This window comes from Lissotriton vulgaris, chromosome 1_2 (genome assembly GCF_964263255.1).
Source record: "Lissotriton vulgaris chromosome 1_2, aLisVul1.2, whole genome shotgun sequence".
Taxonomy (NCBI): domain Eukaryota; kingdom Metazoa; phylum Chordata; class Amphibia; order Caudata; family Salamandridae; genus Lissotriton; species Lissotriton vulgaris.
In genome coordinates, this window is record NC_141686.1 from 276069171 (window position 1) to 276213349 (window position 144179).

General features: G+C 47.4%; 1 protein-coding gene across 1 annotated transcript; it reads left to right on the forward strand.

Moving 5' to 3' along the window:
• The first annotated feature begins 15247 nt into the window (after positions 1-15247).
• On the forward strand, positions 15248-84763 carry LOC147736477 (uncharacterized). Its single transcript, XM_086952630.1, has 6 exons — positions 15248-15288; positions 15397-15556; positions 76949-77130; positions 77185-77470; positions 84188-84369; positions 84424-84763. The coding sequence occupies exons 1-6, from the start codon at positions 15248-15250 to the stop codon at positions 84761-84763; spliced, it is 1191 nt and encodes a 396-aa protein (XP_086808756.1).
• The last annotated feature ends 59416 nt before the right edge of the window (positions 84764-144179 follow it).

Genomic DNA, 144179 nt, shown 5'->3' on the forward strand with positions numbered 1-144179 from the left:
GAAGATGCTCTGATGCCTTGGTTCAACAGACAGAGGTCTAGTCCTTGTCACCCAGGCAAGGGGTCAGCAGGTCAGCAGAGCAGCAGTCATTCAGAGCAGCAGCCCAGCAGAGTGGCAGTCCTTTCAGCAGCACAACAGTCCTTCGCCCTGGCACATTCCACAAACCCAGAAGTCTACTGAAGAGTTGGTATCTGAGGTCCAATATTTACAATGGGGTCTTACTTTGAAGTCAGAGAAGCTTCTAGAGGGTTCCTTCTGAATTGCACAGGTTTCCTGACTTCCCTGCCCTGGCTTCAGATGAACTATAGGGGGTATGCAGCCCTTTGTGTGGCAAAAGGACACCGCCTAATCAATGTAAGTAGGGCTGAGTCCAGCTCCATCCTTCTATTCTGTCAGTAATAGCCCACCCAGGCACACCTAAGCTCTCTATTGTGTGTGTCTGGCTAGGAGGAATACACAAAGCCCAAAAGTCCTCTACACCCAATCATATGAACCAGAGACAGGCTGCAGGAATTAGATGGCTTAGGTAGGAAAATGCCAACTTTCTAAAAGTGGCATTTTCAAAATTGTAATTCAAAATCTGACTTTACCATAGGATAGGATTTTTCCTTACAATTCCAAAGACACCAAACATCAGCTGGATTCCTGTTCCTATTTGGAAGTTACATCTTATTAAATGTAATAAGGTAACTACAATGTTATCATATGAGAGAGGTAGGCTTTGCAGTAGTGAAAAACAAATGTAAGAGTTTTTCACTACTAGGACGTATAAAGCTTAAAAGTACATGTTCAACTTTTCAAAAACACCGCACCCTGACCTCTGGGCTGTGCAGGACCAACACCAGGGATGATGAATAAGTATAAAGAAGAAAAGTTCATGCCTGGTAAAGGTTTATTTTGCCAGGAAGACCTGGGACATGTTTAAAGAGCTACTTAAATGAGTGGTACAATCAGTGCTGCAGGCCCACTAGTAGCATTTAATTAACAGGCCCTTTACTAGGGACTTACAAGTAAGTTAAATATGCCAGTTGGGTAGCACGGGTTAGTGGTGGTAAAGTGTGCAGAGACCTAAGGCAGCAAAAACCAAGTCAACAAAACAGGGTTGAAGGCCAAAAGTTAGAAACCACACCAAGGATGCCATGTCAAACAATATCCAACTCACATTCAAATTAACTTGATCCAACTATGGATCCAATAACCTTCCAGTAGGCATTCCAAGCTCTGGTCTACTGTGTTTCGTGGTCTCATTGATGGCCCCAGTGGCAGCTCAGAGCAAGCACCACCACTCATTTGCTGTGGGTCTATCACACAACCCGCTCCGATGGCAAGCACTCAGATCAGACAAGGGAATAAATGCAGTCCTCACCGGCGCCCAGAATTCTGTAGAACCCCCTCAAATTTGCTGCCTTTTAGTGGCCTGCTGCAGAGCTTAATACTAAGTTGGCACAATGTTTTGGTAGTGGGACTACCAAACTATCCTCAGTACACCAAATTATTAGTGTTTCAATACATTCCGCTGCGTAGATATTTATTACAGGGTATTTAGAGACTGGCTGACCACACCAGCGCCTTAAGTTGTTAACCGTATCATAACCCTACTCTGTATGAGCAGATGGAACAAAGGTCCATGTTTCGATTCAGTCCACTCTCGGCTTGTGGTAAAAAAGGGGCTGAACCCCCACATTTGAGAGTGACCTGGTAATGCAAATACCACATATGTTTCTCCCCAGCTAGGAGGCTACTAGCCCTTTTGATGCAACTTCGTCACCCTTACATGTTCCTTCCTGTGCCCATTTTACATCCTAGTAGCTTAGGTCGCACACCATGCTCTAAACATGGATCATGTCACAGGCAAACACCTGAGCATTCTTGAACCAGGAATAAACTACGCCAGATGGTACCAATATTGCTGGATTGTTTCTGTATTGAGAGATTCAACTTATTCATTGACGCGTACAGCGCCTTGAGGCATTAACCACTCAGCACTTGACCCAGGTATGGTGTCAAACTGCCACTTCTGGGAGTGTCTTTCAAAAATTCACACTTTTGAAAAAAATGACTATGGGCAAATCCATAAACTGGACTTTTTGTGTCATTCCTTATTCTGCAGAGATCTGTAAGCTATACGGTCAACTCTGGGTTGGACTGACTCAGCCTATCATCCTTCCAAGGGCAATAACACGAGCACCATGATTGCCTGGTATTTAGCTCTGCAGCTGCACCAATGATTCTGTCTCCTGATTTTGTCAATCTTCAAATGCAGGGAACTTGTCAGAGGAGAAACCAGCATTCCAGTATCTTCTCAAGTGCTTCTGGCGTCCCCTGAGAAAAAATAAACAGTACTTTAAACTCAGAAATCAGACAGGCCATGCTAATTTACAAGAGTTTACCAGAGCTGAAATAATGCAAATTTTAATTTAGGGATATGAGCTGAGGAACCCTTGGGCACATTTGTTCGAATACTCTAGAGGGTGCATGCGAATACGAGATAATCAAACAATTCTTATCGGCTTAGAGTGGTGCAATCCTTGGAGGGGCATTGGTGAAAAGGCAAGCAGAGAATAACAAACCCAGGCACTGGCAAGAGCTGTTCAAATATTCCCCATGGAAGAGAGTGTCCTTCTCAGAAGGACTACTAGATGGCTGCTTGTCATGTGGGAATTTTCAACCAGTTCTGGTTCTTTAGCCAACAGAACATTCAATAATTGGATGTGTGTTCTTTTTCCCGTTTCGAAATACTGACCTACAACCAGCATGTACAGCCTGTGTGTTGGCAAAAATGTAGAGACTGGCACATAAACCACATACACACACCTTTCAGAATCACTGACCTAAATAGTGCCACCAGAAAACCAATAATGGAAAGGGGCGACCACTCGGTCCCCCCGAACGTATGGCAGGGTGCCGGGATCCCCCGGGAAACCATTTTGGGCGGGGGGCGTGTCTCGGCTGGTATGCCCGAAGCGGCGTAGCCGGGGCGCGCCTTTTCCCGCCCAAGAAGGGGTTGTCCTAGACACCTACACCGTTGGTCACGCCCCGTAGGCGTACCAGAGGAGGGTACACACCCTCCCGAAGAGGAATAAAAGGAGCAACAATCCAGAGAAGCATCCTCTTGTTCCTGTGCTTGGAAGCTGCACCCTCTCGTTCCACGTGAGCCCTAGACGGAACAAGGAGCAATTTTGAGAACTTGTAATTTTTTGTGTTTCTCTTCCAGGATCCTTCTCTCCCAGTATCTGTGGACCTCTGGAGCCAGGACCTCGTCGAGCAGCTAAGCAGCAAGGGTCAAGTCTCTGACAACGATGCCTGGCAAGAAGGTCGCAAAGAAGGCTGGGATGGAGCAGATGCTCCGCATGTTGGTGAAGGACATAACGAACATGAAAAAGAAAATGGCGGCAATGGATAATACGGGCAGGCCGAAGAAGGTTATTGGACCAGCATTGCCGGGAGTAGTTCCTGCAGGGAGAGGTAAAAGGGCCAGGAATAAAGCGGCGGGGGGGAATCCCCAGTTCCCGAGTCACCCCCGGTAAGCCCAGTTAGTCCAGTCGAAGCCCCGGTACCTGTACCGATCCCGGATGCAGGTCAGCCGATTCCGGTTGTAGTTACGCCCACCAGCGAGGAGGAAATGCCTCCCGAGTTGGCCGCCCAATTGGCCGCGTGGCTCGGAAAGAATACCGAGGGTGCAGCAGCGCCCGGAGACACGGCCAGAGAGGCTAGGTTATTAATGAAGCAGTTGCGGCAATCGCGAGATGCTGCGAAGGCGAATGTCCCTCTTGTCCCCTCACAGATTCCCACGGGAGAACCAGCGGCTAGCGGTGAAAAATCAGCGGGACCAGCTACGGAGTCTGGTAAGCAGCCATTGCCAATGGCAAACGGGGGGTCTTTGCCCTCAAGTAGTTCAGCATATTCCTCTGGCCACGAAAGAGATGATTTGGGCTGATAAATATGTAAATATGTTTTCGCTCCTGACGGATCATCACGAGATTGAGTACGTTAAGGCTCAGAAAGATTTGTTGCATCCGAGTGTGTGGCGCGCAAAAATGGCGGGCTTCAGGGTGGATGAGACGATTTCTAATTGGGCCAAGGCCTTTGGGATGTTTACTGCTATTATGGGTGAACGTAAGCCAGAGATTATGACTGAATTAGCCTGTTATCAGACACGTATAATGGATTTCTACGAAACATATGAGGGCGATCAATGGAGGGGGTATGATAGTAAATTTCGTAAGGCCAAGGAGCACGATTCGTCTCTGACCTGGGACTGTCTCGACTCCGTCTCTTGGCAGAAGCAGCTGATGCCGGGCACGACGAAGTCGTCCTCGCTTGGTGAGTATGGTTCGGCGCCGTCCCGCCATCAATCGGCGGCCCCTTTTAGAGCAAACACCGCAGGTGATCACCAACCCCGGAGTAGTGGGAATGGGGGTAGAAAAGGAGTTTGCTGGAATTTTAACAGAGGCAAGTGCACCAGGCCACATGGGACATGTAAATTCAGGCATGAGTGTGCAGGTTGCGGACATTCTTCACACCCGGAAAGTTCGTGCAGAGCCAAGAATGGGGATACCGGGGGTAGAGGAGGTGCCAAACAGGTCTAATATCGGCCAAGGGGTACCACTACCTACCCCCGTAGATATCATGGCAATGATCCCCTGGCTAAACGAATACCCTGATCATGTCTCCGCTGGGGTGTTACGGGACGGTTTTTCGAATGGTTTCCACATCCCGGCGGGGGATTTTCGGGGGGACTCACTGTGCAGAAACCAACTGTCCGTTCAGCAGCACCCAATGGTGGTGGAAGGTAAGATTGCGAAGGAAGTTGCCCGGGGCCGGGTCGCCGGCCCATATAGGCACCCGCCGGTTCCTAATTTCATTTGTTCACCGCTGGGAGTGGTCCCCAAGAAGGACCCTGGTGAATTCAGGTTAATTCATAACTTGTCGGCTCCTAGGGGTCTTTCGGTAAACGATGCCATCGATCCAGGAGTCTGTTCGGTACGGTACGCATCCTTTGATGAGGCCGTCGCCATGTTGAATCGCCTGGGGCACGGAGCGTTGATGGCTAAATCAGATATCGAGTCAGCGTTCCGGTTGCTCCCGGTACATTCTCAGGATCAGCGTCTGTTGGGTTTTGTGTTTCAAGGACGCCATTACATGGACAGATGTATGCCAATGGGTTGCTCCATCTCTTGTGCTTATTTTGAGAAATTCAGCTGTTTTCTGCAATGGGCGTTCACCAGAGCTACGGGCTATATGCAGGTTATGCATTATCTAGATGATTTCTTGTTCTTGGGGCCAGCCGGGGACACGGAATGTGCACAGGCTTTGTTTGAATTGTGCAATCTCATGAGACGATTCGGCGTGCCATTGGCACCGGGGAAAACCGTGGGGCCATCTACTTCACTCGAGTTTCTTGGAATTGAGCTCGATTCAGTGGAGGGATGCTTCCGTTTGCCCAGGGACAAGGTAATGAAATTTAGGGCATCGCTAGAATTGTGCATTAGCAAAGAGAAGGTAACTCTCCATCAGTTGCAACAAGCAGTGGGCCAACTTAACTTTGCCCTCAGAGTGATACCAATGGCCCGCCCCTTTTCCCGCTCTATTGCACAAGCCATGGTCGGTCTCAAAGAAGGACACCACCGTACGAGACTGTCGGCAGAGGTTCGCCAGGATATGCGCATATGGTTGGCATTTCTGGCGGATTTCAACGGTCGAGTGGTATGGAGCAAACCACCAGCATCCTCGGAAGAGCTGGGTTTGTGGACCGACTCGGCAGGGAGCATGGGATTTGGCGCCATCTTTGGTAATCGATGGTCGGCGCAAACATGGCCGACGTGGTGGCACACCAATGGGCTAACAGGTAACATTGAGTTTCTTGAACTGTTCCCCATTTTGGTGGCCCTGAAAACATGGCCGGACAATTTCCGTGATCGCTCAGTGGTATTTTGGTCCGATAACATGACCGTTGTTGAATGCATAAATAACCAGGCAGCACGCTGCAAGTTGATTTTGAGATTGCTAAAAGAAATTGTCCTACTGTGTATGAGACTGAACGTGCAGTTTAGGGCAAAGCATGTGCCGGGTGTATTGAACCAGGCGGCTGATGCACTCTCTCGTTCCCACATGCAGGCCTTCAGGGGTTATCTACCTTCTGCGGATCTAGTGGCGGCACCATTTCCCGAAACCCTCTGGTCACTCGGTGCCCCGGATTACAGGACCTCGTGGGAGCCAGCTTAGCCCCCAGGACAAGGAAGGCATACGAAGGAGCGTTTCGTTCCTATTGTGCATTTTTGGGTCCGGCAGGAGGGGATAAGTGGGGAGAGGAGGAGTATGTGCTAAAATTTTTGGTAGCACTTCACAAGGCTGGCCGATCTGCAGCGACGGCCAATAGGCACTGGGCCGCCATTGCATTCATGGCGCAGGCTTACGGCATTAAGGACCCTACATCGTCCTTTCTGGTTAAGAAGGCATTACGAGGGTGGCAACGCCTCGAGGGTCATAAAGTAGACGAGAGGCGCCCGATTGGCTTAGAAAGACTGTCCCTGTTGATGTCAGTGCTCCCCGCGACCTGTTCCTCCCAGTCCGAAGCAGTGCTGTTCCGGGCCGCTTTCGCATTAGCGTTCCATGGGGCTATGCGGGTGAGCGAGCTGGTGGCAAGAAATAAGAAGGATGTGGGGGGAGGTTTATGTCGGGAACACGTTCAGATCAAGGGTGATTCAATGGTAATCACAATAGCTAGGTCTAAAACTGACCAGAGTGCGATGGGTGATAGTATTGTGGTCCAGCGCATGCGAGGGACCCCCATGTGCCCGGTACAGTGTGTTGAGGAATACCTGGCGCAAAGGGCGGCAGCATGGGGGGGAAGCTTGCTGAGACACACCGACGCCACCCCACTGACAAAGTTTCAGTTCCAGCGGGTGTTAACACTGGCAATCGCGGCAGCGGGCTTGGACCCGAGCGATTTTGGGACCCATTCCTTCAGGATAGGGGCTGCTACAGAAGCTACAGCCAGGGGTCAGAGTGTGGAAACGGTGAAACGATTGGGACGATGGTCCTCGAACTGTTATAAAAGGTATGTGCGGTTGCACATGTTGTGAAGCTAATGTCTTGCACTCACGCTTCTTGTCTTTTGTTTGGTTTACAGTTTCGCGAGCTTGCGAGGCGGGGCGGACTGTGCAGTCGACCCGACACCTGGGAACCAGCGGTCAAAGATCACCGGCTGAGGAAAGAGTGGTGTGGGTCGTTGGCCACTCATACGTGAGGCGAGCCGCGGACGTATTCAAAGCAGGTGACATGATTCACGCAGCTGGGGAATACGGGTACAGGGTGACCTTCCATGGAAGGGGCGGGCTCTGTATTGACCAGCTTCAGTATTTTATCGAGGAATTGTTAGGGCGGACAAGGTCACCGCCGTCTATACTCATAGTGCATCTGGGGGGAAATGACTTGGTGGCGCTCGGTCGTAGAGTACTACTCGAGCGGGTTCTATCCACTGTTAGCTGGCTGGCAAAGAGGATTCCGGGGTGCACGATAGCATGGTCACACATGATTCCAAGGAAGGTGTGGCGGGGGGCCCTCTCTGTGTCAGCTTTGAATCATTCAGTGAAGAAAGTTAATAACAAACTGGCTAGATTGTTTCGTTCAGGACAGTTGCACTGTATTCCGCATGGATGTATCCGGGGTGATAATATGTATCTCGAAGACGGGGTTCATTTGTCCCGGGAGGGGAATGTCTTACTCATAGGAGACTTCTTAGCATGGTTACGGGGTTTGTATAGTCATGACCTTTAGTAGGAGTGTGGGGGGTCCGGATAGCCGGTCAACTATCCGGCCTGTGGCGGTAAGGTCATGATCGGTGAGCAGTAATTTTCAAGATCCCTAGAGGGGGCGCCACCCATTATGGATGGGAGCGCCCGGGGGGAGGCGGCCATTGGCCCCTCACACGGGGAGGCGGCACCCACTAAGTATGGGGTCGCCAAAGGGAAGGCGGTCATAGGCCCCTCCCAGGGGAGGAGGCGGCTCGATGCCCCTCCTAAGAATTTCCCGGGGCCAGGATATCCCGACGGCGGATGTGGTGAACAGTGTGGGGTGGGAGGGGGGTCCACGCTACCTTCTAGACACCTCACACGAGTCCTCGGACGACCACTAAGATGGCGTCGAGTTAAATAAGGGGCCCCCGCTAAGACAAGGGAAATTGGAAGTTGGCACAGAGGTACAGTCCTCTGTGCGACCGCCCCTCACACCGTGAGGGGGGAGTTCTGGTAGTAGGGATCTGACACCGGTTACGACCTTGCCGTTGGCCCGTAATGTTAGGATGTATAATTTTTATTTTTAGAAAGTATGCATTTGCAGGATGTTTAGACTCGGCTAGGAGAACCTTTGTATTAGAGATTTGTTAAGGTTAGCCAATAAACGTGACTGCAGTGAAATGTATAAATGAAAAATTGTACATGATATGAAACTGTTATTTTAATGTTTTAATTTTGTTTCATATTTTAATAAATACGGCCGGGAGGGTAACTCCCTCCCGCCTTCCAAAAGTTCAGAACTGTGTCCGTCTTCCCATCCCTGGGGAATTGTGTTGGGAGGGGGTGATAGGCATCCCGGCCATGTGGAAAGGGGCGACCACTCGGTCCCCCCGAACGTATGGCAGGGTGCCCGGATCCCCCCGGGAAACCATTTTGGGCGGGGGGCGTGTCTCGGCTGGTATGCCCGAAGCGGCGTAGCCGGGGCGCGCCTTTTCCCGCCCAAGAAGGGGTTGTCCTAGACACCTACACCGTTGGACACGCCCCGTAGGCGTACCAGAGGAGGGTACACGCCCTCCCGAAGAGGAATAAAAGGAGCAACAATCCAGAGAAGCATCCTCTTGTTCCTGTGCTTGGAAGCTGCACCCTCTCGTTGCACGTGAGCCCTAGACGGAACAAGGAGCAATTTTGACCCACCCACCAACCCCTTATGGCAACGTTAGTAAATGCAATAAAGTTGATTTGCGTTGATAGTATCTTTTTTCCAGGGTTTAATTTAGTATGTAATAAAGGTGTCAATGTTTGAACTGCAATAAAGTGATTTGCTTCATAACAATTCTCTTATCCAGTTGAGCGAGGTTTCACAGTCTAAATAAATGTGTGGCATGTGTAGATAAGCGGAGGAATAGGACAATGTCCAGTTAACCGTTTATCGCTCTCTTCATTAGGTCAAAAACGTCGTATTTATTTTGGTCGGGCGGTAAGGTCATGATCGGTGAGCAGTAATTTTCAAGATCCCTAGAGGGGGCGCCACCCATTATGGATGGGAGCGCCCGGGGGGGAGGCGGCCATTGGCCCCTCACACGGGGAGGCGGCACCCACTAAGTATGGGGTCGCCGAAGGGAAGGCGGTCATAGGCCCCTCCCAGGGGAGGAGGCGGCTCGATGCCCCTCCTAAGAATTTCCCGGGGCCAGGATATCCGCGACGGCGGATGTGGTGAACAGTGTGGGGTGGGAGGGGCGTCCACGCTACCTTCTAGACACCTCACACGAGTCCTCGGACGACCACTAAGATGGCGTTGAGTTAAATAAGGGGCCCCCGCTAAGACAAGGGAAATTGGAAGTTGGCACAGAGGTACAGTCCTCTGTGCGACCGCCCCTCACACCGTGAGGGGGGAGTTCTGGTAGTAGGGATCTGACACCGGTTACGACCTTGCCGTTGGCCCGTAATGTTAGGATGTACAATTTTTATTTTTAGAAAGTATGCATTTGCAGGATGTTTAGACTCGGCTAGGAGAACCTTTGTATTAGAGATTTGTTAAGGTTAGCCAATAAACGTGACTGCAGTGAAATGTATAAATGAAAAATTGTACATGATATGAAACTGTTATTTTAATGTTTTAATTTTGTTTCATATTTTAATAAATACGGCCGGGAGGGTAACTCCCTCCCGCCTTCCAAAAGTTCAGAACTGTGTCCGTCTTCCCATCCCTGGGGAATTGTGTTGGGAGGGGGTGATAGGCATCCCGGCCATATTGGATGGCAAGTAGATACCTCAAACTCAACTCAACAAAGAGGACCTGATCGACAGTTTAGCAGATCGGATTTACTCCATCAGGGCAATGGAGTAAGGTACTCTGTCATCCTGAGGGTGCACCCGCACGCTGAATTTAGAGATGTTCGCCGGTCCAGCAGATATCATTTGCATTGGCAGGAACCACCATCACAGCAGTTCCTGTTAATGCATTAAAAGTTTGAAGGATGCGGCTTCATCAACATGAAAGAGCCCTATGGAGAACAGTCAATATTTTTTATATTTCCCAAAATTCAATTCCAAGGAAGGATTTTATTTTCAACAACAACAAAAAACAATGCCCCCCTCATCATGGGAGATTTCACCCATGACGTGGGAGGTCATTAGAAAGCTTTTACTGCCCACTGCCAGCAGACTTTACCTTGCAGTGATGGACAGTGAAAACTAGCCATTTCACCACCCACACTAAATCGGGCAGGCAGCCAATTGGCCAAACCTTCGCAGGCCCTAACTCCATGGGCCCTCGAGATGATTATCAGCGTCGGAGAAGGAGTGTGTATATATACACCATACCTACACCATCTTTTGGTTTTGAAAATGAAAGTACAGCTTCAAATCAACGAGGACATTCATCCTGTTCCTCAGTGACATTGTAAAATTGTAAATTGTGTCTTGTAAAGCGCACTGCTACCCGCACCGCAGGCCTCGTAGCGCTATAGACCGCTGGGGAACCCGTCCTGGCTTTCCCTGTGAGATAGTCCCTCCTGGGGGTCTCCAAGGTGAAACCAGGCATCCCCGGCGTTTGTGTGGGGCCGGTGTGGAGATGAGGCAAGCTAATGCCCAGAGTTGCCGAGTGTGATCCCTGGTCGGAGTAGGCACCGATGCGAGAATTATCAGTCCGCTGATCCTGGTCCAAGACCCTGCCGCGTCGGGAATCGAACCCTGGTCCCGGGCCGTTCTCTGCTCTCGGGTCTGCCGCCTCTAACCAGTGAGCCACACCTCTCCACATTGTACAGTTGCTTTTATTCTGCAAGAAACTGCAGAGAAATAACTGGAAGACCTTCTAAAGAATTACATATTTTAACACCCTAAAGGTCCAATGCCTTGGATTTCGCCCATAGCAGAAGTGCAAAAAAGACAGTAGTGGGTCAGTGCACATCTGCGTTGATATGCGCCTAGCAAACAAAGTCATTGAGGGGGAAAGTCCCCCTGGTACTTACATAGCGAATATGATCATGCAATTGAATAGAGCAAAGGTATTTTCCCTTCTAGACCTGAATAAAGGATACCATCAACTCAAACTGGAGGAGAACTACAGGTACATTACTACCTTTGTACCTCATGTTGGTTTATTCAGATATAAGACACTGAGGTATTTTTTTTTTTTTTTGAGTCCTCATATAATGCCACCAGAAATATAACTCTAGAAAGGCTTACTCCGGGCCACCACCTTAGACTTAATTGTTCCCGCCCTGGAGTCTGCAAGTAGCCATCCCACTCCCGTTTGCGGTGATTCTTGCCCTACGGGAGGATAGGACCAAAAAAAGCTCTGGCATAATCATCGGGCTCAGTTCCGAATTAGCTCTCAGGCCATGCCATCAGCGGAGACCATACCCTACGTGCCCTTTCTCCGCCACACAACAAATCCAAACCACTCACTACCATGATGTTTCTAAGGCAGTCCGCAAATCTCGGAGGACTGGCGGACTTCCATTCTCTACATATTTCCCTTCTTGCAATGACCAGAACATAAAACATCAATTGAATATTATTTCTAATATCATAGTCTTTAGGGAGGCCGAAAAGTTTTAATCTGGTATTGCATTCAACGGGTAATAATGTTACCTGCTCTAAAAAACTAGCAACCTCCTCCCAGTAAGTTTCCAATACAGGACACTCCGCAAACATATGCCTATCATCGGCTGCTACTGTCTTACATCTGGGACATAGGTATTCATCTACAGAGATCTTTGAGATGGATGGAGTCCAATAGGCCCTATACACTGTATAAAAATGATTCCTCCTTAGATTAGAGGGCTTTATAACATTCTGTGAGAGAACAAAATAATCTGTCCATAATTTTACCATTTCCCCCAAGTCCTCAGTTATTAAGTCGCCCCAGAGTTTAACTATTTCTGCTCCCAAATTATCTTTCTTGTAGAACATTGTTGTTTACCAGTGTGATATCTCACCCTTCCAGCCCCCTCCCCTGTTAACATGCTCCAACATTACAACCTCTCTTATATTTCCCCCACATTGCTCTTCCCACCATGAGGACAGCTGATAAAACTTAAACCTTGAAATAGTACCTCCTGTAAGGTTAAGAAGAGATTCCCAACTTAATAGTTCTCCGTGATTACACAAATCACCCCACTGCAAAAAACCTGCAACTTTCAATGGAATAGCTAAACGATCCAATAAGCATTCTGGGGAACCTGGAGAATCCCAGAAGGGGGCCAAATGATGATAGTAGGGAATATCAAAAATTATTCGCATCGCCTGCCATACAGCGAGCACAGTCTTCAGAACCTTCAAACGAACCACTGAGTTTTGGAGTATCTGCAGCTGCTAAAATATTTCAGGAATTTATTCGTTGAGTAATTCACCCTGTTACACATGCTTTTAATTGCACAAATAAACGACATTGAAGGGAAGGAGTGCATGCTCATTATTTTTTCCTGCTTTGCAATTTGACCGTCCCACAAGATGTTTGCACCCCATGGAGGAAAAGACAGATTGAAAAACAGGACAAAGATTGTTGCTGCTCAACTCACGACTGTCCTTCTACACCCCCTCCCGCCAACTACGTTCTTCCAGCCAAGCCCTCGCCACTGTACCTCGCATCAACAAGACCACCATGGGAGGCAGATCCTTCTCTTACCTGGCTGCTAAAACATGGAACTCACTCCCCGCTTACCTTCGCCTTACCCAGAACCACCTAGCATTCAGAAAGCAACTTAAAACGTGGATATTTGACAAGTAATCCTCCCCCCCTTTCTAAGCGCCTTGAGACCCTCTGGGTATGTAGTGCGCTATATAAATTCTCTGACTTGACTTGACTTGACTTGACTATGGGACAGCGAATAACTGGAGTGGGTTCTATACTAATATAAACTGCATATTTGACACTTGAATAAAAGCAGTTGGCTTACGGACAGTTCACCTCTGTTTGTCTAGAAAATGTTATTATTGTCTATTTTTTGTCATCTATTTATGAAAATGGATCAACTCTATTTGCTTGCGTTAAGATCACGTTACGTATCATTGTTTTTATTAACTTCATGTGTATGGCACAGATTTTCATTAGGGTGCAGCGAGGGGGGGGTGTGTTTTGTTAAATATTCGTTTTTAAACATGGATGGTTTATTTTTTTTTTTTTTTAGTTGCGGTATGGCACACATGTGGGTGTATTGTGGGATTTGCAGTTTTTCCGATAGCTTTTTGAAAGATCGGGTGCATCTGAGGGGTGAGCAGGTCACGGGGTTAAGAAACGCTGATATAATTGGGTATACACAGGTGAGGATTTTGCCTTTAACATTAGAGTGAGAAAGAGCGGGAAAGTGTGATTCTCCACGTAATGGAAGGAGGATGGAAGAGGAGGTTAGGCTGCTGGCTTCGGTTCTGGTAAAGGTATTTTCTTGCAGTACACACAGGCAGGGTATGTTGGGAAACAACAGTTACAATGCAACTGTTACAACGGACTACTTTTACAGCGTAACCACTACAACGCAGGATCCTTTACAACACATGCCTTTACAACGCATGACATTACATAGCAGATGCTATTACAACGCATGCCATTACAATGTAAGTATAGGTAAGGTTATCTTTTTTAATACATTTATTTAATTTGGGTTTTGGGGTACAGGGGTATTTTAAGGGTTCAGGGCTAGGTTTGGGTTATGGGGTACAGGGGTATTTTTAGGGTTCAGGGCTAGGTTTGGGTTTTGGGGTACAGGGGTATTTTTAGGGTTCAGGGCTAGGTTTGGGTTTTGGGGTACAGGGGTATTTTTAGGGTTCAGAGCTAGGTTTGGGTTATGGGGTACAGGGGTATTTTTAGGGTTCAGGGCTAGGTTTGGGTTATGGTGTACTGGGGTATTTTTAGAGTTCAGGGCTAGGTTTGGGTTTTGGGGTACAGGGGTATTTTTAGGGTTCAGGGCTAGGTTTGGGTTATGGGGTACAGGGGTATTTTAGGGTTTAGGGCTAAGTTTGGGTTTTGGGGTACAGGGGTATTTTTAGGGTTCAGGGCTAGGTTTGGGTTATGGGGTACAGGGGTATTTTTAGGGTTCAGGGCTCGGTTTGGGTTATGGGGTACAGGGGTATTTTTAGGGTTTAGGCTAGGTTTGGGTTTGGGGTACAGGGGTATTTTTAGGGTTCAGGGCTAGGTTTGGGTTTTGGGGTACAGGGGTAGCTTTAGGTATACATTTTGGGTATGGGGTACAGGGGTATTTTAAGGGTTCAGTTTTAAAAAAAACTACTTTAAATACATTAAATTAAATTAATTAAATTAATTAAATATGTATTAATTACAATTTTAAAAAAAAGATATACTTACCTATACTTACGTTGTAATGCCATGCGTTGTAATAGCATCTGCTATGTAATGACATGCATTGTAAGGGCATTCGTTGTAAAGGATCCTGCGTTGTTAAAATCGCGTTGTAATGGTGTGCGATGTAAAAGAATGCTGTTAACGTCATACAACCGGTATGTTTGGTAATGTCATGGAGCTATAGATGGGGGATATTGTTTTGTAGTATTTTGTATTTGCAGGCAGCAGATTAGGAATGGGTCACAAATGTCATTCTTTTTATTTTGGTAGTGTGCCTTTGTTCACTCTTCATGCACGAGGGGGAAAGGGGGCTGAGTGGAGGGAAGGAGAGTGGATTGGACTAATGCTTTAGTTGATGGGTTATCTAATGAGGCAGTCATGGGAGTAAGAGGGTGGCACCATTTTTAGTAGTAATGTTTGTTATTAATTCATGAAGGTGGTTGTGAACTGCCTGTTGAGATGATATTTTCATTCTTTGCAGAAACCCCTGAAGAAGAGCCATTTTGGCTCGAAATGCATTGGGTACATAGTGATTCGCCTAGCCTGGTGCATGTTTCACTTTCTAATTGGACGTGGCGCTGTGAAAAGCCTCGAGGGGCAAGCAGCAGTCTTTTGAAGAAATTACAATAAAGAAAGAAGGTGGACTGACGCCGTCTCCACAGTGATTTAATAAGCTTTGAAAAGTGATTAAAAAAGGTTTTGTACAACCATGGATTCTGATGATGAAAATGGAGAACATAAGATAAGGTGGTAAACATTGAAGGATGATTTTCCCACATCGCAGTGCGACAGATGGGGCAGGAAAATGTGCCCTAAGGTATACTACTTTAATTACAGTGATGACATACTGTTTTTTAGGAAAACACAAGAACATGACAAAGCTCTCAGCCATGTCTGCCAGTTACTTACTGATGCAGGTCTCACTCTAAATGCTGCAAAGCGTGAATTTCACAAACACAAGCTCAACATTTTTGAGCACATATTCTCAGATGGGAGAATGACTCCATACCCGGACAAGGTGAAAGGACTGTCATCCACTTGCCCCCCAGGATGTTGCCATGTTGCAAAACTGTACAGGCATGGGCAGGTATTGCTCAAGATACTTTCACAACTTTGAAACAGTGAGTGCTCCATCAACAGACCTGACAAAGTGGAATGTAGTCTTCCAATGATCTCCAAAATGTGACAAGAGTTTCAGAGACATTAACCTCATCAGAGCTTCGAACGTTCAGCGCCCAGTCCTGAACGTTCGAAGAACGAATGCTGGCCCGATGGCCAACAATCGTGCGCAGCACTGGGGAGGTAGTGCTCGAGACGACCGTTGGCAGTCGGCAGCAGTTAAGGGGTTAAGCATTTGATTGAGAACGCAACTGAAATGGCCCTACTTTGACCCCAATTTACATACTGAAATAACGGTTGATGTGAGCCCGGCAGGACTAGGGCAATCCTTGCTCTGCACAATGGCCATCTGAAGGCTCAAAGAGATATTGTGGCTTATGCCAGTCGAAGTCTATCTGAGACAGAACGTGCCTACTTTCGGCTGTAGAAGGAGAGTCTGGCTATGGTGTGGGACTGAAAATATTTTAATGTATTCCTCTATGGAAAACGATTTACTGTTGTCACAGACCACCAGACATTACTCACTTTTTTCGGTAAACTGAAGGCAATGATGCCCCCTCAAATTGAGAGGTGGGGGTTAATAATTTAAGAATATAGCTATGAGATTGTGCACAAACCGGGAACAGATCAAAACCCAGCAGATCAATTTGCACGAGTGCCACTACATCATCACAGTGCGACATCCAAGTCAGCTGATGCATATCTCAACTTCATTGTGAGATTCAGCACACCAGCGGCTCGTGTCCATGGAACAAATCATTGCTGCCACCAACACTGATAAAGACATGACCATCGAAAAAGAAATGATTGCTACACAATTAGGGAGAAGAAGTACCTGGCCTCTTGCCAATGAGTTTGCCTTTAAAAAATTCAAAATGAGCTGTCCGTCACTCAAGAAGGAATGATTCTAGGAGGCTTGAGATTCATCATACCTGAAAGCCTAAGACAGTGAGTCATTGAGCTCAGACATGAAGGACACTGTGGTTCTGTAGCCACCAAAGAGTCCTACAAGATCAAATGTGGTTCCCTCAGCTAGATGAGTGAGCCGAGAAGGTGTTGAAGATATGCGCATCTGCAATTGTTTATCTTCTAAGGTGACACAGTACCCAGTGACGATGTCTGACCTTCCTGTCCATGCTTGGGAGAGGGTTGCTGTTGAATTCTTTGGGCCTTTAGGAAATATACACCATCTCATAGTAGTCATCGACGAATATTCATGTTTTCCTTTGGTCGAAGACCTATCTTCAACAACTCATGACAGAGTCATTGAACAACTTGATGACATTTTTGCGACATGGGCAATCCCTGAAATTCTCAAATCTGACAATGGTCCACTCTTTAATAGCAGAGAGCTCAAAGAATTCTTTGTTCAACTCAATGTTAAACGCAAAAAGAGTATACCGCTCTGGCCCCAAGCCAACGGTGTAGTTGAATGACTCATGGGCACCCTCAAGAGAGTAGTCAACAAGCCTTCATGGAAGGAATCAAACTGAACCAAGCCTTGCGGCAGGCCCTTAAGTCCTATCGATCAACTACTCACTACACAACTGGTGAGAGTCCAGACACCTTGCAATTTGGGAGAGCTATAAGAACAATATGACCTCAGTGGATCTCGGATCGATCAGTGAGCACAAATCAACTCCTCACTACACAACTGGTGAGAGTCCAGCCAACTTGCAATTTGGGAGAGCCATAAGAACTAAACGACCTCAGTGGATCTCGGATCGATCAGTGAGCACAAATCAACTCCTCACTACACAACTGGTGAGAGTCCAGCCAACTTGCAATTTGGGAGAGCCATAAGAACTAAACGACCTCAGTGGATCTCGGATCGATCAGTGAGCACAAATCAACTCCTCACTACATAACTGGTGAGAGTCCAGCCAACTTGCAATTTGGGAGAGCCACAAGAACAAAACAAACTCAGTGGCCCTCGGATTGATCAGTGAGCACCAACCAGGTTCGAGACACTGACGCAACTCAGAAAAGGAAAATGAAAAACCTATATACACCAGCATCGCCATGCCCAGGAAACAGTCTTTGATGAAGGAGACTGGTTAAACAGAGGCAAAAACAGAAAACGATACTACTTTTGCCGCTGATCCTCTACAGGCTGTGGCATGTAAAGGATATTTGGTGACAGCACATCATCCTGGACAAACTATCACTTGGGATACATCACATTTTAAGCACCTACCGTGACGGTTGTCGAGTTCTGAAACCACAAGTGAGGTAGCCACGCCAGCAGATCCTGCTCCAGCATCTGAGCCTAGGTTGCTGTTGCCCTGTCGGGTGGACCTCGATAATCCCGAATCACCTGAGCCGGCAGACAAGTGTGAGCGCATCGTGGATTAAGTGAAGAGATGTTATTTTCAATGCTGTTCGCCTCTTTTTATTTAACAAAGAGGGAGATGTAGCATATTGAGCATAGACACACTAGGACTCTCGTTGTTCTAGGGCGTACTCTATACAGGAACTGCGGAATAGGCAGGGAGGTATCATGGTGTGGTCACTAAGGAGTATGATGCAATGTTCAGTGTGCGAGTGTCTACTGAGGAGTAAAGTATGGTTTGACTGCAGCTCATGTGTGGTGTTTTTCATCTGCGTACTCGAGGGCTGGGAAAGAAGCTACACACCTCTGTCGAGCTCCTCCATCAACATTTCTGATCATTTCGGTGACTGAGTGGGGGTCCATATGACCGTCTTCTCCTCTTAGGGGTTGCGTTCCAATTGTTGCCCATGCGCAAGTGCACCTCTCTGCAGGATGGGCTATTCCTACCTGCTTGTGTGTTTCAGGCGGCCCCCACTCTTCCAAAGCCCTGAGAGCCAGAAGACATTCCTCTCACGTCTCCAGGGTTAACTTGGAGTGGATGGCAATCAACCCCATGAAAAGGTCACTTTATTGAGGTACCTGACATTCTTGACACAACCAATAAACAGATAACTCAACCAATTTCAAAATCAATGTCCAAATTTAGCAGGTGACGTCGCCTCATCTCTGCGCCTCCCAGGCTTTCTTGGCTCTATTCTTAAAGGTCAACTCGCACTTCCATCGCCTGTCCCCTCCACTGGGAATAGTCTGGTGGTTATGTTTCCTTAGTCCATATTCTTCTGAACTTTCAATACACATAGAACTCACACATTTTGTCAATATTGTTAGCTAACCTTTCCCTCTCAGAAGTAACCCTCTCTAGGTGTTTATTCCTGCCTCCACTCTGCTCGTTATCTTTAATTTCTGTCGCACACACTTCCCCACAGCTTGCATTAGTACTGAGATGGAAACTTCTGTTCCTCGAAAGGATAATTGTGTGCTATACGGCCTAAAGGGTTCTGGTGTGTCATGCCTTATCAAACAGTGATACGCTACTCCGGCTACTAGCATTTTGCAAAATAAACAGTGGCGGCCGCTCCATTAGGGCGTTGGAGCGCTGCCCCACTACTTTCTCGCAGTGTGAAAAGCAGAAAATAAAATGGTATTTTAAATACCAATTCATTTTCTGCTTCTCGCGCTGCAAGAAAACAGAAGACAGAGGTATGCCTGGTTGGAGGCAGGTAAGAGGGTATGGCTGGTTGAGGGCGGGCAGATTGGTTGGGTCTGGGAGGAGTGGCTTGCACCACTCTGAGTGCCCTGACTGTTTGGTCGACCCTTGGGTGACCAAAGCATTCATGCGGACTCTACATTTTCTCTAAGTAGGCTGCATGCAGCCTCCATAGAGAAAATTGCCTTCCTACAGGTGCCTGGCTGGGCGCTGTCCGGGACCCCCGACCAATCATAACGCTGCCATTGCAGCATTTTGATTGGCTTACAGGAGGGGAGGGAGCATGCCTGTTCCTATTCAGGAGCAGCAGAGGCGGCGCAGACCTGGTCAGGTAAGTTTTAATTCTATTTTTTTTTTAACGTCCCCCGATATCCACCCCCTCCACAGTAACCCCAGCGCGAAACCCCGCACGGCCCCCCCTTCCGTGAGAGGCATGCTCGCCTGCGTCAAGAGCTGTATTTCGTCTGATTGTGCTGTTAATACGTAGTCACTGTGTGATAGGTTATAAGCAAATCTGTTTGATTTGAAATTGTAATTGATGACATTTACCCACGGAAGAAATTGTATTCTAGTCCCGATTTTAGGCTTCCAAGTGGCTCTGAAGGTGTAGCTGTGAATTCAGTTTTCAGGTTTAATATTAGCGTGTGGGTGAAGGAGAGTAGGGGGGTGCACATGGGGGGGCACTGCGTGGTGCCTGCCGCTTTGTAAATGCAAATGTGAAAGTGCTTATTCAGCATTGTGGCGGGCGGTGCTGAGAGCACCGACCGCCACAATGCTTAACATGCAAGATGTGCCCGCCACTGTGGCGGGCACATCCTAATAGCACCCTCTGGTCCCCCGCCCTTATGGCGGGCGGTCCTGAGTCCCGCTAGGATGACGGGCAGACTAAGTCCTCCCATCATCATAATGACCCCCTTAGTGTTTATAGAGCGAGAACGCAGACTAGTGCAGAAAATATTTCTCACTCTGAAGCTACAGGCCCTGCCATGCGTGATGCACCTCTGAGAAGCATACACAATGAGTGCCGGCACTGGGCCTAGCTTCAAAAACATAACAATATAAATGTTCTGCCGCTAGGGCCTGCTGGCACACAGCATGTATATTGCTCAGAGGTGCATGGCACTGGCAGGGCCTAGCTTCAGAAACATTTCTATCTACATGTTTTTATATGACATCCATTCATTAATGTAATAACTGCCCTTTCACAATTGCTTTATTAGCCTTCTTGCTTCTCAAATTTGCTTGTAAATGCACCATTTACACACTCTTTTTTCAAAGTTTTCCCATGGGAGAATCCCCCAAAGACCCCGTAAGGGTGCTTTCCAACAGAAGGCTCGCTGCGGTGCCCTCCAACAGAAGGTTTACGCCTCACCACTTTCAAATGTCACCTGCCACCACTGAAAAGAAACTATTTCCACATCCAGTTCCACTCCAGTATTGTCTTCTGCCGCCGGTTTCTTTGCATCTCTCCACACTTGTCTCAGCAGCAAAGAAGTCCACTAAATTCTGCATCCTGGTAGTATTCTCTTTACCTCCATCAGATCTCTTTTCATCATCTTTAAAAAGGCCAAACTCGTGATATGCAATCATTCGTTCTTGCCCAAGTTCAAACCTCCCACATGCAGGCATCCTTTCATTTCTGTCAGATCACAAAGCACCAGCAGCAGCTGTGGCCATCTAATCCTCTCTCTGCCCAATTATATCTGCTCTACTTCCATTAAACACTTTGGGTCTGGTTCAGAAAGGTAGACTTACAAACTATAAGTTAAGAGTAAGTGTATGCGTTTGGAGACTTTTCAGTCGGCATAGAGAACATTGCACATAAAAAGATAGCTCAATCTCTGGGGTGTGGTAATGCACTCGTGATTCAACTGGTTTGTCTATTTCACAATGTTTTCATATGTGTCGTTGGTGCATAGGTCGGTACCCTACTGAGCTCTTAGGGTATGCTTAAACAGTCTAGACATGTGTGCTCTGTATACTAAATACGATCATGTAAAAGCTATGAATGAAATATGAATTATATTGATTGAAAAACTCGCTACAGAACTAGTTTGAAAATGAGAATAAAATTTACAAACAAGTATTTGAACTCACGGAGTAAAAATTGAATGAAAGAGAAAAGGAGTGCAAGGAAGGAGTGGGTCCTGTGTATACAGAGCATACATGTCTAGACATAAAAAGATAGGACAGCTCTGTGTTTTTATGTGCAGAGATTTCCGCCCCCTACTGCTGAGTGTCCGCAGTCATAAAGTTACTATTAACTCGTAGTTTGTGAATACAAAAAAATGTACATTTACACAAAAGTGCAAGTTTACCATTGGGAATAAAACACAAACTGTTTTACCTTCCAAACCCTGTACTCTCCGCGTGTGTCGCACCCACTTCACGATATGATGCACACATATATACCATTAGGAATAATGGGGTAACCCTGTGTCCCACATAACCTGGGTATTTATGATATGTAAAGAAATGGTTCTGTCGGGAGTGTGGACATTTGCTCAATTTACCTAATACACCATAAAATGTTTAATTTTAAATGGCAAACATTACAAACATTATGTAAAAATTGTCAAAGATGGTCCACTTAAATTATTCAAAAACCAAATTAGGATAAATAGAACACACCACACTAGAAAACATTGTTTGTTAGAAATGGCGATTGTATTGTATGTGTATGATGTTTACATGTCAATTCATGTGGCTGTCAATAAGATAATACAATACATGGCGATAACTGAATAAAGTGCAGGAAAAGTGACTTATAGTGATAAGTGAAAAAGTGCTATACACATATTATACAAACACATAGCTGTTATGTTGAACTGTCCATTCCTTCCAGCATGAATCCTAAATCCAGATGTGACTTTATAGTAGGGTCAGGGAAGCTGCATGGACTAGTGTGACTACAACCTTCTATTTATCTCAATTTGGTTCTTGAATAATTTAGTTTAACCATCTTCGACAATTTTCACATAATGTTGTAATGTTTGCAATTTAATAGTAGGTACAATGAGCAAAGGAATTGCCACACTCCTGACAGAGCCATTTCTTTACATAGCACACATATATTCAGCAGGTGTAAGGTCCTTCTCCTACCTCGCTGCCAAGACCTGGAACAACCTCCCACTTCACCTCTGGCAAAGCCAGACACTGCACCAATCCAGGAAAGACCTCAAAACCTGGCTTTTCGAGTGACCCCAACAGAGTCGACCCCTATCCCCGCAGCACCTTGAGACACTAACGAGTGAGTAGCGCACTTTACAAAACCCTGATTGATTGATTGAAATATCCAAATCTCCAAAAGTGTTCCTTCCACTTTCCCAACATCTGAACAAGCACAACTATATACTATCATTCCATTGACCCCTGTTGTTTCTCTTCTCTCACATACACCTTACACCTTGCACGTTGCCCTCTTTCATTTACACAGCCTAAATATTTACCTTTTTGCTTGATCCAGTCCTTATCCCCTTTGTTTCTGCACCAATGTGGGAGGAGTGTGTTCCAAACTCTCTTTCTCTCAAATTACACTTAGATAAAACTTTCCTCAGTACTCCCAACACGTCAACTCGTTCTACTCTGTCACCAATCTCATGTATGAAGACACTACCTTGGTTGTCACTCTTTCTCTTGCTATATCTCGCAATCCATAACCAAGAACATATGCTCTCACTCCATATTTTCTTCAGCCACACCACCACCCTCTTACAACATTGATTTGTCTTGTTTTTTCAACCCACACGCATAGTCATTCCTCATCCATCTTCAATTCTTTATCCTTACCCATCTTTCTAACACCCTCCTGCACAATACCCCTCCTACCTGCTTGTAACTACACACCATTGTGCAAAAGGATTTATTTTAAGCTAATTTTCCTCAGTCGTCGTTGTAAGCAAGCAATTGTTTACTATGCTTAGTGCATATTTAGCTACATCATTTTTCCTCCTTTTTATTCCTGTTTCTCTGCTTCCCCCTAATGCAAACAATTCAGACCTGGCTGTTCAGTAGAATGACTTGGTGAAATTTAAATTACACCAGTGGAATTAGCATAATTTATTGAATTTCGAGTTATTCTTGTTACACAAATTCCCCAAATTATGCCATTATTATGCCAATTTGCATAATTAAGAGCCCTATGTTGTAAAAATGTATCTCACAAAGCGCCGGTAACTGTAAAAATGTACTACAAATTGCACCATTTGCAGGAAAATTTTAATATGACCTCAGGCAAACAAGAGTGGCTTTGTTTAAATGCATCCTTAAGTCAAATGCAAGTTGACTTAAGGGCACATTTTGCACTAAAATATAATGAAAAATGTCAAACATGTACTTTGTGGAAATAAAATATAATTCTGCATACTATTGCCAAAGTTTTGCACAAATACACAAGAGCAAATTATGCAAACTTTGCTCTTCCAAACAGAATATCATCTAAGGAGCATATGGCCAGATCCATTCCAACTTTCCATCTTACCATGCATTCTAGGATTGTGCTAAATTTCTCTTTCGCATGGCACATAAAAAATCCCATTGGCTTGGCCTTGTCCACATATATCGTGCCATCTTCTTGCTTACCAAGTATCTTAGAATATTACAGGTGTATGCAACGCAATCTAAAAGCAGATCAGATTTCCGGCTACATTTCCTCACCAAGTCTATGGCCTTGTCCAAACTTGCTTTTGATACTGTGCACTCTTTTCTGCCTATGCAATCTTTAATTGCCCCCCCCCCCCCCCTCATGAAAAGTTGTGAACTAATCTGTAGTTATCGTCTCTCTTTCTTTCATGCTCAACAGAGATAAAATAAGGCTGCTTAAAGTCACCAAAGAGAATTAAATATAAATGCATGTTAATTTTTTCAAAACCGTCTCTTTCATTTTGTTGATTCTACTAAAATACTCTGCCCAACGATGTTGTATAGGCCTTTTGTATGTTTTGTAAAACCTTTCCATACCATTTGTGGACTATCTCTATTTGGGTAATAAGCCAGGCACTTCCCCAAAATATTTCTTTCCAAAAGCCCCACTTTTTCTGCCATTTCCTCCTCGGTCACTATGCCGCTGCCCTTTCACTGTTCTTGTGTATTGTAAATGTATGCTTCCCCGCGCGTGTAGAGCATTCATGCGTAAACCAGTGGTATTGCTGTGTGTACAATCTCTTATTTTAGGACCAGCAAACTCACCTATTGTGTCCCAAAGTTCTGTTGCTATAACCCCAACCTCTCCCTGGGTGTGACACCCTGGAAAGGGAGGCTGGTATGTAGTCACTGGGTACCCACTGAGGTGTATCTGAATACCAGGGGTCTTGTGGATGCAATTAACTGTAGCTGTACATCAATGTCAAATTCACCCCCAACTGCACTCCACTCCTTCCCTTTCCTTTCTCCATATTCCTCATCATACCTCACCCATGTTGTTCCTCCAAAGCTGCTGTTTGCTTGTGTTGTTAATAATAATAATAATAATAATACCAGTATTTATAAAAGCGCGAACAGCTGCCTCAACTAGGAGGCGTCCTGGCGCTGTGAGGGCTTAGCAAGAAAGCTAGCTGGGAGTCTGCAGCCTAGAGAGGCACCGAGAACAGCCACGACTTAAGCTGTCTCCTACATCCATGTATTTCCATAAAGAAGCACGGCATGCTGATTTCACCTCACATATAACACTTATGCACTCGGAGAAAGTTGTAGTCCAATTCTCTAGAGTTGTAGGCATCTTTAGCCTCTTTCTCAATTCTCTTCCTCCTCCTTGGATCCTTATTTTGTTTTTATCTTCCTATGTAATATGTAGGTATTTTTCTTTCATTGATAACATCAAGGGTGACCCTATGTCAAGAGCTAGGCACACTAACCTTGGGCGCGGGAGATCCTGTGGAAACGAGGCGGGGTAACAGAGGCTGGCTCCCAACTCCCCTCTCAGCCTATCACAAACTCAATAAAAAATGGTCACTTGAAGGTGGGGCTAGCCCAACAAAGGAAAAGGGATTGGGCTGAGAAGAGAGAGAAGAGGCTTCAGTTGTGGGCAATCAAGAGTCTGCCTGTCCTGCTTGTACGTGGTGCAGCCTTTCAGTCACTGATGACGTGTCATCTGCGCCACCTTGTTTCACACTTGATGGCCCATCTGTATGTCTAAAGGAAGAGAATTAGGGTCTGATTATGAGTTTGGCAGTCTACGGGACCCATGGTGGCGGTCCTGCCACCGCCACACTGCGGCACCACCACATGACCGCTGCAACCACTGAGGTCCATGATCCTGAGGCGGTGGAGTAGCAGTCAGGCAGAGTAATTTGCTGGCGGTGCTGCTGTGGCACCGCCAAGCTCATTATGAGTTGCCTTTTTGCCAGTCTTTCCATGACCGTGAGCCCGCCATGGAAAGGGTGGCAGAGAGGCAATTCAGGGGACCCTTACATGCCTTTCGGCCTGAGGTTGGATGCAGGGGGGTACATGGGGTGCCCCCTTGGTATTGCACCCCAAATTCCTCCACGGGAAGAAATACACGATAGGGTGCATTTTATCCCGTGCAGGAACGTGCTGCAGCGGTCCCATGGTGGTGCCTTTCTGAGGCTCACTTTTGAGCCATGGAAAGGAACTGCCACAGCACCATCTACCAGTTGGAATCGGTCGGGCGGTCTCACTACGGGTTTGGTGGTCCTCACGCGGAACGCTGGCGTTGCGATCCGTGGGAGGAACCTCAAACTCGTAATCAGGCCTTTAGTATAATGCACTTTTATCCTAATCTCAGTCACGTATCTGTGCATAAGACCTTCTCCCATTCCCTCTTCCCCACAGATAACTGTCCATATATTTGGGCTTCAGAGTTCTGTTGCACTTGAACCCCTAGAGAAAGGATACAAGGAATCGTTGGGTTACTCCCCATTCATGTGCCGATGTTTGCTCGCACGCTACTGGACATTACAGCTGTGCATCTCTTCAGAGGTTTGCAACACCTGACCCCTCAACAGCTGTGTTTCTGTTCAGAGATTCTCTCAAATTTCTTGAATAATAACACATGAAATGTAACCTTTGGAAGACTTTCTTTGCGCTGATAAAATTCTTCCCCAGAATTAATCAAGTAATACAAACATGTTTATCTCTTTACACATGTCGTTGTGCAACCTTGACTTACAGGTTTCAGGTTCTCGTAAAGGTTCATAAATTTAACTTGTGTCTTTTCTTTTATTTCTTTTTCAGGGTCTGCTCCTGTGCAAGAGGAGCAGACCCTAGGGGTCTAGAGTTTTCTAATAGTAACACAGTAGTAGCACATCCGCATTAAAGTACTGGTTGTGGAGTGGTTTCTGCTTGTTGATGTCTTTCTTTCTTACAGGTCACCTCCAAGGCGACCCGTATGCTTTGGAATTGATGTTGCAGCAGGCTGCCAAGTAAATATTTGTCTAATAAAGCGCTTTAACATACTACTTTGCTAGAGCGCTGTATATATATTTATAATCTGGCAACTAGCACAAACCAATATTTTACTGCACAATCGGGAGAACTATAGCCCAATTGTGAGTGATCTAGCCCAATCTGGCAACACTGCTTGGAGGTGCCAGCTAAGAAGAAGTTTCGCCGCTGATGCGTGAGCCTGGATGTTGAGGACTGCAAAGCAGATCAGAGATGTGCCAGTGCTGCTTCCTTTAGCTGAGTGAAAAATATCTAGTGGTAAATCATGCAGCGAGGGTGGCTTTTATTGCCAGCTGTGTCCAAAATGGCTGCAAGTCTCGCGAGATATGTAAGTCTCGCGGGAATGCAGTCATTCTACCTTGGGGCAGCTATATTGTGAGGCAGCACGCATTGCTCGTTTAGCTCCAGCTCTACAGGCTGGGTGTTGTAATCTAAAATGACTCAAGAAATGCCGCAAAAACAATAGTGCATATTAAGGAACATGTGACACAATTAAAGGGATACAACACTGGGGCAGCTTTTCTTCTAGTTCTCTCCACCAGCTCACTTTGGCAACTGTGAGGGGCTCCTCTGCACCCTCACTACTGGTTGTGGCCCTAACATTGTGTATCGCTGTGGCCATCGTTTGGGGTCCATCTCCTCCCTCACCACTATTTGTGGCCCTCAAGTTGTCTGTTCCTCTGACCATCGTGCGGGGTCTGTGTCCTCTCTCACTATTGTTACTGAAATATTCACCTGTGCATTCCACACTGTGTTGTAATGAACATGAAATGTATAGTTTAAAAATAACACCTCAGAAAACATACAAAAACAATTAAACAACAAAAGTTTTAAGGAATCAGCACAACTACCAAGTTAAAACTTTTTTATTTAATTTTGTTTGTTTTTAAACACAGTGTCTCCTGAAGAAGGGACTCTGCCTCCCGAAATGCACCCGGCAACGGCAACTCCAAAATGTGGAACACACAAATGAAGATTTTGTTATCCTATATAAACAATGGAAGAATGTTTAAATGATTTTGTTGTAAATAATAACACAGATTGTGTTGACCTTCCTTTACCCATTAATTGTGCAGTACGTGTTGAATACAAGAACAATTTGCTAAACTAATTGGTTGTGAGGAAATTCATTTTTGAAATTATGTACATAGCATGGTTTTAAATTGTTCAAAAAGCGTTCGAGCAGTTGACATTGTATCTACTCGCTGCCTGAGCACACACTAGTGAGTTTGAAAATTCATTATGAATTATATCACAACACAATTCCAGAATAGTAGATCTTGATCTTTTATTATGTTCTGTTGGATGTCCAGCCAACACGTGTTTCGTCGTCTGGGGCAATAACCCACAACTTCCTCAGGGCTGTCTATGTATTACAAACCACTTTGAACCTCTCAACCGGTTGTAATTCCGTCCCGGCCGCAAGGTAATGCAACTTAACTCTAATCTGCAAACTGCACTGGGTATATCAATTAGTCCTCTAACACCCAATCTTGTGTTTGTTGTCTAAAAATAATCTGGTCCACTAAAATCCAATTCTTACATCCATTGTCAAAAAAACCATCTGAAATGGGCACTGATTCACGTCTCGTCCTCAGGTGCAACTCAGAAAGGGAGCTGTGCAAGGCTCAAGCGCAACAACTCTCTAAGAACGTCTATCCCTGGACACTGATCATAGACATACCTGTAAAGAGTGAGCGCCATATCCCCTCGGGTTTTCATCACCCATCATGTTTCAGTTGACATTGTATGTTAAATACACAAGGCAGTGCACACGGGTCTTTCAGGAAGAACACAGTCCTGAACACTTCCACAGTTACTTTAGGGATTTAGGTAGTTCCCCAACCCTGTGATGCACCTGATATTGAAGTACATTTATGATATTGATTAAGAAATTAAAAGAGGAGTGCCCCACTTACCTTGTATATTAGTTATACTTGCATTCGCAGGTGTACCATTAGTGCTAGACCTGGGAATGGGCCAACATTATATGCCTTTATTCCTTATTTTTTCCACGTGTGCTGCATTATGCAGCACACCTAGAATGAGGAATGTTAGAAATGGGATTTCTGTTTGGCTAAGGCTTGCACCAAAGTCAGGAAGAAACCACCACTCTAGTTAGGGTAAGGAGGTTACACTCCAAAGAAAACCCCTGCTCACCCCCTTAGCAACGTGACACGAGCAGAAAGGCTGATCCCGGAGGCAATGTAAGTTAAGTATTTGCGCACGCACCCACCAACAACAACATCCCAGGCCCCCCACAAAAGGAACTCCACACAAGGTTATATATAACCATCTAATGAAAATATCACGCAGGGAACCATGAACTCACTAGCATAAATATACTAGGAAAAACAACCACCTAAGCATAAAAATACATTTAGGGGTATATGTCAGAAGCTTTACACATGATGCATGAAGACACATTCAGCGGTGTAGGTAAGACACATGATGCATGAAGACACATTCAGCGGTGTAGGTAAGACACATGATGCATGAAAACACATTCAGCGGTGTAGGTAAGACACATGATGCATGAAGACACTTTCAGAGGTGTAGGTAAGACACATGATGCATGAAGACACATTCAGAGGTGTAGGTAAGCCACATGATGCATGAAGACACATTCAGAGGTGTAGGTAAGACACATGATGCATGAAAACACATTCAGCGGTGTAGGTAAGACACATGATGCATGAAGACACATTCAGAGGTGTAGGTAAGACACATGATGCATGAAGACACATTCAGCGGTGTAGGTAAGACACATGATGCATGAAAACACCATTCAGCGGTGTAGGTAAGACACATGATGAATGAAACACATTCAGAGGTGTAGGTAAGACACATGATACATGAAGACACGTTCAGCGGTGTTGGTAAGACACATGATGCATAAAGACACATTCAGAGGTATAGGCCAGAAGCTTCACACTTGATGCATAAAAACACATTCAGAGGTATAGGCCAGAAGCTTCACACATGATGCATAAAAACACATTCAGAGGTGTCAGAACACAGGGTGCGCAAAACATACTACACACAGTACATTTCCTAACACCCAAAGCATTAGCGCATAAATCACATTTAGCACATAAATCACATTAGGGTCCAGGTTGTGCCACTGCGCCAACACCTAAACGTAGCAGCTGCCCACTACTTGCTGGGCAGCTGAGGACAAGAACAACGGGCCTAAACGCTGCAGCTGGCACTAAGTGCTGCGCAGCTGTGGAAGGCCAAGTAGGGGCGAAGGAGCGCGACTCACTCCTGAGTCCAAAGAACAAGTCCTAAGAAAGAAAAGTACCTAAACTTAGCAGCTGCCCACTACTTGCTGGGCAGCTGAGGACAAAACTGCGACATGGGCCCTCACTGGCCCTCAGGAATAGCAATGCGCCAAAACTTTGGAGCCCTCTGGCTCTGAAGTCAGCTAAGCCCATTGTGAAGCATACTAGTTCTCTGAAACAACACGTGTCCCCACGAACTGGGGCTTTAAAAGGAATTATGCCCCCTAAGAGCCATCTAGGGTCTGGAAATCATTGCGCCACTCCTTGGAGCCACACAGGGCTCTGAAAATACACATTGCCCCAACGGTGGAGCCCTGGGGTTCTAACAATGATCAGGGGCCATGGAGCACCCTGGCATCCTCAAATAATAAGCATGGGCCCCTCTGGGCCAAAATAGACCAGTATGGCCAGTCGTTGGAGCAGCCCTCTACCGAGTGAGGCTGCTCTGCGGGAGGCACCACCGCAGTGCTTCAATCTGGCGCCCCCCCCCCTCCAAGCAGCTATACTCACCGGCTGCTTTCCGGAGGCGGCGGGGGACGCAGTCCTTTCTTTTCGGTCGGCCGGGGCTCTCCCTGGCTCATTGGAGCCTTGGCCAGGCTTCAATGCCGCAGCGGGCGGTGCTCTCTCACTCAGGAGAGCCTCGCAGGCGGAATTTTCCTCACAGCACTCGAGGAAGCGGGGTGGGCTCCCGACCTCCTCCCCTTGGAGACTTACTCTGCTGCCAGGGCGCGCGCGGGACTTCCTCTGTCAAACCGGAAGTCCCGCCCGCCACCGGCCTGACTTCCTGTTTTCGCCGCGGTCACGGCAGCGATCATTTTCCCGGGCAGACACGAGGGGTAGGCTCCCTCGGTGGGCAAAAGAATAGTGGACACGGGGTAGGCACCCGTTAAGGATGCCAATAAGCGGAGTGATCACCTACAGAAATTATGAACCCTAGAACGAAGACGCAGGATGGCCACCTGCACATGGGGCAAAATCCATACAAGGCAAGCGGCCATAATGCACGGTGGGCACCGGCAATAAAGTATGAAAAATAGCCGCAATGAGGGGTACGCTCCCCTAATGAAAGGCAAATTAAGATAAGAGCGCTTCCCAGGCGCTAGGGGCAAAAGAAAACTCACTCCAACAGGGTAACAGGGTCTCAAAGAAATCCTCCAGTATCCAGGGCATCCAGGGGCTGGGCAGGGCCCAAGGAGGCAAGCCTTCCCCTGGGCCCCAGCAGCAGCACGCCCCTGGTAGATTCAAGTCAGGAAACAAGGACCTTTAACATGAGGTCACGGCCTCTTTTTATACACAAAATCCCTTTGTCTCTATGGTGCAGGGTGGGGGAAAAATCCAGACACAGCTGGTTCTGGAGCACTCTTTTGCTCAGCCCCTCTCCCCATTCACTGGACAGGCTAGGGTCATCAGTCGCACCACTTGGGGCGGAGCCAGCATTGTGTAGGGAAAACCCAGCCCTATTCAGATCCCAGGTGCACTACTCCCTCACATCAATCATGCAGATCTCTCCACTCACCACCGGGGCAGACCCATCCTGACTCCTGGAGCCAGGCCCACCAGCCAGCTCCAGCCAATCACAAGCCAGACAGCCAATTCACATAAATTACACAGACATGCCAACTTTTAGAAGTGGCACTTCCACACTAGACCCAATAACGCCACACGCATCATTGCGCAGCATTTAATCACACAAGTCCGCACATACCAAACTCAACCATGCACTCCCCACGCACCAGGAATTACCATGAACACACACATTCCCCATGCATTCCTATGGGAGGGCAGGCCAATCTCACACACGCACTCAGAGAGCGCACGCACTTTACACTGCGCCACTGTGCTAAAGTGTGCAAAGACCAGAAACCACTATAATGATGTGACATTAAAAGGCACAACAAGGATATACATCTCAGGGTTGTTTTTCTGCAGAAAGTTCTTCCTTCCTGCACAAAAAAAATCCTGCCTCCCACGCAGACACTCTTGCACCAGGATGCAAGTGTGCTTGCTTTGGTGCTAGGCGTCAAAAGTGCGCCAGTGCCAGGAAAATGCAGGAATGCATTGTATAGTGGCAAATAAGGCACTTTCCTGCCCAATGCAGCAATGGCTTTCTGCATTGCGCTGCTTGAAAGAATGATCAATCTAGCCTACCATGCTTCAAATGGGACATACTCACTGGTACTAAGTACCAACAATTTTCAGCTTGAACTGTTTGAGTACCGGAGCGTCTCCTTCACCAAGGAGAGTATCAGTACTCAGAGGAACATGACAGCACGATCAGCGACATGAGTGCGTGAGCACGCCACTCCACAGCCGTGCATCAGTGTTGTTCTAAGCTGGGCTGCTGATGAATCCTCGGCTGCTCATTTGCTTTACCGGGGCTGGTGATGGATTTGGACAACTTGCATCGCACCGTGATTCACTGTGCAGCTAATCACATCATAGATGCGAGATGCAGGACCGGCCGCCTGTCCCACGTGAAGCACAGGACAGAAAAATCCAAGTTGTATAAAGTTACTATTACAAATATTTTTTTTTGCAGAATTGAGCTACATTCAGTTTCTGTCAGTGCGCCTGTGAGAGAAAGTGAAAGAAGAGAGAAACAAGTGAGAGAGGAGAATGAGAAAGAAAGTGGGGAGAGTGAAGAGAGGGAGGGTGAGCAAGAGATACAGATATAACCAAAAAGGGACTTATTTCGTAGTGATGGAATCTGTGAACACTTAATAAGACACTGCTCAATCAAACAACAACTCTCTGTGAGATATCAATTGAACCTCCCTTCCAGTAGGCCTTGGAAGAGTTCTGCTATGTGGAACTCCACAAAGTGGCCCAAAAACTCTGCTTTGATATGCGGAGTATTGCAAGTGGCAGAGTGCGTTAGGTCAATTTGCGCTGATATTCATCCCCGGGTGTTAGTCCTGTGCTGTAAAATCAGTGTGAACGGCACCACGCCAGAGTAAGAGGGCGCTGCTTCTTTCTGCCACTCAAGTAGATGTTCCACTTGAGTGGCAGCTACCTCAACGTGAACGGAAGGTAGCGATCGTCGGTGACTACCTGCATTGAGAAATCTCGCCGAGAGGTGGTCGGGAGTAAGATTTTCCTTGCTCGTGCTCACCAACGTACAAGTGAGGAAAAAACTCTGCTGTGCTCCATAGCTGTTTTACAGAACTCTGCTCGCTAAGCGGAGCACAAAGTGGGAAAACTGTGCAAACTCCTCAAGCAGAGTGGAATTTCTCTCCCAGTCCTACCTTGCAGCACCACTTTTTTATTTTATTTTAGGCTATTTCGAACTTTATACATGTGATGCACTTGCTCCTAAAGTAAGCCCCACTCATGCTTCAAATTTGTTCTGCTAAAACATGGAGCATGTAATTCTGCGTCACTGGTTTGGTCGTGGCAGCATTAGTGTTTTGTTTAAGGATTTTGTGCAATATAGGCAAGGCCACTGGAATTTTGTGGCAGGTGAAAACCAAATTATGCGGCACTGTTGACTAAAATATGTGGACAGAAAAGGCAAAATATTCTGCTGCCTAATGCGGCACATTTTATGATAGTATTACGTCATTATTTTGTAATTTTTTCAAATGATAACACTATCTGAGAAAAGCTTTCATGTTCTTAGTAGAAGTTTAATATGATACAGCAATGGGAAACTAGAAGATGACCAGCAAACCTTTGCAAAGGGCCTTCCACTGCACAGGAACATATAGCCATGTTTTAGTAGCTTTTGATCAGTTGAAGCTGGAAACTATTTTTGAGGTAAAATCTGCAGATTACGGTTTCACCATAAACCGTGAAACCCGGGGCGGCGGCATCGCAGTTATCTATAAAAAGCACCTCACCTGCACTTTTATCAAAGAACCTCTCCCAGACTGTGAATGCGCTCAATTTCAAATCAGCATCAGTCCTCAATCTACGCTATCCGGCCTTTACATATATCGCCCACCTGGCCAGGCCTCAAGGTTCATTGATGCCCTCCTTGAAACTTCCACGGCGCTTATTACCAAATCCGCCAATTTCACCATACTAGGTGATCTTAATCTGCATTTTGATTTAACTAATGACCATACAATTTCTAACCTTCTTGCAGATCTTTCGGAATTACAACTTAACTCTCTAGTCCATGCTCCTACCCACATAGCAGGCCATACCCTAGATTGGATCTTCACTAACATCCAAGAGGCAGTCACGGAGACCCCCTCCCCAATGGGATGGACGGACCACTACCTCGTTAAACTTATGGTTCCTGCACCACATCGGCAGTATAAAACTGAATCCAACCAACGCCTTAGAAGACCTTGGCACAAGCTCTCCACTCCAGCTCTACATAAAACCTTAGGTAACTTCCACTGCGATACTAATCAGGAGATAGAAGCAACCTATACCTCCTTCACTACCTGGATTACCAATGGCCTCGACACTCTCATCCCAGTTAAATTGACTAAAGGACGCAATACGCCCTCTAATCCATGGTATGATGATACCCTCAAAGCGCTTCGTAAGGATTGTAAAAAAGCCGAGCGCCAATGGAGAAAAAACTTTGACAACCAGGATAAAGCAAACTATCTATCCAAACTCAAATGCTACCATAAAGCCATCAGATCCTCCCGCGCTTCTTTTTATGCTAACAAAATTAGCTCCAACCCAAACCCATCTAAAGTAATTTTTAGGCTAGTCAAAGAACTTCAAAACCCTAGGGCGCCATCTCCAAAAATCTCATCCAACGAACAATGTGAGCAACTTGCCACATACTTCGTTGAAAAAGTTCAAAAAATATATGCAACCTTTCTGCAGAACCCTCTTCACCCCAGAGAGCCTACAACCACAGTCCCCACCCGTATCCCTCTCACCCAAATTCCTGCCATCACTGCCGCTGAACTGACCAAACTATGCAGGAAGGTGAAGTCTGGGTCCCCAGCTGAACCGATGAGCCCCTCTCACTTCCTGGACTCATTGGATCTTTTTCTACCTCCCATGATGGATATCCTTAATCTCTCCTTTACCTCTGGATCTGTACCTATCGCTTGGAAACAAGCGTGGGTATCACCAATAATTAAGAAACCCTCCCTCGACCCTTCCAAACCGGAAAACTACCGACCAATATCCCTTCTGCCCTGGATATCCAAGATAGCAGAGGCCCATGTCAACGGCATTCTCTCGAAACATGTGAACCGTCACGGAATTTTGGATCCATCCCAAAATGGCTTTCGAGCGGGCCACAGTACTGAGTCCGCCTTACTGGCCACCACCGAACATCTCCAGACGATCCTAGACTCGGGGCAAAGTGCTGCGCTGATTTTCTTAGATCTCAGCGCAGCCTTTGACATGGTATCCCATGACATCCTTCTGGAGCGTCTGGAGATGGCCGGTGTAACTGGCCTCGCTCTTTCATGGTTCCAATCCTTTCTTAAAGACAGATTTTTCAAAGTGTCAGCCCCCCCATTTCTTTCTAAATCTCACCCCATAGCCCAAGGAGTCCCCCAGGGTTCAGCGTTGAGTCCCTCCCTCTTTAACTTATATGTCCAGCCGCTTGCGGATGTGGCCAAGGAGTGGGGACTCACGCTGGTCTCATACGCCGACGACACCCAGTTGGTCGTCACCCTCTCGGAAAGCCCGTCCACCGCGGCATCCAAGTTTAGAGAGGGCATGGCATCAGTGGCACAATGGATGACGGACAACTACCTCCAACTTAATGCCGGGAAAACCGAGGTGCTCCTCCTTGGCCGTAACACCTGCCTATGGAACGAGCACTGGTGGCCGTCATCCCTTGGCACCACTCCATCCCCTAAAAACTGTGTAAAAAATCTGGGAGTCTGGATGGATGCCAATCTCAGCTTCCAGTCACATACTAAAAAGGTGGCAGCCACCTGCATAGGGCTCCTAAGGAACCTCCGGCCTATACTTGGACTCTTTGACTCTAAAGCTCGCCAGCTTATTATCCAGGCAACCATCTTGTCCCGCCTGGACTATGCCAACGTTCTTCTACTGGGAGCAAACAAAGCGGAAATAGCTAGGTTCCAGCGTATCCAGAATACGGCGGCCAGATCACTGATCGGTCTCCCACGCAGATGCTCAGCCAGAGCTACCATCCGTAAACTACACTGGCTGCCCGTGGAGCATAGAGTGAAATTCAAAGCTCTTATCACGATCTTTAAGATCGTCAAGCAGGGAAACCCCCCCTGTTGCGAAATCTGGCCCGACCATACGTCCCCGGCCGCGACCTTCGCTCCTCTAACCAACTCCTCCTGACAGTCCCCAGAATCAGACTCAGACGCACTGGTGGCCGCTCCTTTAGCGTCCTGGGGCCCAAGATATGGAACGCTCTCCCCCTAAGTATTCGCTCCATAGATTGTCTCCCGGCCTTTCGCAAAGCCATCAAGACCCACCTCTTCCCCGCTCTCTAGGGCCCTCATCCTCCCCTCCCCGTTCTGTAAGAGTTAGTTTGTCTCTTAGCGCCGGGACACCCCATTGCTGGGGTAGCTGATGCGCTCTACCAAACCTAGAAATTAGAAATTAGAAATTAGATTATGCAGTAGATGATGGTTTATGTGGCAAATGCGGCAATATCATAATATTTCGAAAAACACAGCAGAGTCGCATAATTCCAGTGGCCCTGAATATAGGGTTGCGAACCATTACCCTTAAATATATGTACCAGGGGCCTCATTTATGAGGCCATGCGTCAATTTTACGGCACCGGTGCGTCACTTTTTGTGACGCACCAGTGGCGTAAAAAATGCGCCTTGTTGCGCCATATTTACAAAGTGACGCATCTAAGTAGATGCGTCACTTTGTAAACCCCTGCGCCACATTATACCTGCACCAGGTGTAATGTATGCAAGGGGGGCGTATTGACGCAAGGAAGGGTCGTAGAAGTGATGCAGTGAAATCTATGAGATTTCACTGCGTCACTTTTAGGACGCCGTTGTGTCAAAATCTTGCGCCTGCCTCACAGCAGGCATAAGACTGACGCAGGCCCTTTCACATGGGGCTTGCCCCATGTGAAAGGACGCTTTGCTGGAGTTGCGTCACTTTTGTGAGACAATCCAGCAATGCGTCACTTTTGCGCTTACAGATACCTCAGAAATACTGACGTATCTGTAACTCCTTGCGACATAATGCGTCATACATTAAATATGACGCATCTGGAATGTTGCAAGGAGTGCGCACTGAGAAGTGACACATCACTGCTTTCACGCAGCGATGCATCATTTCTCATAAATGAGGCCCCAGGTATTTGACTGCTGTGACAAGGATAATATAATACTGTTTGTCACCGTTCTCTGATACATGTCTCTTTCTGGTCTTTGTCGTGCATGAATGTCCGTGTGTGAGGGTAACATTGACTGACTGGCAGTGTGGCTGAGTTGTCTAATCTTGGATTTTGCAGGTGCACCTTTAGACCATTCAGAAGGAGATGGCGATAGAAGGGAGAAAAGAGACACACTTGAAGTAGGGTGAGAAAGAATGAATAGGAATGATGAGAAAGAGAAGAAGCAAGAAAGGGAGGAAGGTACAAAAGAAAGAGAAGGAAACACAAAGATGAGAAAGAGTGATAGAAAGAAGAATGAAGGATGAAGACGAGCAATATTGAGTAAAAGACAGGAGGATTCAGTCAGGGAGTCACAGAGATACTGCTAGAGAAAGGAGGAGGGAAGGGACTGATGGAAAGGATGCAAGAGCAGAAATAAGAAAGAGGGAAAGTGAGATGGGGAAAGTGCAGTTTTTACTAAAAATGAGTTCCAAGTGCATCCCTTTAAGAGGGGTTCCACTTTCGTGAAGCTGTCGCTCGGCTCCAAAATTTACAGAAATACTATTTTTCCTCCTATAAAGGTACATGATGAAATGAAGGAAAAATAACACAATAATTATGTATATCCATGGTAAATATTTAAAAGAGGCTCTTGCTCCCACACAGGAGGAACTATGAATTCAATGTCAACTTTGCCATGGAGTCCGGTGGTTTGCAACATCATAGGTTAAATAAATAAATCATCAATGCTTATTTTCAACGGGGGCTTATTTATGAGATCCCAGCGTCACATTTGCACCGCGTAAAGTGACACATGCATGAAGCAGGGCTCTCATAAAGATTTATGAAGCCACGCAAAGCCCCCTTACATGGCTTTGAGTGGCCTCATGAATCAAGAGTAAGACGACGCAGCATAAATCGCCGCATCGCCCTACTCTGCATCCAAGAGGCGTTCCATGGGCGTTGCGGTGGGTTTTCCATGCAACTCCCACGGAATTTGACGCTGCCCCAGATTTACAAAAAACATGTAAACATGTGGAAGTGACAAATCCGTTCACCTCCCGAGGTGAGGAATAACGAGGAGAAATAACGTAATTTCTCCTCGTTTTTCCCTTTCTATGTGTGCTGCACTCTGCAGCACACGCACAAAGAGGGAAACACCTCTTAGGATTGTTTTTCTGCAGGAAAATACCCCTTTCTGCACAAATACAATCCTGCCTGCAATGGAGGCTCCCTTGCACCATGGTGCAATGATGTCTACGTTGGCTCTAGGAAGCCGAAATGGTGCCTGCGCAGGCAGAAAAGACAGGAATGCACTGTGTTGTGATGTGGTGCGTTCCTGCCCTTTGACTTTGACTTAGGGCAGCGCCCGAAGGTGCCTTGCTGCGCTGCCTTACGCCAAAATGCCATGAATGAGGTCCTTAGTCACCACAAACAGTTCAGTTCTTCAAATACTTTACATTGATGTACCTCACTATGGGGCATATTACCAAGCAATAGCGATAATTATCGCTATGCATGGTTAGCGGCTAAAATTATACCGCCGCGCTCCAACGATTTTTACCGCTGAGATATCTTGATATTGTCAAGGTTTATCTCAAAAGCGGTAAAAATCCTCCGAAATGCATGAATATCGCTGAAAAATCAGTAATATTCATGCATTATCGTGACAATGCTCTTAGCCATATTATCCACCTACCATTGGATAACATGGCTAAGAACTGCTCTGGACAGGCGTTAGCTTTTGGAGATATTCGCGCTTAGCGCGAATATCTCCAAAAGTAAGGCTTTGTTGATAATTGAAGATAGCGATATTAGCGACTGTTTCCAGTCTCTAACATCTTGGCACGCCCACTTTGCATGTCATTAGCGATAAATATCGCTGGCATGCAAAGTGGGCCCCAAGATGATCGCTATCTCCTACTAGCTGTCGCTAACTGGTGTTATCGACAGCTAGGTAATAGAGCGATAAAATTATCGCCGCTTTAGCTGGAAAATGTCCCGCTAAGGCGGCGATAATGGCCCTTGGTAATATGCCCCTATGTTTTAACTTTTAAACTGACCAGCACCATGTTAGGTGAATAATCATTATTAATAAATTCAAGTGAATTACAAAATGTACATTAAAGGAACCACAATAGCTGAATAAACAGGAAAAATACAGATGATAAGTAGAGGCAGAATGTGTCAAGGTATCATGGTATGTCCCTGCCCGGGTTTCTTTCTCAGACTTAAACAGTATCCACTATTGTGGATAAGTGACAATTCAACTGTGGTTCATGTGCCATAGGTGCAGTAGCAATCTCACTCATTTTAAATGTGAAAAGCATTGCTAAATGTATCCGTTTGCACATGCAAAAGAATAATAATGCAGACAGCAGAAATGTTTCTATATCATCCTGCATAATTATGCACTGAGAAAGTCTTACTGGCATATTAACAACGACCAGAGATAATTGTCGCTGGCCGTGCTTAGCGATAATTATATTATCGCAGGCTATCTCTGGAATGTATTCCAGAGATATCGAAGTTATCGCCCTTTTGCATGGAAATTCGCTGGTTTTCCAGCGATGTTCCCTGTAAAACGGAGATAATCTTACTGATACGACCCACAGGGTCGTATCAGCAGAATCCATCCAAATGTTGGGGATAGGTAAGTTTGCATTTTAGCAGATGTTAGTTTTTGGAGAAAGCAGCTGTTTTCCCCAAAAACTAACGTGTGCTAAAATGCTGGGGCAGCCTTGTGAACATCGCGATGTGAACATCAGCAATATTTTCAAGGTTGTCCATCTGGGGTACGCCCAGTCACGCCCCTTTTGCATCTCATTAGAGATGCAAAGGGAGGCGTTGGGAAAAAGGGTGCTAACATGCAATATGCATGATAGCACCCTCTTGTAAATAGGGTGATAGTTTTATCTCCGCTTTTTTGGCTTTTTAAGCCCAAAAAGCAGAGAAAAAGCCTGTGTAAATATGCTCCTTAATCTTGTTAAAAATGCTTTCCTAGCTCTGCCCCAAACTCCGCGGCCTATTCTGTGAGTACCTTTACTTATTTTTTCCCATTTAAAGCACTGCCCACATGCGCTGTCAATCTTCCGTCTTTTTCACCCCCTCTACGTCCGCAGCGGGTCACCGTCCTTCTTTTCAACATTCTCTTGCGCCTCTCTACGTTTTCTTCTCTCATACCCCATGGAACCTCCTCTTCTCTTTCCAAACCTCTCATTCTAGCTTAAGTCACACCTGGCTCCCCCTTCACTGTTCTGGTGTCTCCCTTCCTGTGTCACCTCTACCTCATTACATGTATTTGTAGAGCACAAGTTCACCCAAAGGTATCATGGCACTGTATAACACATGTTTATTTTTACCCAACTCAATGGTACGCAATTTATCAACCTCAGAAGGATGAAAGGCTGAGTAGACACTCCAGGATTTGTACCTGTGTCATTGAGGTCAAGCACAGGCCCCAGACCAGGCTTCCTTCCTCCATCAGTCAAAGGCTTCCCTCCAGCCTTAACTCTGCCACTGAGGGCAATAATATCCTACACTATGAGGGTCAGAGCTAGAACTGCGGGTTCTTCCTTGTGATTGGGGTAGTTTCATGTTGGTGCCTGAACACTTGATAATTCATTTTTGGGGGGTCACCAGCGTCAGCCGGCGCAGATCGGAGGTAGGGGGGGTCACGGCAGGAGGACGCGGGAGGGAGGCAGGATGCAGGGGAAGCGGTTATAAAAAAAAATTGTAAAAACATACTTTTTCGACGTATAAAAAAATTGTTAAAAACATACTTTTTCGACGCTTCCTCACCGTGTCTCTCCTCCTTAGTCTTCCGTCGCTCAGCCACATGAAGCACACCCAGGCTCCTAGTCAGCCAATCACAACTCAGCCATAGCAGCATTGTGATTGGTCTGAGTGCTGTGTTTCGGCGCTAAGATGCTGACTGGAGGCATGGGCATGCTCTCCACGTAGGCTGTGATGCAGCCTGCATGGAGAACATGCAAAGTGCACAAGACTATTTTGGGTGGCCCGAGAGGGCCGGCCAAGCAGTCATTGCGCACTTAGGAGGGTGCTACCACTCCTCCCCGCCCCCTCACCGAAAGCTGTGGGCGAAAGTAATAGAAAATCAAATGATAAGGGCGAGTAAATGTAATTTTATTTTCTCTTTGTTTCACTGCAAAAAAGAAGTGGGGCGATGCTCCTCCGCCTTAGCGGAGGAGCCGCCACTGGGGATCACACTAATTTACTGTCTGAATGTTAGCATTTTAGGGCACAGTGCAGACAGCACCGCCTTGTGGCATTAGTGTGTACACACAATAAATCATATTATATTTATTACTGCAACATCCAGGGCCAGGCCCGAAATTTCAACCAGCCATGTATAAAGTGTTCTACCAGTGGCACGTTCGGAGCCAGCAAGTGTGTCTCTGTGGTTAGGCGCACGGAGGGTGTACTCCCCTACAGCAGTAATGTTTGGATCGCGTCAGCCGCCCCAGCCCCTTCCCTGCCGGCTGCCACCCGCCTGGTGAAAGGCTACAGTGCCCAGATGACCAGTTCACCCCTGGTCCAGTCCGCCCAAAAGAGCGACATTTGCACTCCCAGCATCGGACTGCTTTGCTGTTTTGAGAGGCAGTCCCTTTAAATGAGGATTCTCTTTTGAAATGTATACATATAGGTTGTTGTCCACCTTATTATTCACTTCCCACAGGTACAAATGCATCCTAAGCCACGCCTCCAACCACAAGTTATTTTATAAAGCTTCAGGGCCCTGCTTCTGCTTTTATTCACCCCCACCCCCCCCCGCCCCCCACACACACACCCTTCAAGTACCAGATAAAAGCATTTCAAAGCACAAACATTATTATCACCAGCGAGAATTTCCTTTTCCTCTTGAAAAATAATCCTATCAGCTCTGGAGATATGATGCCCGGCTTGAGCTCTTCAAACGCCCTCGTCCCCTCACATCCCCCGCCCCCCTCACTCCTCAAGCCCTGATGAGCGCCTCTTATCCTTGGCGGACTCTCATTTAGGCACCGCAGGCTGTCATGGAGGGGCGAGCGCCCCTCCCGCCCCACCTCTGAGGTCTGAGTTTAGGGCTTCTCAACGGAAGAAGGACAGGGTCTCCTCGTTCTTTGGCCAATCTTACCAGAGTCTTTCTGAAGAGTGCATTTAATTGGCCACGGCTGGTCTTTTGTGGCTGATAGGCCACGCCTCTCCTCCTTTTGCCCCTCATGAACAGTGTCTGTCAGGCTGAACAAAGGTCAGCCTGACAGACACAGTTCATTTCAGGTCAGGCAGCCATGAGCCAGACGTGCATGCTCCTGGCGTCCGGAGCTGAGCTTTGCTGGACTGTGGAAGTCACAGCTCCTGTGGGCATGAAGTCTTCAGCTCAGCAAAGGTCCCTCAGGCCCCCCCCTCAGTGACGAGGGATCACATGTCTGATTGCATCGCACCTGGGCACTTCAGCGTTCAGCCCTGAAGCTCCCAAGGTCGATTGTCAATCGTGTCACTTCATCACATCTCTCCACACTTATTTGTCTAAATCCCTTTTTTGTACTCTTACCTCCCTCTGTCTTTCATGTCTCTCTACCTCTTTCTACCTCATATTTCTCTACTTCATGCCTCTTTACTTCTATGCCTTGTTATATCCAGGGCCTCAAGAGTCATGTGACTCTGTGGCTGCAGTGTTTTTTGCATACTTATGGATTTACTGGTCTTGCCACATAATCCGTTCTACCCTGCATCATTTTCAGATATTTACAAAAAAAGATTTTCAGCCCAAATGGATTAAAAGTTGTTAAAAATGCTGCGACACGTGGCTGCACTGTGGCTGGTCCTTTGCAAGGTTAATTGGTCGCCTTTCAGTTACTAACTGCTATATTTAGGCAGTGACTGGGCACTAATCGGGTCAAACCGTTGCCTAGACAGTGTCAATGTGTTAATGAGTGAAAGCCACCAAATACTGAAGTAATACTGCCAGGAAAATGTGCTGAGTTACACCTCATAGTCTGCATTTTCTGGCTGCTTAATGTTTTTATCCCTGGCGTATAATTTGGTCCCTTATAATTCCAGTAGGCCCTAGTAATATATTGTATTTCCCAATCTGACAAGTCACTACGTCCACACCCATCTCTCCACCTCATGTTTCTAGTTACTATTTTCTCTGACTACTTATGTCACTTCTAACACCACATTCTGTCTCTTGCTTCTCCTTACCTCTTCAGTAGTACCCTTCCCTCAATCTGTACAAATCTATCTCCCTACTTTGTTATTATTCTTCTGGCCGCCTCACCTATTTCCATTTGTCTCTTATGGCCTCAGGTCTCTTAACAACTGGCTGTGCATATCTCTTCATCTCTACTGATCTACACCCTCTCTCTACCTCAACTCTATCTCACGCTGCCCTGTCTCTGCACCTCACCGCTGTTTTACCTCCCCCCTTAATTTCTCCTCAATTTACTTCACCTCTCTCTCAACCTCTTCTTTCTTTACTTCGCCACTCTCTCACTTCTCTTTTTTTTTTTAATTTTTAAAACCTTTATTTCGAAACAGTGCACACAGCTATTTAGCCTTACATCCTGAGGCGAGGCAGCAAAACGGAGCAAAGTAAGTCAAAGTGCAAGAATCAGTACATCAGAACGAATGAAGGTTATTTTAAAAAAAAAATAAAACAGATGTGAGAAAGAGAAAAAGGGAGGAAAAAGCGCCGAAACTGGCGCAAAGAAGAAGGCAATGGAATTTATAGTACAGTGAGGCGTAGTGAAGGTGCCGGGAAAGCACAGTGAACACAGTAATAATCAGTGTAATAGAAATACTAGGAATGTAGGGGGAGGGAAAAACAGGATAGCAGAGTAGAAAATCTCCAGTTGGAGTCATAGGCTACGGTGATAAGTGTTCTTCCTGTGGAGCAGAATCCAGAGGTACGCAAATGTCCCCCCTGTACTCGTTCCAAGCCCCCCATATTTTCTGCCACTTTTTAGGTTTACCCCTGGCAACATACACAGTCTTTTCCCGGAACATACACCAATCCATGTTGGCCTTCCATTGTACAACCTTCGGAGCCGTTGTAGCCCCCCACATCTGTGCGATGTCCCGTTTAGCGACCATATTACCCAGGGTCACCCATTGGGTCTGGGCCACGGTATGGTCTGTCGGACCCCATATGTTCAGGAGGCATCTCCTGGCTTCCGCATGCACTTCCACCCCAGTTACCTCGCTCATAATCGAGTGCACACGTCGCCAGTAAGAAGCTATTGCAGCACACTCCCATATAATGTGCATGAATGTGGCGAGGGCACCACAGCCGCGCCTACAGAGGCCATCAACAGAGTGTCCCATACGCACTAGTCTGGGGCCAGTGACATAGACTCTGTGCAAAATTTTGAGCTGCACCAGCCGAAGACGGGAAGAGATAGCGACCTCCTTAGGGGAAGATACCGCACTCTGCCAATCTTCGTCGTCAATCTCTATCCCGTCTCGCACCCACTGGTCCCTCACTCCCAGGAGGAGGTCTGTACGGACGTTAATAAGCTTCTTATATGACAATGAAATGGCACTGTCTGGCATGTGGCCATCTAGCACCCTAGCCTCCAAGGGAGAACTGTCGGGAATCGCCTCACCCTCTGGCATGGAGGACAGTAGTGCATGTCTCAGCTGAGCATACCGGAAAAATTCTGTTTCACCCAGCTGAAACTCTGCCTGTAACTGGGCAAAAGATTTCACCTCACCACGCAGTAACATGTCCTCCACCCTGGAAATGCCAATCAGGTCCCACTTATCGAAGCCCTTGGTATGCCACAGTCTACCCAGTATGTCCGAGTCGTAAAGTGGGGTCGCCTTTGTTAGCCTGTCTTTCCAACCCTGTGCCTTTGTAACCGCCCTCCAAATATGGACGGCGGTTTTCGTTGGACCAGACATCCGCTTGTCAAGAGACTTCGAGTAGAGTGCCCTATGATACTTCCCTCCGCCCAGCAGCCACCGATCCATGGCATACCCCGGATTGTCCACTGGACCATATAGACCATGATTAATGGCCTCTAGCTGGAAGGCCCAGTAGTACCTCCGCACATCAGGCAACGCTATCCCCCCGTCGTACCACGGTAGCGTAAGCTTCGTGATAGCGATGCGAGGGCGACCATCCCAAAGCAGGGCGCGTTGTAGGCTCTCAATCTCACCGAAGTATCGGGCTGGGACCGGATCTTGAGTGTTTTGGAGGGCGTAAAGGAACCAGGGCAAGGACATCATTTTAAACAATGCCGCGCGCCCAAGCAGAGAGAGCGGGAGTTTACGCCACCCCTCCACGTCTCGCCGGAGGCGGAGAAGAGGGGGAAGCAAGTTATGCTCATAGCGCGCTTTGGAGTTAGTGGAGATGTAGATCCCTAAATATTTGAAGCCCTGGCTCGCCACCTGTATGCCGCAACCTCTCGGGAGGCGAGGCGTTCCCCCTTTCAGGACGTACAAATGTGACTTAGACCAGTTAATAACTAGGCCGGAGTACCGACCAAAAAGTTGCAGCACGTCACAGGCCACAATGAGGGACTTGCAGGGGGAAGTGAGGTATAGAAGAATATCATCTGCATACAGTGATACTCGGTCCTCGAAGTCCGGGGACCACCGAATACCATGCAGGTCGGGGTGGCTGCGTAACCAGGCCGCCAATGGTTCAAGTGCAAGAGCGAACAGGAGGGGCGACAAAGGACAGCCCTGCCTGGTGCCCCTCTGAAGAACAAAGGATGCTGAAACTCGACCGTTGACCGCTACATTAGCCAACGGACCAGCGTATAGGAGTTTGACCCACCCTACAAATTCCGGGCCAAAACCGAGCTTGGCCAACACTGCCCACAGGTAACTCCACTCAAGGGAGTCAAAAGCCATCGTGGCATCCAACGAAGCCAGGACAGCCGGCTCCTCAAGCGTATGGGTCTCTGGCCAGGGCGCCGTGAAGTCTACGTAGGTTAAGAGCAGTGTTGCGGTGTGGAATAAAGCCCGACTGGTCCGGGTGCACTAAGTCACCGATGACGCCAATCAAACGGTTGGCGAGCATTTTGGCTAGAATCTTAGGCTCCGCGTTTAACAGAGAAATGGGGCGATATGATCGGCACAAATCTCTTGGTTTCCCTTCCTTATGGATAACCACAATAGTGGCCAACCTCTAGTCGTGGGGAAGCATACCAGTCTCCCGCGCCTCCAGGAACATGTTCGGCAGGTGCGGGGAAACTACATCCGGTTTGATTTTATATAGCTCTACCCGAATACCGTTAGGGCCAGGCGCCTTACCAGATCTCAGAGAGCGAATTGCGAGTGCAACCTCGTCTGCAGTTCTATCCCTGTCTAGATCATCCCGATCCGCTTCCGACAGGCACGGAAGATCGATATCCGACAGGAGAGCGCCCGAGTCGGCCTCAGATCGGTCCGAGACCGAGGAGTAAACGCCACGAAAGTAATCCGAGAAGGACTTAGCGATTGCGCTCGGATCAGTAACCAACAATCCGTCGTCTCCCAATATCTCCGGGACAACGCGGCTGGCCCTCTCTTTCTTATTGAGCCAAGGTAGTAGCTTGCCCGCCTTGTCACCAACGTCGTAAATCCGATCCTGCTGTTCCCTGCCCATAAAGAGAGCAGCGTCGGTTGCAAGGTCTCGATACTCCGATTGCTTAAGGGAGAGATTATGTAGCAGCTCGGGCTCAGGGCCCTCCTCCAATCGGGAGTCTAACTCCATAATCTCTGCCTCGATGCGCACCATGTCGGCGTCCCTGTTCCTACGAGCTTCCGCTATGAGGGCGAATGCCTCACTCCGCAAGACCGTTTTAAACGCCTCCCATAAGGTGGCAGCCGATGCAACCGATCCCACGTTCTCGGCAAAGTAGAGTTCGATAGCCTTGGCCAAGAGACCACGCGTCTTTGGGTTTCAGAAGTACCACGGATAGACCACCACCGGTCGCTCCGTTACAACAATATTAAAATCGAATGAGACCCACAACGGGGAATGGTCCGATATACCTCTTGCCAACAATCGGGCCTCAGAGATCGCCGGTGCATGAGCAGCCAAGGCAAGAACGTAATCAATCCTTGAGAGGCCACCATGTGCGCCAGAATGAAAGGAGTAGTGGCTTTGGGTGGGGTGGAGGAGTCTCCAGCAGTCAACCATCCCCATAGTATCAAGGAAAGTGGGCAGCCACATTTGCGAGCTACGGAGGTCTCTAGGCGGATGCCTGTCCAAGGATCCAGAGCAAACAGAATTAAAGTCACCCCCCACAATAAGCAACCCTGCTGGCAGATTCAAAATGGCGCTGCCAAGGTCCTGAAAGGTGTTATTTTGCAAACCTGGAGGAACATAGACCGAAACCAGTGTCAAGACACGCCCTTCCCACCGCCCTGCGACGGCTGCGTACCGCCCCCTCTCATCCACAATAGTGGAGTCAATCTCAAAAGGAAGGGACGTGCGCACCATAACACCCGCCCCCCGGGACCCCGAAGAGAACCCCGAATGTGCCACCATCTTGTAACCCTTCCTACTGAGCACTCGGCACGTGTTCCCCACCAAGTGTGTCTCCTGCAAAAGAACAATATCAGGCATATGTCTTTTAAACAGTTGCAATACCACCCCCCTCTTAATACGATCACCCAAGCCATTGACATTCCAACAAAGAACCTTCAGTGTCCTACCCCCCATCATCGTGTCTCAAGCCTTCACCAGCCCCCAGAGGCCCCACCGATACATGAAACAAAGCAGAGCATACGACCCATTGCCTAAGAGAAAGAAGAAAGAAACAAAGAAAGCACACAAAACCAACCCCAACACCACCCCCACCCTGCACCCCTGCAGCAGACTAAAAAGCCCCCCCAACCAGCAGTGTGCCTGTCGCCCCATAAACTAAGCTACAAAAAGACCCTAGAGGAGTAAGGAACCCTCGCAGTCCCCCCCCTGCCACCCTCCATGTCAGAATAGGATATTCCCAGTAAAGTGCAACAGTATTGGCATTATCGGTCATAGTCAACGGGCACACCAACCGACAAAGGTAGCGCGAGAAGTACTGTTCCCGAGGATCGGGCCTCCAGAGGCGCCTTCAGAATGTTCCTCCTGCTCTTCGCGCCTGGTGCGGCAAAGTGTCCAGCCAGTCGCTCGCAGACTTAGGCATATCAAAAAACAGGGCGCGGCCATCGCGTTCAATGCGCAGTTTAGCGGGGAACAACATAGAGTATTTCAGCCCCAAGTCCCTGAGGCGCCGCTTTACCCCCGCAAAACTCTGACGCTGTCTCTGAACAGCCCTGGTGAAGTCCGGGTAAAAGTTCACATCTGCGTTTTGGAACTTGAGAGGCCCATGTCGCCTCGAGGCCTGGAGGATTCTATCTCGATCTCTGAAGTTAAATAAACGGGCGATGATGGGTCTCGGTGCGACGCCCGTCTTCGGAGGGCCGCCCGTCTTTCTGCGGGCCCGCTCAACCGAGAAGAAGTGACTGAGGCCTGCTGGAGCGAGATGGGTCTTAACCAAGTCCTCAACAAAGAGGTCAACGGCCGCTTCCTACGCTCCCTCCGGCACCCCAATGATGCGAACATTCTGCCGCCTGGCACATCCTTCAAAATCCTCCAGCCGCCTCGAAAACAAGTCATTAACCGACCGCAAGGTACGGACCTCCGCTTGCAGGTCCGAGACATCGGTCGTGAGGCTGGAGGTTTTGATATCGAGAGATTTCACTCGATCATTCGTTTTGCCCAGGTCGGCCCTGATCAAATTGAGATCGATAGCCAGGGTGTCCACCTTGTGTGTCAGGGCCTCGTGCTGTTTGTGCATCTCAGTCCTGATGCCAGCGATAGCCCCCATGATGTCGCGAAGAGTGGGCTCCGATCCCTCGGGTGAGCCCGCCCGTAGGGAGTCCTTAGATTGAGCAACCACAGTGGGCGAGGTCCTTTGCTGGGCGTACCGGTCGATCTTGTTGGTCTGAGGCTGGACCGTCTTCCTACTGGCCCGGTTCACCGTCCTGTCGGGATCACCCCTGCCAGCCATGTTGGGTCCGGGCAGAACAAAGGGCAGTGGGGCGATGTCGTTGTGAGCACTCAGATGGGCACGGAGCGTAGCCTCCCCGAGTGCAGGTCAAAGGTAGGCAACTCCACGGCTACGTTCACTACGCCAACAGAATCAGGAGGCGCTCACTCAGCATATCAATCATGCTCTGCGTCGTCTCGACCGTCGGCCATCTCCGGGACAATGGCGCATCCCTGGCACAAAGTTCAACACAACATAACTTCGCCAAGAAATGTCGGATTTGGAAACGGAAAGCGGGTCCCGTGTCTACGACCACTCGCCAAGTGGAATCCACGACCGTGGATCAGGATTTCTTTCAGGATATATGCGGAGGGTCGGAGGGTCTGCGGAGCTCCGAGCTTACGCGGCCATCTTGCTTGCCCGCGAAGCTCCTCCTCCTCTCACTTCTCTTTTGTACCACTCTATGTACCTACATCTTACTTATCAGTTCCCTCTATTCACAACCACACTCTCCCTCTTGTCACTGATCTGTTACCACCTGACTTTCCATCTCACCCAACACCGAGGGTTCCCTCACGGCTCAATCCTCTCCTCAACCCTGCATAACATCTACCTATAACCACAGTGTGTGATTCTCTGAAAGTCTGGGATTCCCCTCCACCTCTACGCTGACGCCACCCAAATTTAAATGAAAATCTCATCCCCAGAAAACATTTTCCTGATGTCAGTCACACTCGTCAAAGAGTCAAAACTGGATGTCTAACCACCATTTAAAACTCAACCCAACTAAAACATATTTTCTTTTGATATCGCCTCTGAAAGCAAAATGTGCACTAACAGAAATGGATGGCTAACGTTCCCACTATGGATGGCTGCCAGGCCTTTGTCCAGAGTGCCAGATCACTTGGTATCACACTTGACAATCATCTCAATCTTAGCAGCCACATCGAGCCATGGCCAAAAGTGCACAACACCAACTTAGGCAGCTTTGGGGTATCAGACAATTGATCCCAGAACAGTGGTGCAGTCTCTCGTTCTCTCCAGACTAGCTAATGGAATTGCCATTCCTAAAGTTCAAGTAGGCCCACTGAGAGAAATACTGCAAGCAGCAGCTTGCTTCATTTAGGTCTCAAGAAATGTGTAACCCTGGGCAGTGAACTCCGCTCGTGGAGTTTGTGGAGGTTCCCGCACTCCGCGTTCCGCGGAGCTCGTGGAGTTCCGAAAAATTCTGCTTCATGCAGCGGAGCGGAGTTTTTTTCCTCACTCGCATTCACCCACGTCAAGTTGGCGAGCACGAGCTAGGAAAATCCATCTCCCGGTGAGATTTTTCAATGCGGGGGGGGGGGGTCAGGTCTCTCATTGCGAGTGGTCGTGTATGCTTGCACCCGCTCTCGAGTAAAAATCTAATTGAGCGGCAGAAAAGGTAAGCTTTTGCTGTGCGTGTTGCTGTTTGCAATGATTGCACAGTGCTAGATGCTTGTCCACACTGTGCAATCACTGCAAACTGCACTTTTCTGCCGTACTTCACCGCTTGCGGAGCTCTGCGTAGTGCGGCATAGATTTTGTTTTTTTTTGCACTTCATGTAGTGCAAACCGGCGAACTCCACCCATGGTTAGAAATGTGACCACATTTTCCCTGCCCTGCTAACCCTGCAAAAGCTTCCCATTGAAGCCTGGGCCCAATCCAAAACCCTACACGGTGCTGCACTGCTCTTCACCCTCATATCTAAATGAGAAACAAAAAATCTATGCAGCAAATAGAGGTGCCAGAGAGACCCAATGCCTGCTCCTGGAACCACCCCCTCCACCTTCAGTCAAGAACAATACGTGAGCCGGTCATTTGTCATTCTCTGGTAGTGCCACAAGAATCAGGGACTCGCTGCCTCTCCCCATCTGCCTAGTCACCTTCAAGAGGACCTCAAGCTCCTCCTATTTGACAGACACCTTGGTTAATCACAATATAATACAATGCAATGCATTTCTAAAGCATACAGCTACCTAACAAGGTGTCCTGGCACTAGCAAGAATAATGTGTACATTGTCTAAAGGCAAAGCAAACTTTAGAGCGAGTTATTGCAGAGTCAAAGAGAAGCATTTTAAGTTTTTCTCTGAAACTGTAAAATTAGCAAGCAGTGAGAGAGGTGATGATTTTGGGATCCTCCCTTACATAGGGAGAGAACCAAGCAGATACCTTGAAAACAAAAAAGCACATCTTCTTGAACGATTCAGTGGTGGTCCCATCCTCTTAGGAACACCCCAAGCACAGTTATTGGCAAAAAAGCAATCCCACTGCAAGGCTTCCCCCACTATGAGGAAGCCTCCCCGGTGCACAGCACAAAAAAGACTATCAAGTCTAAAGTTCTATATGAAGTTCATCCAAAAGTTAAATCCACAAGATAAAGTTGTTTCTCAAAATTTTAATCCATATTCATTATTTTCATGAATGGTTCATCAATGCTTTAAAACGTATGAAGTACACATAATCCAAATGAGTTGTAATCCAATCATTAATAATCCCAATGCATTTCAGGCTGATGTCAAGCCCTTCCTCAGGGAAAAGCTCTACAAACCAAAGGAAAACATCATACTGTCACTAGAATTGTACATATACCACAGTACTAAGAACTCAACAGTGGTGCCATTAGCAGCAAATGGTGTTTGTGGGAACACTCAAAACGTAGTCCAGTGTACAGAAATAAGTAAAAGCCCTGTGACAGCGAGTACCAGTGAGTTAATTAAAAGAATCGTGTTTGCCATCAACCGAAAAAAATGCTCAAACAGAAAGTGTAAAGTATGCCGTTTAAATGCACCCAGAAACTCGAACATGCATTGTACGTATATGACACCGCTGGCTGTGTTTGATACTCACGGGGATGATTACATCCGTGATCAACCATGATTACAACCTGTGAAAACAGAAGCTCGCGTAAGCAACCACAACATGGTGGATAAACCTCAACATTGCCGCGTTCGCCATGGTCCTCGGTAGAGGTACTCACAATGATTGAAGTCCGTAGACTCGCACAATCTGCATCCGGCGGGAAGCCTCGAGCGTTCAAAGTGTCGGTGGGGTTAGTAAACGCGCTGCGTGAATGATAAACATAAACGAAGGACTACGAAAAGAAAATACCGGCGCCATCTTGGACTGGTGTGAAACAAAGTAAACAAACAATTGAAAGGTGTAAAAGCAGCCCAAACCAACACCCCAAAAGTGCTCAACCAGCAACAAATCCAACGCATAAAAAATATGATGATGTATTGTAAAATGTAAAATTATCAAGCGAGAAAGACAAGTTACAGCAAAGCATTATGGAGTGAGATTAGCAGTGGGCAGTGAATATTATAGTATCCAATATCAAAATTATTCTACAAAGAGCTGCAGTTCAACTAGTAGTTACTAGATGTCCCTCACGAGTCAAATGCAAATGCTTGATGAAAGGTTTTCAATGGTTTTGCATTTGACTTGTGAGGGACATCGAGTTACAACTAGTGGAACTGCAGCTTGATGTAAGAATAATTTAAGTGCTTTTCCATTTGACTCCCAAAGGAGAAGGAAAGGCACTAACCAAAATAAACAATACTTTGGGAGAGTTATCTGCCCCAGCGACTGACATGTAATTAAAGCTTCATGAGCCATATGCATTGCTCTATGATATTTACGGAGGGCCTGCTGATAGGTTGCTTTGGCTTCTTCATCATAACTAGTTCTCCAGTGCCTCTCCATCCTCGTACAGCTAGATTTATGAAGGTAGAGAGCATCGGCGAACCAGGGGGCTGAAGGGTTGCGTCTCTCTGCAGAGTGCAGTTTCGTAGGTGTAATAATGTCAATGACCTTCTCAACCCAATCATTGAAAAGAGCGGCATCCTGATCGAACACTCAAGTCTGATCAATAGTGACGGATTGTAAGGCATCAGCCGGAAGCAAGTCATTAACTTTGTTCCAGGGTCTGGACAATGCTTTGATCCTACAGGGTAGAACTCACAATGTGGGTATTAAAATCTCAAAAGGAATTAAAACATGATCCGACCAAATGAGAATACCCACCGGAAGTATTTAGACCTGAAGAGTTCTGGGCAAAATAAGATCAAGGGTATGACCTGCCATAGGAGGGGGTACTTTAGCAAGTTGTTCCAGGTTAAAACCTTCCAAAGTACACAGAAATAATTGTGCCAATGTTTTATGTTACAATATTGTAAAGGTTTTAATTAACTAAATGCAATAAAATTTTCACCCGCCTAGTAAAAAAAAATTGTGCCAATGTGTTGTTGATGTCATCTACACGAAGATTAAAATCTCCTCGACCCATAAAATTAGCATGGAATGAGTAAAGTTGGCCTAATGTCTCAGAAAGAGATTGTAAAGATGTATCTGACCCAGCAGTGGGAGAGTAGATATTCACCCCAGAGACAAAGAAGGTGGCGGAAAGAATAATGGTAAACACCATGCCCTCCAGGTGCGCAACGCCAATTGGGCTCAAAGGGCTTCAAACCCCCCCCCACCTGCCCCCCACCCTGTTGTGTGAGGCAGCCCGGCGAGACAGCTTCCCGGGCACGCACACAGCTGCATCAAAGTTCTTCACAGGTCTTTAAAAGACCATTTGCTTGTTAATGAGGTTTTGATGTTTTTCACCCCTTCTTAGAGCCCCTACATCTCCACTCTGCCTATTCCTGGAAGAATTTAGCCCCACCCCACCCCACCCCCATGGGGCTTCCATGTGGTGAAGGAACGTTGCAGCTTTAGGACACAACCACTGAGGGGTGCTGTTGAGGCCCATTCCTGTCCTAGTAGAACGGATGGGCCTCATTTATGAGGCTCTGCATCACTTTTACGCCGCCGGTGCGTCCCTTTTTGTGACACACCAGTGGCGTAAAAAATGTGCCTTGTTGCGACATATTTACAAAGTGACGCACCTAACCCTGCGCCACATTATACCTGCGCCAGGTATAATGTATGCAAGGGGAGGCGTATTGAGGCAAGGAACGGTTGTAGAAGTGACGCAGTGAAATCTATGAGATTTCACTATGTCACTTTTAGGACGCCGTTGCATCAAAATCTTGCGCCTGCCTCACAGCAGGCGTAAGACTGACGCAGGCCCTTTCACATGGGGCTTGCCCCATGTGAAAGGACGCATTGCTGAAGTTGCGTCACTTTTTTGACACACTCCAGCAATGCGTCACTTTTGCGCTTACAGATACGTCAGAAATACTGACGTATCTGTAACTCCTTGCGACATGATGCGTCATACATTAAATATGACGCATCAGGAATGTCGCAAGGAGTGTGCACTGAGAAGTGACGCATCACTGCTTTCACGCAGCGGTGCGTCATTTCTCATAAATGAGGCCCGATGTTCTAGGTGACACGAAAGGCCTCAAAAGCAAAATGGCATTTCGCTGTTGGAGCGATGAAAATTCTGGCAGCATGGGTGTCCAGATCCTCCCAGTTTTCTGCGGCCTGTTTTAAAGCCGCCCTTTTTGCTCTGCATGAACTTCGTTTCCAGGTGCTTGTCTTCGCGGCGCTGCTGTGAGGGCCAGATCCGTTTTGGAAACATGAAAGAGGCCTCCTGCGCTCGCGCGCGCAGGCTCCCGCTGAACTGCACTTGGCAATTAATGCAAATCATTTTAATCATCTTTAAAGTAAAAGTGGAGAGGAGATGATTAAAGGGAGGAAGGTGGTTGTTCAGAATCTACTTTTTAGGATTGTGCTTTTGAACTCTGCGGTGTTTTGTTGTGCTGGTGTGTGGGCTACACTGTGGCGACCCCCCGCTGGTGCCAGAGGCCTGTGCCGGCATGAGGTAGCATCCCTCCCGCCCACGGCTGGAAGGGTCTTCAATGTTCCTCGGATTTTGTGTTTCCCGCCCTTCGGCAGCGTGTCAGCTGGGGACGCGTGTGATCTCACCACACGGCGCCGCTCCTGACTCAAGGGCATGTGGGGGACGTCAATGCATCCAGGGGTCTGTCAGCAGGCAGAACCAATCATTCCAGAAGCAAAAGTCCTACAAAATGACGGCATTGTTCTGAACACCACACACGTTATTGTCTATGCCTGCTATTGGAAGTGTTACAACGACGGGCTTTTGTGCAACATCAGAAGCATAAAAAGCTGAGCCAGCCTTGACGAAATGAGAGACCGACACCTGCAGGTTATACATTAATGTCTGCTATTGGTGCATTAGTTGAGCATACAGTTGTACCAATTACAATGCATTTTTTTCTTATTAATCGCACAAGAGGGTGTCCTTGGCATCTAGAGAAATGTGTTGCCCCTGCTGATGCTAGTGAATGAAAAGAGGCAGCAGGGGTCCTCTTTATGTTCACTGGTCATTCCCTGGCTGACCAGTGAAGGGCCTCCGAACTAACATCTCTGGACCTCCCCAGCTCACCTAAGTAACCCACAGCTGAACAGCTAATGGGGTGTTAAAAACCTGCCTGCGGTGAGATAATGAAGGATTAAATCCCCTTTAAAATGGCAAATCTGACAGAGAAACGAGCCTGCAGGGGACATAGAGATGACTGGAGCAAGATGAGAGGGGCGCTACTGTCTGCATAACCTTAACACACAAGGCTCGGTGCGCCCCTCTGAAGAGTGGCTCCCGGGGCCAAGGCCCAGCCCACGCATGCCAAAACCGGGCCCTGCCTGGCACAGTCACCAAGTGCCGTCCTGCTCCTCATTTTGGCCATTCTGGTCACGCTGGATGGCTGTACTTTGCAGAGGGTTCTTATATTATGTCCCCTGGTGTGCTCTATGTAATATTAAAGTTGCTCCCGAATTGATTTCTAGACCCTATTGGACTTTTGTGTTGGTGTCTAGCAATGACCTACACAAATTGTTAACAGCCATTGGTTAATTTGTGCTGGTGCTTTCCAGGGGTATAGCTAGCACCAATTCTAGGGACCAGGGGCCTCATTAATGAGAAATGACGCATCGCTGCCTGAAAGCAGCGATGCGTCACTTCTCAGTGCGCACTCCTTGCGACATTCCTGATGCGTCATATTTAATGTATGACGCATCATGTCGCTTGGAGTTACAGATACGTCAGTATTTCTGACGTATCTGTATGGCGCAAAAGTGACGCATTGCTGGAGGGTGTCACAAAAGTGACGCAACTCCAGCAATGCGTCCTTTCACATGGGACAAGCCCCATGTGAAAGGGCCTGCGCCAGTCTTACGCCTGCTGTGAGGCAGGCGCAAGATTTTGACGCAACGGCGTCCTAAATGTGACGCAGTGAAATCTCATAGATTTCACTGCGTCACTTCTACGACCCTTCCTTGCGTCAATACGCCGCCCTTGCATACATTATACCTGGCGCAGGTATAATGTGGCGCAGGGGTTTACAAAGTGACGCACCTACCTAGATGCGTCACTTTGTAAATATGGCGCAACAAGGCGCATTTTTTACGCCACTGGTGGGCGGCGTAAAAGTGACGCACAGCCTCATAAATGAGGCCTCAGGACTCTTCACGTCCTCCAGCGGGCATCGGCAGTGGCGTAGCTAGAGGGAGGTAGTGGGGGCAGGCCACCATGGGCAACAAATGCAGGGGCCGCCACAGGCATCTAAGGCCTAGCTGCGCCACAGGGCAGCAGTCCTGATAATTTAGGTCCAGGCACCTGCAGAATGTCGTGGCCCTCTCACCGACTGTATTGTCTTTTGTATTATAGAGCACAGGCCCTTATTTTCCCTAACAGACTCCGTAGTCAAGTGACGTAAGCGTTTGGGTGTGTTTAAAAAAATCCATGACACAGTGCGTGTCAGTTAACGCTTACACTCTAGAGTAATTATTTTACATGCTACCAGGCTGGGGAGGACGCTACAACTACACAGGACAGTGCATGAATGGCACGTTCTCCTCTGTGGCTGCCGTCTTTACTGTGACGGCTGAGTAGCCCTGCATGTGCTTATTTGCACACGCTAGGAAACGGATTGCACTCAATGCATTTGCAAATGTTCAATCGAGCGCAATTACTGCGAAGTAGTCACCGAAATTCATCGAGCAATCAATGTGGTGTTTGCAGAAGTTTAAACTCTATGCTGCATGTTGATTGGCCAATGTACTTTAGGGGCCGCTCTGGACTCCAGAACTGTCAATCACACTGCCCAAGGGTCAGAAGCCTGCTCATAAGGATATATACCGTTGTCTGCTTTATTGTTCGTGGAGACATCAGGACAGAACACAGACCCAGCGTTTAGAAGTGAAAAAGGTCACGGTGTTAGGTCAGATCTGGAAGGTAAACCTCTTTGTAACATATAAATATGGAGTATAGTAATTTAGGCTCAATCCTTACTCGTCACAGAAGAGTAATATATACGTGCACTTAGCACCATATATTCTGTGCGCCATAATCCTATTAATGTAGAATGAAGCACTAAACACTGTTGAAGTATTTTCACTTCAGACAATTGTCATTCACATAAGTGTGTGCTTTAATAGCTTCATTATAATGTTACAAATTGCAGTCTTTGTTCACATTAACACTTGCGCATTTCAATGTATACTGCCTTTACTGAAATTTCATTTTATGTACTCGTATTCAAATATTAATGTTTGCACTTATTCAATAATTGTAGGTGCACATATAATCATGCATTCACTGTGTATACTGACTGTTTTCTTAAGTTAGCTTAACCAAAGGTCTTAAGCATTTGGGGGCATATTATCAAGCCTGGATGATAAAATTATCGTCTCTTTATCGGCAGGAAACTGACGATAAAGTGGCGATAATGGGCTTGATAATATGCTCTATTGAATTCCAATCGAAGCCCATGTCAGATGAGAAGGACATCTAACATGAGTTTCGATTGGAATTCCATAGAGCATATTATCAAGCCCATTATCGCCACTTTATCGTCAGTTTCCTACCGATAAAGAGGCGATAATTTTATCATCCAGGCTTGATAATATGCCCATGGTCTTCAATGTTTAACCTTCAATGTGAAAGTTTTGAAGGCAGTGCTCTTTCTCTTGCAGGTGTGCTCATACGGTAGAGTAGAATTCTTGGCGAGAACGAGAGGTGCTAACAAACTAAGAAAGGATTCATATTCATGTCATATCAGGAGCAGGGAGACATCCTAGGTCATCCAGATGGCCGGACCGTAGGACGGAAAAACTGAGGGGCATATTACCAAGCAATAGCGATAATTATCGCTATTGCTTGGTTAGAGACAAAACTTTACCGCAGCGCTGCGGCGATTTTTACCGCAAATAAACCTTGCTATTATCAAGGTTTAACGCAAATGCGGTAAAAATCGCCGCAAAGCATGAATATCGCTGAAAAATCAGCGATATTCATGCATTAGCGAGCTAATGCTCTTAGCCATGTTATCCACCTCCCATTGGATAACATGGCTAAGAACTGCTCAGGGCAGGTGTTAGCTTTTGGAGATATTCCCGCTTAGCGCGAATATCTCCAAAAGTTAGTAATAGGAGATAGCGATGTTAGCGACTGTTTCCAGTCTCTAACATCTTGGCACGCCCACTTTGCATCTCATTAGTGATAAATATCACTGGCATGCAAAGTGGGGCCCAAGATGGTCGCTATCTCCTACTAGCTGTCGCTAACTGGTGTTAGCGGTAGCTAGGTAATAGGGAGATCATTTTATCTCCGCTTTCTTGGCTTTTAAAGCCAAAAAAGTGGAGATAAACCCCCTTGATAATATGCCCCTGAGTGAAGCCTGCTCGGCGATAATCAGATCGAAAACTTAAACTCCACTATCTTAGATCAGAACTCTCTAATGACTAACAAGTAATTTAGTTACCACCCCATCCTAAATAGATTAAAATCATCCTGCACTATGTCTTTGTGATGAATAACTTCTTTTCCCGGAGAGAAAAAAGAAAAAGTACATTTCTCTGTTAACTTTCCTCCTGATCTTTTCAAAAGAGCCATGCTTAATGGCACCCCTCTGCACACAACTCTACTAGCCTTGTCCACACCAGAATATGTGCCTGACCACAGCTTCTCTAAACACAACAGCCCCCCTCCATTGTCTTGAAAAGCTACAAGCCAGATACATGCACAGGTAATTTTCACCTAGGTGGTGAATTAACAAAAAGTCAGGGCAAACTCTACTGCTCTGTCACTCAGCAAGTTAAATACTGTCTTTCCCCAAATACGTACTTCATACCCCCTCTGAGACGATGACAATTTTTCAGTTTCACCCCACTGTCACAGCTGTCCTAGACGTCTGCACCCCCTGCTCCTACCCTTCAGCAACAACATCAGCAGCATCTATTCAAACTTCAGGACTCAACTGGACTCTTGCACTCTTGCAGCCCTCCTGCCCATCTCAACCAACAACTGAGGACCCGCCTGACTACCTGGTCCACCATCACCTCTCAAAAACCGCAACCACCAGGCAGTCCATATTCTTCATAGCACCCTCAGATCCCTGCCCTCACCATAAATTAATCAAAGGACTGAACCGTATCAGCATAGCCCTCACTCCGATTCTCAATGAATCAATAATCACAGCCACTTTTCAGAATGCCTGGAAACACACTACAGTACTCCCTTTCCTCAAGAATCCCTTGGCAGACATGAAGATGCTGCCAACTGCAGGCCTATCTCCCAGTTACACCAACACAGCAAAAGTCATGGAAAAGAGGATACGAAATGCCAAACCACCCACCTGACTGACAACAATCTCCTTGACACCTCTTAATCTAAATGGAGGCCTAACCACAGTACAGAGACTGAACTCATGGCCACATAAATAACATCCCAATGATCATTGACAAAGGTGACACTACAGCCATTATACTGCTGAATCTTTCCGCAGCCTTCAACACGTCTCCTACCCCATCCTTTTCCAGCAACTGCATGAAGCCGACATCGAAAGTCCTGCTCTTTGCTGAATTTGCTCCTTACTGACAGTCTGCATCCAGTCGGTCAGCCTGGCTCCCTTCACCTTGAACGCTGTTAACATTATCTGCAAAGTTCCACAAGGATCCTCAATCAGCCCCACTCTGTTCAATCTCTTTTCTCTACTTAGGTTCACCTATTGGGTATCTTCATCTTGACTTCTATCCAACACATTAATTTCTTGTTCTGTGTACACATTGTTTCCACTTATTTTAGGTTGTTCAGTTTAACAAAGAAACTTTTTTCCTGGACACCGAGCCTTTCACCTACTGATCAAATGAGCATGTGTTTTATCAATAATTCTTTGGGTCTCTATTTATTATATATATATATATATATATATATATCCATCTATACTACTATTATAAAGAGAGAACTTGCACCTTTTGGCCAGGTAAACTCGGGAACCACAGCACCAATCACAACACCCAATACAGCGTTGGAAAGGGCAGTTGCAGCAGAAGGACATAGGCTATGCAGACGCCCACCATATACATTTAAAATGTAAAAGAACTGTGCCAGCAAAGTAGTCCCTTGTGGGCGTGTCTGCATTGTGCTGTGGGTGTGTGCTGGGGGCGTGACAATCGCTGGGGGCATTCCGTCACAAGTGTTGTTTTTTCTTCCCAGGTTCTATACATTCCTACTCCCTTTAAATAGTAATTCAGTGGAGGTCCCATTCTCTTAGAACCACCTCAAGCACAGTTATGGGCAAAAATACAACTAAAAGGCCCTGCAAAGCATTATGGGAGAAGCTTAGCATAATTTTTAGCATTCATGAAAGGGTTTCAATGTTTTTGAATTTTACTCATCAGGGACATCTTGGGACGACGAGGTGAACTGCAGCTTAATGTATACTATTTTAAATGCTATTGCATTTGCCTCATCAGGGACATCTAGGGACGGCGAGGTGAACTGCAGCTTGATCTATACTACTATTACAAAGAGAGAACTTGCACTTTTTGGCCAGGTAAACTCGGGAACCACAGCACCAATCACAACACCCAATACAGCGTTGGAAAGGGCAGTTGCAGCAGAAGGACATAGGCTATGCAGACGCCCACCATATCTATTTAAAATGTAAAAGAACCGTGCCAGCAAAGTAGTCCCTTGCGGGCGTGTCTGCATTGTGCTGTGGGTGTGCGCTGGGGGCGTGACAATCGCTGGGGGCATTCCGTCACGAGTGTTGTTTTTTCTTCCCAGGTTCTATACATTCCTGCTCCCTTTAAATGGTAATTCAGTTGAGGTCCCATTCTCTTAGAACCACCCCAAGCACAGTTATGGGCAAAAATACAACTAAAAGGCCCTGCAAAGCATTATGGGAGAAGCTTAGCATAATTTTTAGCATTCATGAAAGGGTTTCAATGTTTTTGAATTTTACTCATCAGGGACATCTTGGGACGACGAGGTGAACTGCAGCTTAATGTATACTATTTTAAATGCTATTGCATTTGCCTCATCAGGGACATCTAGGGACGGCGAGGTGAACTGCAGCTTGATCTATACTACTATTACAAAGAGAGAACTTGCACTTTTTGGCCAGGTAAACTCGGGAACCACAGCACCAATCACAACACCCAATACAGCGTTGGAAAGGGCAGTTGCAGCAGAAGGACATAGGCTATGCAGACGCCCACCATATCTATTTAAAATGTAAAAGAACCGTGCCAGCAAAGTAGTCCCTTGCGGGCGTGTCTGCATTGTGCTGTGGGTGTGCGCTGGGGGCGTGACAATCGCTGGGGGCATTCCGTCACGAGTGTTGTTTTTTCTTCCCAGGTTCTATACATTCCTGCTCCCTTTAAATGGTAATTCAGTTGAGGTCCCATTCTCTTAGAACCACCCCAAGCACAGTTATGGGCAAAAATACAACTAAAAGGCCCTGCAAAGCATTATGGGAGAAGCTTAGCATAATTTTTAGCATTCATGAAAGTGTTTCAATGTTTTTGAATTTTACTCATCAGGGACATCTTGGGACGACGAGGTGAACTGCAGCTTGATGTATAATATTTTTAATGCTATTGCATTTGCCTCATCAGGGACATCTAGGGACGGCGAGGTGAACTGCAGCTTGATCTATACTACTATTACAAAGAGAGAACTTGCACTTTTTGGCCAGGTAAACTCGGGAACCACAGCACCAATCACAACCCCCAATACAGCGTTGGAAAGGGCAGTTGCAGCAGAAGGACATAGGCTATGCAGACGCCCACCATATATATTTAAAATGTAAAAGAACCGTGCCAGCAAAGTAGTCCCTTGTGGGCGTGTCTGCATTGTGCTGTGGGTGTGTGCTGGGGGCGTGACAATCGCTGGGGGCATTCCGTCACGAGTGTTGTTTTTTCTTCCCAGGTTCTATACATTCCTGCTCCCTTTAAATAGTAATTCAGTTGAGGTCCCATTCTCTTAGAACCCCCCCAAGCACAGTTATGGGCAAAAATACAACTAAAAGGCCCTGCAAAGCATTATGGGAGAAGCTTAGCATGATTTTTAGCATTCATGAAAGTGTTTCAATGTTTTTGAATTTTACTCATCAGGGACATCTTGGGACGACGAGGTGAACTGCAGCTTGATGTATAATATTTTTAATGCTATTGCATTTGCCTCATCAGGGACATCTAGGGACGGCGAGATGAACTGCAGCTTGAAATATATTATTTTAAATGCTATTGCATTTGCATCATCAGGGACATCTAGGGACATGAGGTGAACTGCAGCTTGATGTGTAACATTTTAAATGCTATTGCATTTGCCTCATCAGGGACATCTAGGGACCATGAGGTGAACTGCAGCTTGATGTATAATATTTTAAATGCTATTGCATTTGCCTCTTGGGGACAACTGGGGAGAACGAGGTGAACTGCAGCTCTTTGTAGAATTATTTGGATACTATAATATTCACTTCCCACTGCTAATCTCATCCCATAATGGTTTGCAGGAGCTTGATCTCAAAATCCTCACCTCTCTCACTGCTTGCTGGAAGCTAATTTCACTTTTGTGAAATGACTATATGCATTTTAGCATGTAGAAATACTTGTTATTTTACCTTGAATATATGAGGTTTCTGTTTTAATAATTGGAAATCTGACGGAACAAAATATTGTGGATTTATTGTACCAAGTTTGCCCCAACTCCGCCCACCCCTACTTTAAATACCCCTTTTTATAGAGTAAGGGTGGGTTATGATTATGGGGTCATAATCATAACCCACCCTTACTCTATAAAATACCCCAACACCCTTAAACACTAACCCATCTTAACCCTATAAATCTACCCTGTACCTTAAAACCCAAACCTACCCCTGAACGCTAAAAATACCCCTGTACCCCAAAACCCAAACTTATCCCTGAACCCTAAAATACCCCTGTACCCCAAAAACCAAACCTAGCCCATAACCCTTAAAATACCCCTGTACCCCAAAACCTAAACCTACCCCTGAACACTAAAAATACCCCTGTACCCCAAACCCCAAACCTAGCCCAGAACCCTAAAATACCCCAGTATCCCAAATAACCAAACCTAGCTCTGAACCCTAAAAATACCCCTGTACCCCAAAACCCAAACCTAGCCCTGAACCCTTAAAATACTCCTGTACCCCAAAACCCAAACCTACCCCTGAACCCTAAAAATACCCCTATACCCCAAAACCCAAACCTAGCCCTGAACCCTAAAAATGCCCCTGTAACCCATAACCCAAAACTTTATCTGAACCATTAAAATACCCAAACACCCCAAAACATATACCTCAGTACCCCAAAACATATACCCCTATACCCATACTTGCCTTATCCAAACATTTTTAAAAAAAATGCTTTTACCATTCATGCATTTGCAACAAATTTTGTTGCAAATGTATGCGTGGTAAAAGCATATAAAATGTAATGCCATGCGTTATAATGGCATTGCGGAGTCATGGTACTTTCGTAATGAAAGTATGCGGAGTGATGGTATGCGAAAAGAAAGTTGAGGAATAATGGGTGTTTACCCTCCCCGTAAGTACATTGGTGGCACGGCGGCCCACATCTCCAGCAACAACTGGAACTGCTAGTGCTTTCTGGGATATCTGCATTTACTAGCGCTTTCTGGGATATCTGTATTTCCTAGCGCTTCTTGCCTGTTTCCGTAGCTTCACCTTAGGAGTATTAATTTATTAACATTGAGCGTTTTTACCACGTAGTGCCGCACTCTCTGCCCTGCGTTAGAGCGCGACACTGCTAAGGCTTATTTACATGTTTGAACTGTGATTGCACACTCGGTGCCATTGGACATCTGCTGCCCCTGTCTCCCTTTCCCTTTGACCCTCCATTTTGTTGTTGTGGTTTTCCCCTGGATCGCCCCTCCTCCCCACTACCGCCTCCCTGCTGCCCCTCCCACGCTCCGCCCCCTCCACCACCATTTATGACGGATTTCCCAACGCGCAGCGTCCACGCGCCACTCCCGCGCCGAAGGTGCGCCAAAGGTAAGCCCGTCTACGCCCGTCCGCGCCTGGACCGCGCCCAGCACCTGTCCCCCTGGTCCCCACCACACCCATCCCACTAGAGTCACTTATGATGCCGCAACACTCCTCGCCCTCAACCCCGGACGCACACCTCATTGCTGCGTTGCCATCCCTGGACGTACCCACGGCCCTTTCGCCTGTCTCTCCTGCAAGTTCAACTGCTCCAGAACCCTCACCAAATCCAGTCCCTCCGTACAAAGCACCGACCCTAACCACCTGAAATGCTTATTGCTCAACACCCGCTCAGTCCACAAACACGCAACTGAACTCTGGGACCTACTCGACACTGCGTCACCGGACATCGCCTTCCTCACTGAAACATGGATGAACACTTCTTCAGCACCCGACATCGCCATAGCCATACCGGACTCCTACAAGATTATCCGTAAAGACCGCATCATTCAGACAGGAGGAGGCATCGCCATCATTCATAGGAACAGCATTAAAATCACGACTAGCTCCGACGACAATCTTACAACCGCCGAATATCTCCACTTTAAAATCCACACTGACCCTAGGACCACACTCAGAGGCACCCTCATTTACAGGCCTCCAGGCACCCGCACTCAATTCAGCGATGACATCACAGAATTCATCACCCCTCATGCCCTCGCCTCTGAGAACTACATTCTGCTAGGAGACCTCAATTACCACCTTGAAAACAAACACGACAGCAACACCACCACCCTTGTGGACAACCTGAACAACCTCGGACTCAAACAACTTGTTGATACCCCCACCCATATAGCCAGACACACGCTCGACCCTACCTTCACCTCCAGCAAGCACATCTCCTTCGACCGCACCACAGCTCTCCACTGGACGGACCACAGCTGTGTACACTTCAGCTACAAAACCACCCTGACCTACAACCGCCCACAACCTATTCTTTGGAGAAACTGGAACAAAATCACCTCCGGCCAACTCCTCGCTTCACTCAACCAAAACCCTCTCACACTCTCATTGGACCCTAACCAAGCGGCCACCAATCTCAAGCAATGGATCACCCACAGTGCTGACGAATTAGCACCCCTGAAAAAGCACCAGATCAAATCAGCAAGGAAAAAGGCTCCCTGGTTCAATGATGACCTAAAAAAATCCAAGAAGCTATGCCGCACCCTGGAGAAAACATGGAGAAAAAACCCACCCAATGACAACATGGCCACTCTCAAGGCAGCCACCCGCAAACACCACCAACTGATTCGTTCAGCCAAGAAATCAGCACTCAAGGATCGTCTCGACAATAACACTCACAATAGCAAGGAACTTTTCAACATCGTCAAAGAATTCACCAACCCCACCGCAGCATCCAACGACATCACTCCCTCCCAAGTCCTCTGCCATGCGCTATCTTCCTTCTTCTACAACAAAATTGCAGACATCCACACCAGCTTTGAGAATACTCCCAGCGATCAACACTCCCCACCCCCCTCAGACCCTACTCCACCAACTAACATCCTTAGCACCTGGAACCCAATCACCACTGAAGACACCATCCGCCTAATGAACTCAATCCACTCTGGCTTGCCAACAGACCCTTGCCCCCACCACATCTTCAACAAAGCCGACTCCATCATCGCACCCCATCTCCGTGATGTCATCAACTGCTCGTTCAACTCTGCCACCTTCCCAGAAAGCTGGAAACATGCCGAACTCAGCGCCCTTCTGAAGAAACCCACAGCAGACCCCTCTGAACTTAAAAACTACCGACCCATATCCCTCCTCCCATTCCCGGCCAAAGTCATTGAGAAAGCCGTCAACAGCCAGCTCGCCGCCTTCCTTGAATCCAACAACTCCCTCGACCCCTCTCAGTCCGGATTTCGGGCAAAACACAGCACCGAAACCGCCCTCATCGCAGCAACAGACGACATCCGAAACCTACTGGACAACGGAGAAACAGTGGCCCTCATTCTACTCGACTTCTCAGCCGCTTTCGACACAGTCTGCCACAGCACCCTCATACAACGCCTCAGCAACACCGGCATTCAAGGCAAAGCCTTGGACTGGATCATCTCGTTCCTAGCTGGAAGAACTCAGAAAGTCCGACTTCCCTCATTCAACTCAGAGGCCACTGAAGTCATCTGCGGAGTCCCACAAGGATCCTCACTCAGTCCCACCCTCTTCAACGTCTACATGAGCCCACTCGCATCCATCGCGCGGCAACATAACCTCAACATCATCTCCTACGCCGACGACACCTAGCTGATCCTTTCCCTCACCAAAGACCCCAACACCGCCAAAACCAATCTGCACGAAGGCATGAAAGAAGTAGCCGAATGGATGAAACACAGCCGCCTAAAACTCAACTCAGACAAAACTGAAGTGCTCATCCTTGGATCCTCCCCATCTGCCTGGGACGAATCCTGGTGGCCTTCCGCTCTGGGCACTGCACCCACACCCACAGACCACACACGTAACCTTGGCTTCATCCTAGACTCCTCTCTCTCGATGTCCAGACAAGTCAGCGCAGTCTCATCCTCCTGCTTCAACGTACTTCGCATTCTCAAAAAGATTTTCCGCTGGATCCCCCTCGAGACAAGAAAGACCGTCACCCACGCACTGGTCACAAGTCGACTGGATTATGGCAATACATTATACGCAGGAATCACAGCAAAATTACAGAAAAAACTCCAACGCATCCAAAACGCATCAGCAAGACTCATATTAGACGTCCCTCGCCAAGATCACATCACCGGACACCTAAAAGACCTCCACTGGCTTCCCGTCAACAAAAGAATTACGTTCCGTCTTCTCACCCACGCACACAAGGCCCTCTACAATCTAGGACCCGAATGCCTCAGCACACGACTGTCCTTCTACGAACACACCCGCCAACTAAGGTCGTCCAATCAAGCCCTCGCCACAGTCCCGCGCATCCGTAGGTCCACCATGGGTGGCAGATCCTTCTCCTTCCTGGCTGCCAGGACCTGGAAGTCGCTCCCCACTCACCTCCGCCTTACTCAAAACCACATCTCCTTCAGAAAAGAACTTAAAACCTGGCTATTCGACAAATAATGAACCCTTTCCCCAAGCGCCTTGGGACCCTCTGGGTGAGTAGTGCCCTATACAAATGACCGAACTTGAACTTGAACTTGTGATTCCAGGCAAATCGCTTTGTCTCCCCGTGCCTACCACAAATGAATGTGTTCTTCTGTAATGTAAATTGTGCTCATGCCATGTTGTCGAGTTTGCGCTATATAATATTGCAAGGAAAATAAAGTAGGGAAACTCGATTTCACACACTACTCAACGCGCACTCTTAAGTGCATCAGCAGTGCACTGTGAATCGGAGCGTTTCACAGGCCTGTCACAGATAAGAAATTCTATCAAAATGAAATCCTACGAAACAATATACTACTGGCCGGCAGCAATTCATACCCGGACAACGTCGGGACGGGCTGCTAGTACTAATATAATAAAGAGAGACCCCAAACCTTTGAGGCGGGTAATCTCAGGAACAACAGCTCCAATCACAACACCCAATACAGCGTTGGAAAGGGCAGTTGCAGCAGAAGGACATAGGCTATGCAGACGCCCACCATATACATTTAAAAGGTAAAAGAACCGTGCCAGCAAAGTAGTCCCTTGTGGGCGTGTCTGCGTTGTGCTGGGGCGTGTGCTGGGGGCGTGACAAACGCTGGGGCGTGTGGTACGTTCCGCCCTTCATGCCATGTCTCATATCATGTGCTAATCCCACCCTCCTCCCTTTAAATACCCCTGCACTCCATAATTATAACCCACCCGTACTCCTTAAAATACCCCAACACCCTTAAACACTAACCCATCTTAACCATATAAATATACCCTGTACCCCAAAACCCAAACCTATCCCTAAATCCTAAAAATACCCCTGTACCCCAAAACCCAAACCTAGCCCTGTACCCTGTAAATTCACATGTACCTCAAAACCCAAACCTACCCCTGAACCCTAAAAATACCCCTGTACCCCAAAACCCAAACCTAGCTCTGAACCCTAAAAATACCACTGTACCCCAAAACCCAAACCTACCCCTGAACCCTAAAATACCCCTGTACCCCAAAACCCAAACCTAGCCCTGAACCCTTAAAATACCCCTGTACCCCAAAACCCAAACCTACCCAGGAACTCTAAAAATACCCCTGTACCCCAAAACCCAAACCTAGCCCGGAACCCTAAAAATAACACTGTACCTCAAAACCCAAACCTACCCCTGAATCCTAAAATACCCCTGTACCCCAAAACCCAAACCTAGCCCTAAACCCTAAAAATACCCCTGTACCCCAAAACCCAAACCTAGCCCTGAACCCTTAAAATACCCCTGTACCCCTGTACCCCAAAACCCAAACCTACCCCTGAACCCTAAAAATACCCCTATACCTCAAACCTAGCCCTGAACCCTAAAAATACCCCTGTACCCCAAAACCCATACCAATACCTAAACCCAAACTACCCCTGTACCCCATAACCCCAAACTATATCTGAACCCTTAAAATACCCAAACACCCCAAAACATACACCTCAGTACCCCAAAACATATTCCCCTATACCAATACTTACCTTATCCAAACATTAAAAAAAAAACATGCTTTTACCATTCATGCATTTACAACGAATTTTGTTGTAAATGTATGCGTGGTAAAAGCATATAAAATGTAATGCCATGTGTTATAATGGCATTGCGGAGTCATGGTACTTTCGTAATGAAAGTATGCGAAGTGATTTTTTTTTTTTTTTTTTTTTGAAATATATTTTTATTGCAGGAATTAGCAAATTGTTACATATACGACCAGCAGTATAGATCCAATAAAATCAATGAAAAGCATCCCACCATCCCCCAGTAGCATGTACCCGTATACAGCCATTCAGCCCACAACCCAACGGTCGGGCGGCGAAATCCAATGGGGGTACAGCAGGGAAGCAAAGCTGGTCCGGATAATTCACTGTCCGTCATCTGCTTTTCTAAACAAGCCTATAAAACCCCAAAGAAAACCCCTCCCATAAAACACAATAACCCAAATCATTCCCCACCCAACCCAACCCCGCCATCAGTGTATGGTAGCAGCCGCAGTAGGATTCATGAGAGGACCCATGAGGAGAGTATCAGAAACATGAATTGCAATCGCCTAACGGGACTCGGGGCGCGCTGCTCCCTCACTGTCAGAGTCGCTGGGGGCGCAATAATCCCTGAGGGCCTGCACTAATGTTTCCCATTCTAGCGCTGCCTCCTGTGCCTTCTCGTTATGCTGTCTCCCAGCTAGTTGGTATCTCAGCGTACTTTCACCCGCTGCCCACTTCAAGAGTTCGCTGTGCCACCTGCTCCCGGTCGGACCAGCCCGTGCCTTCCAGGTCCTGGTCACCTCTCGCTTAGCTAGGAGAAGCCCCAAATCCATGAATTTACTGGAAATTTTGTTTTTGGGGGTATGTGGAAACCAATGCAAGAGTCCCACTGCCGCATCAACCGACAAGGATCTCCCTGTCACCTCCTCCAGGGTCTTCCCCACTTCCTCCCAGTAGGAGGACAATCCCGGGCAGGCACCCCAAAACATATGGAGGAGGTCTGCCTCCGGCGCCGGGCATCTAGGGCAGTTCGCCGAGCCCGTGGCGAAATACTGTTGGATTTTCGCCGGAGTCAGATATGCCCTATGGAGTACGTAATAGTGGACCAACTGAAAGCGGGCATGGCGCGTGCCCTTCCAAGCCCGCCGCACGAGTTGGGACCAGGTCGTCTCCGGAATCTCCTTGCCTATGTCCGCTTCCCAACGGGCTCTCAAGGTCGTGAGGGGGGTCAGCCCCTCATTGATCAGTCTGCCGTAGAGGCAAGTGACCGCCTTCACCGTGCCCGCAGACATCATGACGTATTGGCACTAGGCATGAGCGGATTTTGCGGATTGGCAATCCGCGAATTTGCGGATTTGCAAACTCGCAATCCGCAAAATCCGCGAATTCCCGCGAATTTGCGGATTTTTTTTTTTTTTTGTGTTCGCCCGTGTTTCTGCCAGTTCGCGAGGGTTTTTACAATTTCGCAATTTGCGAACTTACCTGTCGGGTCGCAAGTTTTGCGAACTTGTTGTTTCTACGTGTCCAACCTGTTTGGGACACTCTTCTTCATCACTGCCACTCTCTGTCACCACTGCCACTCTCTGACTACTCATGCCACCCTCTGGCCCACCCATGCCACCCTCTGTTTCATCACCACACCCTCTGGTTGTCCAGTGTACATTATTTTCGGCAAAGCAAAGCACACCTTCCCTGCCTCAAGTGACCTGAATTAATTTGGGGCTGATTAATGTGTCACAGAATATTTTTTTAGCTGGCACCTGCTTCCTTAGTGCGCCCTGATTAGTGATCTTTTGCACTTGCTAAGTGCTTTCATTGTTGCAAAATTAGTTACAACACCTGCCCTGCCCCAACTGACAATAATGAATTAGGGGCTGATTAATGGATTTTAACTTCCAGCCTGGCTCCTGCTTGTCTCCCTTAGCTGTAATTCAGGACCTTTGTGGCATATGTGTAACTATTCTGAGGTTCAGAGCAGGGTCACATAATAGTTGCAACTGGCAACTGAACTCTGGAGGGGCCCCTCAGGAAGCACTACAGGAAATGGCTACTAATGATGTGCCTGAACTTTTGAACCTGGTAAGTAGTTACTTTCAGTTTTGCTTAGATCGTATTTCTGCAATTTCGCACTTATTCGCGGGGCGCGAACTCACGCGAACAGTGCGAGCAGTGCGAGCAAAATCCGCTGCTCGCGGATTTGCGGATTTTGCAGGAAATTCGCAAATCTCGCGGATTGCGGATTTCCCGAAAATCCGCAAAATCCGCGAGCGGAACGGATTTTCCGCCCATGCCTAATTGGCACACCGGAGATGTAGGGGGCTCCTCTTGCCCGCATTTCCAGTGCACCTGTATCGCTCGGACCAGGGCCGAGTGCAATAGGAAGTCTCCGCGGGGAACCTCGAAGCGGTCAATGAGCTCCTGAAAGGGCAAGAGCGCCCCATCCTCATAGAGGTCCCCCACCAACTGCAGTCCCGCGTCCTCCCAGTCCGCCAACCATGACCAATCACCGCCATGGGGCAAGGCCGTCAGCATCCCTAAAGGTATTTCAGGCGCATACGGTAATCGCAATTGGCCTCGGGCGTGGGCTCGGTTCCAACACAGGCGAACGGTCTTCTCCTCCAGCGACAGGTCTTGCAAGGCCAAGCGTTGTCGTAGCGCTATGAAGGAGAGAACATGCCTGGCTGTCCCCGTACCTCTCCTGTCCTCTGGGCCACGGAATTCCCTGGCGATCTCCTGGGTGAAGGTCTGGAGCTGCGCCGCTAGATGGTATTTCTCAAAGTCCGGCACCGCAAGCCCACCCTCGGCTTTCGGCCTCATCAGAGTCTTGAGGGCCACTCTTCGGCGGCCCGAGCCCCAGAGGAATCCGACTATCATCGACCGTAAGAGTCTAAACGTGGCCGGCGGAATCCAGATCGGTAGCGCCCGGAAATAATACAGCAACCGGGGAAGCGCCACCATTTTGAGCAAAGCGATCCGCCCCGCCATCGAAAGCGGTAACGTAGCCCAGAAGTCCATACTACCCCGCAGCGCTCGACTGCATCTGGCAATGTTCCCGTCTAGGAGGTCAGATGGTTCAGGGTAGACATACACTCCCAGGTACTTAAAGCAGTCAGGTTCCCATCTAATCTCTCTATCGAGAGCAGGGCTGGGGGTGCCTCTGCGAACCGGGAAAAGGCATGTCTTAGCCCAGTTCACCTGGAGGCCCGAGACCTCCCCAAACGCCGTGAGCGCCGTCGCAGCTCCATGTAAGGCAACAACCGGGTCTTCAAGGAAGAGCAACAGGTCATCGGCGTATAGCGAAATGTAGTGCGGGCCCGACGGTGTCCAGAAGCCATTATAATGGGCTCCCGATCGGAGTAGCAGCGCGAGAGGCTCCACCGCCAGCGCGAAGAGAAGAGGGGATAACGAGCAGCCCTGTCTCGTGCCTCTCTCCACCGGGTATTGTGAGGAAATTAGCGGGCCTGCCCAAACCCTGGCCGATAAAGAGGTATATAAGACCGTGGTCCATCTGATAAAACCCTCGCCGAGGCCGAACCGCCGTAACACAGTGTGCAGGTAGTCCCATTCCAGGCTATCAAATGCCTTCTCTAAATCTACCGATAGGACCACCGGGCACGGAGCGTCCACGAGCGGTTCCCCTAGCAAGCGGAACAACCTACGGATGTTCATGGTCGTGTTTCACTTGGGGATGAACCCAGCCTGGTCCTCATGTACCAGGGAGCTCATGTGGCCCAGCAGTCTCGAGGCCAAGATGCTGCTCAGAATTTTATAATCGACTGTCAGCATCGATAGGGGACGATAGGACGCCGGATCTGCCGAGTCCCGCCCCGGTTTGAGGAGGGGAACCACTAAGGCCTCGCGCATCGAGCCGGGGAGTCGTCCAAGCCTCTTCGCCTCTCTATATACGATCACCAATCTTGGGGCTAGGAGATCAGCATAGGCTGCATAAAATTCTACAGGAAGGCCGTCTAGGCCCGGGGTCTTATTCCGCACCATCTTTTTAATGGCGCTGCGGATCTCCGCCAGTTCGATATCGGACCCCAGGGCTTTCGCTACGTCAGGCTCCACCGTTGGGAGCTCCAGGGGCCGTAGATAATCCTCAAGAAGGTCAGGGTCTCTGGAGAGCGACTGCGATACAGATGGTCGTAGTAGTGCCGGTAGCAGCTCAGAATCTCAGGCTGAGTGTGCACAACGGTCCCGTCCGCCATGCGCATGGACGTCGTCAGTGAGGTCTGGCACGTAGGGTTAGCCAGCCACGCCAGCAATGCGCTCGACCTATCCCCTTCTGCGAGGGACCGAACCGCATAGGCCTTGTAGTCGAAGCAGCGCAGCCGCTCGACCTCCGCCGCCACCGCCTCCTTCGCCTCCGCCGTGCGTCCCTGGAGTTCAGGGTGTCCGGGGCGGCGGAGTTCCAACTCACGGAGCCTCCGATCGGCAATATCTAAGTCATCGAGGATAACCCGCCTCATACCTACCTTCTTGGTGATGCAATAACCCCTCACCACCACCTTAAAAGCGTCCCATTCCAGCGCCCTCGAGCTCGCGGTGCCCCTGTTGGACGCGAAGTACTCCGCGATCTTATCTCCTAAGTCCGCTTTGAATACAGTGTCCTCGAGGATCTCGGGACGTAACTTCCAGGTGGGCACCGCAGGCGCCCCAGGAAACCAGCGAAGGGCCAGCAGGAGGGGGTTATGGTCCGAGATGGTCCTAGTCAAATACTCAGAGCGGACCGCCGCTGAAACCAGTTCAGTCGAGCCAAGAAATCCGTCCAGCCGAACGTGTAACTCGTGGAGGCCCGAAAAGTAGGAATAATCTCTAGTGTCGGGGTGTTGCGCCCTCCAAATATCCGTCAGACCCCAGCGCAACTGCCAGTCCCCATGACCTTTAGCCACACGACGGACCGGAGAGTCAGGGAGGGGCGGATGCGAGCGGTCGGTCTCCACATCCACTACTGAATTGAAATCCCCACCGAGCAGGAGGGGCCCAGTGAAAAAGTGGGCCAACGAGCCCGATATCCTGGAAAGGAAGGCAATCTGGTCCATGTTGGGTGCGTACACACAGCAAACGTTTAGGTCCCTCCCCCCCAGAGTGCCCGATATGGCCACATAGCGCCCCTCTGGATCTACCACTGAGTTTGTGACCTGGAAGGGAACCCCAGCTCTAATCCAAATTAGCGCCCCCTTGGCATACGCGGAGTACGATGTGTAAAAGACCTGCCCCCTCCACCTACGCTGTAGCGCCGCCCCTTCTGCCTTGTTCAGATGGGTCTCCTGCAGCAGCGCCATTTGTACTCCCCTACGCACTAAATAAGCGTGGACTTTGTGCCTCCTAGACATGGTGTGAAGCCCCCGTACGTTCCAAGTGATACATCTCACATTAGCAACATCAGCCATTGTCCCATATTGTTTGTGCAAAGTCTCCCCATCTGGGTCCCAACAAAGAACGAACAACAATCAACCCAGCACTGATGGCGGCCATTTTCCCCAACCAAAACTCAACAACTCTTATTCTAACCAAACCCCTGCCCACCCTCCCCAGAACAGGACCCAAATAGCACCATTCAGTTCCCATCCAAACCATGCCCTCAGAAATCCCCTTGTCCCCAACTAATCCTGCGGTCGCCACCGTAGGAAGGCCTTAAGGGCCAGGTGCGGGCTGGGCGGTGGCAGTGGGCCCTCGATGCCCTGGCTACCAGGACTAAAGCAAGCCCAAAACAGTATCGAAAACCCTCGGGGCAAGAGCAAGGCACCCCACCTCCCACTCCTCCGGAGACCATGATCAACCATCGGCTCCCACCACCCCCGCTTCGGGCCCCCACCCAAAAGGATGCAGCTCACCCCGTCAACCCTGTCCATCCAGAAGGTCCTCAACCGATTTCGGTGTGATCACCGGCGTGTGGACGCTATCCGTCACCGAGTCCTCCGAGTCCGTCGGTGCTCCCTCGTCACCAGGGTCCTCTTCTTCTTCAATGGTACCGTCTCGTGAACCAGATAGTGCAGATAACACCTCCAACACTCCCTTCCGCTCCGTCGAAGTCTCCGCAGTTGAAGGTCCGCTCGACCGGCCCCGGCGACTCCGTATCCTCTTAGACCGCCGTCGCTGTCCCGGCTCCACCGCTAGCTGAGATGCGGAGGTGAAACCATCTTTCCCAGCTCTATAGAGTTCAAGCCAGTTACAGACATCCTCCGGGGTTTCAAAAAATTGAGTCTTGTCATCGACAATGATGCGGAGCTTTGCAGGAAATAGGAGCGAGTATTGGATGCCCTCGCTCCGGAGCTCGCGCTTGACTGCCAAGAATGAAAACCGCCTGCGTTGGGTTTCATAGGTGTAATCCGGGAAGATGTTCACCTGGCTGTTCTCCACCTTAAAGGGGCCATTATGTCTGGCGGCATTGAGGATGAGGTCTCTGTCGCGAAAATGCAATAGGCGTGCCACCACCGGACGCGGTGCACGGCCCTGTTGTGGTGGCCTCGCTGGGACTCTATGAGCTCGTTCAAGGGTGTAGAAAGAGGATAAACCCTCCGGGGCCACCGTGTCTCGGAGCCAGGTTTCCAAGTAGGCCACCATGTCGCCATCCTCGATCTTCTCCGGCAGGCCTACCACTCGGATGTTGTTGCGCCTGTTACGGCCTTCCGCATCTTCCGCTCGCTGTTCCAGAGCAGAAATCCGGGACAGGGCATCTTTCATTGTCGCGGCCAAGGTTCGCTGCGCCGGCTCCAAGGTTTTCACCGAGCCTTCCACGTCCTTGACCCTGTCCGAAAGCTTGCCGTGATCCGCTCTAAGGAGGCCCAGGCTCGTCGCCACCTGGGCAATGTCCTGTTGAAGGGCCGAGCGTGTGGTCGCATTCGCCTCCAGGACGCGGTCAAACTGTTGCTGCAATGGTGCTCCACCAGCACTCCCCGGGTCTCCACGGTCCTCTTTGTCCGGGGCCTCCGAGTCAGAGGCGGCTGGGGTAGTCCCCTTGGCCACCCTTGGTTTCCCCATGTCGCGGGAAGCGCACAGTGTGGACCCAGGCAAAGGCGCCACCGAGGGCGGGCGTCGGCTATGACTCTCCCGATTTCTGGCCCTCGGGCGGAGGGCTGGCAATCCTCTTCTCCAGGGCCTGTTGGACCTCCACAGTTTCCGCTCGCGCCACCACCGCGTCGTCGGAGAGCACTGAGGAGGAGGCAGAGACACTCGGCGCCAGGCCGGGCAGGCCCGTCTGGTTAACGAGGACCCGGAGCGAGGGTCACCGACACCACCAGAGACTTTGTGGCGCCAAGGGGTTGTGCTTCCCATGGGATCGGGTCGATCGGGGAGATGCAGCCAAGTGCTGTGAAGGGGGTCGGTGCCACCGTCAGGGCCTCCAGGCGTCCGTGTGCCGAGGTCCACTATGGTGGGGGCTTCCGACCATCCAGGCGCAATCTCCAGTGCCAGAGTCCCATCAGTTCAAAGTCCAGATCCTCACATCCCAGGAAGACAAAAGGGTGGAGGGCGCGCTGTAACCAGCGATGTTCCTCCAGTCTAATGGTCCCGTCCGAGGGGACAATGGGGTCCGGGCGCCATGTTGGGTCGCTCTTCTCGGGACCACAAACTTCGATTTTCCGGCGGATCACCACTCGTCCGGGCTGCGCCAGGTGCCTCAGCAGGTTCCAGTCGGGCCGATCAACAGGTTGCGGGGGTCAGGGTGCCCCACGGCCTCCGATTTACAGGATAATCCCGGGCTCAGTCCCGGAGCCGAGCTCTCAGGCGACCATCGCCATCGGCGCCCAAGCCACGCCCCCCTATGCGAAGTGATGGTATGCGGAAAGAAAGTTGCGGAATAATGGGTGTTTACCCTCCCCTGGTAAGTACATTGGTGGCATGGCGGCCCACATCTCCAGCAACATACTCATATTTTTTCATGTGACGCGGGGGACCCGGACACGGGCCCCCCTGGCTTGCCTATTCATGTGTTGCCTCTGTTGTTTCAGCACACGGATTCATGGAAAACCACGGACATGGTCAGCTGCCTGCCGGTGTTGGAGAGTGAGGAACCCTGCACCTTTAAGTGGGCGGCAACGGAGACTGGACCCTCCCACGTCAGCTCGGTAAAACCCTGCCCTGCACCGAGACAGGTGTGTGTTACACCTGGAGGAGGCGAGTGGAGACTGGAGTGCGAGGACGGAGTGGAGAGGCGAAGGAGCGAGGACGGAGAGGAGAGGCGAAGGAGCGAGGACGGCGAGGAGAGGCGAAGGAGCGAGGACGGCGAGGAGTGGTGGAGGATCAAGGACGGAGAGGAGCGGAGGAAGAGCCAGGATGGAGAGGAGTGGTGGAAGACCGAGGACGGAGCGCAGGAAGGTGAAAGCAGCGATCCCAGCGGGAATAGGCGAGATCGGGACGGACCGGGAGAGGAGAGCAGTGCTACGGAGAAGCGAGACAGCAGCGACACGCCAGGAGGCCACCGAGAAGGCGCATCGCCCAGCCATGCTTCCCGGGAAGTGTGGCTCGGACAGGTACGGTCTCGTTTCCTGGACTGGGCGGGACGTAGTCTGGGCAAACGGCCTTGACCCTTACGCGACACAGTTATCGTAAAATCCCCAACGTTCCCCTGCACAATCCCTCACGTATAGCGGGGTAGATAACTTGCACGAGTGTTTCCTCACTACCCAACCCTCACTCCGATTCGGCTAGAACAGCTGAGTAACCCTGGTTTTTTTCTTTGTTTTCTGCATTCTGGCAACCTCCCCCGGACTCCACGCGACCACGGCGGAAGCACGGACTACGACTCCCAGCAGACACCGGGAGACGAGGAGGAGGAGCGGAGTACGGGAGGCCGCTGAAGAGGCTGCTAACCCTCTACCATTCTACCGGATACCGGTTGCAAAACGGAGACTGTATAAAACAATAAAACCTGCACTACCCACAACCCCCTTGTCAGTGGATTTGTTTGACAACCCAGCTGAAACCCCACAAGTGGTGGAGAATGCGGGCATAGCCGAGGAACCCATCCGGGACACGACGATGGAAGAGATCTTACAGGCACTAGTGAAAGGCCAGGAGCAGTTGGGATGGGCGGTCGAACAGCAGCTGGCCGCCACCCAACTGGACAGGTGTCTTGGCAGGGTTTTTGGCTCTATTTAGCAGTGATATAGACTTTAATCTTGCTCACATCTAGGATAGGTATTCTTAGCTTGTGTTGGCCCTTTTAAGCCCTTTCTTCCAGACCTAGAAGAGGCCATCTATTGCCTATTGGCTTTGGCCTGTTATTTTTTGCTTATAGTAGAGGTTGGATCCTGTGTTCCTGACTTTATATTACACATTGGTATGGTTTATGTAGGTATTCTGACAGAGCTAAGGAGTATTTCATCTCTTTCAGGCCTACAGGCCTAGAACTAGAGGGACTCCATCTTGATGGAGCTGAGAGGCTTTCAGGGTAAAGGTAAAGTTTATAGTTAAAGCTGTTGTTCACTTGGAGAGAAGCGGTCTGGGCCAGCCCTTATCGGTAGGCTGTATTATTCTCTGTGTCGAAGACACCACAAAAGGCTGGCCAGCTGGGTGTGTGTCCTTGATGCGAAGTGGTGCAGAGATCTGGTGGGCGGCAGGCTGATGGCTGGAACTTTCCATGAGGAAACAGCATTCTATATCAGTGAAGTGCAGAGGCGGAGTCAGTGAGTCGAGTGGAATTGGAGGAGCGGTGAGGAGTCAAGCTGGAGTGGTAGAAGAGTGAGGAGCTGTTGGAGTAGGAGAGAGAGAGGGTTCAAGCTAGAGAGAGCTGAGTTGAATTGGAGGAGCAGAGAGTGTTGGTAGAGTTGGAGGAGTGGAATTGCAAGAGGAGAAGAGACAGGACATGCTTGGAACAGAGAGAAGACAAACAGACAGTCAGTGAGCTGGAACTGAAGGAAGCAGTCAGAAGCAGTTACCTATCAGGAGGAGGTGTGAATAGCTGGAGTCTGAAGTAATGCCTTTTAGAAGAGACTGAGGAGAGATCGTGGATTAACCTGTGGGAGCAGCTGGAGTTAATTGGACATTGGCACAGAGACATTTAAAACAGAGTGAACAAGCTAGTGGAGCGAACGAGTCAGAGCGGCAGAAACCATTAGACTGAAACTGGAAGGTGGAGACAGTTCGTGGGGGAGAGGAGTCCAGTGCAAAGTGATCAGCGCAGAGGTGTATCCAAGAGTGCAGGAGAGAGAGAGAGTCTGAGATGAGCCAAGGCACAGACGAGAGAGGAACCCAGATGACAGCTAGAACAAGACTTCACACTAATCAGGTGATATCGGTCCTGTCATATTAGTTTACTTTACACTTACATCTTAATCTTGTCTTTATTCCCTAGGCTATTGTATTGCTAATCCTTTTCTTTGCAGCGGTGTGTTCTATCTATAGTCTTTGTCAGTTACATGTGGATGTGTCCATTATAATACAGATCTGTGTATGTGTTTATATTGTTAAAATAAAGCAGCCCTAGTTCTTAGTGAACTGACATGTGCCTTGTATTCTTGTTCAATCTTGGTAAATGGTTCTCCTAGTTGAAAGTTGTTTGCATGAACGGATGTGAAATCCCGATCAGGTAAGTAGTGATCAAATAAATAGGGAGCGAGTGGACCTTTGATGCCAAGACTAGAAGGTACATCATACCATTTGGAAACCGTACTAATTTTCATTATCATAGTTTTATCCCAAGTAGACAAATGAGAAATTGTTCCCATAGGTGTTCATAGGAAAGTGGTCGTCGTTGATATACGGCGTTAATGAGAGCGCTTGGGAGGATTACCAGCGTGGAGGTCTGCCGGATTGCGGGCCGTGTGTAAGTGAGAGCGTTGGGGGGGATTACCAGTGTGTAGGTCTGCCGGATTGTAGACCGTTTAGAAAAAGAGAGCATTGGGTTCTGCAGGCCCGTGTGTAGACACGCCGGATTGTGTGTCATATCTGCCCTGGGGTAGATCAGTCTGGGTCTGAGTGGCCGCGAGACTAACTGATGTGAATAAGATATGAGTGTGGTGTAAGGCATGGATATCCTTAGTAATCAGTGAGTATTCTTAGTATCCCTATAGATTTAGTGGTGTTTCTGATAATATGAGCTTGTATATTGCGAGTTCCCCATCCTCAGGTAGGTACCCAGGTGCCTGGATAGATGGTCATGAGGAGGGATGTGGTTACGTTCTGGCTGGGTTGGAGGGGCCCCTAGGGGCTGATCCCATCTAAGCAGAAAATCCGGCCATTACAACAGGGAAACCTTCAGGACGACGGTAGTGAGCCAGCTCGAGGGGATGCGCCCCACCGTCGACCCAGCCAGCAATCCGGGGAGGGAGAGCCGTCCCCCACCCACCCCAGCAGGCATCTCCTTGCAAAAGTACGTCTTGGGGGAGGACCCCGACGCGTTCCTCACGAACTTTGAGAGGGTGGCCTTGGCTTGCGGATGGCCCCTGGATAAATGGCCCTTCTTTCTCGCCCCCTACTAACCGGCGAGGCACAGGCGGCCTATCAAGTCGCCAATGGGGACGGGCAACCGCATATGGACAGATCAAGGTGATCATTCTGGACCATTTGGGTCTGGATGCGGAGGCGTATAGGGTGCGCTTCCGCAAGGAGAGAGGGCAACCTGGGGATAACCCGAAAACATTGTTCTTTCGCCTTAAGTCTGCTGCTGACAAGTGGCTTCTCCCTGCTTCGAGTACAAAGGAGGAAATAATGGACAAGATTTACTTGGAGCAATACCTCGAGGCCCTACCCTTTGGGACACAGAGGTGGCTACGACAGCACTCCAGGTTATCGACTGCCCAAGCAATGGAAATGGCGGCTACCTATGCGCGCGCCCAACCCCGCCTACATGTGTCGGAACCCGAGAAAACGCCACGGCCAGTTCCCCGGCCAGAACGTAGGCTGCGGGCTCCTCCTGGGCTACCGCCTCCAAGACCATTGCCAACGGAGACCCCATTCCGGGGCCCGCAGTGTTTCGACTGTGGGATGTGGGGACACATCGCCCGGCTTTGCCCACAGAAACGAACCCAAGAGGAACCCATGGACGTCAGCTTCCTGCCCAAGGCAGTCATGTATTCAGCGGAGCTCGGCGGAGCCTATCACGTGAGTGTTGCAGTCAACGGTAAGGTGGTCAAGGCTCTCCTAGACTCGGGATGTAAGCAGTCAGTGATACAGGGTTGTTTCGTGAGGCCCCACCAGGTAATACCAGAAGCCTTGGTGTACATCAAATGTGTACATGGGGACGTTAAGGGGTATCCGGTGGCTTACATCCCCATTGAGGTAGAGGGAAAGGACACCATGGCAGTGAAGGTCGGAGTGATGGACGCTCTACCAGAGAATCTCATACTCGGGACCGACAATCCACACTTCCTGGAGATATTCAAAGACCGCCTGCAACGGAAGACGGAGACCGAGGCCATAGCCATCCCGGCTCTAACCTCCCCTGAAACATGGGAGGGTGATAGGAGGGTGATAGGAGTTTTCGCTTTGCACAGGCCAATGATGCCAGCTTACTCAACGCCTGGGAACAGGCCCACCAAGACCTGGACAATCCCCAACCACGCTATCCCCGATTCCTGATTAAGGAAGACCTCCTGTATAGACAAGCCAACCAAGAAGACCCCATGCAACTGCTAGTCCCTACTTGTTTTCGGGAGCAAGTTATGTTCTACGCACACACGCATTTACTTGCAGGCCACATCGGGAGTGAAAAAACCACCCAAAATGTACTACGAAGCTTCTATTGGCCGGGTATCTACCATGACATCAAGATGCACTGTCAGACCTGCGACCTGTGTCAAAGGAAGAACACCCAGAGGCCAGCCGCTGTGCCACTTCAACCCCTTCCCATTATCGGAACCCCATTCGAGAGGGTTGGCATGGACCTCATAGGTCCACTACCCCCGACACGAAAAGGATACAAATATGCCCTCGTAATCATGGATTACGCCAACCGTTTCCCTGAAGCGTTCCCTCTGAAGACCCCCACTTCCAGGAACATCGCAGATAAGTTTATGGAACTGTTTTCACGGGTGGGATTCCCCAAGGAGATCCTGACGGACCAGGGGACGCCATTCATGTCCCGTGTTATGAAAGAAGTATGCCATCTCCTGGGGCTCCACCAGATAAAAACATCAGTATATCATCCCCAGACGGACGGCCTGGTGGAGCGTTACAACGGGACCCTTAAGACCGTACTCAAGAAAATGCTAACAGTGAACGAGAGTGATTGGGACCTGCTCCTTCCGCTGGCCCTTTACGTTATCCGGGGCCAGAAACAGAGCAGTTTAGGCTGTTCTTCATTTGAGATGCTGTACGGACGCCAACCCAGGAGCCTCCTGGACATGACTAAGGAGGTGTGGGAAGCCGAGCCAACGGGTGAGACCAGAACCTTGTTAGAGTACAGCCAGAATCTGAAGAACAAGCTCGGGAAGATACGGGAATTGGCATTCACCCACCTGGAAGGAAGTCAAAGAAAGCAGCAAGTACAGTACGACAAAGGGAAGAAGTGGAGACACTTACAAATAGGCAAATGGGCCCTGGTACTGCTGCCGTCCACCTCCAAGAAATTCCAGAACGAGTGGCAAGGACCATACGAAGTCATCGAGACAATAGGGAAAACCACCTATCGTCTACGCCTGACGGGGAGGAAGACACAGATATTCCACATTAATCTATTGAAAAAATGGCTGGGTACAGCCCCGGTGACATCCAATCTGGCAGACACGGTCAGTAACCACAAGGAGACCACGCTGGGAGAGCTGGTGATCAATGAGGACTTATACAGGAATGAGCAAGAGGGACTACAAGCCGTCCTACACCCTTTTGAACATATTTTCTCTGACCTACCGGGCCTAACCCAACTGGCTGAACACAGGATAGAGACCCCCACCGGTGTTACAGTCAAGCAACGCCCATATCGGATACCAGCAGCAAAAAGAGAAGCCATCAGGAGAGAAGTTGACGAAATGATCAGTTTGGGAGTGGTTCGGCCATCCCGAAGTGAATGGTCCTCGCCCATCGTAATGGTGCCAAAACCCGACGGCAGTAGGCGCTTGTGTATGGACTTTCGGGCGTTAAACGCGGTGTCTACCTTTGACGCATACCCCATCCCCCGGATTGACGAGCTCATCGAAAAACTTGGAGACTCCAAATACATCAGTACCCTAGACCTGACCAAGGGATACTGGCAGGTTCCACTTCGGGAAGAGGACCGAAAGAAAACAGCTTTTGCAACCCCAGACGGGCTATATGAATTTAACGTCCTCCCGTTCGGTTTGCATGGCGCCCCGGCCACATTCCAGAGACTAATGAACGAAGTGTTGCGGGGACATCAGAAATACAGCTCGGCGTATCTCGACGACATCATAATCTGTAGTCCATCATGGGAGGACCACCTTCAACATATCTAGATCATCCTCCGACAGTTGAGAGACGCAGGACTCCACGTCAACGCCAAGAAATCCAGTGTTGGATTTCAGAAGGTGAAATACCTGGGCTATATGTTGGGACATGGAGCAATAGAACCGCAGATAGAAAAAGTAAGAACCATTCCCCAAAAACACCAAAGACATGAGAGCCTTCTTGGGTTTATTGGGCTACTACCGAAGGTTCATTCCCTCTTTTTCGGACATAGCTGCCCCATTGACGGATACTTTGAAGAAACATCTGAAGGGGTACGACTTCCACAACCCATCCCCAGCTATGTGGAAGGCCTTCCAATCACTGAAACGAGCCATCACAACGAGCCCTGTGTTAACGTCACCTGATATCACAAAGCCGTTTATCCTCCAAACGGATGCCTCGGACTTTGGTATCGGGCCGTATTATCTCAGGACTCAGGGGAGGGGGGTGAGAGGCCCATTCTGTATATCAGCCGGAAGTTGTTCCCTAGAGAGGTGAAGTATCCCACCATTGAGAAAGAGTGTCTCGCCATCCGATGGGCGGTCGACAAACTGCGGTATTACCTGGAGGGGCATCCGTTCGTATTGTACAGTGACCATGCTCCCCTGTTATGGATGAGCAGAAACATCTCCAATAACCCGAGGGTTATGAGCCGGTTCCTTGCACTGCAACCCTTCAGGTTCCAGGTCCGCCACAAGAAGGGAAGTGACAATGCCAACGCGGATTTCCTGTCCAGGTTTCCTCTCCCCGATCGGGAGAATCCTAGGGGGGAGGTGTGTGACGCGGGGGACCCGGACACGGGCCCCCCTGGCTTGCCTATTCATGTGTTGCCTCTGTTGTTTCAGCACACAGATTCATGGAAAACCACGGACATGGTCAGCTGCCTGCCGGTGTTGGAGAGTGAGGAACCCTGCACCTTTAAGTGGGCGGCAACGGAGACTGGACCCTCCCACGTCAGCTCGGTAAAACCCTGCCCTGCACCAAGACAGGTGTGTGTTACACCTGGAGGAGGGGAGTGGAGACTGGAGTGCGAGGACGGAGTGGAGAGGTGAAGGAGCGAGGACGGAGAGGAGAGGCGAAGGAGTGAGGACGGCAAGGAGAGGCGAAGGAGCGAGGACGGCGAGGAGTGGTGGAGGATCAAGGATGGAGAGGAGCGGAGGAAGAGCCAGGACGGAGAGGAGTGGCGGAAGACCGAGGACGGAGCGCAGGAAGGTGAAAGCAGCGATCCCAGCGGGAATAGGCTAGATCGGGACGGACTGGGAGAGGAGAGCAGTGCTACGGAGAAGCGAGACAGCAGCGACACGCCAGGAGGCCACCGAGAAGGCGCATCGCCCAGCCACGCTTCCCGGGAAGTGTGGCTCGGACAGGTACGGTCTCGTTTCCTGGGCTGGGCGGGACGTAGTCTGGGCAAACCACCTTGACCCTTACGCGACACGGTTATCGTAAAATCCCCGACGTTCCCCTGCACAATCCCTCACGTATAGCGGGGTAGATAACTTGCACGAGTGTTTCCTCACTACCCAACCCCCACTCCGATTCGGCTAGAACAGCCGAGTAACCCTGGTTTTTTCTTTGTTTTCTGCATTCTGGCAACCTCCCCCGGACTCCACGCGACCACGACGGAGGCACGGACTACGACTCACAGCAGACACCGGGAGACGAGGAGGAGGAGCGGAGTACGGGAGGCCGCTGAAGAGGCTGCTAACCCTCTACCATTCTACCGGATACCGGTTGCAAAACGGAGACTGTATAAAACAATAAAACCTGCACTACCCACAACCCCCTTGTCAGTGGATTTGTTTGACAACCCAGCTGAAACCCCACATTTCACCACCCATTTGAAAAATGCACAGGTCTCTCTCATTAATGGCCAGCACCGACATACACTTTTAGACACACCTACTGCCACAAGTTCTAGAATTGCGAACTTTAGAGCTGGGGAGCTACGTTCGAATCACGGCATCGGCTCAACATCCTGTGATTCCAGGCAAATCGCTTTGTCTCCCCGTGCCTACCACAAATGAATGTGTTCTTCTGTATTGTAAATTGTGCTCATGCCATGTTGTTAAGTTTGCGCTATATAATATTGCAAGGAAAAATAAAGTAGGGAAACTCGAGTTCACACACTACTGAACGCACACTCTTAAGTGCATCAGCAGTGCACTGTGAATCGGAGCGTTTCACAGGCCTGTCACACATAAGAAATGCTATCAAAACCGAAATCCTACAAAACAATATACTACTGGCCGGCAACTATTCATACCCGGACAACGTCGGGACGGGCTGCTAGGATATATATATATATATATATATATATATATATATATATATATATATATATATATATATTGAGAAGAAGCTAAAGCGTTTCCCGAGCCCCAGGCCCTTCAGGGCGGCCTCACTGCATGGGCACGGAGCAGCCCACAAACGTCACACTGACAAGAAAACAATTTGAGGCCCAATACCTTGACAGTTTGCTTTATTTCGAGAGTCTTTTCAAAGCGCCTGTTTCCTTATTGTCCTATGTTTCTGCTTGTTGCCTTGATCACGGACAGGAACACAAGCGCCCAGGTGCTCTCTGGCAATATTTAACAGGTATGTCTCGTGACTGCATCTTCCAGCACTACCGTTCCCATAGTGCATTGTGCATGTTGGTCAATTGTATGCTGGCAATCCAGGGATGTTTTTATGCCCCAGAGATGATGTCTGTTGCACACGCACTGATGCCTTTAAGGAATCGGTTTTCAAGCAGCTAGGTGAGTTTAATCCACATCGCAAATGCATCAGCAGTGCACTGTGAATCGGAGCGTTTCACAGGCCTTTCACACATAAGAAATGCTATCAAAACGAAATCCTACAAAACAATATACTACTGGCCGGCAGCAATTCATACCCGGACAACGTCGGGACGGGCTGCTAGGATATATATATATTCGTGGAGGTGACCGACTACGCAGACTAAGGAGACTAGAGTCCCGTTACATCATTGATCTGTGTACAAAATATCCCAAAGGTCTCAACAGTGGGGAGGAGATGGCCTTCCATCTAGGGAAATGAGCAGTCAAGATCTGACATACACCATTCCAAGATGATAGTGCAACTGATCATACTGAAACTAGAACTTCTCACATTATCATACTTGGAACATGTGTATACTAATGTATATAATAGCTCTGAAAATTGCATCCAATTCGTTTCTTGTACATAGTAGCTTTTTGTACATAGTAGTATGTGAGAGACAATTCGTGGTTATTTGACTGATGGCATATGCTTCCCTTGGTATAACCCATAATCAAGTATTTGGGAATCATCATTAATATCTTGTGACCTTGATTGAATGAATATGATATTTGATCGGACAGAATGCAGAAGCTTATTTCTAATGCCTCTCTACATACACAATTTCCACTGTATATAATATGCACTCTAACCACTTTTGTTTCAATTTTGAATTCATGTAATAACTTTCGTCCAAAATGTGGTTCATATTGTGAATAACTATACATGCCCTCCCTGATGTTGCACGCGATGCATTTCACTTGACACCCACCTATTCAAAACCCCCCCTGTAGCTATGTTCAGCTTGCAGCTGTGGTTTGAGAATTGATTTAATTTTCTTTTTTGTACAGGTGATTTGGCACATGTAATATATATGGGGACACAAGCCGATCCACGGCTTTATTATTTCATGCTAAATTTTTTGCCATTTTATTGTGACAGCCTAACTGGATACAATGCAATTGCCCATCTGGGGGCTTCATTTAGTTAAATCCTACTGTTGTGTTACATTCACTATACACTACAAGATGGCCGCCTTGTTTCATGTTAGGCTCTAGTCCCCTTGTTTGAGTCCACACCTGACCAGTAGTGGGAGTGATTATGTATGATAAAAACAATGTCGGATACAAACACAGTGCATCACACACTGACGAAGGCAGACCGCCGAAACGCGTCTGTGTGCACCCCTCCGCTGAATAAAATCTAGCGCGTTTGTATTCCTCAACCTCGAGTGCTGTCATTCTTTCCAGGAGGATTGGGAAGGATTTTGGAGCGTTAATATATATATATATATATATATATATCATTATATCCACGGTTTCCTCTTGTGATTAGAGCAAAAGGACAACAAGCCACACCATCCAGGTACCGGAAAGTTTGTTTATTCGGGCATAAACAGACGCGTTTCGAGCTCACTGGCTCTTGGTCACATGACCACCATTTTTTTAGACTTTGTTTATATAGTGGTTCAAAACAATAGAAAGGGAAAAAAGTATCCGTGTTTACAAACATCACACGGAGACTCTAACAGTGCAGATTCTTAATTCAAATCATATAAAGCAAAATAAATAGTGCACATTTCCTAAGTGTTTAGTTGAATGCCATTCAAGTATTAAATGAAAATTATTTACAGAGAAAGCGCGATTAATTTGAATTATGGTATAGTACCCATTTGAGCATTGTAGAAAAGACAGGTTTAAAGAGAAGGGACAAAAGAAGGTTCAAGAGAGGTATAGATAGGTCAATGTGAGTACCAGATACGAAGAAAGGCGAGCGAAAGATAAGAGGGAGAGAGATGGAAGGTTAGGTAAGGGAATAACCAAGTCGATTGGGTCTAGTGCCCATTTCACCATTATGTCCATCTCTAATAAATTATCCTCATGCCTATATGTCTATTAATATCTATATCTCAATCATTTGAATCAATAGGGTCACTATTACTTCTATACGGTCAAAAAAGGTCAAATTCTAGGTATCAAAACGATATCTGCAAAATATTTGCTATCCCGTGCTCTTAGTCGTAATTTGTAATTTCTTGTGAAGTGGTAGTGCTCGTAACAGTATTCACTATTAGTGGTTTGTCACTCCCTTCAGAACAAATTGTTTCTAAGGGGAAAGTAAAAAATGGAAAGAGAAAGTAATTAGTTCAAGGCAATTTGACAAATATCTTGTTATTCGAATTAACAACATGTTGGAACTTTGTCCTCTCTCAAAAATGTCAAACTGTCTAGTCTCCAAAGACTATCAAGTCAATAATACTCAAAGGTGCAACAACAAAACACATTATCAAAAAAATCATATGTGAGGCATTAAAATCAGATATTTGTCATGGAATCAGAGTATCACTCAGGGGGGGTTAGGAAGTTCACAGTTCAATATTTCATAAGTGTACATACATCTCCTCGTCAATGTTCATCCCAAAAGGTACGATACATCCTGCTTGTAAAATAAATTTGGACTCTGCTCTGCGTAATGCCGTTAAACGGTCTCCTCCTCTGACATGTTTTGGGATTCAATTAAGAGCGAAAAATTTCGTCTTGGTCCAGTCTCCATCATGATATTGATGGAAATGTTTGGCCGTGCTGTAAGCGAAATCCTTATTCATGATTGCACCCCAATGTTCCAAGATTCGCTTTTTCACAGGGAAGGTAGTTGAACCGATGTACCATTTGCCACACGGGCAAGTTACTACATAGATAACATAATCAGTGGTACATTGGATGTTTTTATTGATTTTCCATTTCTTTTTCACTCTCTTGAGTTCAACCTCCCTTACATTGGTGCTATAGCTACAGGCTTTGCATTCACCTGAAAAATACACCTTTTGCTGTCAGCCATGTTTTTTTCTTATCTAAGTGACTTTGCACTGTAAGGTCTTTGATGGATCTGCCTTTTCTGTATGTTATGGAAGGGTGTGGATCTAGTCTTTCCTTTAACACCTTGTCCTGTAATAGGATGTCCCACCTCTTTCTTATTATCTGGCTGAATGCGGAGGATTGTGTGTTGTAGGTGGTTATGAGTCTTATTGGGGTTTTAGGATTTGGTTGTCCGGCTACTGAGTTTTTAAACAGTGCATCCTTCCGGTCTATGAGGACCACTTTTTCTTCACCTTATTTAAGCATACTAGGGTGGTAACCCCTCATAGTGAACCTATCATGCATATCATTATATATATATATATATATATATATATATATATATATATATATATATATATATATCATTACATTGTGTGCATATCATGTATAATATGTATTCTTGACATGGAAAACTGTTTGTCAACATTAGTCAACATTAGGTACATCCCCAACTCCCTTCTTTTTACAGATATTCCCACCCTGAGGAAGGTGAAGACCGCCATATAGGTTGTACACCGAAACGCGCGTCAGCAACACATTTGAAAATACATGTAGACCATATGATATTTATCATTTAATTCGTGACTCTGTGCATGTTTCTGTATTTAGGCCAGTTGCCTGGGAATGTATCTATGGGCAACTTGTTAGCGCCTGTTTGATCCACACAGGTAGAGACTTTTTGTAGTAATTATTTGTCAATTCCAGAATAACCCCACTCGCTAGCATCATCTGCGCAAACACAATCAGCGTCATATCCTCTACTGTAAAGTAGTAAGTTCATTCTGTGAATGCCAAAAGTAGTAAGTGCATTCTGTGAATACCAAAATAGTAGTAAGTTTAGGATTGAGTCTTAAGTTCATTCTGTGAATCGGGCCCATAGTGTCCACCTGTGGTGAGGCACTATGCCCTGAGTCCAGGCAACCCATAGTGAAAGTGTTAAGGTCCCTGATACTCAGAGCTCCCAAGGGGTAGCTGTGGCGTGCAGTTAAGGCTTACTCAGGAGGGTGTAAAGTGGGTGCATTTACTACTATAGTCAGTCAGCAAGCTTTCACATAAGAAAGAACTACACAAGTTTTTACAAAAATACTGTAGTATTTCTTGCACAACACTCAGAAGTAACTTGGTATATCTCCTACCCAGAGTTATCAAATACACATCAGAAATACTTAGAAATCAGGTAAGTAGCATAGAAAAACACTTGGGCCTCTATGTGTTTGCAGGGGCAAACCATATGACATCAAAGTGGTATGTGAGGTAAGAACCAAAATGTGAGGGATAGCCAAAGATGGAGAAGCCCAGGGGAAGCACAGAGCCATTAAAGGTGAGTAACTAGGGACCCCAAGACGCCCGGGCGCAGAGTGGTGACACTAGGTCAAACGTCCATAGTACAACACAGGGTAAGTCGTGATTGGTTGTTTCTTGTTTCAGGACCCTTCCCAAAGAACCCAGAGGACACCAATTGGATCAGGGAAGGTTGGAGAGCAACCCCACCTGTGGATACTCAGGGAACTTGGATACCTACACTAGGTGCATAGTGGTGTGAAAACTACTCATTGAAGCCCATGGGGGGGTCTTAGAAGTCCGGCGGCCACAGCGACTCGTGGACCAGAACGGAGGAACCCAAACATGATTCACCTGAAAGCAGAGGGGACAGAGTCCACGCCACCCAGGGGTGTCCAGGAGACACAGAAGCAAAATGCTACCCCTTGACAGAGGTACATGCTGAAGCACAACTTTCTTGATGACAAAGCTGTGGAGCCCAGGCAATGATGTGGGGGCACAGGAGTCATCCATGAGCTGTCCCATGACGGAGGAGGAATGCTGGAAGGTCAGTGGCCGGCAGGTCCACCAGCAAGCCTTGGCAACCACAGCAGTTGGGTTAAAGGAAAAGATGCTTGGTTTGCTAGGTCTGTGGGACAAACCAGCCAGGGTAAGTCAGAGCCGGCCCTCAGCATGCAGGAAAGCCAGCAGGAAACACTGGAGTCCCCTCGAGGACTGTCTGGCAGGAGACAGACGAAGTTGTAGGGAAGCCTCAGCAGCCCACAGATGGAGGTCCACAGTGCAGAGGATGCAGGCATTATACCGTTCTTGGAGCAGGGCGATGCTGGAGGGTGGGGCTTCTTTGAGCTCGAATATCTTCCTTGAGGATAGTCAACACGCCTTGGCAATGGCAGACAGACGCAGTGCACAGGAAGGCAGCTCAAGACTGCTGGAGAGGGATTAGAGTCTCCCAAGTTACAGGGAAGACTGGTCAGGCCTCCAGGGAGCCAACATATCACCAACTGTGTTGCAGAGCACAGGGATGTCCATGAGACAACAGGATCAGGAAACTGGTCATTAACATGGAGATGTCTGCGGATGCAGGGAAGTGATTCCTTCACTCCAAGTGCGATTCCTTCTTGCTTGGATGCATGCAGAGCCTTTGCTGACTCGGAGGATGCTCCCATCCTGATGACAGAATATTCCTGTCAAACAGACTCCTCTCTCTCCTCCATAAACTGCACCCGCAGCGCTTCTATACATAGAGCGCTTCCAACAACTTCACTCATCCTTCCTCATCGGCCCTTGCCCTGCTGGTCTGTTTTGTACTGCCTTAACCACAGATTCAAGGTTCCTTCTTACATCAAATTTTCTTTGAATAGCATCCATTTTGAACCCAACAGCTATGAGCCTCAGACAGCTCCAAAAAAAAAGCAAGATCATGCACAAGCTAAAAAGTGACCAATTATAGGCAGATACACACTTTACCCGTGAGTTGCTATCAATTTACATAGCAACTCTGTTATGATTGGCCTTCTCAGGAATCTCACGCTTCCCATGTGGCAAGCATCCTGCTGCCCAACTCTTCCACTGACGACTGTCGTCTCAGAATAATTTATCATAGAATGAAGTGCCGGGTGAACTTCATGAGCAAACCGCACACCTCTGCACTATATTTGTGCTAAATAGAGATTGGTAGCGCCTCCCTATACATGAATGGCCGACGAGGTGGATTGTGGACCCTCTAGACTAGACACACGTACCAACTATAGAGGTTTTTGGCGGAGGAGATGCATGGCACTCGCTGCCATTGGAATAAATAGGTGTAGATATAGATCCCCCAGTGTTCAACCAAGATGTACCGCCAGGAGGTTTTGTGCCAGACAGCATCTCTTAACTTAAGGAGACCCTTACAAATTGTCAACAGGGTCGAAATATTGAAAACTGTATATGAGATTGTCGACTGTATAATGAGATGCGAAACAGGAATCTGTGATAAGCAAAAGGACTGTTTTGGAATTTATAAACTTGAATAGATATCCCAGTTGTATATATATATATCCCTGTAAATATTGCACAATATCACATACTAGAGCACTGGGCTGTCTGCACGTTTTTAATCTGTTGTATTTGTTGAACCATACCTATTGTTGGAAAATAAATGCGGATTGCAGATTGTAATAAAGAGTTAGCACCAAATTACGATGGTGGTTGGATGAGCGTCCGACCGCCATCGCTCAGAGTTAGAAACTCACCGACATGTAGTCGGCGGTTCCACCCACCAAATTAAGATGCGACCACCATGAATGCAATTGTAAACATCCCCTTTTCTTTTCTGGCTTGTGCTCCAGCTCAGAAAAGGGTTGCAGCACAAGGGATGTATGGGGGCACCACAGGTGCCCCCCGGGCCTCATAGCAGGGGCCATGGGGGACGGGGCCCTGCGAGGGCCCCCAACATCCTTTACAACAGCATTTGTAGAGGCTGTCGGAAAGGGACACTTAATCCCTACGGCTTTGTCTGTACGTACCCTTCCCCTATTGTAGGAACTGCGAACTGACCGAAGGGCTCCTTGAACCTGACGGACAATTCGGTCGGTAACTCCAACTGCAGCGGTCGGACCGACCACATCCTAATGCGGCAGTCGGACTACTATGCTGAATGGTGGTCAGACTGCCACTGTCCAACTTAGCAAACTCCAACAGCAACAGAGAAAACTTGACTTTCAAATTAAAAAATCCCCATCAACTACACCCTGAGCACCAATATCATCAGTCTACCTCCCGGGCCTGGGACAACTTCAGAAGCACAGCCACAGATTTTGGTCTCCACCTTGATACTTGACTCCATGGCCTTCATTCTCCTCGGTGACTTCAACTACCACCTAGAGGACATCATTGACCCCAACACTAGCAACCTCCTCGAGGGCCTGACAATAAACTCCTCAAGAAACCCCTAGTAGACCCAAAACACTAGTCACCTACAGCTCTATCGTTCTTCTACCACTCCTGGCAAACATCGTAGAAAAGAACATGAACAAACTTCTAGCCTCCTACCTCAAAAACACCACCTCCTCCACACCACTCTATCCAGATTCAGACCCAATCACAGCACAGAGACTGCCCTCACAGCCACTGCGGATGACATCTGTCAGGACAGAGGAGACACCGCTGCCCAGCCTTCTGGATCTACTTGCTGCCTTCAACACCACTGCACACATGCTGCGTAGAACTTAGTCTGAGGTGAGACAATACCATTCAGCAAATGCACACATGCCGTATAGACCCAAGTCTGCAGTAACTGTACAGATGTTCCCTAGGCTCTTGGTCTTGGCATGTGCAGTCTGGGTAGGTCATAGGCTGAGGTGAGTTCCCACATTTTGCATAGACCCAAGCTTTTGGGGATGGCGCACAGGTTGTACAGCCTCTAGGCTCTCTTTAAGTTCATACATGTGGCGTTGATTGGAGGAACAGCATACATGCTTTAGAGACTCTAATTTGCAGAGAGTGTACACATGCTGCATAGACCCTACCTTCCACTGACTGCACACAGATTGTGTAGACCCCAGCCTATTGCACATATGCTGAGAAGGTCCTATTTTGCGGTGATTGCTCATTTGGTGTGTAAAGTCTAGCTTGCATTGACAACAATGTTTGTAGGCAGAAGAGATTTCGTAAATGACCACTGCTCTATGGCTCACCCTCTGCATCCAAGAGCTATTCCAGAGATGGCCTTTTGTCCACTGGGCATTTCCCAGGTGGGCGGGAAGCTTTTGGGGCAATAGGCTTCTTCTGGGGCTTCTGCCACTTTCTCCAACTCCCTGAGGTTCATTGCAGCAGGAATAGGAGGCTTCATCAGAGATTAAAGGACACGGAGGGAGGAGAAAGGTAGAGAGAAAGCAATGACAGATGGAGAAGAGAGAGAGAAGAGAAGGAAAGAGAGAGAGAGAGAGAGTGGATGGATGGATGGAAAGAGAGCATGAAGAGATAAAGGAGCAGTGCTGGTTTGAGCATGTTTGCCAGGGCTTTTTTGGTTCCCGAGAGACTGTCCCTGGAGTCATCCTATCATTTAAAGCAAGCCTGGTATGACTAATACGAAAGACAGGTCTTTAAAGCATTGCTTTTTTACCAGCCTAGGAATGATAGGGCATATTATCAAGGGGGTTTATCTCTACGCTTTTTTGGCTTTAAAAGCCAAGAAAGCGGAGATAAAATTATCTCCCTATTACCTAGCTGTCGCTAACACCAGTTAGCGACAGCGAGTAGGAGATAGTGACCATCTTGGGCCCCACTTTGCATGTCAGAGAAATTTATCTCTAATGACATGCAAAGTGGGCGTGCCAAGATGTTAGCGACTAGAAGCAGTCGCTAACATCGCTATCTCCTATTACCAACTTTTGGAGATATTGGCGCTAAGCACAAATATCTCCAAAAGCTAACACCTGCCCTGAGCAATTCTTAGCGATGTTATCCAATGGGAGGTGGATAACATGGCTAAGAGCATTAGCTCGGTAATGCATGAATATCGCTGACTTTTCAGCGATATTCAACGCATTGCGGCCGATTTTTTTCACATTTGCGATAAACCTTGGTAATACCAAGGTTTATCTGCGATAAAAATCGCCGCAGGTCAGCGATACATTTTTGTCTCTAACCAAGCAGTAGTGATAAATGCCCCGATGTTTGTGCTTTAACCGAGCTAGTGTTTACCTCTACCTGAGCATCTCTCTATGAAAGGTGTGTCTTAAATTACATATTTACAGCTGTGCTTAGCTACGCCTTACTGCACAGAGATGCTTCTTATAATGCGAGCTCTCCTGTTTAAGGCTTGCAACCAAGGAAAATGACTATGTTTACACTGAATCTGAAATGACATGTTTACAGCTCTGCTTAAGGATGCCTCACTGCACAATGTCAGCTCTTCTGCTTACATCTGGTAACCGAGATAGTCGTTACTTCTTCCTGCTATTACTATGTTCAAGCCATCTCTGAAAATACATGTTTACAGCTGCTTGTCACCATGACTGTCTGTCGAGCTTTGTCGGCTTCACATCACTGCTTCAGCTTAAGAGCTAATGCCCAGGTAGCGTCAGCCAATCAGATTTACACAAGAGAGGGGTTAAGAGAATTCTGAGGTTTCAGTATGGGCGCGTGAGACCATGCAAATGGTTGACACCCATATAAATAAAACAAAAAAGAGCTATTCCTAAACACTCTATAAGTTTCTTAAAAAGATAGAGAATTTAAAACCATTAGGGTGACACAAAATACATTTTGAAACATGTAATTACACAACAAAAACACATTCACAAACAATAATCACATTTTGTGACAGACCAGAGACTTAAATACATAGTAATAAAGCATTCAACCAAAAACCCCACAAACAAGGGGACATTTCAGTCCAGTACAAAAAAAATTCTGAGACACACAAACATGACACATGGTATAAATATAATACCCACCAAAGGGTATGTGTAGGTTTTCCTGTTTTCAGTTTCTATTTTTGCTAAATTTTTGGTGTTTTATTCCCAGTGTTTTCAAATGATTTCAATACCTTAAAAAAATAGTGGTTGTCAGTGGTTACACAAAAACAACATAAACATTGTTTTTCCGGTCTTTATGGAACATTTTGCTTTTCTTAATGCTTGCCTTCTGCACTGATAGCGCATGGTATATACACAGTTTACGTATAGTATGTATGAGGTCCAAATACATTTTTGCAAATTAATTATTATAGTCACTATACATACTTCTTCATTGAGTCTTTGGTCATGTGCGCTCACTCTGTCCTTCCAATGTAAACTTTTTTCGAGGGCCAAGACTGAGGACTTGGCCTTCTCAACATTGGCACTTGAGATGTACAACGCCAAAACAGCCAGTACACAATTTGTTAATGGCTATTTGTATATGTATTTGTATATTGTTATTTATAAAGTGCACTATCGCTCAGAAAGGAGCATCCTGGTTCTAACAGATACAGTGTGTCGTGTGGTGTGAGGGAATTAAATGATAGTATTAACAAAGTCTGATGATAGGCTGAAGATCCAAGTCTTTAGTTGCTTTCTGAAAAGGCCTTCTGTCTGAAGGAATCTAAGATCTTTGGGCATGACATTCCAGGCCTTAGAGGAGAGATACGTCAGGGTTTTCCCCCCTTTGGTTTTAAGATTGAATTTAGGCATAGAAATCAGATTGCAGTCTGAAGATCTTAGCCTCCTTGATGGATTATAATGAAAGTATCGTTTGGTGAGATATCTTGGACCCGTATTATTGAAAGCACGATGGGAGATCATGAGCATCTTGTAAAGAATTCTCTTATTAAGAGGCAGCCAATGTAAGGCCTTCAAAACCACCGATGCAGATGATCGTCTAGGTAATTTTAGTACCAGTCTGGCTGCGGCGTGTTGTACGCTTTGTAGCTTTTTTAAAGTGGTTTTATTATTCCAGCCAAGAGCCCATTACAATAATCTAGGCGGGCAAGGATTAAAGCCACAGCTACTGCCTTTTTCGCGACTATGGGCAAGAAATCGAAAAACTTTTTCAAGGACTTGATAATGCTAAAACAGCTTCCAGCCACATTTCTTACATGCTGGTCAAATGATAATTCGGCGTCAAATAAGACACCTAATAAGACACCTAGATTTCGCGCTGAGGCAACAGCCGATGGAGGGGCTGGGGAATCTTCGGGCCACCAATCAGCGGGACAAAACTGAAGCTTTTTTCCCATTGGGATAATTCTGTCTTATTGACATTGCATTTTAACTGGTTGGTTTCTAACCAAAGGAAGACGTCCTTTAAACAATTATTTAAGTTTTTTAGATTAAGTTCCGCCTTGCTGGGATTCCTATCCAGAGGTACGATTAATTGAGTATCGTCGGCATATGATGTTACTAAAATGCCATACGACTCAATTAAAGAGATGAGGGGAACCATGTAGATATTGAATAATAAAGGGCTCAGAATCGAGCCCTGAGGGACTCCGATTGACACCTTCTTTTCTTTAGATAGGATGGGACCAAAAGTGACCGTTTGGGTTCTGTCTTCCAAAAAGGAGGTCAGCCAGGCTAGTGCCACTTCTGAGATTCCGTTATAAAGAACAAAGGTGCTTAGCTTATTTCAAAATCAACGCAATACAGTATAGGTACACAATGGAAAACTATACGAGTGAAAGTTTCCAAACCCAGCCGGGAAAGGAGTTTATTTACCGGAAGCAATGTCCAATCTTGCAATATAAACCAAATAGCTCGACACAAGCCTGTGCCGTACACAAAACAGGAAAAAAAGAAGGATAGCGTTAAAGTGAAAGGGGTGTCTTTCAGGCAAAGGAAGAGAGCAAGGACAGGGTACTGTAAAAAATCAAGGATCAGTAACAGTATCGCCTGGAGTTGAGTCTACACAGTTTCATTTAACAATATTATAAGTGTAAACCCACGTGTAAGAATGCCGTCCTGATCCTATTGGACTTCACGGCGGCATTCGATACCATCTCGCATAGAATACTGCGCATAGAATACTGCTCAGCAGGTTGAGAGACGCTGGAATCTCAGAAGTTTTTTTTAGTACAAGGGGGACCCAACAGATAGCTAAGTACAATGGGTATAACTACGTTATAAAGAACAAAGGTGCTTAGCTTATTTCAAAATCAACGCAATACAGTATAGGTACACAATGGAAAACTATACGAGTGAAAGTTTCCAAACCCAGCCGGGAAAGGAGTTTATTTACCGGAAGCAATGTCCAATCTTGCAATATAAACCAAATAGCCCGACACAAGCCTGTGCCGTACACAAAACAGGAAAAAAAGAAGGAAATCGTTAAAGTGAAAGGGGTGTCTTTCAGGCAAAGGAAGAGAGCAAGGACAGGGTACTGTAAAAAATCAAGGATCAGTAACAGTATCGCCTGGAGTTGAGTCTACACAGTTTCATTTAACAATATTATAAGTGTAAACCCACGAGTTTACACTTATAACCCACTCGTGGGTTTACACTCGTGGGTTTACACTTATAATATTGTTAAATGAAACTGTGTAGACTCAACTCCAGGCGATACTGTTACTGATCCTTGATTTTTTACAGTACCCTGTCCTTGCTCTCTTCCTTTGCCTGAAAGACACCCCTTTCACTTTAACGCTATCCTTCTTTTTTTCCTGTTTTGTGTACGGCACAGGCTTGTGTCGAGCTATTTGGTTTATATTGCAAGATTGGACATTGCTTCCGGTAAATAAACTCCTTTCCCGGCTGGGTTTGGAAACTTTCACTCGTATAGTTTTCCATTGTGTACCTATACTGTATTGCGTTGATTTTGAAATAAGCTAAGCACCTTTGTTCTTTATAACGTAGTTATACCCATTGTACTTAGCTATCTGTTGGGTCCCCCTTGTACTAAAAAAAACTTCTGAGATTCCAGCGTCTCTCAACCTGCTGAGCAGTATTCTATGCGAGATGGTATCGAATGCCGCCGTGAAGTCCAATAGGATCAGGACGGCATTCTTTCCTTCATCTTGAAGTATTTTTATAGTCTGCAAGCTCTTTCAGAGCTGTTTCCGTAGAATGGTGTGGGCGGAAACCTGATTGTTGAGGGTGTAGAACATTATGTGTTTCAACATAATTTTTTAGTTCTCTATGTACCATTTGCTCAGTGATCTTACTTAGAACGGGGAGGAGAGATATTGGCCTAAGATTAGTAAGATCTGAGGTGGGTTTATTCTTCTTCTTCATGAGTGGTTTTACGATGGCTTTCTTCCACTCTGAAGGGACTTTGCCTGTATTGAGCGACGTATTAACAATGTTGTTTATTATAGGATTGACAACGTCAATTAACTGATGCAGAATTCGAGGGGGGCAGGAATCCGATGGAGATCCCGATTTACACAACAGGATTGCTTCCCGTGTTTGAGCTAGGGAGACCGGTTGGAATATGCTAATGTTGTCCTTGTTATTTGACTAAGTCACTGGTTCTTCAGAAGAGGGAAAATCCCTCTGTAGCAGATTAATTTTTTCTTTGAAGTAATCCGCAATTTGATTGCAAAAAACTAATGAAGGGGGGATTTCGGGTTGTAGAACTTTTGAATGGCTAAAGGACTTCACTATTGAAAACAATGTTTTCTGCTTTTGTTTTGCTTCATTAATCTCCTTGATGTAGTGCGCTTTTTTGGCAGACTTGCTGCTCATAAGGTATAATTTCCTCTGTTGAGTATACAGCAATTTATCTGCAAACTCGTATGTTTTGCGTCATTTACGCTCCTTTTTCTTACAAAGGAGATGGAGGTTAGCAAGTTCCGGGGTAAACCCGGGGGTATTTTTCTTTCCATACTTTCTCTTAACAGCAGGGCCGGTGGCATGGGTTCTGTCTGTAATTAGCTGTTGTAACCAATTATGGAAACATTTCGAGTCGTGAGCTACTTCTCCCGTCATGCTTGGGACTTGAGACTGCAGGATGGGTTGGCGCCTAAAACTGTCCTCTATTTCCCTCCAATTTTGGAAGCTTTCGGAATGCTGCTTACCCTTAGCAGATTTTTGTGCAATAGGTATTTTCACATCGAAGGGAATAAAATCATGGTCAGTCTAGATCAGTGGCAGTGGGGATTGGGTCTCTAAGAAAGGGAGATTAGAACAGATTCCATCTAACGTGTGGCCTGCTTGATGTGTAGGCTGGATAATTTTCTGCTGTAGGTCAAAGATCTCCAAGGTATGCTTAAAATTACGTGCTGAGACCTCTGAATTAGATTACAGCAGTAGGTTGACATAGCTTTCCATGCTAAGACTGGTACACTTGAAGATTGCGATTTTCAGGGAAGGTTCTGCAACATTTGTGATGAACTTGGAACTTATGCCCTCAGAGTTATTGTAGTGGTCAAAAATTAAGCAGCACTTTTGCAACTACAGAGGAAATTCCCCTTACGGAAAGGATCTAGAGGCCAGATCTATCAGAGGGTTTTACCTATTCTGTATCTATGGGAAAATGTGTTTGTTCATATGGACCTGGAATTGTACAGAGTACCACAGTGAGGTTTCATTGACTTTAAATGTCATGGTTGGTGAGAGGACATTTCTATGCATCACTGTAAGCCATTTCCCATGCATTTTAAAGTAAAAGTTCCTGAATTGCTCTTTAACATTGCTTTGCTTACCAAGTGGTAAGCACTCTAACATCGAATATGTTGCAGTGCCAAGGGGCCAGATTCACAGAACTAACTTAAGACAAATTCCTAAACGTACTACTTTTGGTATTCGTATTCACAGAAGTTAGGAATTTGTCTTAAGACAGACTTAAGACAGACTTACTTAAGTCTGTCTTAAGACAAAATCCTAACTTCTGTGAATACCAAAAGTAGTAAGTTTATGATTTTGTCTTAAGTTAGTTCTGTGAATCGGGCCCAAAGTCACTAAAGGTGTCACCCAGCCTACTCTCAAGAGATTTTACACATCTACACCAACTATGCTGAACACTTGGTAGACAAGGGTGTTTTCAGACTCTGCTTTTTTTAATGATGTCTACTACAATAGTTATGTTTTCCTGTAAAAATTTAAAAATGCAGTAGAGTATACTTTTTTCACACCACTATCAATATGTGACCAAAGATCCTCACAATTCTTACCTTTGGCATCATCAATTAGCGAAAATTCTGCAAACGGTTGCTACAGGGATAATATGGCATTCATAGCTCCTTGGACTAAGAACCATCATCTAAGTGACACAGTTGAGCTAACTCTTTCTTTGATACCACACAAAGCTCAAAATGAGAAATATTTGCATTTTACTTCCTGTGCATAGCAAAACAGAGCATCAGATTGACCTAAAAATTCAACAACATTTTTCTTTAACTCTGAAGATTGTAAACATATCATCTAACAAGTGGCAAGTATCTCTTACAGGGAAGAACTTCAGCTCAGGTATCGATTTTGACAGGTCATCACACAACTTTTTCATATATGTTGCTGTATCACTGCAAATACAAACAATAATACAAACAATATCACTCCAATCTTTGTTCAACTAGGAAATAACTTTTTTGCAGAGCATTCCAAGTGACACTGCGTTCCAGGTTTTCCAAAAGTTTGGTGCCATGTTTTCACCACTATCCCAGATGCTTGGTGATAGCACTCTTTTCACATATACTTGTCACTATACCTTGCATTGAATGTTTAAAGCCTGAGGTCTTGGCAATTTACCTACTATCAATACTGACTCACTAGAAACTGGGGGCTCATTTATCAAGGATTTTTACCCATTCTCTTTGGGTAAATGTGATGGCACGTATTGGGAAACATTTTAACCCATTTTACCTATCAGTGAAAAAATCAAACACAGCCAAAATATCAAATACGACCTTTGGTATTTCCTGATTCTCTGCAGTTTATGAAATAATTAAACAAGACCTAAAGGATGCTTCTAAACCTTGCATCTTTAGACCAAATACCACAAAACTGAAACAAACAAAAGGAAGAAGAAACAATATTTTAGTGGCATCCCCAAACAACAAAACTCAAGCAGGATAATGTTAGCACAGTCTTTCTTGCTACTAGCTTGTATAACAAAGATACATTGTATTGGCCCCTTCAGGAAGATAAAATTGACACTTTCGCTCTCTTTTTTCTTTCTTTGAATGGCATTTAGTTTGTGGTTGTGCAGGTGTTTTTTTTCAGTTTTTATATGTTTTCACTGGTGAGGGATATATCTTTTTCAGTGGGGTTTTATCAGTTATTAAAGGTTTAAACCTAAAACCAGACAGCCTAGCTAAGTGCAAACAATCATAAACAGATAAACTTAACACAAAAACAGACAGAGAGATTGCAAATATTAAGATAGTAATATATACATGAAAACATGTATCCCTAACTGCATAGTGCAGCCTGAAAATCCAAGGCAAAAGGCTACCAAAACATGGTATAACAGATGTGCAGAAGGGCACAGTCCAGAGTGTCCGATAGTGAGTATATCGACAGTGGTTACCAATTTTACCCTACAAAGTCACAAAGAATTATCCCAAAATATCTATATTATAATTATATTAGAAGGGCAACGCATCCATGCCTCTTTCCGATTGCATCACTGAAGAAACTGCTTGCGGTATGAGAAACGCCTCACGCCACATCGAGTGCACCGATCTACAAAGGTCATGATCACTGCACTGATTCCGACGCAGGCCCTGCAGTGTGTCTGCAAGAACCAATGCATCTGCTGCCGACGCATCCCGATCCTCCCGCATCGTACCAGGGTGCCAAGTCTACAAGAACACCAGAACCACAGAAAGAAACAGACTGATCATCACCTCGCACAGTAAGAAACCCACGCATCACCTCCCCTTCAGTAAGGAGCCCATGCATCACCTCCCCTGCGTGGCAGTAAGGAACCAATGGATCACCTTCCCTGTGGCTGTTCTTGTTTTTGATTTTGAAGCATCCAAGGTACTTTGTGTTGAAAGTGTCGCATCACAATTTGCTTTGAACAGAATTATTCCTACCTTTTGAAGGTCATATTTTTAATGCTGTATTGTGGATTTTTGTTGTTGTGGTCATGTTTGGTTTAGATAAAGATTACTTATTTTTCTAAACTGGTGTGGTGTCCATTTGTAGCATTTTCACTTTATTACTGTATGTGTTCACAAATGCTTTACACACTGCCTCTGAGATAAGCCTGTCTGCTCATGGCAAGCTACCAAGGGGTGAGCAGGAGTTTTTTTTAGAAGTGAATCCCCCTTACCCTAGAAGGGTCCCTACTTGGACAAAGGTGTCAACCATTGCCAATTAGAGACCCCCATTTCTAACACTGAGTTCTAGATCAACAGAATAATATTAAGGATTTATTTCAAACATTCAAAAGTGCAGTACAGAATAATTACTATGAAGGCTCCTTGTGGTGGCATTACAGAGAAGTGCAAATTCAGACATTTAAGCATCTAAGCCTTCAGGAAAGTCTTCTGTCTCAGCCCCAAAATCAAAGGTTTTAATACAATATTTTTCCAAATTAAATGAATAAAACTGCAGATTTGTCATGGTATGATCAAATGTGTAACATTCTCAGCAAATCAAAGTCATCTCAGTAAACATCTTCTTTGCCTTTGCACCTGAGCGCTATCCCACTACATGAATATTAATTCTGCTCACTCTGTGATAATGCCATACGTAGATGGTAGAAAACACTAGCTACATGAACAACAACAAGCTATTGTGTATGACTAGGGTACTGTGAGCGAGAAGAAGGTCTGCGAGGGAAAGATACAGTTTCATGACTGGGCTGGTGAAAGATTCATCGAGAACAGCTTAAACAATGACAGTAGAAATAAACGAATAGGATTCTGCGTTACTGTCTGCTGCAGAAACAACAAACAACAAACAGTGAGATGTGCAGGGGCATATGGGGGGGGGGGGGAATCCATATTTAGAAGGATGGCTCCTAGGCCATTATTGGGGTTTGGTTAACAAGGATCTGGAAAGCATACTTTGATGTATCATAGGAAATTAGTGTACAGGGAAACTGTATTATATCAGTGTGTAGATGTGTAATTGGGTCTAAAATTACATTCTGCACGTAATTAATAATGCACAAAAATATAAATGCAAACACATCTCTAACCGTAGCTGGAATAGTAATTGCTTTTCAGATCCAGCTAAGACTGCACAATAGCTTGATGTGTGCATGAACATCCCTATATCCCATGGAGAGCGGCAACGCTCACTGAACACTCTATAGACCACTTTCACACACACACACACACACACACACACATATATGTGTGTATATGTATATATTCTTTTTTTATTACATTTTTCAATAAAGAAAACATAAACATACATACAATAATTCCATCCTTGCCTGCAGTGTTTCCTTACAGAGAATAACACTGTCCGTGTGCCGATATCTAACATGAAACAAGAAGTTCAACAAATTAATACTCATTAGAAAGGGGTAGGGTTAAGGAGGGGGGGTACGGGGGCCCTCCACTTGAGCATATGTTGCGTTACACTATATCTGCTGTGCTGGTGGAGCGTAGTCTGTTCCTTATGTATTAGTCAGTGAGAAGCTAAAATGGTGTGTGAGTAGCGCTTATCACAGTCGTCGTAGGCCTGACGGTGTGATGCGCTATGGCGCCGGCAGAGCGGTTGACCCTGTGGGGGTATTGGGTGTCGAGCCTTCTGGGGTCAGCGGGTGGTGCTCTGAAGAGAGGGTTGGGGAGGAGTGCTGCGCCTGACGTAAGTAACAGCGACAGACGTGCCATATTGTCCTCAGGTCGTGAGGTCGGGGGCTGGAGTGTTGCATATATTTCGGTTTGCATATCGCAATACGACATGCTATGTATCCATGCTGTTTTCGTGGGACTGTGGGGCATATTATCAAGGGGGTTTATCTCCGCTTTTTTGGCTTTAAAAGCCAAGAAAGCGGAGATAAAATGATCTCCCTATTACCTAGCTGTCGCTAACACCAGTTAGCGACAGCTAGTAGGAGATAGCGACCATCTTTGGCCCCACTTTGCATGTCAGGGAAATTTATCACTAATGACATGCAAAGTGGGCGTGCCAAGATGTTAGCGACTGGAAACAGTCGCTAACATCGCTATCTCCTATTACCAACTTTTGGAGATATTCACGCTAAGTGCGAATATCTCCAAAAGCTAACTCCTGCCCAGAGCAGTTCTTACAGAAAGGGGGTGGTGATGAACAGAGTGTCTGAATTAAACAGATGCAGTTCTTAGCCATGTTATCCAATGGGAGGTGGATAACATGGCTAAGAGCATTAGCTCGGTAATGCATGAATATCGCTGACTTTTCAGCGATATTCATGCATTGCAGCCGATTTTTATTGCATTTGCGATAAACCTTGGTAATACCAAGGCTTATCTGCGATACAAATCGCCGCAAGTCGGCGATACATTTTAATCTCTAACCAAGCAATAGCGATAATTATCGCTATTGCTTGGTAATATGCCCCTGTGTTTGGTTCTCCAGTGAATCACGACTTCGCTCTTCGCCAGGAGCAGCCCTATTGTGACAAACCTACAGTTGCACAGTTTTATATTGCTAACCATCCCTAGCAAGGCTAATTTCTGAGAGGGAATAAGCGACGTGGCAATGACGTCAGAGAGTGTCTGGAAGACATCTATCTAGTAGGTGGTTATCTGGGGGCCCATCCAGGTCATGTGAGTGAAGTCAGCGTCGGGGGTTTGACATTTGGGGCAGTTGGGTGGTTCAGTGGGGTCATATTTGGTCCGCTCTTGTAGAGTAATGTATACCTTGTGCACAAACTTGAAATGGAGGAGTTTATGCCTGTGGTTGGGGGATACCCTCTTTATTTGTTCATGACAGTAGACCCACTCTTTGTCAGTCAGTGAGAGACCCAGGCCCTCCTCCCATCGCCGCCTCACACCCCTGTCTCGGACCTGCTTGAGTGCCATACACGCCTGGTGCAGCTTGGTAACCAAGTGATCTCCTCACACCCCATATATAATGAGGACGTGACCCTCTCATGAAATGTGAACCTGCTCAAGATCTGTGATTATCACTCATTTCACCAAAGTAGAGCTCCAAGAATCCACCAATGAGCGGTTCAACCTGATGCCAGTGACAGCCAACAATCAAGGACCCCTTAGCCCTGCAACAGCCGCTCTCTGGAAGATGAGTAAAAAGTAACAGACCAGCAGGATCTAAATATTGCTCTGGTATGCTTGAGTAACGTACACAACTGTTGGTGTTATTGACACGGGCCATGACACGGTAAGCAGTTGCTGGTGTCATAGACATAACTCCTATGCAGCAATCCAACATTATAAACAACTGCTGGGGTTATAGACATACCAACTTACAAATATTGTAAGAACTGATCATAAAATAAGCATAAGCCCGGCTCACAGCACCCCCTCACTGCTAGCGTCGCCCACCCTCCGTCCCCACAGGTTAACATTGCAGGCTCTTCTCTGCCCCCTCACTGCTAGCGTCGCCCACCCTCCGTCCCCACAGGTTAACACTGCAGCATCTTCTCTGCGCTGCCCCCCTCACTGCTAGTGTCGCCCACCCTCCGTCCCCACAGGTTACCACTGCAGCCTCTTCTCTGCGCTGCCCCCCTCACTGCTAGCGTTGCCCACCCTCCGTCCCCACAGGTTTCCACTGCAGCCTCTTCTCTGCGCTGCCCCCCTCACTGCTTGCATCGCCCACCCTCCGTCCCCACAGGCTAACACTGCAGCCTCTTCTCTGCGCTGCCCCCCTCACTGCTAGCGTTGCCCAACCTCCGTCCCCACAGGTTTCCACCGCAGCCTCTTCTCTGCGCTGCCCCCTCACTGCTAGCGTCGCCCACCCTCTGACCCCACAGGTTAGCACTACAGCCTCTTCTCTGCGCTGCCCCCCTCACTGATAGCGTCGCCTACTCCGTCCTCACAGGTTAACACTGCAGCCTCTTCTCTGCGCTGCCCCCTCACTGCTAGCGTTGCCCACCCTCCGTCCCCACAGGTTTCCACTGCGGACTCTTCTCTGCGCTGCCCCCCTCACTGCTAGTGTCGCCCACCCTCCGTCCCCACAGGTTAACACTGCAGCCTCTTCTCTGCGCTGCCCCCCTCACTGCTAGCGTCGCCCACCTTCCGTCCCCACAGGTTAACACTGCAGCCTCTTCTCTGCGCTGCCCCCCTCACTGCTAGCGTCGCCCACCCTCCGTCCCCACAGGTTAACACTGCAGCCTCTTCTCTGCTCTGCCCCCCTCACTGCTAGCGTCGCCCACCCTCCGTCCCCACAGGTTAACACTGCAGCCTCTTCTCTGCGCTGACCTCCTCACTGCTAGCGTTGCCCACCGTCCGTCCCCACAGGTTTCCACTGCAGCCTCTTCTCTGCGCTGCCCCCTCACTGCTAGCATCGCCCACCCTCCGTCCCCACAGGTTTCCACCGCAGCCTCTTCTCTGCGCTGCCCCTCTCATTGCCAGCGTCGCCCACCCTTCGTCCCCACAGGTTTCCACTGCGGACTCTTCTCTGCACTCCCCCCCTCATTGCTAGCGTCGCCCACCCTTCGTCCCCACAGGTTTCCACCGCAGCCTCTTCTCTGCGCTTGGCCCCATATGACATCCTGGGGCGGATTAGGAGTCACATTTCATAAAGAGATTGTCCACGCTCTGGTGGAAATAGGAAAAGGGGTTTAGCATCTCTTTAGCATTCAGGATCCAGGAGATAAGGGGCCAGAGGCTGATGGCAGCACAAAGGCGGTCTGAGCTGCATGGCGGGCCGGCAGCAGCGCAGGAAATGCGGGCCAAGGAGATTGAACCGAGGCCCTGCAGATAAGGGCTCTGATTACACACAATGTGCTGAGCATATGAGAGGCGACACGCGGATTTCATATCTTGCGGTCCTTCAGTCGGGGAATAATGGAAGGCTTTGTATCACTGTGCGTGTGTGTGTGTGCGTGCTGCATCTGTATCAGAGTTGGTGAACGTCTCCATTTATTAAATCTTGTGCCTGATTGTAGGTGTGTATCTAGGAGCATTTGTTTTCAGCATCTATGTCTGGATTGGTGCAAGTATGTGAGTGTGGTTGTGTGCCGATATATGTATCTGAAAGAGACCATTAGTTATAGATTCCTTACCTTAGTATTAACCCAGGATGACATTGCGGTGTCTACTTAGATGCTGCCAATGCACACTGACGCCAATTCTTTCTTTTTCTGCGCCAGCTAGCGCAGATCTAGAGTGAGCGTACCCCTTAGTCACTTTTTGACTAAAATGTTTTCGACTTTTGTTGACATCTTTTTTGAGTCTTTTGACTCCTCGTGCAAGTAGGGATGTGCCATCTTCGGACCGGCTTCAAGCCTTGTGACTCCTGTAACAAGCTGATGTCTTCACGGATCCGCACCTCGTGCACCTCTGGTGCCTGGAGCGTGACCATGACCTGAAGTCGTGCTCCGACTGTCGGGCCATAAACCCGATGTCTTTGCGGGAGCGGTACGGAAAGCTTCTGTAGGCCCTGAAGTCAGCTCTGCTCCACTTGAGGTCCCGGTCAAGAGGAAGGTCCCGGAACCGGTCGTGGAGCCTCATCACTGATCATCGAAGTCTTCGCATTCCTCAGGTAAGTCAAAGCACAAGAAGAAGGCGAAGAATTGTCTCTCTTCACCTTCTCCCCATCCGTTGGCTGACATGACGCAGGAACTGGAGCATCATCGCTCTACGGTTCCACCTTTGGAGCCCGCTTCTGGGATGACTCTGCGCTTCCCTCCCTTTTACAGAGCCCGAGGGTCCCCTGCCTAGCTCAGAGCATTCTACGAAGTGCTGCTTAGCATCTTTGGTCAGCCCGACTCCGCTGGTGCACCTTCGGGCCCCACAGACTCGGCTAGGGACCCAGGGCCCACGAGGCCGATGGCTTCGGCTCCGGCGCTGAAGGGCCTCCGTGGATCCAGGCCTGGATTCGGATCAGTGCCGGTCGACCTCACAGTGCCTTCCCCAGCGCTGATTCCAGTGAAGACTCCCCCAATGACAGTTGTGCCCCCATCTGGCGTTCGATCCCAGCCTCACCCCTGACTGGGACACGAAGCCTTACCGGCGTCGACTGTCGCCGGTACAGGCGCCGACTGGTACTTTTGTGCCTCTATTCTTTCCTGGCGTTCCCTACTGCCCTGACTGGCAGGCAGAGGAGGGTGAGGAGGACTGGGAGGGATCTGGTGACCCTCTAGCAGACCATCTTGAGGAGCCGGACTGGCAAGAGTAGTCTGGGGAGGCCAGTGATCTGGATAGCTCACCAGACCTTGGTATGCTTTCTCCCCCTACTGTGGCTATGGAGGAGGTGGCCTCCTAGGCTGTGGTGTTGCACAGAGCAGCTGAGGCCTTGGACCTTGAGCCTCCTATGGTGGTAGTCAGGACTAACCTCCTGACTGAGGTGCTCCAGCCGGCAGCAGCCTCTCCGGAACCCCTGCTGCCTTTTAACAAGGCCCTCACTGACATACTTCTGGGCAGTAGGTCCAAGCCCAGCACAGGAGACCACTGCCCGGCTCTGGGTGACCCACTTTTCCTCTCTCAACACCCTACTTCAAGAGCTTGGTGGTCCAAGCCTCAACATCAAAAGGCACGCTCCCTACTGCTCCCCCAGATAGGAATCCAAGAAGCTGGACCATTTTGGTAGGAAGATGTTTTCTTCCGCCAGGTTAGGACTCCGGTCGGTGAACATTGCATGTCTCTTGGGCTGAAAGGGACACAGTTGTGCAGGTGCTGCAGCTTTTCCGGAGGCACGGTCTGTGCTCCCCCACGCTGTCGCAGAGGGTAGAGAGTAGAGACCCAGTAAAGTTCACCATCAGGTATGGGCTGTATGCCACCGACCCGCTGGGAAAAACTATTTCAATGTCAGTAGCTCTGAGGCGCCAGGCCATCGTTTCCCACCTCCAGACTAAAGTGTACCTCTTACATTCACTGGGGTTCACTATCAACATGCTAAAGTCACACCTGATTCCCTCTCAGAAGCTCCTTTTCATCTGAGTGATTCTGGACACAGCACAGTTTCTCATCTATCCTCCCGAGCATCAAGTCCAGGATATTCTGGCTATGATACCGAGGTTTCAGCCTCTATCCTGAATTTCGGTGAGAATGACCCGAAGCCTGATAGGCCTCATGACCTCCTGCATCCTGCTGTTAGATCATGCCAGATGGCATATGCAGGCTCTGCAATGGGACCTGAAGTTCCAGTGGGTGCAGCATCAGTAGAATCTTTCAGATGTCGTCCAGATCTCCGAGAGGACTACAAGTCAATTGCAGTGGTGGCTCACAAACCTTTGGGTCAGCGGCAGATCCTTCTCCCTTTCCCAACCAGAGTTCACAGTGGTGATGGATGTGTCACTCCTGGGTTGGGGTAGCCACATGGGGGAGCCGGAGATCAGAGACCCCTGGTCTCCGTTGGAGTCCGGGCTCCATATCAACCTTCTGGAGCTCTGCGTGATTCATATTGCACTGAAGGCATTCCTTCCCTCTGTCAGAGAGGAAGAGTAGTGCAGGTGTTCACCGACAACACCACCGCCATGTGGTATTGCAACAAACAGGGCGGGTGGGGTCATGGACCCTATGTCAAGTTCTTCACCTTTAAAATGGCTGGAACATCATGGTATGTCCCTGGTGGTTCAACACCTGGCTGGTTCCCTGAATGCCAGGGCAGACTAGCTCAACAGCCGGTGCATGAAGGATCACGAATAGCGTCTTCATTCACAGGTGGTGCAACATCTATTTTAGCGGTGAGGAGAGCCTAGGTTAGATCTAATTGCCACCGAAGAGAACGCGTAATGTCAGCAGTTCTGCGCATTAGAGTCTCCAAGGCAGCACTTGCTCGGCAATGCTTTTCATCATGAGTGGAATTGCATCCTCCTGTACGCCTTTCCGCCTGTACCACTTCAAACCAGAGTGCTGAAGAAGATCAAGCGCGACCGGGCCCAAGTAATTCATGTGGTTCCGGACTGGACATGAAGAGTCAGGTACCCCAAGCTCGCGAGAAAAGGCCATCAATCCTCCGATCAGACTGCCTCTTTGGGAGGATCTTCAGCCGCAGCAGCAGGGAACGGTCCTCTACCTGAACCTGTCCCGTCTCCAGCTCCTTGCATGGAGATTGAAAGGGTGGCAGTTGACAGCTTTCGACCTTTCTCCTGAAATCTGTTATGTCATCTTGGCAGCCAGGCATCCCTCCACTAAAATGATATACGCCTGTAGATGGAACAAATTTGTTGCATGGTGCACAGCAAAGGCTGTGGATCCCCTTTCTGCCCCTCTTTCAGAGGTTCTCCTCTCAATTCTTTATTTGGCACAACAGGGCTCTGCTCTGGGAACTCTGAAAGGCTATCTTTCGGCCATGATCAGCCTTCTCTTTTCAAGTCCCCAATTGTTAATAGATTTTTTAAGGGCATTACTCATCTCTTTCCTCCTTCTCCTTTCATAATGCCCCAGTGGCACTTGAATCTTGTTCTCACTTATCTTATGTGTGCTCCCTTTGAGCCACCACATAATTGTCATCTTTGCTTCCTCACATTTAAGATTGCTTTCTTGCTTGCCATCACTTCTGCTCACAGAGTGCGCCAGCTTCAAGTATTATCTTCCAGGCCTCCCTTGATTGCTATCCATCTGGACAAAGTAGACCTCCGTACAAGGCCCTCTTTTCTGCCCAAAGTGGTTACTTCTTGCCACATAGGTCATCACATTGTTTGCCTTCATCCCTCTTCTACACCCTTCCAAAGAGGAGAAGAGACTCCAACTTCTGGACCCAAATTGTGCGCTTTCTTTCTACTTTGGTCACACTAAAGCCTACCGGGTGGAAGATCAACTCTTTGTGGGTTATGAGGGCGCCAAGAAAGGTGAGGCGGTGCACCAAGGTACATCTCTCGATGGGCCGTCCTTTGCATTGCGATCTGTTATTCTTTGGCTAAAAAGGAACCACCAGTAGGACTGCACGCCCACTCTACCAAGAAGATGGCAGCTACTACTGCTTTGGGACATGGAGTTACGTTGGTTGACATCTTCCAGGCAGCCAAGTGGGCATCCCCGCACATGTTTACTAAGCACTACTGCTTGGACAGCCAAGTCCGAGGAGATGGCTTTTTTGGCCGTTTTGTTCTCAAGGACTTTCTGGTGTGAACTTAGTTCGCAGACCCACCTCCGCATTGGTATTGCTGGGGTATCTATTCTAAGGTAAGGAATCTATTACTAATGGTGTCTTTCAGATGAACAAGTTACTTACCTTTGGTAAAGATGTATCTGTAAGAGATGTTATAGATTCCTTACCGCCCCACCCATCCTCCCCGTTCTGCGAACTGACTTCTAGGGATAGGTACTCCCTTCCAGGGCCCTAGTCTTGTCCACCAGTGGCAAGTGCGGTGCATCAGAACTGATGACAGTGCGCTGGGGCGGCGCCTAAGTAGACACCGCAACGTCATTCCGGCGACCACGATGCCGACACCGAACTCAGAGTCAACTGATACCACTTACCTGCACGCAGGGGTAGTGCTATGAAAAGATTTCGCTCGATCCAGTCTGACGCCAGGGGGTAATTCTAAGGTGAAGAATCTATCACTAATGTATGTATCTTACAGACACATCATTAACGAAGGTAAGTAACTTGTTCGTCAATATCTATTTAAGGAGTTGTGTATGTCTATGCAGGATATGTCTGAATATGTCTCTGTGTGCCAGGTTATTCGTCTATTGTGCATGAAGTATCTGTGTGCATGTGTACTTGTACCCATCTTTGTGTGTGTTTGTTTGTGTGTGTGTGCATGTGTGTGTGTGTGTTTGTGTTTGTATGCATGGTTGTGGCGGTGTTTGTGTTAGAGTTATCTGTGCTTGGGTCACAGATTGTACGTCTGAGTGTCTGTGTATGCTAAAATATATAATTTTTTCAGAGTGTGTGTGTCTGTAGGTGTCTGCCAGGTTCTGTGCATGTGTCAGGGCTAGAGTCTGTGTTTACTGGTCGTTAGTGTCTGGCTGCAACACTGTCTCCAAGTTGGTACCCGTAATGATCAATGTGTCAGTGAGAGACCAGTATGTTGAACAATTACCTGTCGACCAATCAATAAAGGTAACCACTCTCTAAGTAGGTCTGGGCGAAATTTCAGTTACGCAGTAGTAATCAGAATAATTTAGGTAATTCTGCATTAAAGTTTGATGCTTAATTACCAATAATAATGGAATTACGTCTGCTTGCGTAATCAAGAGTAATTTGGAGGTAAAAATCCTACTGCAAGAGTGCATTTAGGTGACACGAGCAGCTGTTCATGCTGCTGTGCGCTATGCATCCTTGCATCCATTTTGGACACAGCGAAGAAACTAGCGATCAGTGCCGGGAGTAAACTGGGTGAGAATTGTACCCAAGTGCACATTTAATGAGCGCAAGTGGTCGCTCGCATTGCTATTCATGTTCTGTTGCACTTAGCGCTGTATCTTAGTGTAAAATGCATCATGTCCATTTTGGACACAAGGGGCACTATATGCAGAAGTACTCTTCTTGCGTAGTTTCATGTGTTCTTCCAGACTTTTTTTGTGATTCCTCATAACAACGCTACATGGAATCACGCGAGTTGCGCCCACCCCTAGTTTTAAGATAATATTTGCTCACCTTTGGTATAGATCCCTGAACACCAAGACAAATCAAAGAGAAGGCAATGTAGGATCTGTGTTCAATAAAACAACCACTACAGCAATACATTAGGAAGCAAATAACTCCAGTGTTTACACCAAATTAAAATAAAAGTTTAAAATTGAATAAGAATCTTAAACAAAAAATACACAAACTAGATAAGGCATTAAAAGTTATGCCAGAAATAAAACTGATAAAAAGGGGGATAACAAAGAAATGAAAAAAAGTGATGAAACCAATACATAGTTAGACGGAGGGAAAACTGTCTCATTAGCTGATTAGCTTCAAGTGGGTTTAATGCAAATATAAATGTGTATAAAATAAGATAAATTGAGCCTTTTCTGATAACCATTTTTAACCTACGCATTTATATGGCACTAGAAATTGACAGAATATTCTGTACAACAAACATTGGGGCATATTATCAAGACAGGCGATAAAATTATCGCCATTTTAGCGGCAGGAAACTGCCTCTGAAGCGGTGATAATGGGCTTGCTAATATGCGTTATAGAATTCCAATAGAAGCCCAGGTTAGATGTGCAGGACATCTAACCTGGGCTTCGATTGGAATTCTATAACGCATATTAGAAGCCCATTATCACCGCTTCAGAGGCAGTTTCCTGCCGCTAAAATGGCGATAATTTTAACAAGCTTCTTGCTAATTTGACCTAGAAGACTACAGACCATCCAGAACTCAGAACCTCAACCTCCCACACAGAACTCACATCACACCACACCTCAGGGAGCTCCACTTGCTCCCGATACACTAGCGCGTTCAATTCAGACTCCTAACAGTTACATTCCGGACATTACAATACTCAGCCCCCACCTACTTGAACATCTCCTTCCACCAACCACCCCACCACCTCCCCTCAGCGGGACTCCTACTCGTAACATCCCACACGTACATGGAACCAGGATGCACAATCTCTTATATCACTTCTAAAGTGTGGAACGACCTCCCACTCCACATCCGAGCCTCCCCCTCTCTCCCTGAATCCACAAGAAGCTGAAGACCTGGCTTTTCAATTAACCAAACTTTCACGGCAGGGACAGGCACACACTGCTGCTCAGCACCAGAATACCCTTGCGGGCGACAGGGCGCTTTACAAATACACAACATAAATTGGCTCTTGCATGCTTGCAAGGACTTCAAATACATTTTTTGGGTTTTGCCTGAACTTTGGGGAGTATTGAGGGGCATATTATCAACAGCCAATGATAATTATCGCTGGCCGTGCTTAGCAATAATTTTATTATCGCAGGATATCTCTGGAATTTATAGCCCTGGTAGCGAGTTATTAACAACGCGTTAATCCAGGGCGATACAAATTCCAGAGATAGCGAGGTTATCGCCATTTTGCAGGGAACATCGCTTCTAGCGATGTTCCCTGCAAAACGGCGATAACCTTGCTGATATGACGGTCATATCAGCATAATCCACCCCAATGTTGGGGATCGGTAAGTTTGCATTTTAGCAGATGTTAGTTTTTGGAGAAACCAGCGGTTTTCTCCAAAAACTAACGTGTGCTAAAATGCTGGGGCAGCCTTGTAAATATCATGATGTGAACATCAGCGATATTTGCAAGTTTGTCCATCTGGGGTATGCACAGTGACGCCCACTTTGCATCTCATTAGAGATGCAAAGGGAGGAGTTGGGAAAAAGGGTGCTAACTTGCGATAATCTATGTTAGCACCCTCTTGTAAATAGGGTGATAGTTATATCTCCGCGAAGATAAAGCCCTTGTAAATATGCCCCTACGATAGTTGCTCTGGAACCTTGGAAAGAGATTATGCCCGGTTTTCTTTCTACTTTTGAAAGTGTTTAGAACTGAGCACACTCTAGCCGCTATTATTATTGCTTGCCAATTTTAAGGCGGGGGACACTAGACAATACCTGCTAGTGAGAAAAGAATAGAAGATGCCCATTTATTTCCACGACTGTTACACCGAGGTCTTCATCCTTCTGCTTCTTCTCTTCTTCGTCTTTTGACTAGCTGGATGCGGTTAAGCTAGTCCCCTCAATGAAAACTCCAGCTACGTCACACGATAGGGGAACTACTGCCTGAGTTAAAATGCATCAAACGTACTTCACTATACCTTCAAAATGGCGTCCGCGAAGTTCTGTGAGATTTCATTTCCAGCTATCAAAATCTCACAGAGACATGTGTGTAAATTTCCCAAAAAAGACTTCCTTACCACAAACACCTCTCGCTCGTAAATGAAAAAGAACATTGCCACAGAATGTAAACATTTTCCTCTCAAGAAACAAAGGCATTCCTAGTATGCCTGTGACATAAACTGACCTTACCCCTCAAGGTCTATGTATCTACAAGATGCCCTCTGATAAACCAGATTAGTTATAGTAAACAGCCAATCACAGATAGAGACGAAGAAACGAGTACCCTCACACATCAGCCTCAACCCCTACACTTGTCCAAGGATAACTTTATTAATGTTAATAAAAAATATGTATTTGATAAAGTCTTTATTCCAGAGTATTTACGGTTTGCAAAACAAGAAAAAAAGTATGGAATACTTAATGTTACATTTTCTATTTTTAAACAATACAACATATTTTTTTAAAGTTGGATGAATTGGTTACTAAAGCCAAAATGAGAATCGTGTTTGGAAAACCAGATCTGGACATTTGCCCCGTGGTTGTTAGCTTCTGGAGCCGGCTGTGTACGTGGAAATTGTCAATTTCCCAGTATGTCTAATTGAAATCTGCCACCGGTTCGAACTGCAAGTCACCTGGTCAGGGCGGCTTAAATTCTCCAGCACCATGGGGTCACCTCAGCCATCCACGAATCAAAACAAGGCAGAAGGGTGTGATGAAGAAAGTTTACTTTTAGTTTTTACCAGGCACTCAAGTATTCCCAATCCCTGGATCACTGAATAACAGGCAAGCACATAATTTCATGAGAGTGTAAGGAGAGATTAATTCCCTTCTGTAATCTTCTATATCTTCTATACTAATATAATAAAGAGAGAGCCCAAACCTTTAAGGCGGGTAATCTCAGGAACCACAGCACCAATCACAACACCCAATACAGCGTTGGGAAGGGCAGTTGCAGCAGAAGGACATAGGCTATGCAGACGCCCACCATATACATTTAAAAGGTAAAAGAACCGTGCCAGTAAAGTAGTCCCTTGTGGGCGTGTCTGCGTTGTGCTGTGGGCGTGTGCTGGGGGCGTGACAAATGCTGGGGGCGTGTGGTACGTTCCGCCCTTCATGCCATGTCTCATACCGTGTGCTAATCCCACCCTGCTCCCTTTAAATACCCCCGCACCCCATAATCATAACCCACCCTTACTCCTTAAAATACCCCAACACCCTTAAACACTAACCCATCTTAACCCTATAAATATACCCTGTACCCCAAAACTCAAACCTATCCCTAAACCCTAAAAATACCCCTGTACCCCAAAACCCAAACCTAGCCTTGAACCCTATAAATACCTCTGTACCTCAAAACCCAAATCTACCCCTGAACCCTAAAAATACCCCTGTACCACAAAACCCACACCTAGCCTTGAACCCTAAAAATACCACTGTACCCCAAATCCCAAACCTACCCCTGAACCCTAAAATACCCCTGTACCCCAAAACCCAAACTTAGCCCTAAAGCCTTAAAATACCCCTGTACCCCAAAACCCAAACCTACCCCTGAACCCTAAAAATACCCCTGTACCCCAAAACCCAAACCTAGCCCTGAACCCTAAAAATAACCCTGTACCCCAAAACCCAAACCTAGCCCTGAACCCTTAAAATACCCCTGTACCCCAAAACCCAAACCTACCCCTGAACCCTAAAAATACCCCAATACCCCAAAACCCAAACTTAGCCCTGAACCCTAAAAATACCCCTATACCCAAAAACCCATACCTATTACTAAACCCTAAAACTACCCCTGTACCCCATAACTCAAATCTATATCTGTACCCTTAAAATACCCAAACACCCCAAAGCATATACCTCAGTACCCCAAAACATATACCCCTATACCCATACTTACCTTATCCAAACATTTTTAAAAAAACATGCTTTTACCATTCATGCATTTACAACAAATTTCGTTGTAAATGTATGCGTGGTAAAAGCGTATAAAATGTAATGCCATGCGTTATACTGGCATTGCGGAGTCATGGTACTTTAGTAATGAATGTATGCGGAGTGATGGTATGCGAAAAGAAAGTTGCGGAATCATGGGTGTTTACCCTCCCCCAGTAAGGACATTGGTAGCACGGCTGCACACATCTCCAGCAACATACTCATATTTTTTCACCACCCATTTGAAAAATGCGCAGGTCTCTCTCATTGATGGCCAGCACCGACATACACTTTTAGACACACCTCCCGCTACAAGTTCTAGAATTGCGAACTTTAGAGCTGGGGAGCTACGTTCGAAACTCCGCATCAGCTCAACATCCTGTGATTCCAGGCAAATCGCTTTGTCTCCCTGTGCCTACCACAAATGAATGTGTTCTTCTGTAATGTAAATTGTGCTCTTGCCATGTTGTCGAGTTTGCACTATATAATACTGCAAGGAAAAATAAAGTAGGGAAACTCGAGTTCACACACTACTGAACGCGCACTCTTAAGTGCATCAGCAGTGCACTGTGAATCGGAGCGTTTCACAGGCCTGTCACAGATAAGATATGCTATCAAAACGAAATCCTACAAAACAATATACTACTGGCCGGCAGCAATTCATACCCGGAAAACGTTGGGACGGGCTGCTAGCATTCTAATAAAGAAGAGAGTTTTCAAAGCATGTTTCCACACCAAATGGACAAATACAAATACACCTCTTAAGTTCTGTGATACAAATACGATATGTAATTCATAGTCTCATTTTCAGATGGACCCAAAAGACAGATGCCCTTCCACAAGTTCATACCAGTGCTGGAATAAAAAGCATCATGACAGCAGTCACAAAGATTCTGGAAGGCCACATCACAAAGCAACTTTGCAGCCAACTTCAAGCCTGTAGCGTCTTAGAAGATGTGGCTTGGGATGTCCTACAACCAGGACACATACTACATGAGCTGTCCTTGTCGTCCCGGATGGTCTCAGGATGAAAGCTGATTCTGGAGGCATCATTGCCCTTTTTTTTCTTGACCCATCAACAGAATTTGGTATCGTTGTTTAGTTCATCATTTTGGACTCCTGAATTTGCCTCCCACCCATCCTCTAGCACTGCATGAAGTTGGATGTTCTCTCCTACTCCATCGCTTCAGCCTCTCATTTAGAGTAAGGGGTCTCCCAATGCTTTTCATTATCACCTCACCTGTAAACATCCACCTTCAGTCACTGGCGAGTCATCTGATGTCCTGGACCTGAATTCTACATGTAGGCCAAAAATACCCAACCTATTGCCTGTGATTCCAACTTCCTCACTCTTTGAAATGACTCTGAGTTCCATACAAATTGACTGTACTCTGCCCCTGTGTCCATCAGATCTATTCCACATTATAGAGCAGTCCCTGTGAATACATGTGAGGGTCAGATCAAGACGTGTACCTCAAGTATATGGACAGTGTTAGATCTGTCAGCCGTAGGGGGGTCTCACCCAAACCTTTTGCCTTACTCCTCCATTTATTCTGATCTCGTTTTTGTTGGACTTAGGACTCTGTGCATTTTACCACTGCTAATCATGGCTAAAGTTGCTCAACATGCAACTTCTGTTTAGACCCAGTCATATGCAAATCAGACTTGACCCTGTGCTTCATGGGAACAGTCCAACCAGAACAGCCAAGCCAGGTCCACCCTGAACCGTAAACAAGCATCCTAGGACTGGATTCGGGGTTTCACCCCTCATCAGCCAGGCTAGCTTGAAACCAGTCTCACAGTGAGCCTGTGACCCACGTCTGGGCACTCCCAGCCCACTTAGGGCGAGAAAGCAAAAGACACAAAAATGATGGACGGAATGCAGAACAAATCATATCATTCATCCCCAGTCAAAAGATCTGGGGTAAATCCATTGTTCTTTTGCTAACCATGCCACCCCAGTGTAGACCCAGCCAATTGCAAATCGGATTTGACCCTCTGCCTCATGGGAACAGTCCAGCCCGAACAACTTACCCTGGTCCGCCCTGGACTGGAAACAAGAATCCTCGGACCGGTTTTGGGGTTTCACCGCTTATCAGCAAGGCTGCCTTAAATCCAGTGGCACAGTGAGCCCGGGACCTACATCGGGGCATACTTGACGCAAGAAAGGACAACCCTGTACCCGCAGTTCCTGAGACCCAAGGTGCCCGAGCAATGGTATCCTTGTGTCCAGCAACTCTTCAACTTCATCCTCCAGTCATTGCTTCCCTTCGTCCAGTCTTCTGGCTCCATCCTGTAGTCCTTTTCCGTGAACAACATCCTCCATAGGAAAGCATTGGGTTCCAGACTCCTCCTGAGCACCCTGCACCTGGCCACCCCTGCGCTACTGGTGGTGGACTTGATGCTAACCACCCTTTATCCTGACCTTAACCCTAGGAGCTTGGCTCCCAAGTCTGAGTGACTTGCCCGTGACCAGCCCCCAATCGAGGTGTTTCCTTGCTCCATTGGCTAACATTGGCACTCTGCACTCTGCAGTCTGCACCTGGCCACACTGGTAATGTTGGTGGTGCCTGTTGAGTGCCAAGCTGAACCATGGGAACCTTGGTTTTACCCCCAAAAATCTAATCCTAAAACCGTTTACTTACTTGTAAGCTTAACACAATCTTTTTCTCCATAGGACTGAATGGTTGGTTTTCTCTGAAAATCCTTCTGTTGAACCGTCTTGTACTGCAACAAAATGTAACTTAGGGCTTCATTTATGTTTTTTTTCCATGGGACAGAGCAGCAGGTCATGCTGCTGTGTTGCCCTAAGGCAAAAGAAAAGAGAAGGAATGCTCCATTTCTATTGAATAAAGCGCATTCCTGTCCTGTCCTTTTCACCTGCGCCGGCGTACAATGGGATGCCGTGCGCCAGCACAAGGACATTTGCACCATAGTGCAGGGGTGCCTGCATTGCGAGGATGATTATTTTTGTGTAGAAAGGGAAACCTTCCTGCACAAAAATAATCACAAAAGGCTTTTTCCTCTTTCAATGCATGCTGCATAATGTAGCACACATAGAAAGAGGAAAAATGAGGAGGAATAAAGAAATTTGTCCTCGTTGTGCCTCGGTAAGATTTTGTTGCTGCCTCAGACTTATGATTTCTCTTAAATCTGGGGCAGTTTCAGAAGGCATGGATGTTGCTGGGAACCCCCTAGCAACACCCTTGAAATGCCCTTTTCATGCAGTTTTCAGCTTTAAAGGGAAAGGTAACGTGGCTTTACATGGCCTTATATATATGCCAGTAACACATTGCTCCAAAGGTGCTGGTAGCGCCTCATAAATGAGGCCTTTAATGCCTTCACAAGAATTAACATGTTTATCAATGTCCTGTGTTGCTTAAACAGTGTTAGAAGTGTGTTTCATGGCAAAGTGGAAAAGTAATCACAGAGTAATCTAAAAGTAATTTCCAGTGTTTTAGAACAGTTTACCAGTAGTTCTCTCACTGCAAAAGTAATTTAAATGTTCCTATCAAACCAGTAATCATTGTTTATTGAAAAGTAACATTGAATGAAGGGTTTTACTTACCTGCTACTGAGTAAATCTTGGTTCTAGAAATAATACAACAAAACAACAAGTTTTTCTGCAAACAATTGACCTGGATTCAGTCTTTGAGTGTGTGACATCGTTTCTTGCTTGAGTGTGTACAACAAATGCTTAACTCTACTCTCTGACAAGCCTGACTGTTCAACCACACTATATACATAAACAAAGGAAGAGTGTCCGTCAGTATGGCGTTTAATATAGTGGAGATAGCATGTAAGAATATGAGGCCAGCTGTGGTTGGTCAAAGGACTGGACCAACTTTCAAGAAAAAATGCATGATTTTTTCAGGAAACCCTCACTCACCCTAGTGGTGACATGCTTCATCATCGGGTCCACTGGGGAGATCGAGTACCTCCCCAGTGTGCTACGACGCCAGGAGACTGCGGAGCAGGTTTTGTGAGAGTGAAGAGTGAAAAAAGTGTGGTTAAAAATGTCAGAGGTTGTCCCAAAAAATCATTTATTCGCTGGTCAACTTGACATAATAAAATAAAAGACTATGTGCAGGGAAACTATCCAAAAGAAATACTGGTGTTTCCCTGTTAGGGGAAGGTCAACATGTTTCTGCCCTTTAAGTGTGTGAATTTACAGGGCTTTCGTCAGGACCAGTAAGCGAGTGTTACCTCAGCATGTATAGGCGCGCTAAGGCCTACCCTGCCGTAGGCAGTGAAAGTTAAAAAGTAGCACTATGTGTAAAAATTGGTGCGTTTAAAAGTACAAACCAAAAGGCTAGGGGATTTGCCTCTATTGCGAGGAGCCCAGAAGTTTGTACTCAATGTGAACCACGCCCCATAGATTCAGGGGGGGGGTGGGAGCGACAATGGCACACCGCCCGCAACGCTCAGCACCCACTCGGCACCTAGCTGTCCCCCGCTGGATCGAAGGATCGAGGATCGAGATCCAGCGGGGGACAGCTAGGTGCCGAGTGGGTGCTGAGCGTTGCGGGCGGTGTGCCATTGTCGCTCCCACCCCCCCCCTGAATCTATGGGGCGTGGTTCACATTGAGTACAAACTTCTGTGCTCCTCGCAATAGAGGCCAATCCCCTAGCCTTTTGGTTTGTACTTTTAAACGCACCAATTTTTACACATAGTGCTACTTTTTAACTTTCACTGCCTACGGCAGGGTAGGCCTTAGCGCGCCTATACCTGCTGAGGTAACACTCGCTTACTGGTCCTGACGAAAGCCCTGTAAATTCACACACTTAAAGGGCAGAAACATGTTGACCTTCCCCTAACAGGGAAACACCAGTATTTCTTTTGGATAGTTTCCCTTCACATAGTCTTTTATTTTATTATGTCAAGTTGACCAGCGAATAAATTATTTTTTGGGACAACCTCTGACATTTTTAACCACACTTTTTTCACTCTTCACTCTCACAAAACCTGCTCCGCAGTCTCCTGGCGTCGTAGCACACTAGGGAGGTACTCGATCTCCCCAGTGGACCCGATGATGAAGCATGTCACCACTAGGGTGAGTGAGGGTTTCCTGAAAAAATCATGCATTTTTTCTTGAAAGTTGGTCCAGTCCTTTGACCAACCACAGCTGGCCTCATATTCTTACGTGCTATCTCCACTATATTAAACGCCATACTGACGGACACTCTTCCTTTGTTTATGTATTTACTGATTGGGGACTAAGAGTGCCCTTGAACCCTGTCTCTCCCTTTGTTGACGGATGTTCAACCACACTGCCACAAAAGAGAGTAATGTGTTATCTACTATAGCTATTACTATACCTTTGTGGATCCACTGGACTCTGTGCACACTGTACCTTACTTTGGTATAGTACATACAGAGCCAGCTTCCTACATCATGCCACTGACTTTCTTGTGGCCTCAATTTCCCCAAAAGCTCGGGGCTCCATGCCACTGAGGTGTGAAGTCTTTGTCAAATGGGAAATTGGAATCGATTTCCCCATAGACACAGATCAGTCCTGGCCAGAAATGCAGTGCTGGCTGCACTGCCAAAGCAAGCAACAGAACAGAAGCAAGGCATCAGACTGGTGCAAGGTGCTGTGGTAGTACTATGATGGATGACATTAGTCCAGTGGACCTCTATCTCCTTTTCCTTACCCCGTTTTTCACTCATTTTTCTACCCTCATTTTTATTCTCATTTCTGCATTTCTGCCCTTTTTCTGAATATTTCCACTCATTTCGTTTTCCTTTATTCCTCCTTTTTCGCTCCTTTCCCGTCAGCTATCCCAAGGACTGCTGCCCCCACCGCTCCTCCCCCCCAGCACGACCAGCACAGCCAATCCAGCTCCCCTCCCTGCTCCGGCCTCCCAGCTATCCAGCCCTCCCTGACCCCTACTTAATGGCGGCCGCTTTGTGGCCAGGCCGCTGGCGTGCCGCTGGCAAGCCCGTCTGCGCCCGTCCGCAACCCAACCGCGGCCATGCCAGGTACCCTGGACCTCCGCACTGCCAACTCTATGAACCAGCAGTACTCCATGCACTCAACCCAGGCCGCAACAACAACTGCAAGCTAGCCTTACCAGTGGACACCCATGGACCCTTCAGCTGTCACCGCAAGGAACATGGATACAGCACAACCCTACCACAAGAACACACCCGGACCGAAGTCCGTGCAATGCATCCTCCTCAACGTCCAATCCCTCCACAAACATGCCACCGAAATCTGGGACCTCCTCAACAGCGCCACTCCGAACGTAGCATTCTTCACCGAAATCTGGGCCAACACTACCTCGGGACCAGATATCGCCATTGCCATCCCCCAAGGATACAAGATTTTCAGGAATGACCACCCCACCCACCCGGGAGGAGGAATCGCCATCGTCCACAAATCCACCCCGTGCCAGAGCTCACCCTCCAACGAGCCCACAGACCTGATGGAACACTTTCACTTCAAGATACTAGCCAGGCCCACCGCCACCCTCCAAGAATTACTCATCTACCGACCTCCAGGACCCTGCGGACCATTCGCCTACTCTATCACAGACATCATCTCCCCGCAGGCCATCGCATCCACCAAGTACACCTTAATTAAACTGATTAATTTAATTAAACTTAACACCTAACTTACCTGCGGTAACTAAAATCAGCTCACTCTTTTTTAATGTGAATCCGTGCCGCAGGAATAGCATTAGCAACCAATGCCGCCTTGTGACCTATCTCTCTTTGTGCCACACAAGACTGGGAGAAACAGCCTCCTTCCACCCCCACACTGTTCATGTTGTGTGCACATTGACCCAGTCCAGACAGGCCCTTTGTACCACATATGCTCCTGCTGTTGCAGCAGAGCCAGGATAGGCTGGGGCAGGGAAAGTCACTGCTCATTATTGAGTCTGGGAAGCTGCGCTTTGAGTCACCCCCAGCTCAGTAATGTGCAATGTTCGCAAGAGGCCTAGTGCGCATGTTAGGCTGGCTGGAGAAAGGCAGTAGTCTTTTGTACCTGCTGCTTAGTGTGTGTGGTGTGTAATGTTGGTGTGGATGGTGTTGTGGAATGTTGGATAGGTTGGTGTCAGTTGGAGGATGGGCTGAGTAGCAGGAAGGCTGCTCCTGGTGGGGCTCTCTGTACCTTTTATCTTGAACCTACTATCTGAATAAATACCATCTTAAGTTACCCTGGACCTGGTTCCTCGTTTCATTGTAACACAGTCCAACCCGACTCGAGCACCCAGGCTCGCTAGCTATACGGGTGTCTGTCTGTCAATATTGTAGCAGTTAAGCAGCCCCAGCATACTGCTTTGAGGCGGTCCTTGAAGGACATGAAGGCGTCAGGGGCTCCATCCTGGGACGAAAGTATGAAATTATCTACATTATGCACAATGTAGTTTGGCAACCTCAGTTATCTGCATTTCAAGTTATGTTTTTTATCTGCGCATGCTACGGAAGATCTTCCGGTGGATCCCCACCGAGACCAGGAAGACGGTCACCCAGGCCCTCGTCACCAGCCGACTGGACTACGGCAACGCCCTCTACGCCGGAACCACCGCCAAGCTCCAGAAAAGACTCCAGCGAATCCAGAACGCCTCAACCAGACTCATCCTCGACGTCCCCAGACGCAGCCACATCTCCGGACATCTGAGAGACCTGCACTGGCTCCCCGTCAACAAGAGAATCACCTTCCGTCTCCTCACCCACGCACACAAAGCCCTACACGACCAAGGCCCGAGCTACCTCAACAACCGCCTCAACTTCTACGCTCCCAAACGCCACCTCCGATCGACCAACCACGCCCTTGCCGCCGTCCCCCGCATCCGAAGAGCAACAACAGGAGGTAGGTCCTTCTCCTACCTGGCCGCCAAGACCTGGAACACCCTCCCTACCGACCTTCGCCTGACCCAAGACCACCTCTCCTTCAGGAAGAAGCTCAAGACCTGGCTGTTCGAGCAGTAGCGGCACCCCCCCACCCCCCAAGCGCCCTGAGACCCTCTGGGTGAGTAGTGCGCTTTATAAATGCCTTGATTGATTGATTATAATGCCCCTTCAGTTGCTCCCTAGGTCTGAAGAGCTATCAATTACTCAACAAAGTGCTTATTTCATTTTGTTTATGAAGAAAAAACCCTGTTAAATTTGATCAGAATCATTGAGTAATGCTGCAAGGGTGAGTCAAAAGACAATTGAATTTGTGACGTGTTCCATAAAAGTAATTAGTAACATCCTTACATATGGGACGACATTATAGGCCCTTGACCCACTCGCGAGGGAGGCTTTTGTTTGTAGCACACATTCCTTAAACTGCACCTCTTCTGCTTCCAGTTATGTCAGGCAATGAAAATGAGGCTCAGAGACCTACAAGATTTGCGCAGGATCAAACAGTTTGACGATAAGAGGGAAGCGAGAATTTCAGTCCATGTTTCCTGGTTCTATGTTCTGCAATGTATGCACACCCACGCCATATCACTTTTTGTCTCTACCTTTGTGCACATGTGCAATGCTTTGTACATGTTTTTCTATGCAGAATAACTCTAGTGCTCTATATATCGGAGATTGATATAATTATTGGAAGGTCGACTACGCTCTTGCACAGTGTAAAAGATAATCCTTGTGCAAAAGATATGCTTCGAAGTTGTAGAGGGTTTTGTAAGAAAGTATATGTGCTGGTGTCAGTTATGGAAAGCAACAGAAAATGTAGGGGCATATTCTCAAGGACTTATCGCCGAGTTAACGGTACCTTATCGCAGCCAAAGTGGCGATAAATGTATCACCCCATTCACAAGCTGGTGCTAACGGCCCATATCACCAGTTTACCTGCGAAAGCAGCCACAAAAAACATCGCCACCGATGACCCCTGCAACTAATGCTAATGAGATGTAGAGTAGGCATTCCAGTGTCAAAAGCCGCAACAGCAATCCGCAACATTCTCAATGACCAGCCAGATCGGCGATAGGATCACAAAACACGAAATAAGGCGTGTTAGAAGCAGGAATCTAACACCTGCTCTGACCTGGTGTAAAGTCGGACGACAGCCTGCAGCACAAAAGGGAGCCCAGCCCACAGCCACACCTGAAGGGCAACAGATACCATGGAGCCCCTGATCATGCAGCCCGGACATCCAAGAGGGCCACAACACCCATCGCCACCACCCCCAGAACACCCCGAGCACCCCACTCCCGGCAAAGACATGTCACATCAACTTCACAAAATCATATACCAAAGAATCTGCATGATGTCGCACATCATGCATGTGTCATCACAAAATTGAGCATCACACAATCACCTCCGATTTACCAAACAAGAATTTATTCAAACACAAGAGTACATCAATGAAGATACATGGCAGCTCCCCTCGGAACAACCTGCAGGTCACAGCCTGCAAGACAAAAATCTAGATAAGACGGTGTGTCATGCGTCCATCAAAGGACAGAGAGAGAGCGGAGGAGAGAGAGAAAGAGATAGAGGAAGACTGAAAGAGAGGGAGGGAGAGAAAAAGATGGAAAGAGAGGGAGGGAGAGAGAAAGACAGAAGGAGAAAGAGAGAGAGAAGAAGACAGAAAGAGAGGGAGAGAGAAAGACGGAGAGGGAGGGAGAAGAAGACGGAAAGAGAGGGAGGGAGAGGAAGATGGGAAGAGAGTGGAAGAGAGACAGGAGGGAAAGAGAAAGACGGAGAGGGAGGGAGAAGAAGACGGAAAGAGAGGGAGGGAGAGGAAGATGGGAAGAGAGTGGGAGAGAGACACAGAGAAAAGAAGAGATTGACAGGGAGAGAGACAGCTGACACTGCGCACCCAGGTGTTACTGTTTACCTGCTGCCACCGGTGTGTCTCCAACCACGTGCCGGTATGTAGTGCAGTTTACCAGGTTCATCATCTGAAACAGATCCCTCATCTGAAACAGAGTCCAGATTCATAATTGGCAAAGTACATACAAGTGCACACGCTATCTTCGCCTGTCCAACCCTGCTCACCCATGCAGCTGAACCCCAGCCCCTCCCGCCACCGAGCGGTGCCAGCCCACCCCTGTGCACCCATGCAGCTGAACCCCAGCCTCTTGCGCCGCCCAGCGGTGCCAGCCTGCCCCTGCGCACCCAGGCCTCACTGCTCACCTTCTGCCACTGGCACGTTGCAAAGAAGGCCCACCACATGCCGGTGCAAGCCCCAAGCCCGAGACCAGCGAACATGGCACCCTCCACATCATGCAGCCCACTCTGCGGCGCACCAGGTAGCACACTTGATTCTGGGCTTTGATTTCGCTATGGCAGAAGACATATCAGTGCACAGGGCATTATTACAGGCTGCACACCAGCTCAGCCCTTAAGGTGCCACCAACTCTGTGATTCGCGAGGCAACGCCACGTGGCGGTAGGCCCGCACTGCCCGCTGGCTCTGGCTTACAATGCGGTCCAGCGGGGCACACAATTCCTGAGCAGTCTGGACTGCCAGAACGGGGCATCATGGCAGGCTGCACACCCGCTCAGCACTTGAAGGTGCCCCTACCTCATTGCACTGAAAGTCACTGTCCCGTGGCGGTGTGCCTGTGCCGGCCACAGTGTATCCGACGCCACCAAGTCTGTGCCCTGCAAGTCATGGACCCTCTATGATTGGGTACCGTGGTGCGGACGACATCATGTCATCTCCCGCCCTGGGGAAGGTGATGTTGCAGGGCCCTAGGCCCTCATGCATAAATAATACCCACACGGACACACCCAGATCGAGAGTGGAAATGGCGTTGAGCACTTTTGCCCGGCCCTTTTTATTGGCAGGGTCACAGGTCCTGTGAGGTGTGTGCTGGATGGGCGTGGGTGTAAACCAGCTGTGAGGGAGTGGCTGTGGCAAACTGACAACTAGACCTGTGATCAGCAGATCACTTCAGGGAAGACCTGGGACATGTAGCGTTGTGAGCGCCAGTGGTGTGGGCTGGCCTGGGGAATGCCATTCCTTCATAAGGGTGTGAACAATGACCCTGGGCTCTGGTCGTGGTTCCATTCTGGGCTGAACAAGAAAGTAACTGTGTCCCTGTTGTAGTGCCGGCACCACCCGGACCACATTCGGCAATGTGTCACCATGTGACTCAAGTCCCATAACATGAGCAACATGGACGTAAGGGAGAATCACTGACCCTGCAGTCATCCATACTTCCACACTTGAAGATCATAGGCATGACACATCTGTGTGATTGAGAATGTTTAATGCACATTCAGTGGACTGTTGCAGCTGGAGCAGTACAAGGACAAGCAAACCCCACATAACAATGTTGGCCCGTGGTGGGCCAGCCAGAGTCCTTCATGGAATGACAAGTCCAAAGGAAGAGAAAGAGTTCAGTCTATAATCTGAATGCTGTGTCATTGGCGATTGAACAGCATATGGCAGTTCATATTGAGGTCCAAGGTGAGTGTTACAGAGCAAGTGTATCGGGAGACAGTGGAAGGTGTTAATGCAGAGGGCAGAGCCAAGCAGAAACCGTCCATATGGTGGAGATGAATGCTACTGTGTCCTTCTTACCACGAAGGTAGGTTCATCCGCATCTTCGTCCACTGCTGTTTCATGTGCCTCACGTGTGGGTGGTGCTGGATGTTCTCCAGCACTGTGTGGCAGTGACACCTCAGGGACCGGAGGTGGATCATTGGCATGGACACTTCAGGGGTCGGAGATGTGGTTGAAGTGGTAGCAGCAGCATTCATCAGCGCCAGGCCTTGTTGCAGCAATGCCATGAGGATGGTCTTGAGGTCATTGAGGAACCGAGCCACCTCTCGCTGGTGTGCAGCCGTGGCAGCCACTCTTTCCACCTGTGTCCACTCAATGTTCTCCATTAACCTCTGCATGTGTCCCAACTCCTGTGTGACATCGCCGGAGCCACTCTGACTGGACAGTTGTTCTTGTCACTGTGTCAGGGCTCCAACGATGTCAGCCATGGATCATTGGAGAGCATGGAGTGGACTGTGGGTGTCCGTTAGGGACCGTTAGGGACTGTGAGTGGTCCCTGATGGGACTTAGGCACCCATGTATGGCATCTAGATTGGCTGTCATGCAGTCGAAGTCCAACCACACCTGTTCCGCCAGATTCTCCTGGCACCGCAACACCAGCTTTGGAAGGCCAAGTGTTCTTCGTGAGGGACCAGGGCAGCAGCTGTGTTGGTGGGTGTTGCCTGCTGTGTGGTCTGTGTAGGGGGTGGGGTCTCATCGATGCAGCTGGGCTCCCCTGCTCCAGGAGGTGTATTGTGGAGGCTGTCAATGAACTCTTACAGGGCATCGGAGTCAAAGCTATGATGGTCTTCTTCGTCATCAGAGAAGAAAGGTTCAGATTGCTCTGCAGGAGGTGTTGATTCTCCCTCTGCAATGTGAAGGGGAGATGCAGTTTAACAATGTGTTCACATATATGTTGTCACATTGTACATGTTTACATACAGACTGCGGGCCCGATTCACAGAATGAACTTAAATGTTAAGACTCAATCCTAAACGTACTACTATTTTGGTATTCAAAGAATGCACTTACTACTTTTGGCATTCACAGAATGAACTTACTACTATTGGTATTCACAGAAGTTAGGATTTTGTTATAAGTTAGTCTTAAAACAGACTTAAGACAGACTTAAGACAAACTTAAGACAAACTTAATACAGACTTAAGACAGACTTAAGACAGTCTTAAAACAAACTTAAGACAAAATCCTAACTTGTGTGAATACCAAAAGTAGTAAGTTCATTCTGTGAATACCAAAATAGTAGTAAGTTTAGGATTGAGACTTAAGTTCATTCTGTGAATCTGGCCCTGCATGACTGTGTACATTGTGGCTGTTTGTGAGGAGCTACATATTTGATGGTGGACAGTAGACAATTCGACGACATAACGGATGGGTGTTTGTACTTGTACATTATCCACTCACATTTCCCTGCAATGCAAAATGTGAGTGCCCAGTTTCTACACATAAGCAGCACCAGCTGTGTCCTGCGTTCTGTTGTGGACGTGTTGCGCTTTGTTCCACATCAATGTGGATGTGCTCAGCTTATTATGTTTGTGTGCTACATTTCGGGGGAGTGGCCCCTGCAGCTCTGATTTTGCTGCCCCTTATCTCTTTCATGCGGTGTGCCTTTGACTTCTGTGCTTATGCAGTGCTGAGATGTTGCATATTTGGGGTACATTGGTCTCTTGGATGGGAGTTGATGGCTTGTGCATGGTTTGTTGGCAGATGTGCTCTGCTTCATTGTACATGTGTGCCATTGTGCCCATCTCCACCCGTCCTCCCCAGTCCCTGGTCGTTACTCACTCTGGTGCTGTTGTGTCCGGTCATTTTGAGCAGTGTCCGGTCCCCCAACTCCTGCCACCGTCTCCTCACTGATGACTGTGGACACCATATCCTCCATCTCATCCAGCTCCTCCTGTGGCGCAGGACTGCCACCTCCAGTCTGCATTGCTGCCTTCCATTTGCCGGTGAGTTTCAGCTTGGTTTTGCGCTTGACGTCATTCCAGCGCCTCTTGACCTCTTCCATTGTCCTCTTCAACACTCCGACTGCATTCACCTTGTCCACGATGGACTGACATTTTTCATTTTTTGTTGCCAATGACACAGTGGAGGTGATGAACAGTTGTTGATGGTGTTCTACCACCTCCGTTTTCAGGATCCTGTTTTCCTGTGGAATGAACCGCTTCTTCCTACTCTTCTTCTCCTTGCCCTTCCCTGACCCGAGGTCCCAGGCTGGTCATCCGTGGGGCTTGTGGGGTTCTGGTTGTCCTCCGTACTTATTCCGGCAAGATCCATTATACTTCACTGTTGTTTGGCATTTGTTTGTATGTTTTTTTCTACTTTTATGGTGATTTTTCCCGCCTTTCATGTGTAACTTGCAGGCCTGTCGCTGGTTTTCGTTGATTTTGCATCACGACTGGCCTCATCGCAACTTTTTTGGAATTCATGTTTTGCATTTTTGCAGCGTCACGTTGACTTTATCACGTAGATTTGAGGCTTTATTGTGGGCCTATCGCATGGTACCACCGTGTTGTGAATACAACGTCAACATGGCGTTATTTTCTCGCGATAGACTGCAATAAGATGAGTTGCGTTAAGCTACTTTTACGATAATTAGAACACATTCTTGAGAATGTCCCCCAATATAGTATATATTGAGAGCTGAACAGCATTGGGAAGAAGGAAAAAAATAAAATGCTTGACGTTGAACAACATTGGCAAAAATATAAAACTAAAAGCCGCCCAGCATAATGATGCCATGACGAAGTGGCCACTTTGGCTTTTGGCCCCAGTGCGATTCATGCACGCTCATGCATCACCACACATCTAAACACATAATTCATGATTTGGCAGCCATTTTTCTCTTCTAATTTACTGTTCTAAGCTGGCTGATGACATACTTGGAGCAGTAAAGGAAGAATAAATAAATAAAACGCCTGTGAAAATGCATTTATCGAGAGGAGCAGCCTGGAAGCACATTAAAGCTGCCAGATCCCCTTAAAAGTACAACAAACGTAAATAAAGGAATTGTGACAAGGGAGCAATGGAGGAGCAATGGAGGGGATCAAGTCAATGGTGTTGACAAATGGCGGTGAGCAGTAAGGGCGGAGGATCAATAGAGGAGCGATGAGTTTTAATAATTTAGAAACATAGTCAGATAGTGAGGGATGGGGAATAAATAGATGAGCTGGGGTGTGGAAGTAACACAATGAGCACAATGAGGGGAGAGATGTGATGTGGGAAACAGAACACAGAGGATAGGTGGCAAAAGCAATAAAAAAAACACGTGCACTCACATAGAGTCCTGAATGAAAAAGAAAAAAGTAGTTCTCTGAATGTAAGCAATGGAAGGATACAAATCATCCAGTCAAAGTAAGGTGAACAAGTAATTTGCTGAAGTGCATGGACAATCTCAAGACAATGGAAAGCCATTGAATGAGGAGATTGACAAGAAAACCAGTAAACAGTAACCAATGGGGTGGCTAAAACTCGATGTATTGGTGCTGTGCATAACAGGCCATTGATAACAGCTAAAAGCTGTAGATAGGCAAGACCTAAAAAAGTATGGATGATTGATATGCCAGATAATGGCCGTCATACCTCCGAACATGAGATTCTATCAGTTACCCTGCAAGGGATAACCAGAGCCACATATAGTTTATCTCATTACGATAGCTTCTGTTGAAGCCAACGCCCTACAGAATCCCTGGTACATCCGGTGTCCTTGTGAATTACAATGGGTCGTATTTAGAGATTACTTGCATTAAGTGGGTATGACCGATTTGTTTTAACCCGTTTTAGATTTGGGCTTTTTCATCACTTGATAAGTTTTCCTGAATCAAACGATTGGTCCCCAACATTAAGTAGTTGCCCATGTGGTAAACAATCTCTGCAAACAACTATGCATGTGGTTTTATTCTGTAAATTTTATATGATGCAAAGAAAAAGATGGATTTTACCTATTTTAAGACTTTTAGGATGTAGACCAGCGTTTTTATCACTACAATTTTTAGAAAATGAATGTTTCGCAAAGTCAATAGCATCTTTTTTTAAAAGCACTGTTAATTATAGTAAAGGAATTAACATATGAAATTTACCATACATGACAAAATGAATTTGTAAATTAATTTTGGAATTAAATACCCTATCTTTGAGTAATTTGTATTACTATGTAATATTGATGTTTTAACTGTTTGCTTTTATGATTATCTGCACAAAAAATCGAATCAAGCTGGCATTGAATTGAATTGAATTGACTTTAATTGCTTCGGGACATCTGCCAAAAAGAGACAAATGTGTTTTCCCCCTGCTAGGAGTGCAGAGATGCTCTATATACACTCCAAATAGAGCTGACGGAACATCCGCCACTTTTTTAGTGGATGTCCCGGATCCACCAATCTCTACATAGCCCTTTGAGCCAAATTTGATAGACTTGCTTTGATGAAACTTTGCTATTTCTGTCAATTATGAACAAAGATCAAGATTTTTTCCCAAGAATAATTTGTCAAATCAAGTTTTCATTAGATTTATTTAATTGGCTGTTATGGTTACTATAGTAATTTTTGTGATATTGTTTGTCGCTTTTAAACAAATGACTGTTCCTATTTTTTAAACTGTAAACAGACAATTACAAAATAGAAATTATACGGTAACTATCCTCCTTGCATAAATCAGCTATTACATTGGCAGTTTCCAGCAATGTTAGAGTTTCAACTTGGAAACCGAAAACGATCTTGAAATACGTCCATTGATTGTTTATGGATGCTGTAGAGTTGTGTGCTGTACCATTTAGGGCGCTACTCTTCTGAAGCAGTGACTCTCTTGCAGGTGCTGCATCAGGAGAGAAGCACGTGTGAGCCTAGGGGCAGTTGGAGCCTAGTTGGCGATTAGGAAGAATCAGCTAGACCATTTTTAGGTCTCAGCCTGCGATGGCTGCGCTTGCGCAGTCTCGCTAGCGAGATTTAATGAGATAGAGAGAACATCACTAGCGAGGTTAAGCCCTGCCCCTCTTCTCCATTGGCTGGCCTCCTAAACGGTGGCTAGCCAATGGAGAAGAGGTGCTAGTGACGTTCTTCTTTTTCTTTGAGCCCCGTCCTTTTCAGATTGGCTTCCTTGACTTACTACTGAAGTAAAAGGTTTCTTATCTTCTTTATGGGTCCAAATGGCCCCATAAAGAAGATAAGGAAACTTTTAAGTCAGCAGGAAGTCATGCTGAGCCCTTCTGCAAAGGACGTGGCTAAAAGAGAATGTCTTGGCGTCGTGGTGCGTGCTTGTTTTCTGAACTGCTTGTAGGAAACGTGATCCTGGAGTTCAGGTTTCCAGAGCAGCCTATCAGGAGAGATTTATTGCGGACTGTACCTGGGGATTATGAAATATATCGTCCTCTTCAAATGCTCCGCCTTCCCATCTTTTATTTTGCATTGTAAAATGTCTGACCTCAATGACTTATCTTGCGGTGTGCTATGAATATAACCCGAGACGATAAACGTTAAACGTTATGAGTACCCGCCCCTGCAGCTCCCGTGCCTCCCCATCTGAAGTGGCTCTACGGGTCATGTGAAAGCCTGGCTGATGTGAAAGCCGTGTTTATTTGAGGAGCCGGCGGAGAGGGGCGGGTACACGCGAGGGGACGGGACAGGGGGACAGCAGGGAGGCTCGGCTCACCGGTCCATGGCTTGGGAGTGTGGATAGCCACATTGAGGGAGCTATCCAACTGGGCAGGAGCGAGGACTCGTTTGCTTTGCCTGAGGGCTTTGATAAAGGCAGCAGCTGCTGGCAAGTGCCTGTTGAGACCTCTATTTGCCCGCCTCCCCACCTCGATGCAGCCCTGGTCGGGAGTCCACACAAGTAGCCGTCTCGGCTTATCTCTCCCGCACAGCGCCTCACTGCCCTCCCCTTCTCTGCACAACACCTCGCAGCCCTCCCCTCCTCCGCACAGCGCCACGCCGCCCTCCCTTCCTACACATAGCACCTCGCGCAGAGATTGGTGGAATCGAACGACAAACTGCTGCAGCGAAGGAGAAGGCCCCGGAGGAGCTGCTGTTCCCCTACAATGGAATGTTGTACCCCTGTATGCTGTGCAGCCCGGATACCTTCCAGGCGCTGGATGCTTTCCAGCTCAGGGCAGACAACCAGCTCATAGTTTCTTACCCTAAATGCGATGAGTAAATGCACTCTTTTTTCACATAATGGAGGGCTGTCTCCAGGAACGGGGAATCCTTGCAAGGGGCTGAAGACTGGAAGAATCCGTGCAGTTTTGCTAAAAGTGCAACCCCTTACCCCCTCTCCCAAAGCCATTGAAGCTATTTGGTGGCACGCCTTCCGTGTTTGCTGGCAGTGTTATTTCCCTTAAATGTTCTATTCTCAAGGGTGACAAAATACACAGGCGTTCACCTCTTATCAAGGCAGTGGGGAGTCGCACTGCAGCCGGGCTCTGCGGCTGTAATTACGGAGGGAGTGGGGACCCACCAACTCACCCCTCTTGAACCCATGCTTCAAATTCATGTGGAGTGACGGTCAGACCTGCCCACTTTGGAGCTGGGGAACCAGCTTCGAGTGCCGGTGTTGGCTGATAGGGACTGGTTGAGGGTGATAAGGGGTTGTGCCTATCCCACTCCAATCTGCACACTTCATCCTGGCTCTCTTCTCTGCATCTTAGTGTGTGTGTGATTACATGTGTGGACGCGTTTGTGTATACACGTTTGTGCGTGTGTCCGTGGGCATGTCTGATTGTGTGTCTGGATCTGTATTTGTGTGTGCGCATGTGTGGGTCTATGTGCGTTTGTTTGATGATGTGTGTCTGGATCTGTAAGTGTGTCTGCATCTGTGTGTCTGGATCTGTGAGTATGTGCGTGTATGATTGTATGTGCCTGCTGTGTGGATCAGTGTGTTGGATGGTGTGTCTGGATCTATGATTCTGTGTGTATTTGTGCCTGTGTACGCATCTATGCTCCTGCTGCTCCTTTTATGGGATCACCCGGGGTCTCAGCCCAGAGAGTCGGTCCATGTTTGAATGATTTATTTGGACTGGGTGAGGGTGGGAATGGGTTGTGCATATCCCTCTCCAATCTGCACACTTCATCCTGGCTCTCTTCTCTGCATCTTAGTGTGTGCATGATTACATGTGTGGGCATGTTCGTGTATGCACATGTGTGTGCGTGGGCCTCTCTGATTGTGTGTCTGGATTTGTATTGGTCTGTGTGCATCTGTGGGTCTATGTGTGTTTGTTTGATGGCGTGTCTGGATCTGTGAGTCTGTGTGTATGTGCGAGTGTGATTGTATGTGCATGCCGTGTGGATCAGTGTGTTGGATGGTGTGTCTGGATCAAAGAGTCTGTGTGCCTGTGAGTCTGTGTGTATTTGTGCCTGCGTACGCGTCTATGCTTGTGTTTGCCCGTGGTTAAGTGTGTAAGTCTTTGAGTAGGGGTCTGTATGTGAATGTTTGTGTTTGTAAACAGCCATCGTTGGGTCAATAGTGCTTTCTTAAGGCCAATGCATGCACAGAATAGCATATGGTTGCCTTAAAGATCTCCACCAGCAGAATGTGTCAGAATAAAGCAGTTCACGCACATACCATGCTCTACAGATGCAAGGACTGGCTCAAACCAATTATTTTAACAACAAGCATTTTCAATGCAACGGCTCTGCGTGTGGGGGGGCTCTCTGTGTGTGTGGCTCTGTGTGTGTGGCTCTGTGTCAGTGTGTGTGGCTCTGTGTGTGTGGCTCCGTGTGTGTGGGGGGCTCTGTGTGTGTGTGTGGCTCTGTGTGTGTGTGTGTGTGTGTGTGCGGCTCTGTGTGTGTGTGGCTCTGTGTGTGTGTGTGTGTGTGGGTCTGTGTGGCCCGATTCACAGAATGAACTTAAGACTCAATCCTAAACTTACTGGGCCCGATTCACAGAATGAACTTAACACTTAATCCTAAACTTACTACTATTTTGGTATTCACAGAATGCACAGAAGTTAGGATTTTGTATTAAGTTTGTCTTAAGACAAACTTAAGACAGACTTAAGACAGACTTAAGACAAAATCCTAACTTCTGTGAATACCAAAAGTAGTATGTTCATTCTGTGAATGCCAAAAGTAGTAAGTGCATTCTGTGAATACCATAATAGTAGTAAGTTTAGGATTGAGTCTTAAGTTCATTCTGTGAATCGGGCCCACTATTATTTTGGTATTCACAGAATGCACTTACTACTTTTGGTATTCACATAAGTTAGGATTTTGTCTGAAGTTTGTCTTAAGACAAACTTAAGACAGACTTAAGACAAAATCCTAACTTAAGTCTGTCTTAAGTTTGTCTTAAGTCAAACTTAAGACAAAATCCTAACTTCTGTGAATACCAAAAGTAGTAAGTTAATTCTGTGAATACCAAAAGTAGTAAGTGCATTCTGTGAATACCAAAATAGTAGTACGTTTAGGATTGAGTCTTAAGTTCATTCTGTGAATGGGGCCCTGTGTTTGGGTGTGTCATTTGCGAGAGATTAAGCTATTGGCATTGTAAATGACAATGCCATTTATTTATCTGTTTTCAGCACTTAAATGACAATTTTGTCATTTACAATGCCTATAGCTCTAACGTTTGCAAAGGCGAGACCGGTGCATTGTAAAGGCTTGTTGTTCTTGGGGCCTTATTCGGCCTCTACACTTTTGATAAAAGAAAGAAGGTTAAACCTCCAATAACTAAGGTTTTCCTGGTATCACCAAATGTTGATCAGTAGCTGAATCCAGGGGTAATGAAAGCATTACAGAGACTCCTGTTAACTGGAAAAATGGCCAGACTGGTCTTTTCTTCCACCAGGCATTTCTCTGGTGGGCAGGGGCCCTTGGAGGCAGGTGTTGAAAGTGCCAGGCAGTTTCAGGTGCCGGTGTCTCATTCCTAAGCTCCCCGAGGTTAATTGCAGCAGGCCCATGAGGCTACAAAGGAGAGAGAAAGAGTCAGGGGGGGAGAGAGAGAAAAAATGTTCAGAGAAGATTGGGAAGAGCAGGAAGAGAGAGGGGAAGAGAGAGAATGGATGGATGGATGGAATGAGAGAGATAGCACGAGTAGACAAATGGAGCGGGGCTGGTTTGAGCATTTTTGCCAGGACCAATTATCATTCTCCAGCCGGCCCGTACTAGAGATTTACTTTTTAGCAAGCTGCAGGCAAAGTTACAGTTGCAGCTCAGGTGGCCTGTTACCTCCACATGAAGGCTAAACCCAGCTGAAATGGGGGGGGGGGGGTGATGTCCGGCAGCAAATGGCACCCTAGATGATGCCCTATGAAGCCTATGGCTATAGAGAGCCTTGATCTGGGTCCCAAAATATCAAATTCAATATTCTATGCAGCTTCAATGGATGTTTTGCGGAAAAACACCAAAGCACTGGAGGAAGCCACTCCTCAAAGTTATCCATGCTTTTAATTTAAGATGGGACAACTGTACCAAAGAGCCTGAAGGAGAATCAAGACAAATTTTTCAGGGGTACTCCTATTGACATCTCTGGGGATTGTATGGAGGCCATGTTACATCTGGGATCTCAGTATGGAAGATTGCAGGAGGGGTAGGAGTGAAATAGAATGAGCTCACTGTAGGTATGGCAGAGGGCAGACTCCAGTTTTGTAGCTGTGGGAAAGGTGAGGAATACAATGATGAGCTTGCACTGGATACGCAGAAGGTGGACTCTCAAAATCAGCACAAACTCCATCAACCTGTCTTCTCTGTAATTGGAGATCTGCATTGGCGTCCATAGATCTTTTAGATAGAGGCACCTTCAAATGTCATCTACATTAACTGGCTTATCCACTTTGCTGCTAATTATTCTACCTTTCAATTCCAATGTTGTCTTACAATACATTTTTTATTTTTGTATGCTAACCTTTGTATCCACTGTGTTTCAGACACATGCAACTCAAACAATGCCCTTATGTAAAATATTTCTAAGGTATATCTTCTTAAATGATGGTCAACTTGGAGAACAAATCCAACATCACCTTAACTTGCGCATCATCCCTGAGCACCCACTCTGTGGGGTTGCTTTCCCCTCCAAGCTGTGTGTTATTTCTTCACACATATCTCTCATCTCCTGTTATTTCTTGGTAGATGAAGTAGCAGTTTTACAACTCTGAATGTAATTACCTTTCTTCCAACAATGGCTGCAAGTAGATTTGAGTGCTGAACACTCTTTGTTATTGGCCATGTGGCCCACCATAACATAGCCCCTTACATCTTTACTTCACCCTTCCACCCCATCATTCATCACAGCCATCACAGTTGCACATTCTCTTTTTTTTCGCTATCTGGCTTCATCACGTTCACGCACCTCATCATGTGTTCAGTTCTCATAGCCACCAGACAAACCTACCTCATCGGTGGATCGTTCTTCAAATTCAACTCTCCCCACACCTTCTCACACTTACAGTTCATCAAAAACTGGACACAAATCCTCTCATATGTTAATTTTCCAAATTTAACACATATTTTTCCATGTTCCTCTTTCATCTTAAATGCTCCTTCGAAGTGATATCTTTGGAAAATGGTTGGGATAAACAACAAATTATGAACTACCAACATTTTAATGCATAACTCATATTCATTCACATACCCCATATGGTATCCCTTTCTAGAGATGGAAAATTATCTAAAACCTCCTGCCCTTCCACTCCAAGATTGTGCAACAAGTGTCATTTTATTTCCCACTGTCACGTTGGGTCCACATTCTATGGTATAGTTTTGAAAAACTTTTTCTATTTTTTTTCTACCATATAGGTTACTGTAATGGGTAACTTAAATAGCAACAGATGGCCTGATGTTCGGCATTGTTGCCTACAGACCTTCAGACTCATCCTAATTCTTCCAACAATTAATTCTCCTCACTTCAAGGTTCGCCCAGACTTCCTTTATAACCTATTTTAACTTCTCAACAAATTTCACCAGAGGAACAATTTACTTATTGGAAATTGTTGGATCTGGCCCTCTCCACAGGGTCACCCCCAATCTCCTTGCTTTTTATCCTCTACTTTTTTGTGAGTCTGTTTGTGTTTGCTTTAGGACTTTGAGCACTTTATCACTGCTAATCAGTGCTAAAGTGTGTGTGCTCTCTTCTTAAAACATGATAGAATTTGCTTATACCTAATTGGTATTTTTAGTTTACTTGCCCTTGTAGAAGGGCATACCAAATACCCAGGTCCTGTGAATTATATGCTACCAGTGGGATGTGTATGCTCAGACGTGAGTCCCATGCTCTCCACATCACTGGATTCAAGCAAGCCGGGCTGAAGACGGCTGGAATGCCCGAAATTGGTCCTCGGAAGCTTGTTTCCAGTCCAGGGAAGGCATGGTTTGGCAGTTCGGGCTGGACTGTTCCCATGAGGCACAGGGTCAGACTGATTTGCATATGGCTATGTCTGAACTGGGATGGTGTGGAGTGCAAAAAAACGATGGATTTAGGCCCAGATCTCTGTACTGGGGTGAATGTATGACATAGTTCTGCATGCTGTCCATCAACTATGGTTTTTGCATTTGTCACCCCGGGTGGGATGGGTATGCTCAGACGTGAGTCCCATGCTCTCCACACCACTGGATTCAAGCAAGCCGGGCTGAAGACGGCTGGAATGCCAGAAACCGGTCCTCGGAAGCTTGTTTCCGGTCCAGGGAAGGCATGGCTTGGCAGTTCGGGCTGGACTGTTCCCATGAGGCACAGGGTCAGACTGATTTGCTTATGGCCATGTCTGAACTGGGGTGGTGTGGAGTGCAAAAAAACGATGGATTTAGGCCCAAATCTCTGTACTGGGGTGAATGTATGACATTGTTCTGCATTCTGTCCATCACTGTGGTTTTTGCACCAGTGGGATTGCAGCGCTTATTGTGCCACCCACTTAAGTATTAAAGTAGCCCTTGGAAACATATCCCAAGCCTGCCATTGCAGCCTGCATGCAGTGTTAAACTGCCATCTTGAATTGGCATTTGAACCCCTTTGCCAATCCTTAACCTCCCCTTTTATTACATATTCATCACCCCTAAGGTAGGCCTTAGGTAGCCCATAGGTCCGGGTGTTGTGTAATTAAAAGGTTTGATGTGTATTTTTAAGTTTTACATGTCTTGGCAGTGAAAACTCCTAAATTAATTTTTCACTATGGCGAGGCCTACCCTAGGATAAAATTGGGGATTCATTATTACATTTAATAAGTTGTAATTCATAATTGGGAGCAGGTTAATATGTCATGTTTTTTACCTATGAAATTGTACTGATAAACCTTATTTATTGCTAAAGTCCGAGTATTTGTGGAGTGGTGTGGCTCACTGGTTAGAGGCGGCAGACCCGGAAGCAGAGAACGGCCCGGGACCAGGGTTCAATTCCCAACGCGGCAGGGTCGTGGACCAGGGTCAGCGGACTCGATAATTCTCGCTCGGTGCCTACTCTAACCAGTGATCACTCTGGGCATTAGCTTGCCTCATCTCTACAACGGCCCCCCGCATTCGCCGGGGATGCCTGGTTTCACCTTGGAGATACCTGGTAGGGACCATCTCACAGGGATAGCCAGGACGGGTTCCCCAGGTGTCTACAGCGCCAGGACGCCTCAGGGCAGCAGTGCGCTTTACAAGACACATTACATTATATTACATTTGATTTCAAGTTTGAAAATGCCACTTTTACACAAATTGAAAATGTTCTGCCCTTAGCCCTTTGTGCCTGCAGCCAGTCTTGGGTCACGTGATTAGGTAAAGCTGACAGACTTTGTGAATTATTCACTGTGAGTCACACGATATAGGGATTGTGTGCACCTCAATGAGACATCTGCTGGCAGGATGGGGTAGCAGAGCTGAGCACAGCCCCTCTTACATCTGAATAGCCTGTGCTCTGCCATCAAATAAGGAGCCTAACAACCCTTTTTTGTCACTACAGCCAACTTGGAACCAGGGCATTAGAGTCAGGAAATTCCATATACCTCAAAGAACTTTTCCAGAAGCTTCTATCACCTTCCAGAAAAAGGGCACCAGGGTATAAAAACAGGAACTTCAGACCCACTTTGCCATTCACTACTGTACCTGTGGAAAGACTCTCAGAGAACTGCTTTCTGCGCTAACCTACTGCAAACTCTGCCACACTACTGCTGTACCTAAAAGGACTGCCTTGCTGCCTGAAGCCTGCCTTGATCCCTTAGAGGCCAGCCCTGCAGCTAAGCCCCGCATCGTCCCTGGCACCCAGGACTGCTAAAACTGGCTAATTTATTTTCTGAACACGCACCTGGACACAGCCTGATTGAGTCCTGAACCCCCAAGAGGAGTCCCACCTGTTCTAGACCCTTGGTTGTGCTGCAAAAGGTGCCCAGATGGCCAATTTTAAAAACTGAGGGGCATATTAACAAGGCGTTGATATAAAATTATCGCCGCTTTTGCGGCCGTTTTTGGGCGAAAAGCGGCGATAATTTCATCGCCTTATCAACAAAGACATGCTATCGCGTGTTTTGCTGATTTTGCTCCCGTTTCCAGCACGCCTAACTTAGCTTCTCTAATGAGATGCAAAGTAGCGTGTCTGTGAAAACAACATGGGTAAATATCGCGAAGGCAGCTTTGCGATATTTACAACGCGGGGAATCGATTATTTTAATCACGCTAAGTATGCCTTAACGCAGGAATTTAATGTCCATTAAATTCCTGACTAAGGCATACCTAACATGGGAGGTGGATACATATAATATGACCACAGGGTTGTATTATCAAGCATATCGTCGTTTTACATGGAACATCGCTGAAAAACCAGTGAAGTTCCATGGAAAAGGGCGCTATCGCTGGAATATTCATCGCCATGGCGCAAACGTTGTTAATACAACGCTAGCCTGGCGAAATATTCCAGTGTTAGAAAATAATGCGGTATACAAGGTCAGCGATAATGATCGCTGCCTGTTGCAAATATGCCCCCTGAGCACTTAGTCAAAATGTGACCAAAGAGTGCTGTGAGAACCAGGAGGAGACCATGACCAACCTGCTCGCCAATCCACATGCGTTGCATCACTGAACAAATTGGCTTTGCAATTTCTCCTGCTGCGTTTTTCTCTGCACCAGCAAATCTGTTTCAGCAGTCCTTCGTCGAAGGGGTATCCAACCTTGTGGATCTGTCTTTGTCTACAGTCCTCTGCTTCATCCTGCTGGAGTTTTACTACCATTTCGGGACTGAGTCCGAACGTAGAAATCTACACCATGTCTTTGATCCAAGGCCGACCCACGATGGCGCTCTCTCCTCAGACACCTCCTGCAACCTTGTCCTGCTGAACTTTACGTTCCCTGACGTTTTTTTAATGACGTTTTCTAAGTCCGGTTTTGAACTGCACTCCATCACAGTCGGACATAACTTCCGACTTCAACACTGTATCATCCATCCTGGCCTGGCACTTCAGGCTGGACTGTTCTAATGAGGAGCAGGGCAAAGGGTTATATGTCTTACTTAAAGGTCCTGAAGACCATCTCTCATCACATTTGAATGTAACCTGAATCGAAGGAGCTGTCTGAAGTGGCTCTGAGCCATGTGGTTCAGAGGCAGAACCCCCCTCCACTGCTGCCAGGTGGGTCAAACCTGGTTTAGACCCTGCTGGTTGGCACAAGAAGCCCTTGCTAATGGACCCCAGTTTCATGGCACTTGCAGCATTGGGGGGACTCTGCGCCTGCTGATAAAGTATGTGTTTAGATGAAAATAACTCCTTCCCTCATGGTTTCTCTTTGCATCTAGTATTTGTAATTTTGGGTTTATAATGGAAAAAGCAAGCATGCGTTGTTCCCCGCTGGAGGTCTGCGGATAGTGTAGCCGCTCTTGCGGTCTGGCCTGGTGTGGCGAGTGCACTCTGCTGAGACGGGGGGATGCACCATTCCCAGACTCAGCTGTCACCTCGACCTTCATCAGATGAATGGTGCACAGAAAGTGCCCACTGGTGATGGTGCCAGCCCCTGCAGTGACTTTATAAATGTCAGTCCACGAGCCGCTCGCGTCATTTGCTCCTGAAATATAAGACTGGCCACAGCAGTAAAGAGCCTCACAGGCAGCAGGGCGGCTGCTAAATGATCCCAAGCAGCAGGGTCCTGAAAATTACATTCATATTTCACAGCAGCCTTGCAGTATTTCACCACAGGCTCCGGCCGGCCAGGGCTTAAGCGCAGTATCGGCGTCTCAAGCAGCAATCATCGTCGCAAGCGAGTCAAGTGGCTGCAGCTTGAGTCGGACAAGGGACGTGATGGAGCTGGCGGCATGAGAGGTGGACTGCAGGTTCCGCCAGGTGTGTGTGAGGAGGCAGAAATGAGGCAGCCCTTATCTACCAGAGAAGGAGGGCAGCATCAGAGGTGGACTGTAGACTCCACCAGGTGTGTGTGTGTGGAGGCAGCAATGAGGGAGCCCTTACCTACCAGAGAAGAAGGGCAGCT

Coding starts and splice junctions, on each gene's coding strand:
- LOC147736477 (XM_086952630.1), top strand. CDS start 15,248: ATGGATTCTGATGATGAAAATGGAGAACATAAGATAAGGTG. Junction 15,289..15,396: donor GGAGAACATAAGATAAGGTG/GTAAACATTGAA, acceptor ACTGTTTTTTAG/GAAAACACAAGAACATGACA. Junction 15,557..76,948: donor TGACTCCATACCCGGACAAG/GTGAAAGGACTG, acceptor CTGTTGTTTCAG/CACACGGATTCATGGAAAAC.